Genomic DNA, 144,179 nt, shown 5'->3' with positions numbered 1-144,179 from the left:
TAATTAGATTATATTTGCCAACTAGGTCAAGAACACTGTTGATCTTTACATATCCAAAACCAATGTGCAAGGTCAAAGCTATCCTGAAAGAAGTCTGGGAAAGTGAGATAAGAATTTGTAAAATCACAGCACAGAATCCATAAAATACCCCAAAGGGGCTTTGTTAGCCAACAGACAAAAGGACAATAAAGAGCCTGAACAAGGATCAAGGAACACAATACACGGTACACTGAATGTGAGGAAATTCTACTTCAAGTCCAGACACTACTAAATAAAATTGCTGTCCTGCCTAGCTTCCAGGTAATGAGAAGAACAGAGATGTCCACACTATATGGTAAAAAAACAACAGTGAAATCAAAGCAATGACTGTGATGCGCATATATATGTATGTATGTATATGTATGTATGTATGTATGTATGTATGTATGTATGTATATATATATAGAGAGAGAGGGGGGGGAGGGAGGGAGGGAGGGAGGGAGGGAGGGAGGGAGGGAGGGAGGAGGAGAGAGAGAGAGAGAGAGAGAGAGAGAGAGAGATAGAAAGAGAAAGAAAGAGAGAGAGAGAGAGAGAGAGAGAGAGAGAGAGAGAGAGAGAGAGAGAGAGAGAGAGAGAGAGATTTTACAACCCCCGGTATGCCCAAATATGGGAGGAAGATCACTACTTCCATTCTCTGTCCTTCGGCTCGTCACAAGAGACCATCCAGACAGAACCCAATATTTTTTTACTGTTGCCTTTTTGTTACATTTGTTATATTTATGCTGATAAATAAATAAAGGGAGACTAGTAACAAAAAGGCAGCAGTAAAAAATATTGGGTTTCTGTCTGGATGGTCTCTTGTGACGAGCCGAAGACAGAGAGTGGAAGTGTGACCTTCCTCCCATATTTGGGCATACCAGGGGTTGTGACTTTAAATATATACCTCTCACCCTGGCTGGCTGATAAGGAGTCGAGCTCTGTAGCTCAATGGTTAACACATCTGCCTAAGAGGCAATAGAGCACAGGTTCGATTCCCAACAAGGGTGTGGCTAGCTGATGAGAGCTAAATAGCTTGAAATAGATCTATACTAGTCTCCCTTTATTTATTTATCAGCATAAATATAACAAATGTAACAAAAAGGCAACAGTAAAAAATATTGGGTTTCTGTCTGGATGGTCTCTTGTGACGAGCCGAAGACAGAGAGTGGAAGTGTGACCTTCCTCCCATATTTGGGCATACCAGGGGTTGTGACTTTAAATATATATATATATGTGTGTGTGTGTGTGTGTGTGTGTGTGGTTTTTTTTTATTTGTGCTGATAAATAAATAAAGGGAGACTAGTATAGATCTATTTCAAGCTATTTAGCTCTCATCAGCTAGCCACACCCTTACTGGGATTTGAACCTGGGCTATATGGCATACTAGGCACACTAGGCAGAGATCTTAGCCATTAGGCCACAGGCTCTTATCCGTTTATCAGCGAAGCCAGGGTGAAAGGTATCTATTAGATTTTTACAACCCCTGGTAAGCCCCAATTATGGGAGGAAGCCAACCGCCTCCATCATCTGTCCTTCGGCTCGTCACAAGAGTCCATCACAACAGAAACAGCCCGTTGCTGCTTGGAGCCAGACGTTGGAAACTGGTTAGCTAGGGCTACGTGGAGCTGTGTGTGTGTATGCCAGAGATTAAGAGCTGGGCAGTCTGCTCTCTCACCAAGAAACGCTGAAGCTGATATCTGAGCTGCTGCCCCCCCCCTCCTGTTGCTGCTGCTGTTGCTTGCCTGTGCTTCCACTTGTTCCCTTGCTTAGCATGGGCTCTCCACTATCCTGGCCTGTGACCATCTGATTTTGGCCTTTCAACATCCGACCTCCTCTGACCACATTGCTACCCGTCACTGCCCCTGGAATACCAACTCGGACAGCGCCCACTTAATTACAACTCTCAGGACGCCATGGACTGTGCTTTTGTGGTGCATATGTTTTATGAAAGGAGAGATAGAGGATGGCAGAAATATGGAGGGGGAGTCGGCGTCCTAACAACCAACATACCCCCCCCTTCTTCTTCAACCTGTTCCAGCCACCACCAGACTTTGGACCCTTTCAGGCCTATAGGCGAGGGGGAAGACAAGACATTCCCCTGCATACTATCTATATATCTTCTATGGACAGTTGTTGGCTTCTGTTTTGGATTTTATCCAGCCATTCCAACTCTGAACATTGAGAGCCGACTTTTACCACCTGAACTCGCACTTTAACTTAATTAATTGCGCAATTTTTAATTTCTCCCTTTTCTTTCATCTTTCTCTTCTTTCTTTGTATGGGATATGTATGAGATATGTGTGAGATGAATGAATGGCCCACTTTTATAACCATATTGTTGTAAAATTTTGTGTTTTTTAACTTTCACGTGGGGACTGCTTGGAAGAGTGTATGAGTACGCATGATTCGGAGGACCTGCCGGGAGATGCGGGGGCCACGGGGGTGGTTGAGGGGACTAGAGACACGGGAGAGGGTCGGGGTATTACGGTCGTAACAGGGAGAGGCAGATACGGCGGGGACTTTAGGGCAGGCCATTACCGGGGAAGGAGGGTTCGCTACATTACAGAGATCCCTCCTTCCGGCCCTAGGAGTCCCACTCCGAGACCAGATGGCGTAAGCAGTCAGGACCCTGGTCTCAGGCTGTTGTCGCTAAATGCCAGGTCTGTTGTACATAAAGCTCCTCTCGTCCGGGACTTAATTTTAGATGAGAGGGCAGACCTGGCATGTATTACTGAAACCTGGCTGGGCCCAGAGGGAGGAGTCCCCCTTGTAGAACTGTGCCCAGAAGGATTTCAGGTGCTACATCAGCCGAGAGCCCAGGGAAGGGGTGGGGGTGTGGCCGCTGTTATCCGAGAGTCGTTAGTTCCTCGTAGGGTCCCTGCTCCGGAGATTGTCGGGTGTGAGTCTTTGCTGTTAAAGTTGGACCTCAAGGGTCAAGTGGGTCTGCTGTTAACGTACCTGCCTCCCAACAGCGTTGCAGCAGCCCTCCCCTCGCTCCTCGAGTCGGTAGCCGAGCTGGCAGTTGAGTTCCCTAGGCTGATGGTCCTGGGGGACTTTAATTTGCCGTCGCTCGGTGAAAACTCGGAGGGGGCGCAGGAGTTCATGGCTTCCATGACAGCCATGGGCTTGACCCAAGTAATTCGAGGCCCAACCCATTCGGCGGGACACATGCTTGACCTTGTATTTCTCTCGGAGCAGTGGATTTGTGATCTTGGTCTGAGGGGGAACGACATCATACCCCTGTCGTGGTCAGACCACTGCCTACTGAGGCTCGACTTTCGGAGACCAAACCCCCACTGTAGGGAGGAGGAACCGACCAGGTGGTTCCGCCCCAGGCGTCTTATGGAACCGTCAAGGTTCCAGACAGAGCTTGGGGCTATTCCTGACACTTTCGCCCACAGTCCGGTGGAGACTCTGGTTGCTGCGTGGCACTCGGCAGCATCGGAGACCCTCGACCGGATTGCGCCACTGCGGCCCCTCCGAGGCGGCGGATCCCGGAGACCTCCTTGGTTCACCGAGGAACTCCGGGAGATGAAGCGCCGGAGGAGATGCCTAGAGCACCGTTGGAGGTCCGATAAGTCCGAAGCGAACCGAGCAATGGTAACCACCTGCACCAAGGAATACACCAGGGCACTTAGGGCTGCAAAAAGATCCCATATAGCCACCTTGGTTGCGTCCGCTGAGTCCCGCCCGGCCGCCCTGTTTAGGATAACCCGCTCCCTACTGAACAAAAGGGAAGCGGGGGAACCCTTGCAGGGCAGAGCCGAAGAGTATGCCCAATTCTTAGCGGACAAAATTGCTCGGTTTCGGTCGGACTTGGACTCCACCCCTGCAGCTCCAGCCGAGGCACAGGAGGATCAATTTGAACAACTCTGGGTTGAGTTTCAAGACGTTACCCCCGGGGATGTGGACAAGGCCATGAGGGCTGTAAGTACCTCCACCTGTGTACTGGATCCGTGTCCCTCATGGTTAGTTACTAACTGCAGTGAGGTGACACGAGGCTGGATCCAGGCGGTTGTCACCGCCTCACTTCGGGAGGGGAACTTCCCCGCCGCACTGAAAGCGGCAGTGGTGAGACCCCTCCTGAAGAAGCCATCTTTGGATCCAGCTATCCTTAATAATTATCGTCCAGTCTCCAACCTCCCCTTTCTGGGGAAGGTTGTTGAGAAGGTGGTGGCCTTCCAGCTCCAGCGGTCCTTGGAGGAAGCAAACTATCTAGACCCCTTCCAGTCAGGCTTCAGACCCGGTTACAGCACAGAAACCGCTTTGGTCGCATTGACCGATGATCTCTGGAGGGCCAGAGATGGAGGACATTCCTCCATCCTGGTTCTCCTCGACCTCTCAGCGGCTTTCGATACCATCGACCATGGTATCCTTCTGCGACGACTGCGGGAGGTGGGAGTGGGAGGCGCCGTGTTGCGGTGGTTCTCCTCCTACCTCTCGGACAGGTCGCAGTCGGTGTTAGTGGGGGGGCAGAGATCGTCCCCTAGGCCCCTAACTTATGGGGTGCCTCAGGGCTCGGTCTTATCCCCCCTACTATTCAACATCTACATGAAACCGCTGGGTGAGATCATTCGCAGGCACGGGATTAGATACCATCAATATGCGGACGATACTCAACTGTATCTGTCCGCCCCGTGCCAACTCAATGAAGCGGCAGACGTGATGAACCGCGGCCTCGAAGCTGTTATGGACTGGATGAGGGTTAACAAGCTCGTGCTCAACCCAGAAAAGACCGAGTGGCTGTTGTGTTTCCCTCCCAGAGATTCGACCAATATTCCATCACTCAGGCTGGGGGGTCAAATTCTACACCCCTCAGAGAGGGTTCGCAACTTGGGAGTCCTCCTGGACTCACAGCTATCGTTTGACCACCATTTAATGGCTGTGACCAGGGGGGCATTCGCCCAGGTTCGCCTGGTGCGCCAGTTGCGACCCTACCTGAATCGGGAGGCTCTCACAACAGTCACCCGGGCCCTTGTGACCTCTAGGCTGGAATACTGCAACGTGCTCTACATGGGGCTGCCCTTGAAGAGCATCCGGCGACTTCAGCTAGTACAGAATGCGGCCGCGCGAGTGATTGTGGGTGCACCTCGGTTCACCCGCATAACACCTATCCTCCGCGAGCTGCGCTGGCTACCTGTCGATCTCCGGATGCGCTTCAAGGTGCTATTAGTCACCCATAAAGCCCTACATGGCAGTGGATCTGGATACTTGAGAGACCGCCTTCTGCCAATTACATCCCTGCGACCAATAAGATCACATAGATTAGGCCTCCTCCGTATACCATCGGCCAGCCAGTGTCGGCTGGCAACTACAAGGAGGAGGGCCTTCTCAGTAGTAGCCCCGACCCTTTGGAACGAGCTCCCCGTAGAGATTCGCACCCTCGCCACCGTCCAGGCCTTCCGCACAGCCTTGAAGAACTGGCTCGCCCGTCAGGCCTGGGGACAAGGATAATTCCCCTCCCGAATGATGAATGTATGTTGTTTATTATTTTATTATATGTCTTATCTTAATGTCTGTATCTCCCCTTCCCCTATTTTATGTGAGCCGCCCTGAGTCCCCTCAGGGAAAAGGGCGGCCTACAAATATTAATAAATCTCTAAATCTCTAATCTCTCTAAACCCAATATTTTTACTGTTGCCTTTGTTATATTTGTGGTTTTTTTTTTATTTGTGCTGATAAATAAATAAAGGGAGACTAGTATAGATCTATTTCAAGCTATTTAGCTCTCATCAGCTCTCATCATTTATCAGCACAAATTAAAAAAACCACAAATATAACAAAGGCAACAGTAAAAATATTGGGTTTCTGTTGTGATGGACTCTTGTGATGAGCCGAAGGACAGATGATGGAGGCGGTTGGCTTCCTCCCATAATTGGGGCTTACCAGGGGTTGTAAAAATCTAATAGATACCTTTCACCCTGGCTTCGCTGATAAACGGATAAGAGCCTGTGGCCTAATGGCTAAGATCTCTGCCTAGTGTGCCTAGTATGCCATATAGCCCAGGTTCAAATCCCAGTAAGGGTGTGGCTAGCTGATGAGAGCTAAATAGCTTGAAATAGATCTATACTAGTCTCCCTTTATTTATTTATCAGCACAAATAAAAAAAAAACCACAAATATAACAAAGGCAACAGTAAAAATATTGGGTTTCTGTTGTGATGGACTCTTGTGACGAGCCGAAGGACAGATGATGGAGGCGGTTGGCTTCCTCCCATAATTGGGGCTTACCAGGGGTTGTAAAAATCTAATAGATAGATAGATAGATAGATAGATAGATAGATAGATAGATAGATAGATAGATAGATAGATACACACACACACACACACACACACACACATACATACATATGTATATATATGATTTTTATTTCGCTGATAACAGATAAGAGCCTGTGGCCTAATGGCTAAGATGTCTGCCTAGTATGTAATATAGCCCAGGTTCAAATCCCAGTAAGGGTATGGCTAGCTGATGAGAGCTAAATAGCTTGAAATAGATCTATACTAGTCTCCCTTTATTTATTTATCAGCACAAATAAACACACACACACACACACACACACACACACATACATACATACCAGTGGTGGGTTTCAAAAATTGTTGGAACCTACTCTGTGGGTGTGGCCTCCTTTGTGGGAGTGGCTTGCCACTCATGTGACCAGATGGGAGTGGCTTGCCGCCCATGTGACCGGATATGAAATTATGAATTAGTACTTAGGTTGGTCCAAGTAGCTATTCAGAAACTCTGGCATTGAAGCATGCAAGTTTTAAAGCTGTCAAGTTACAAGATCCTTGCCAGTGGTGGGTTTCTTCTGTAGGTGTGGCCTGCTTTCCGGGTCCACTGGTGGAACCTCTTCTAACCGGTTCGGTATATATGACGAACCGGTTCTACCACATAGGTGCGAACTGGTAGGAACCCACCTCTGATACATACATACATACATACACAGTCAAGATGGGCAGCTGTTCTGTCCCCCCTTCTCCGCTCGTTAAACAGACGACAGGCAAACAACTTAAAAGGAACTTTCTTTATCAGTTCTCGGCTCAGACTGGCTGTGAGCCCAAAAATAACATAAAGTCTCTAACGAGATAACAGAATACAAAACAAATCTCTCTTACAGCAATGCACTTCTCCAAGTGTATCCTTGAATCAGGGTTACAGAAAAACAAGCACTTTTCCAAGTGTATCTTACATAAACCACGACTGATGATCAATGTTGAACGAACAAAGGAACATTGACTCCTGCAACTAGGGTGTGGCACTATCCGTCCTTTTATCCCCAGAATATCCCCTAATAAGCCCCAGCTGCATAATTAATCTTGCATCCCGAAAAGACTCACAGAAGATTGCTGCTGAGTCACAACAGGCAGCATACAAATTTTATTTAAAAAATAAAACAAGTGGAATTTAATCATATCACTATGGCTACCATCATGTCTTTTTTTTTTAATCCAGACCCTAGTTATTCTAAGGCAGAGAAAAATGAAGCCATAGAAAAGCACATGCTTAGGCACCAATTATAATGTGCCTTTAAGAGCTGTGGTGGCACGGTGGTTAGAATGCAGTATTGCAACTTCTGCTGCCTGCCGCCTGCCTGCAGTTTGGCAGTTCGAGTCTTACCAGGTCAAGGTTTCCTTAGCCTTCCATCCTTCCGAGGTCAGTAAAATGAGGATCCCAATTGTTGGGATCCCAATTGTTGGGGGCAATATGCTGAATCTCCAAACTTAGAGGTCTGGAAAGCACTGCAAAGCGGTATATAAGTTTAAGTGCTATTGCTATTTCTTCTTCAGCCTGACTCTTACAACGAAAAGGACAATTTTACCTTTGTTTTTAGTAAATGTTTTAGTAAATGTTTTCTCTTTCCTACTGCTGAAAGTTAGATGAGAGCAAACTCCCAGTGCTTGTAGTGAGTGCAGCAATATTGTTTGGACCCCATACAAGCTCAAATCATCCCATTCCACATGGACCTGCAGGAAAAGAAATGCATTGCCGCAATCATATTAACATGTTAATAACAACTAAAAGGACAAGAAAGGGATTTAGAATTCTCTACCTTCTCCTTTAAGTGGACCAACTGAGCGTTATCAGCAGTGCCAAAAGTTACTCAGGATCGATACTTACATTCGGTTTTCCCTCTTTTCCTTCACTTTAAGTTGTTGGAACACCACCATCTCCAGACAGCTCCTCAAATCCAGCTGCCGAACCTGCTACTCTCTGAGTATTTTGTTCCCGTATCATTCATTACCTGGGAGTTTCTTACACGGCAAGAACACCCAAGCGATTGAAGAAAAATAATATTTTAATACTTCAATTCACATTGCCTTTGTACATCGGCACTCCCTTATCTATATTTCAAAAACATGTCAGCCATTTTGGTGACTGATGGATGCTGCTTTTGTATTCTTTGCACTGCTCTCCGTTTATTGACGAGAAGCCACTAACAGGTCTTTCTTTTCCAACTTCTGTTGTCTAAGTTCATTCACTTCACCAAAAAGGACTGTAAATCAATACCCGTGTAAATGGAGAACAGGGAGAGGAAAAAATGCCGTTGTGATCACAAAAGAACAGAAAGCACTTGAAGCAGCTTCCGTTTACATTGACAAAAGTGCAATTTGCAAGGGATTATCACCCTTAACCTTTGGAGTACTGAAAAAAGAAACATCTCTACCACTCCAAATTTGTAGACACACGGCACACACCAAGATAATTTATTATATACAATGGGGAAGGCAGATTCCCAGTCTTGGAAAGAGACTTTTGGTTTAGTTCCATCAAAATCAGGCCTTTTCTCACCAGGATTATATCTTAGAAGACGAGGAAGGAGCAGAGGTGGGTTCCTACCAGTTCGCACCTATTCGGTAGAACCGGTTCATCAAATCTACCGAACCGGTTAGAAGAGGTTTCACCAGTGGACCCGGAAAGCAGGCCACACCTACAGAAGAGGTTCCAAAAATTTTTGAAACCCACCATTGGTCCTTGGATATGATTATTCTACACTATCATGCTCATATTTATAAAACTCAGTGCCTCTGTGAAAGGTAAGGATGACTACTGCGTTTGTGGTGCAATCAGAACATTGCGTGTGTTGAAGTTGTTTTAACGCAAACCAAAGATACCGTTAAAAAACAAGTTTACATCATATTCTTATGCATGCCAGTGCTGTGTGTGAGGTAATTTAAGGTGGTTCTGACAAGTGTCATCGACATCTTCATATCTGGTACATGGGCGGCAAGCCACTCCCATCCGGTCACATGGGTGGCAAGCCACTCCCACAAAGGAGGCCACACCCACAGAGTAGATTCGAACAATTTTTGAAACCCACCACTGGGAAGGAGGTACTGTTATATTTTGCAGAAAGGTAACATCACAAATTAAAAGTTCTCCATAGTGGCAGGAAAAAAAAACATAGAAGAATAGAGCGGGCAAATAGAAAGCTACGCTTCATTGTCTTATTCCAGTTTACAATTGTTCTTGTGTAATCCTTCTATCACAAAATTTGCCAACTCATCAGCTGCGTTCACCCATCACACTCAACTAGAAAGCAAAAATTGGCTGGGTAATCTACAGTACATGCTAAGCCAGAAAGTAAGATTTACATCCATAACACCTGTGTTCAGGAACAACTAAACCAGAACTAAATAATCCACAGCAGTGTTTTTCAAATTGGCAACTTTAAGATGTATGGACTCCAACTCCCAGAATTCCCCTGCCATCACTGAGAAACCACTGATCTACAGTATAGTGCAGAGCTGTCAAACTCCCAGCCCACAGGCCAGATGCATCACACATTGGCCCTACCTGGTTTTGCAAGGGGGGGGGGAGTCCTGATAAGTCACGCGACGCCGCCATGACGTGAGTTTGACACTCCTGGTATAGTGCAACATAGGTAGTCCTCAACTTAAACCATTTGTTTAGTGATTGTTCAAAGTTACAACAGCACTGAAAAAAGTGATTTATGACTGTTTTTCACACTTATAGAACCATTGCAGAATCTCCATGGTCACATGATCAAAATTCAAACACTTAGCAATAGCAATAGCAGTTAGACTTATATACCGCTTCATAGGGCTTTTAGCCCTCTCTAAGCGGTTTACAGAGTCAGCATATTGCCCCCAACAACAATCCGGGTCCTCATTTTACCCACCTCGGAAGGATGGAAGGCTGAGTCAACCCTGAGCCGGTGAGATTTGAACAGCCGAACTGCAGAACTGCAGTCAGCTGAAGTAGCCTGCAGTGCTGCATTTAACCACCTTGTCAACTAGTTTCTATTTATGACAATTGCAGTGTCGCAGGGTCACTATGATGATAACCTTCTGACAAGCAAAGTCAATGGGGAAGCCAGATTCACTTAACAACCATGTTACTAAATTAACAAGTGTTGTGATTCACTTAACTGTGGCAAGAAAGGTCATAAAAGGAAGCAAAACTCAATAGCTATCTTCCTTAGCAACATAAATTCTGGGCTCAACTGTGGTTGTAAGTTGAGGACTACCTTTAACTGATGAGAGGCCAGAACTAAAAAAAACCTATCCTCCGCGAGCTGCACTGGCTTTCCATTGGTCTCCGAGCACGATTCAAGGTGCTGGTTATCACCTTTAAAGCCCTACATGGCCTAGGACCCGGATATCTGCGAGACCGTCTTCTGCCGCACACCTCCCAATGACCGATAAGATCGCACAAGATGGGCCTTCTCCGGGTGCCTTCAGCTGGAAAATGCCGGCTGGCGACGCTTCTCTGTTGCTGCTCTGGCCCTATGGAATGAGCTACCCCCAGAGATCCGGACCCTACCCACTCTCATATGGCCTTCCGTAAAGCTATTAAGACCTGGCTATTCCAGCAGGCCTGGGGCTGTTGACCTCTTGATTGAGGTCCAGCCCCCCCTTTGATTGGGTGCATGTTGTGTTTTTTTTCCTTAATCTCGTTGTATCTTATTGTTTTAATCCTTTTTAATATTTTTCATTTCTGTAAGCCGCCCGGAGTCCTCCGGGATTGGGCGGCCTATAAATTCAATAAATGAAATTAAATGAAATGAAGTAGCTTGTTAATTGAACCAACCCATAAATTAAGATCGCATTTGACATCCATGACACTTCTCAGGTAGTAAGAGTTAGTACAGCCTTTCTCTCCAGATGTGTTGGACTAGAACTTCCAGAATTTCCAGCCAAAACAACCCTAGTTGAAGAAAAGCTGAATTACTATTCTGTTCCTAATGTCACTTCAAAAGTCTTTTGCCTTTACTTCCTCTGGTTTAGAAAGGCTTCTTTTTTTTTTTAACATGGTTTGATATTCCATCTGATTAAGGCCAAAAATGCAGAATAATCTGTATTTAATTATAAAGGCCACTTGTATCACAGCTAGAAATCAAGGTTGTCCTGGCAACAGTAAAACACACGCACAACTGAAAAATGGAAATGGAGTCCATTTGCCTCTACAAAAGGAGCCGGCCAGTTGATTTAGAAGACAGTTTTATATAGTGAGAACAGTTAAATAAAATGCAATAATGATGTTTTTCAGAGTTTCTGATGTCAAGTCTCCAGATAACGCGCCTCCCACCATACCATGTTCTTTTTTTGATTAGAGATGATTTTTTTCAGTCCTGTTGAAGGGGTGGGTTTCGTCAGGCACCACTGTTGGTTTGTTTGTTGGCGCGCATGCTTGATGCATGTTGCGTGCACATGATGTACATTATGTGCATATGCGCAGCGCAATAAAAATTGTTACATGCAGAAACAAAAAAACAAGATGGCAGCACCACAGGCGCCACCCGGAGAACTGGTTCAGGGCCATGGCAGGCCTGGGTCGCTGTTGGTTTCAGCGACCCAGGTTGCCAAACCACTACTGGTTCAGCTGAACCATTTCAAACTGGTAAGAACCCACCACTGTCCTATTGTTACTTTATCAGAGTTGTATACAGCCATGACAAATGAGAAATTCTCGAGAAATTCATAAAAATACAGAAAGCATATCTTGAAAAATACGACCACAATGCATACAAACCCGAATGCTTTAGTGCCGAGGTGGCGCAGTGGTTAGGGTGCAGTACTGCAGGCCACTTCAGCTGACTGTTATCTGCAGTTCAGCGGTTCTAATCTCACCAGCTCAAGGTTGACTCAGCCTTCCATCCTTCCGAGGTGGGTGAAATGAAGACCCAGACTGTGGGGGCAATATGCTGACTCTGTAAACCGCTTAGAGAGGGCTGAAAGCCCTATGAAGCGGTATATAAGTCTAACTGCTATTGCTAACTGCTAGTGGACAGGACATCGCAAAAAATTGTAGAAGATGCCTCTAAGATATTAGGAATATACACTTGAAACCAGATTTACTGTGCAGCTGGTTGAAACAAGTTGTTCAGCTGTCAACCCAGGAAAAGTTAGCTGATAAAGTTGATCGATGTTGAGAGTGACTCTGAAAAGAATATTACAAGATTCCTGGCCGTCCCAGGATTAGAATTAAATTTAGCCTGATCTGCAAATAAAGATGCAAATACTTTCCTTGCTGTCTTCATATGGAAAAAAAGGAAGTATGACTTTCATGGATGGATAGGCAAAGGGATGGGATTAAAGGAAGAAAAAAACCCCTTGATTTATAGCAAGGCTTAAATGAACAGCATATGGCATTCTTCCTCGCATTTATAGTATCTCCTGAGAGCTACAGCCTGGCAAAGCTCTTATTAATAGTGCTGAGCTACTGGATGGGTGAGTCCTCTTAATATGATCTTTCAAATATCTGTGTCCCCCAGTCCTTTCTGGAGTATTGTTATTCCTACCCTCACCAATGGTTTCAAAATAGCTGTTCCTTGATTATAGGATGGGGGGCGCAGTGGTTAGGGTGCAGTACTGCAGGACACTTCAACTGACTGTTATCTGCAGTTTAGCGGTTCTAATCTCACCGGCTCAAGGTTGACTCAGCCTTCCATCCTTCCAAGGTGGGTGAAATGAGGACCCAGACTGTGGGAGCGATATGCTGACTCTGTAAACCGCTTAGAGAGGGCTGAAAGCCCTATGAAGCGGTATATAAGTCTAATTGCTATTGAATCTGGACTTAAAGCCCTTCATGGTATTGGACCTGGGTACTTGAGAGACCGCCTGCTGCCAATTACCTCCCAAAGACCCATTAGATCACACAGATTAGGTCTCCTCCGGGTTCCGTCTACTAGCCAATGTCATCTGGCTATTACCCGGGGGAGGGCCTTCTCTGTGGCAGCTCCGGCCCTTTGGAACAAGCTCCCCGCAAAGATTCGGACCCTCACCTCTCTCCAGGCCTTCTGAAAAGCCGTTAAAACCTGGCTGTGTCGGCAGGCCTGGGGTCGATGAGTTTCCCTTCCCCTCTCGAACCGTGTGGCTGTTGGTTGTTTTAAATTCCCTGTACTTTTTGCTGTAGTTCTTGTGTTTCCCTTCCCCTCCTTTGGGTTTGTGCGCCGCCCTGAGTCCCGCTGGGAATAGGGCGGCATATAAATAAAATGAACCTTGAACCTTGTGCTTCTCTCCTCACTCCTGTAACAACCATGTTGGAGCCCTGGGGGTGCAGTGGTTAAAATGCAGTATATCAGGCAAAATCTGCAAACAGCCTGGAGTTCAATCCTGAGGGGGAACAAGGTTGACTCATCCTTCCATCCTTCCAAGGTTAGTAAAACAAGGACCCAGGTTGTTGGAGTAAAAGTACTGACATTGTAAACCAACCAACCATATCATTATGGGGTGGTATGCAATAGTCTAAATCAGTGTTTCTCAACCTTGTCAACTTGAATATGTTTGGACTTCATTCGCTGGCTGGAGAATTCTGGGAGTTGAAGTCCAGACATCTTCAAGTTGACTAGATTGAGGAACACTGGTCTAAATGCTATTGCTGTTGCTATAAACCTTTGCTTATAATAACCCCCTGAATAAATTCAGCTAAATCCTACATTAAATGAAACCTTTTGCCCTGCTTAGAATATATAAAGCAGTTCGATATTTAAAGACCTTGCTTCTTTAACAGTGGCGAGAATGTATTTATATTTAAAGTTGTAATTTTAAATTTGGATTTTTAACACTAATCAGCTCTTAGAGGTTTTAAAATAACATGCCAATAAGGTTATAAAGCCAACTTTAGTGATTATCTTTAATTTTTGCAGGCATTTTACAGTGTTGTCATAGTGAACACACTTCCAATATTTCAAACTTCAAGGGTTGTTAAGTGATTTTTTTTCCCCCATCTGAGTGCAAGCAGTTCCTTTAAAGCACATACTTTATACTAGAAAGGACACACTGGTTTGGATAAATGGTTTGGATTCATTTATTACACTACATTTGGTAGGGTTAACATATATTTAGTATTTCTTATCAACCTAAGTAGAGGCTAATTCCCATTTTCAGTTATGCTGTTTACTAGGCCTCAAATCTATAGAGGTCATGCGTATACAACTAGAGTTTTCCCCCAATTCCAGGGTCTGCTTTTTTCAGCTCACTCTAAGTTTTGATCCATTGGTTACAAAAAGAATTGATTGATTGGCTTGTTGCCTGAGCCTGGATGTGGATGGATGAGAGAGAGAGTGGTTTTGTTCAAAGTCACCCAGTCTATTTTCATGCCTAAAACGGGACTAGAACTCACAGACTCCTGGTTTCTGGTGCCTTCACCATTAGACCGAACTGTCTCTCTGGGTTTTCATCACATGCTAAATCTAAAAATCCATCTCTTGAGCCAGAATCTTAGATTAGTAGGATGTTATCAAAGTAGCCACCCTTTCGGGTTTGCAGAACCCAAGATTTGAAATGTAATTTTAATGCAATTTAATATTGTGAAGACTTTCATACTTTTAAACTGCTTCCTAAAGAAACCCCAATTCATCCCAAATTCTGGCAGAAAATCCACTAGCACTTACATTTTAAAAATAAGGTAAAACAGATGCTTGATAGTGCATCTCCCCTTTATCATAGTATCAAAAGGCAATGTCTCCTAGTAACACAAGCACATTACAAGCCAAATTGTCACTTACTCTTGCTATAAATCATGGTTTATAAACCACAATCACCAAGATTGCAAATCATACAAAGGGGAAACCAAACAAAGAGCAAATGTCTTGGGACAGTAATTTTCATACTCCAATGAATTTATGCATGAATAACAATAAATAGTCCCTGGGATTTAAAATACTCAAAATGACAAGCCTTACTACCACGCTGATTTGGGACTGTTTGGGTGGGGCCTAATCTGCAGTTTGAAATGCTGGCTTAGTATAATAAATGAACCCTGTTGGGGGTCAACCACACCCCCTAATCACAGCTTGAACATTCATAATTGTTGTCATGTGTTCTCATGCCTCCTTCTCAGATCAGCCCACAGCTGAGTCAGCTTAATATCTTCAGCTGTCTACAATAGTGTTTTCTCTCTGCTCCTGATACACGGTTTGCCTTGGTTATGATAGCACAGTTTACTGATGGGATCTGCCTGGTTATATTAGTCATTTTAGGCTACTGTAGTTTACTATCTACGTAACTATTCTGTGTGACAGGCTTCAAACAGAAATAGTTTTTCCCTGCATTACGCCTGACTGGGATATTTTATAGTGTTTCTCAAGTTTTATGCAAGCATCTTATATACCTGAAATTTAGGACTATTTTGGAAGGATTTGAAGTTGGTTTCCCAAAACATTGGACATGCTTTTGAGAAACCACTAGGCAATGAATCCTGCAAAGAATTCATTCGATTCAGGAAGGAAACCCAATTCTGTCAGCGTTATGTTGCCTATTTGTTCACCAATAAGTGCAAAATGGGCATCAGTAATTATACAGCCATGTTTTCCTGCCAGTTCACAAACTGGAGGAAAACTCTTTGATGTGGCCATCTGGCTGCACCTTCAGAGGCAGTGAGGTGCTGCCAGAGAAGAAAAGAGGCATGGAGGCAATCAATTCTGAGTTTACCCAGCTCTCCAGAGCAGATGGCCAGCATCTTTCTGGTCTCCACAACTCCCAATATATGATATTGGAGGACCAAGACTGATTAGTAGGCAAAACAAAGTCAAGAAAAGCATAACACTGTTTTTGTGGCTAGGCATATGGGGTAAGATGGTAGTGTGATAAGCAGGGCCGGATTTTCCTATAGGCTAACTAGGCTTCAGCCTAGGGCCTCAAGATCAAGAGGGGCCTACATTCAAATTGTTAGCAAAATTAAAATTACACTATTCTAAAAACAGTGAACACTAAAACACTGAACCGAAAATAAGGAGAAATTCTACGTATATGACTAATAAACAAACATAAAAATGTATTGGTTAAGATCGTTCCAGCGCCGCGGCAGTTGGGGAGCCCGCCCACATTCCCGGCACTGGCGGTCAGGCGAGAGGCGCGGCAGCTTCCAGTAGCCGCCCCGTCAACGCAGAGCACACCAGCGGCCAGGCAGGTGAGGGCGAGGGGGCCGAGCCGGGCAGCTGAGCGCAGCAGGGGAGGCGGCTGGCCTCTCTGCCTTTGCCGCAGAGCAGAGCCGCCCTCCGTCGGGAGGCCAGCTATATATATTGATATATATTGATATATCACAGTAATGATGTATTTTATTGTCTCTCATGTAATTTACAAACTTAAAAATGGGAGGTGAAAGGGCCTCATAAGTGGAATAGCCTAGGGCCTCTTTTCATCTAAATCCGGCCCTGGTGATAAGAAATAGTATTTCCAAGTGCAGGAGCACAATCCCTGCAAAACCACACAAGTCTTCTGTGTACAAACCAGCGATTCCACCTCCACCTGCTTGCCAAACACACACACACAGAAACAAGGAGTTGTGTGTTGCGTAGAGAAAAAGAAGTGCGTCTTTTTGTACACATGCCCAACACTGCAAGATTTCCTCCTCTCGTTTGGAAAAGTTTAGAGCAGACTTCGGTTAAGCTCCCACAATTGAGAGGCCAACTTCAATTTCACCACGCTGGTTTGTTCTAATTTAATGTTTCTCAACCTTGGCAACTTGAAGATGTCCGGACTTCAACTCCCAGAATTCCCCAGCCAGCATTCGCTGGCTGGGGAATTCTGGGAGTTGAAGTCCGGACATCTTCAAGTTGCCAAAGGTTGGGAAACACTGTGACCTACCTGCCCCGAGTTAAAGCAGCGAGCAAGCCTAATGCCTGGGAAGAGATGTGGGGAAAAAAGGGTATCCGAGCCCCTCAGCCAATAACAGGCCAGGGGAGGTGGGGCCCCTTTGGCTGCTGCCCAATGAGAGCGCAGCCTGGGGATTGCTCCTCCTCTGTCCCGCCAGCTCTCCCCCCCTCCCCACCCACTTTCAGCAGCTGCAAGCGCTTAAAAGCTTCGCCGGAGAGAAGGCGGAGTTTTTCAGCGGCTGTTCGGCTGAGCGGCTGGCTGGCTCGTCCGACTCTTCTTCGCGCCGTTCGCCTGCGAAGAAGCGCCAGAGGTTTTGGGGTGCTGTTGTTTTTGTTTGGAGGGGCTCCTTTCTCCTCTGCCGCCCCCGATGGAGGCTTTCCACCCGACCAAGCTGGAGAAGCACCACCACCACCATCACCACCACCACCACCACCAGCCGGTGGAGTTTTTGCAAGGAGGCGGCAGGTACGCGGCCAAGAGCCACGGCGCTTACGGGAACGCCTTCAACTCTTGGAACGACTACCTGGGCTTGGCCACGCTGATCACCAAAGCGGTCAACCAGGAGAAGGGCTTCCGCGCCGGATCCTCCTCCGTGGTTGTAGCGGCCGCCGTGCAGCAGGTCCCGGCCACCGAGGAAGGCGAGGAGGAGGAGGAAGAAGAAGAGGAGGACGAGGAGGAGGAAGACGACGAAGAGGGAGCCCCTTATTTCGAGAGCTCCCTGGATTTGCACGACTTTGACTTGTTAGGGCACCATCACCACCACCTTAACCCGAGCGAAAACCTGCTGGAGGAGCGTTTCGCCGATTTCAGCCCCTTCTCCGGCAGAGCCAGCCCGGCTTCGGTGGTCTTCAATTGCTCCCCGGGCCATCTGGAAAGAGATCGCTCGCCCCACGCTTGGGGCGGCCGCTTGGTGGTGGACGGCAGGCTGCCGGCTCCGCCGAAGAGCGCCTCCAGGCTGCTGAAGCCGGAGTTGCAAGTGTGCGTTTTCTGCCGGAATAATAAAGAAGCCGTGGCTCTCTACACCACGCACATCCTTAAAGGACCCGACGGGCGAGTCTTGTGCCCGGTGCTGAGGCGATACACTTGCCCTCTCTGTGGAGCCAGTGGGGACAACGCGCACACCATCAAGTATTGCCCCTTGTCTAAAATGCACGGCAGCGCCCCCAAACAGCCGCTTAAAAACGCCCGGCATCTCTTGGGCAAGAAGCTCCGCTAGGGGGCGCTGGTCGAGCCTTGGCCGCCGTCAGTGTTTGTGTGGAGAACCGGGACTGCGGATCAAAAAACATTGGATCAAGAAAGAAAGAAAAATATCCACTACGATTTCATTTTTATTTTAATTTTATTTTTTCTGTTCTCTTGCGCGCGTGTGCCCTCTACTGGGATATAAAGAAAAAGGCATTTTCCTTTTTTTTTGGTTATTTTTTTTTTAAACACCAATTGTAATCAAATGTTTCCTAATATATTTAAATATGAAGACGTAGAATGTACAGAGAGATGTTCTTGATTTATGTATCAAATAACAGTATAGTTTCTAGTTTGTATATGTAGTAGCCAGGGAGCCTGGCCTCTGAAATTAACTCTTTAAGAATTATAACATAACCTACCGTTTAGAGAGGTACTGTATTTGTTTATTGTGAAACTTACCTGATTTTTTAAATGGGACTAAGGATATATCTTAGGCATATATATGCTCCGGTTGCTGTAGCTTTGTTTAATATTCTTGGCTGGAAAAGGGAGCACTTTTGAATAATGAAAATGCTGTCTTTAAAGGAGGCAGAATAATACAACTTTAAATATGTATGAATCAAATAATTTTTAAAGAGCTGTTTGGCTGGTCCTACAATGGTTATAAAACAAGGTTGGAAAGGTCATTTATTAAATGTGTTGAATTGGCATTTGCTTCTTTTGCTGTCTTCATTGTCTTCAAGTAATATTTTGGTTACTTTAAAAAAAAAGGCTGCACTTTATGTATGCTTAGAAGTCTTAGTTTTGAATTTACATCTTGCCTAACAGCTGTTAAGCTCCATTTCAAGCACCTGCCTGATTTGAGATTTCACCTGTTGCCTTCTTCATTGTGGGTTTATCCAAATATTAGTTTCTTCCAGCTGTCTCAGTTGAGACTTGATTGACATTTGTGACACCTTCATTTTTACCTGGTTTTTTCCCCGAGTTTTCTCTACTACCTCCACAATACATTTTTTTGCTTCACCAACCATGACTGGTTTTGCCTGCCCTAGTGTCGTTATGCCTATATATAATACAAATTATACATAATTTGTAATGTGGATGGAAACAAAAGCTATGCCTTTTAATACCAGGTTATGGTAGTGCCTTTTCTAAAAGTTTTTATTAAAAGATGATTAAGCTTTTATGAACTGCGTGCCATTTAGACTGTTTTCATCCCACAATGTAAGCAGGGTGGTAGTAGTCGGAATGGCAGCTTAATTTAAGTTGATACAAAAATATAAGAAACAAGGGATCAGAAAAAACATCCCTGTATAATTTGCAAACAAAGGCAAATGCATTGCCTCTCTTCCAATGCAATGTCTTTAAAACTAAAGTAACAGCAAAGAGGAAATACTAAATGTATTTTCAACTTAATAGATATAAATCCACAAATGGAACATGTAGCAGCTGGTTATGATTTATTGCTTTTATACTTTTATTTTCTCCCTCCATATGCTAAGTACTGTTTGATACTGGTTTCCAGCATGAAAGCCAGTGTTAGTTTCAACATGATCTAAGAGATTTTTTCCACAGCAGGTATAGAGTTAATGTCTGCCAATTATATTTTCCACGTATATGAGTAGCGTGCCATTTTTAACAAGATACATGCTGTTAATAAGATTGAAACTAGCACTATAAAACTAACAGCACTTGTTATTCAAACAAACTATATATTGCTTACTTTACACATATATAATCACACACAGAGAACACAGTAGGTGATTGCTACACTCCAAAAATATTTTAGCAAGTTTGTAGAAAGTGCTACCTGAAATCTCTATAGGAGTTCCAAACTAGAGAGAATGTCACTAGAGAAACCAAATAAAGGCTGATCTGTTTTCTGTGCTAACCATTACAATTTTTTTCCAAGTAAGTTTTGTTAAAGATAACAAAAATGCAAAAAGATAAAAAAAAATAGTAAAAGGTACAAAGGGAAAAAAAATAGGAAAAAGAGAAATAATAAAAAAAATAGTAAAAAGATCTATGAAATGACTCCCAAAATTCTTCACAAATATAAGCAATTTTAGTAATTTATTATATCTTAAATTACATTAATCAAATTGACCATGTTTATATTCTTTCATTTTACTTTTACAATCTTAATCTTTCATCCACTCAAATATCATAGAACTTGATTTTATTTCTTTGAATGAAATTCTTCAAAACTTTTAAAAAAAAAACTTTTATAAATCCAAAATAGAAAAAAATAGCCAGGTCACTCTCTTGGTTTATTATTTGTATGTCCATTTTAATTATTAAAAGAAGTTTCTTTTCTATGGCAACTGAAGCATGTTTTTCCATATTATTACAGCCTCTCTTTTGTAAATCGTTCAATTCAAGTTTCTGTCTTGTCAGGTAAAACTTGTTCCTCTTCCATAACATCTATTTAGACACAGTCTATCCATAAGGCAAATGTTATTAATATAAATTTCTAATTCAGTTTTTTGAAAATACTCAATATTTCCAGTGTTAATATCTAGCACCATATTTTTAAGTTTGTGTTTTTCTCCTTGAATCTTCAGTTCCCTCTAGAGTCCAATTTTTTAATTCCCATTCAAAACAAAAGCATTTTCCCTTAGGAAAGGTTCTTTATAATTCCAAAATCTTAAAGTTAACAGGACATTTTGAATATATATTTTTTTAAAAAATAAGTTTATAAGGTTGTGGCTAAATTTACTCTTTTCAGAGGTTTCACTTTCAAAGGTTGATTTCTAAAAAGTAGTTAATAAGCAAATTCCAAATGTGATTAGGAAACTATGCAAACTTAATATCCTTTTAAAGGCATTTACTACAATTGAGCAATAATTTGTAGCTATTCCTTTGTCTCCCAGTTCTCAAATCCCACCAGAGACCAGTTGAAGGAGCAACTGTTCTAGACTCTAGAGCACTTCTGGATGAAATCTAGACCTCTCCCTTATTTATTCTTCACACTCGTTGGCTCTGCTTTTCACTGAGCCATTTTCAATCCACCATTCTTCCTCTGGAAGTCTTGCCAACCATTTCAGAGTAGAGAGTTAACTCTTACAGGATAAAGCACTCCTGAAGAAAAATACTCTGTTATCTTATGTACAAACTGCTAGATGTATTTAGCAAGTTTTTCCATACTACCTATCCTACAATTCTCATTATCTTCAATTACTTTAAAGCAGGAAATCAAAAATATTCCACTTCAGTCCCCGTAGATGTGTGAATAGATGTTGAGAATCCTGGGAATTAGACCACACATGAAAGCACCCCATTGGGAAGTTTATTAAAATAATGCTTCTTTAAAATAAAGCAGATAGGGGAATAGGCTCTCAGAAAAATCTGATTAAATATAATTTGAGTTTGCATGTGTAAACCCAGCCAATTTGGCTCATTTAATAATGGCTTGGCAAGTTGTGTGAATACAGTTGCATGTTTATAAAACTAGGAATCTTAAGTGAATGAGCATCTTTCGTGTTCAGCTGCATTATTTACAGAGATGGATGTAAGGTGGCATACAATCAAACTTCAAGGATGGAAGTGGTGTATATTTCCTTGGAAAATGAAGATGGATGGTGTAGCCTTTGTTTTAAGTATGTTTTACATTTTTTCAGCCTTAGTTGCTTCCCACATATGATTTAAGTTTTTAAGTGTTTTTATAATGAATTTTCAGTCTGTCAATGAAGGCATCCGTAGGCTCCTCAGTAGGATTCCCGTTGCAGGCTTGCTGTGAATATTTGCCCTTCAATAGTAAAATACTGAAAGACGTGGAGTACTTTTAAGAAAAAAGTTTGTAAATATTTACAACGCTGGAAATGAAAACTTGTTTAGGAACATATTGTCCTAAGCAAGTTTTTACATAATCTTCTTAAATTCTATTTAGTATGTATTTAATAGGCATTATTCCCTTAAAGTTGTTATAGCATTAGTAAAATAAATTATTGGGAATCTGTAGTCCTGAGTTATACAAATGAAATAAATTAATCAAATTGTCTTAGGGCAAAGTACAGGCAGAAAGAATTTGACAAAAAAATTAATTAATCTTCATACTGTTTTTGTTGGAAACACTGATAGACTGCAGCCAAATTTGGGGACATAGTTAAAAAATCTTGGAGGCTGTTTAGGGAAAGATGGCTTATCTTAAAAATCTTCAAAAATTTGGTTTTAAATAAATCAAAAATGTAAGCCTTCTATAATAGTTAACTTTAAGAGATAATTCTAGGGAATCAGCTATTACAGCACATGTTATTAGGTTTATGCAATATATTAAAGTTAGAAAAATTGATTTAGATGTATCCAATTTAGGTAATTTAACAAAACATATTTCTACCTGTAAAGTAAGCAATTTTAATCAAGTTGCAACTGACAATGCTTCTGTTCTTGAACAAAGTACTGACATCTGTACATAAATTTAGTAATTGAAATTACTATTTCCCAGAATGAAGATTTAGCATCTTACTGTATATTCTAAGCAAAATTCCTTGAAAGTAATTTTTAGTGAAATTAATGAGAATACTGAAAATAAAGATAAGTTCGTTTAGAAAGAAACATCAATGTTATTTTGTTTATCTACTGAGCAGGTGGAATGGAAGCTCTACTTTGTAACACAAGGAATATATGGTTGAATAAAGAGTTTAATTATTTTAAACAATCCGAAGCCCACTTCAAAACGTTGAATTTGCCAGATGCACAATCAAAAACATATGAAGGTAAAGTTATGTGGGAATAAATATATTTCCTTATTTCCTAAATAAGCCTCAGAAAAATGTTATATGTAGACTATGTATTAACATGTATATCAACTTTTCTGAATAATTTAAAGCACATTCTTAGTGTCCTATTATAAATTTGGATGTAATAAAAACTATTAAAAATGGTCGTAAAATTGCCAGGACAGATAAAATCTTGATTTCAAAATTTGTTTACAAAAGTTATTTCTGAAAAAATAGTTTTGCTTTCATCTAATATTTGTAGTTAAAACAAACACAACAATAAAAAGTCATCTCATGCTAAAATTGTTTACCTAATCCAAACAGTTAAGGATGTACACTTATGAATAATCTAATTTCTACACACCTGGGGAAATTCATAATCAGCAACGAAGTTTATCATCTTGTTACAAATAAGAAACATTAAGGACCCATGGAGTGAGACGGAAGCTTTACAGCTCAAAAGGAAGAAACAAGTACTAGGAAAATAAATACATTTTTGTCACTAGAGCACTACAGTTGTTTCATATTTCACTCTAATCGTTCTTTTTGGATTTATATAAAGGTTTTCACTCCATTAGTGTTATTCCACAACTTACGACCATAAATTTCTGTTGCTAAGTAAGGCAGTTGTTAAATGAGCCATTGCAGTTAAATTAGTAACACGATTAAGGGGATCTGGCTTTCTTAAAGACTTTGTTGTCAAAAGGTCATAAAAGATAATCACATGATCCTAGGATACTGCAACCATCATAAATACATGTCAGTTGCCAAGCATCCAAATTTTGATCACATGAAGCAACATTGAAAATATGAGAAATGGTCATAAGACACTTTTTTCAATGCCACTGTAACTTAATATCATCACTAAACAAATGCTGTACATATTTGTTGATCACTTGGGCTAATTATTTCTGTATTGAGATTGCTTTCTGCAATCTTAAATATTTTAACTTTACTTTCATAAATAAGTATTGTTTTTTTAAGAGCAGGAACATTTTTCAAAGGTACTTGAATGTATACAGTATGATAAAGATTATTCAAAAAGGATTAATCTCAGTAATTAGTTATTAGATTTTTGAAATGATTGAGCCTATTACCAAATCACTTTTTTAATGTTTTGTGACACCACCACCCCTCTCTGTACACTCACACACACACACCTTGGCCCACTAGTTGGCTGCAAGATGTTTGCAACTGGGCTGCACATTCAAGCTTAACAGTAATCATTCCCTCCCCCACTCCCCTAGTCTGCAAAGGTGGAAAGGTTGGGGAACTCTAAGGCATCCAGAATTTTATGAGTAGCACACAAATTCTGCTAAATAATAATGATATAGCTCACTAGCAGAAGACCATTTCAGGATAACTTAGGATCTTTCTATGAGTAACTTGACTGATAGATGAAATTTGCCAGCAGTACTTGCTGTCAACTTTAAAGTAAAAAGCACAACACTTTTGCTTCTGTAAGTTTAAAAGTTTTAAGATTGCATATAACAACTGAGTGTACTGTTTCAATCGTTTTTAGCTCAATTGGGTCATGTTCAGCCAAAATTACCTTTCACTGCACTCTGCTGTGTTATACTACTACTGCATTTCCCCCCATATTTGTGCAAAACCTTTTTGTCCCAAAAAACCCTGTTTATCTTAAAAATCCATTGCTTATCCAGATTGCTTCTGCATTTCCAAGAAAAGTGAAATATGCTCAAAAACAAAGGTAGCAGGTAGTTAACAAGTTAGCATTTTCCCAGGTTATATCTAATCAAGCATTTGACTGATCTTTGTGATCCTCACTTGAGGATCTATGCTGGCTGTCTTTAGGCTTTCTCATCCTAAGCTACTCCACACTGGAACTATACTAGCAGAAACAATACGTATTTTAAAAAAATCTTCGTTAAATTGATTAGATTTTTTTTCCTGATTCTTGGAGTATGATTCCAAGTGAATTTCTCAAACTCCTGGGATAAAATATATTGCTATTAGCAAACTGGACAGATATTAATCCTGATAATAGTCTTGAATGAAAGTTGTAAAAAAAATCACTATCCTTTTTTCAGTGTTTTAAAGTTGTTATCAAACCAGTTTCACAAAAAATAGATAGCACCGCATCCCTTTGATTCTTAGCATTTAGAATGTGGATACCTTATAAAAATCATGCTATGCTACTAAAAACAGCTAAGAGAGAAGAACTGTAAAATTTTTCTTAATTGATTTTTTGAGATCAGGTTTTACATTTCATTGGCAAAACTTGTTTTGTATTTCCTGGTTTTATTTAGTTTTCATAGAAACTGGAAGATTGTAAGAGGTTCAAAGGAGAAATATGTATGCTTACATTTTAGAGTTAAAATCTTATCTCTGATTCAGTTCCTGTCATGATGAGTAATTTCCTAAGTAAAGAAGTTAACTTTCCCTTAATGGGGAGGCTACCATCACTTGTGCAGAACAAATAAACCTCAAAATAAGTATGAAAAAAGGACTGCATTCAGTTGAGACCTTCCAATTTTATATTGTAGGTTTGCAATGTATATTTAAGATTTAATATACTGTTTTTTTCTGACAAATGGTATTATATGAGTTGAATGATGTTTATTTTTCAGTGAACAGTTTTCATTACTGAGTCATTCACCCTTTGTTTTTTACAAATGCAGGAGAAACACTGGAAATAGAAAAAAAAACTTTCTTGATGCCTATCATAACTACATAACATCCCTAAACTTATATTTAACAATGCAAAGTGGCATTCCTATCTTAAACCATAATACTTTGATATATAAACCAAGAGGACAACTAAGCAGTCCACATTTATTTTAATTAAAAGGAAATTGAGAATATGAAAAATTATTTCCATTCATTTTTACTGATTTTTTATTTGTATTTGAATTTATTAGCACTTTCTTTCCAACAGACAACTATTTAAAAAGATACTTATTCACTGGGTAAAAGATCCCTGGAAAAGGAATAGATATGTTAAGTTTCATCAGGTTATTTCCTCAAATATGTTAGAGGAAAGATTTATGAAAATCTGAAACATCAATTAAAAAGTCACAACAAAATACTAGGTTAGATTTTTAAGTTTATTTATCATTGAAGTTAACACATAGCAGCAAGTTCTGTGTTGGCTTCAATTAAAAACAATCACTAACATTGCTATTTCAGCCCCAAATTGAAGTCAACCCACTCTTACTACAAAGCACTTGGTTTAAAGGTAAAGCACTTACCCTGAAGACAAGAAATTCAGAAGGAGAGGAGTGTGATTCCTCCACAGATCATGTATGTGAAATGACACTATATAAATGTTTCAAAAGGCAGAGATTACCAATACCAGAAAGAGCAGTGTCTATACACAGCAAGGAACAAAAATGCTCAGCAAAAAGATTACTCAAATACTTCCAATTTTAAAAGCCTGTTGTTTCAATACTACTGTGGCACTCATTGTGAAAGTAAAGACTGCAAAATGGCTTGATAAGACTGTGCATTCAAGTAGAATCTACTGAAAATAAACAAAAGAAAAATTCCCAGCATAGCTAAAAGACCCATGACATTTATTCTATATAAATCAAATTAAAACATACTGAATCCAATAATACTACCAGCAATAATAGCCTCTGCCATCAAATACCAATTTTAGACTGTACAGCCTTAAAGTCATTTGTTTATGGAACCAGAAACATTGCTTTAAACATATGCTTTGCAGGCTATATCCATTTTAAGGTGTAAGGTTAGTTAACATAAAAATCAGTTTTGTTTTTGACTGAGATGTACATGCCACTCAAAGATACCTATAGAATTTATTTTTTTATTCTTACCACCAAGTGATCTGTGACATACAATTGAAATTTTAGATAACCAGTATTTAATTTCCAACTATTAGTTGTAAGTTCTGTGCATGATCAGTTTGCATACAAGTAAAGAGTTTCATGCTTTCGTTTCTAGAAAATTTTGTTAAAGAATTCGAATTCAGACTCTTAAAAGCACCAATATTATAATTTCTTATCAAATCAATGCAAAACACCAATTAAAACCACGTTTAGGTTTTGAACTTAGCGTCGTACAGTGGTCCAACCCTCTTCATCGGTTTCATTTTTAATGCGACGAAGGGCTTCTCGTTCTTTATCTGTTCTCCAAGCTTTCTCTTTCTCACCCTCTTTTTCTCGTTCTTTGGAAACAGAAGGACCAGGAGTAGGAGGAGCAGCAGGAGGTGGTGGTTTTCGAACTGGTTCACGCTCTTCACGTTCTTCCTTTCTATCATCACCGCGCCTCCATGAGCTCACTGAAAAATAAAAGGCAACGTTTCAGCTCTACTTCATTCACTGGGCTATGTAATGAATCAAAATCCAGAAGAATACTTTAATCTGCATACTGGACCCGTGTCCCTCTTGGCTGACTGCCAACAGCAGAGAGGTGACACGAGGCTGGATCCAGGCGGTTGTTACCGCCTCTCTTCGGGAGGGACACCTCCCCACCGCGCTTAAGGCGGCGGTGGTGAGGCCCCTCCTGAAGAAACCGTCTTTGGATCCAGCAGTTCTTAATAACTATCGTCCAGTCTCCAACCTCCCCTTTGCGGGGAAGGTTGTTGAGAAGGTGGTGGCCTTACAGCTTCAGCGTACCTTGGAGGAAGCTAACTATCTTGACCCCTTCCAGTCTGGCTTCAGGCCCGGTTACAGCACTGAAACCGCTTTGGTCGCATTGACCGATGATCTCTGGAGAGCCAGAGATGGAGGCCACGCGTCCATCCTGGTTCTCCTTGACCTCTCAGCGGCTTTCGATACCATCGACCATGGTATCCTTCTGCGACGACTGCGGGAGGTGGGGGTGGGCGGCACTGTTTTACAGTGGTTCTCCTCCTAACTCTCGGACAGGTCGCAGTCGGTGTTGGTGGGGAGGGAGAGATCGTCCCCGAGGCCCCTAACCTATGGGGTGCCGCAGGGCTCGGTTCTGTCCCCCCTGCTATTTAACATATACATGAAACCGCTGGGCGAGATCATTCGGAGGCACGGGATTAAGTACCACCAATATGCGGATGATACGCAGTTGTATCTGTCCGCCCCGTGCCAACTCAATGAAGCGGTGGACGTGATGAACCGGGGCCTTGAGGCTGTTAAAGACTGGATGAGAGCTAACAAACTGGTGCTCAACCCGGAAAAGACCGAGTGGCTGTTGTGTTTTCCTCCCAAAAATTCGGCTAGCGTTCCATCAATCAGGCTGGGGGGACAAAATTTATACCCCTCAGACAGGGTCCGCAACTTGGGAGTCCTCCTGGACCCACAGCTGAGTTTCGACCATCACTTGTCAGCTGTGACCAGGGGGGCATTTGCCCAGGTTCGCCTGGTGCGCCAGTTGCGGCCCTACCTGAACCGGGAGGCTCTCACAACAGTCACTCGAGCCCTTGTGATCTCTAGGCTGGAATACTGCAATGTGCTCTACATGGGGCTGCCCTTGAAGAGCATCCGACGACTTCAGCTAGTTCAGAACGCGGCCGCGCGAGTGATCATGGGCGCACCACGGTTCGCCCATATAACACCGATCCTCCGTGAGCTGCGCTGGCTACCTGTCGATCGTCGGGTGCACTTCAAGGTTTTACTTACCACCTATAAAGCGCTCCATGGTAGTGGATCTGGCTATCTGAGAGACCGCCTCCTGCCAATTACCTCCCTGCGTCCCATCAGATCGCACAGAGTAGGCCTCCTCCGAATTCCATCCGCCAGTCAGTGCCGACTGGCGACTACGCGGAGGAGAGCCTTCTCAGTTGCAGCTCCGACACTATGGAACAACCTCCCCGTGGAGATCCGTACCCTCACCACCGTCCAGGCCTTCCGCACAGCCCTCAAGAACTGGCTATCCCGTCAGGCCTGGGGATAGGATTACTCTCACCCCGCCCGAATGTTGAGTGAATGGTGTGTTTTTATGGTTAATTTCTTTTATTCACGTTTCTTTTTCTTTTTAAGTCTTGTCTTGCACTCCCTTCCCTCCATTGTTGTAAGCCGCCCTGAGTCCCCTCAGGGAAAAGGGCGGCATATAAATGTTTAATAAAAAAAAAATAAATAAATAAAATAATCTGATTAGAATTAAAAAATATCTTGGAGGAATTTTCAATGTGACGTTTCTATTACAGGAAGAAAAAGTAATGAAGCATAACCACAGAACAAAATTAAGGAATAAGAAGTAATCATGTTGAATTAATACATTCTACAATTTAAGACTATAAACACTGTACTACCAGCAATGTTTCAGAATACACTGTAAATTCAAAATTAGGGCTGTACGTATTACAAAAGCTGGCATTATAAAAGTACAAACTTGAAGAAAATAATCATGGCATTATAGCTCATATGTTCATATGGTTTAATTCACCATAAAGATTCTGTGCATGAATTCATTTTAAGTATTTATGATAGATGTCTATATTTGTCATTTCAGATTATTTCAGTAACCCATCAAGATCATTTTGAATTTTTTTTGTTTTCTAACATTTTCATTATTCTGTCCCATTTTTGTGTCATATGAGTATTTGAGTTTTTTCCAGTTCTTCATACAAAATAATACATACAATGAACAGTAAGAAAGTCAGTTCGGAGCATCACATTATCCACACATGGACAGATAATTTTTTTAACTTCAACAACTGGGCACCAAATCCCTCAGAATGCTTCTCTGGTGTCTCCCCTTCTTCCATATCACCTTCTGTTGAACTATACTGGCAAACTCCTGTTTTATTTTCCTGGCCATTCATACAATATGGAATATTCAATTTTTGCAAAACAGCCAGTACTAGATTTTGTACTCCATAAGAAAAGGGATAATAAAAGAGCCATGGTGGCACAATTGTTAGAATGCAGTATTGCAGCTAATTCTGCTAACTGCCAGGGGTTCGATCCTCATGGGCTCAAGGTTGACTCAGCTTCCAACCCTTCCGAGGTGAGTAAAATGAGGATCCAGATTATTGGGCATTCAACTGTCCAAAGAGCGCTGTAAAGCACTGTGAAGCGGTATATAAGTCTAAGTGCTATTGCTGATACTGTAATTTCTTAATATATCTGCTTAGTCTTAAAAAGCATAAAGTGTTGTCTTTGTGTCAATATTTCCAACAATGGTGTCTGATAAATAAAATCGTTCAGATTCATTCTATATGTGTTTATAGCATATCTGTTTGTAGCAAGTCTTGTAAAGATGACTTGGGAAAGATTTGGTTATTTGGGAGTTTGATATTATTGGCTTAAGAAAAATGCCAGTGTTCTGTCAGCTGTTAGTTCAGCCACATCTTTATTAGATCCATGTCCCTCCTTGTTGATCAAGGCCTCCCCAGAGGTGATATGTGGTTGGGCCTTGATAGTGGTTAATTCTTCTTTGAGAAGGGGTAATTCCACCATCTCTTAAGTGATTGTAAATGATTCACCCCCTTCTTGAGAAGCCATCACTATATTTATCAATTTTCATCCAGTTTCCAATTTTTCCTTTCTAGAGAAGGTGGTCGTTGTGTAGCAGCTTCAAAGATGTCTGAAAGAAGAGGATCATCTGAACTCTTCAGTCAGGATTCAGGCCAAGGTATATAACCAAGACAGCACTGATTTGCACTTTAAGATGATCTCTGGTGAGGATGGGATAGGGATCACGCATCAATCCTCGTTCTTATTGACTTCTCAGAAGTTTTTGATATCACTGATCATAGAATGATGGAATGGCTCTGGGGGTTCTAGAATGGCTTTGGGGGTCCAGCTTGCCCGCCTTCTTCCAAGACCAGTTCCAGTTGGTGTTTGATAGGAAAGGAGATGTTCAGCCCAAGGCCCTTATTATGTGGAGTGCCACAGTGTTCAGTGATGTCTCCTCTCCCATTTTAACAGCTACATGAAGTCACTGGTAAGGTTATTTGTTGGTTCAAGGTGAGGTATATTCTGTTTCAGTCTCTCATGCCATGGTTACCCCCTGCTTGGATTACTGCAGTATGCCCAAACACGGCTGCTCTCAAAAGGTATTTGGAAACATCATCTGATGCAAAATGTGGTGATCCGAATAGTTGCAAGTACCAGTCACTCAGTGCATGTGGTATGTCTGCTCCACAAGCTACATTGGCTACCAATTTGCTTCCAGATGCAATTCAAGCTGCTGGTAGTTACCTTTAAAGCACTTCATAGCTTGGGGCTGGACTACCCCTGGGACCATCTCTCCCCAGTGGTATCTATCAGCACTGTGAGATCCAGCAAGAGAAGCAGGCTCTGGGTCCCATCTATAAGAGAGTGCCATCTGGCAGGGCCTCAGAAGAAAGTATTTCCTGTAATGACACCTGCTCTCTGGATCATTACCTCAGAGATTAGATTTATCCTGGCCCTGCTGGCCTTTTGCAAGCCACGAAAAATTTGGCTTTGTCATTAAACCTGGGGCTCTGTTTGTATAGGTGAGCCCATTTCTTGGTCTTGGTAGCATTAAATCAGCTGCTATGCTGTTTTATGTTATTTTTGTTGTTTTTAAACTTGTTTTTATTACCTTTGTTTTTAACCGTTAACCTCCTAGAGATGGGTGCATATGAGAAATACATATGAGATGGTTGTCCATATACATTTATTAAATATGTAAAAATAAATATACAGTGGGGCAAAAAAGTATTTAGTCAGCCACCAATTGTGCAAGTTCTCCCACTTAAAAAGATGAGAGAGGCCTGTAATTGACATCATAGGTAGACCTCAACTATGAGAGACAAAATGGGAAAACAAATCCAGACAATCACATTGTCTGATTTGGAAAGAATTGTTTTGCACATTATGGTGGAAAATAAGTATTTGATCAATATCAAAAGTTCATCTCAATTATATATCCTTTGTTGGCAATGAGAGAGGTCAAACGTTTTCTGTAAGTCTTCACAAGGTTGGCACACACTGTTGCTGGTATGTTGGCCCATTCCTCCATTCAGATCTCCTCCAGAGCAGTGATGTTTTGGGGCTGTCACTGGGCAACACGGACTTTCAACTCCCTCCAAAGGTTTTCTATGGAGTTGAGATCTGGAGACTGGCTAGGCCACTCCAGGACCTTGAAATGCTTCTTACTAAGCCACTCCTTCCTTTCCCCGGGCGATGTGTTTGGGATCATTGTCATGCTGAAAGGCCCAGCCACGTTTCATCTTCAATGCTCTTGCTGATGGAAGGAGGTTTGCACTCAAAATCTCACGATACATGGCCCCATTCATTCTTTCATGTACACGGATCAGTCGTCCTGGTCCCTTTGCAGAGAAACAGCCCCAAAGCATGATGTTGCCACCCCCATGCTTCACAGTAGGTATGGTGTTCTTTGGATACAACTCAGCATTCTCTCTGCTCCAAACACAACGAGTTGTGTTTCTACCAAACAGTTCTACTTTGGTTTCATCTGACCATATGACATTCTCCCAATCCTCTTCTGGATCATCCAAATGCTCCCTAGCAAACTTCAGACGGGCCCGGACATGTACTGGCTTAAGCAGGGGGACAGGTCTGGCACTGCAGGATCTGAGTCCCTGGCGGCGTAGTGTGTTTTACTGATGGTAGCCTTTGTTACATTGGTCCCAGCCCTCTGCAGGTCATTCACTAGGTCCCCCCATGTGGTTCTGGGATATTTGCTCACCGTTCTTGTGATCATTTTGACTCCAAGGGGTGAGATCTTGCGTGGAGCCCCAGATCAAGGGAAATTATCAGTGGTCTTGTATGTCTTCCATTTTCTAATTATTGCTCCCACAGTTGATTTCTTCACACCAAGCTGCTTGCCTATTGCAGATTCAGTCTTCCCAGCCTAGTGCAGGTCTACAATTTTGTTTCTGGTGTCCTTCGACAGCTCTTTGGTCTTCACCATAGTGGAGTTTGGAGTGTGACTGTTTGAGGTTGTGGACAGGTGTCTTTTAAACTGCTAACAAGTTCAAACAGGTGCCATTAATACAGGTAATGAGTGGAGGACAGAGGAGCTTCTTAAAGAAGAAGTTACAGGTCTGTGAGAGCCAGAAATCTTGCTTGTTTGTAGGTGACCAAATACTTATTTCCCACCATAATTTGCAAAAAAATTCTTTCCAAATCAGACAATGTGATGGTCTGGATTTGTTTTCTCATTTTGTCACTCATAGTTGAGGTCTACCTATGATATCAATTACAGGCCTCTCTCATCTTTTTAAGTGGGAGAACTTGCACAATTGGTGGCTAACTACTAAATACTTTTTTGCTCCACTGTATGCCACCTGCATTTTTTGTAATGGAAATGTATTCCCTGTTTCTCTGATAGGATTTATATCACAATAACAGAATTGGGTAAAAATAATCTACCTTCTTCCCGATCTGTTCTGGGTGGGGGTCCTCTCCTTTCTCTCTCTTCAACACGACCTCGAAGATCACGACCACCACGGTCATCTCTAGAGTCACGACCACCTCTGTCCCATTCATCACGACGACCAGAATCTCTCCAGCTAGTGGCTTCCTCAGCTGCTCCTCTTCTCCAGCCAGTGTCATCCCTTTAATTATAAAAGTTGTATCAGTTATAAAGAAAGGATCTTCAATTACATACTATCTGCAAGGAAGGACTTATCACTATCTTCATATAAATTGCAATTATAATTGGTGAAAAGGGTTTTTAAAAACATTAATGGATATTTAAAACGCTCTTGGAAAAAATTAAATACAAGTAATTCTTGATTAACAACCACTCATGTAGCAAGCTTCCAAAGTTACAACAGCACTGAAGAAGTGGTACTTATGAACAGTCCTCAAAGTTTCAGCCATCCCAGCAGTGACTGATCCTGATCTAGACAAGTTCACAGTTACAATGGTTGCAACATCCTGTTGTTATGTGATTACCACTCACGTTCACACAGCAAAGTCAATGGGGAAACTGGCAGGGAAGATTACAACTATATACTGTTAAGTTGCTCTTACTCCCACCACTCTTTAACCCGATGAGGCTATACTCTTTAGCACATGCTTACCCAATGACATGGTAGCTGTTCCATGACTGGCAGCAGCCACTTCTTGCCTGTTTGCCTTCAAGTCACAGTAGGCACTTAGCCGCTGCCAGCCTGCTTGCAAGCCCCCTCCCCACAACTTGTGACTTCCTGTCAGCTTCCCCATTGACTTTGCTTGTTTAAAGCTGGCACGAAGCTATAAGAAGGTCCTTGCTTAATGTCTTGTGATCCTCACTGTAAAGATTGTTGTTGCTAAGTGTTCTGGTCATGCAACATTGTGGTTTATGACATCGCTTAGTAACATAAATTATCATTGTTAAGCAAGGACTATCTATAAAATGGAAGAGTCACTAAATTGTGGAGCATGCAAATTGTTTCTGTAGTATTTTTTTTAAGTATTTCCAACCCAGTGGAATGTTGGGAAAAGTATGTGAAAGGGACTCTGGATTGTGTGTTTACATTCTTGTTGTCCATCTGTCTGTCAATCAGCAAAGTAAGCTGCCCTAAGACAGAACAGAACAACATGATTTGATGGAAAAAGGAACAAAAGACAGATCGACTTTGAAATTGGTCAGATGAGGCCTACAGACTTTATGAGAAAATTCCCCCAACAATCCAAGAGATAGTATGGGATGTCTCTTAGGACGTTGATTACCACTCCATTCTAAGCCCCTCTCCCTCTTGGTCACACAATTCAAAGGATATGAAGCCTATTTCATGCTTCCCAGGCACATGGACATAACAAATGTACAAAAATAGGCAAAAAGGGAAGCAGAAGTACATGTACTTAGAAACATTCAGTGGCAACACATACACATCACCGATTAGATTATCACAGAACACACAGAGGCAAAATATATGCATGCATCCTAATTATTAACATGTAGAGTAAGTGCGAACATGCAGACATAGCAAAGCAACATATTATTCTGTTATGTAAACTACACAGATTTTGTGTGTGTGTGTGTGTAAATGAAGTATCCCTTCATTTCTTTATCAGCAAAAATGTAGCATAAAATGGTTTGTCCTGTGACTGCCTAGAAGGCTCCTGGAATGGGGCTGAAAGGTGAAAGGGAAGTACTATGCTCCCTCCCATATTTGGGCAGACCAGGTGCTTTGACAGAAGAAAAAACACTTTATACATACATAGGTGTGTGTGTGTATGTATATGTGTGTGTGTATATTTTAAACAATATATATATATATATATATATATATATATATATATATATATATATGTATGTATGTATGTATGTATGTATGTATGTATATATATAATGTTTTTTTATTTGTGCTGATAAATAAATAAAGGGAGACTAGTATAGATCTATTTCAAGCTATTTAGCTCTCATCAGCTAGCCACACCCTTACTGGGATTTGAACCTGGTCTATATGGCATACTAGGCACACTAGCATATATTGTTTAAAACTTAAGCTATAATAAAATTTTGTTTAAAACTTAAGCTATAATAAAATTTTGTTTCCCTATTTTGTTTAAAACTTAAGCTATAATAAAATACATTTTTAAAAACTGACATATCTTTGTGGTTGATCAACAAGCTTATATGGCTCACATATTTTAACATATATTCCCAACATGCAAATATTTCTTGTTATAGATACCAGACATTCCACTTGTCTATTAAAACTATCTTCTAATTCATAAAGAAAAAAAAAAAGAAATCATCACATCCCATTAAAATGTAATAAAGTCTCACCTAGGACGCCTAAAACGATCTTCCCGATCTAATTCACGGTCTTTGTCAAATTCTCGTTCTTTTTCATTTTCATCACGGTCTTTATCTTTGTCCCATTCACGATCTTCTGAAGGTCTGGAATCCCGGGGAGGTCCCCAGCTGTCTTCTCGAGCCTTTTCACGTTCTCTCCACCCACCTAGCCAGCAGCAAAACATCAATTTTTAAAGGCTAATTTCAATAGTGTGTGGAACATCTTTCCTGCATTCTTTAGCTGAATTCCCTACTTTCCCATCATTCTTGCAATGTCTTTTGCCACACCCCACAATTGTGCAGAACCTGATTGGTAGGACTAATGTTTGGGAGCTGACAGATCTGTCAAATGGGAAAACTGGAAAACTTTCATTCCAGACGTATATTCTAGGCTGCTTTTTTCCAATCAGCGGTAAAGCAATGAATATATGAAAGCAATGGAGAAGAGAGCTAAATTTAGTGGCTTTCAGGTTTAACAAGTATGAAACATTTCAAATAATTTTTAAAAAAATTGTTTTGCACTTTAATTTAAATCTGTCTATAATAAATACAGTATTTTTCTTTCATAAGTCACACTTTTTTCCTCCCCAAAGTGGGTGGAAATGTCTGTGCATCTTATGGACTAAATATGGGTGACAGGCAGCAGCAACGAACAGCGGCAGCGATCCCCGCCGCCTGGAACAGCTGATCGGTGGTATTCTGGGAGGGCAATCCAACCACCTATCAGCTGCTCAGAGGCAAAGGCTTCCGCATTCCCTGGTGGAGGCAGCAGACAGCGAGGTGGCAGGATGTCTGCTGCAAGGACGCTAGCCAGATGAATACTGGATGGATGCTGGGAGGCAGAGGCAGATTTTTTTCTCTTCTTTCCCTCCTCTAAACCTAGATGCGTCTTATGGTCAGGAGTATCTTATGGAGCAAAAAATACAGCAGCTGCCAGACACTCTCATCTGGTCTAAATCATAACTATTGAAGAAAATCTCATTCACAAATTGCCCAAAGCATTATGAGGATAGATGCAAATAAGACCTTTTCATAAAAAACAGCAATTTTTTAAGTGTGGAAAGCAAAATCAGTTTTAAAAATTTAAATACTTAAATGACTAGACATGTTAATATCCTATTCAAGTCTCATGAAATCCAGGATGAGGTCACTTAAGTTTTTTGTGATTTTAGATACCTATAATAGAGATGTCTAAGTCAAACTCAAATCCTCCTAATTATACTGGAAAGTTAATTTAAAAAAAAAAAAATTCTTCACAACAATACAGAAGAGATTTGCCACTGGGATCCTGTCAATTTCTTAGTGTAGCATACAGATCTTAAGTTTCTTACTATTTTTTTTGTCGTCATATCAATCTGATCCAATCCTAAACTTTTTAAAAGTCAGCCAAGATAAACCAGGTGCTGCCACCTAATGGGGCAGATGTCTGCAGCAAGATTTGTTAAAGTCAGCGCCGGTTAATTATCCATGTCACATTTGTGTTCAATAATCAGATTACATATTAGAACATGAAACGTCTCCATTTAATCATACATTCATTTAATCATTCATGCTCACTAGTCCAAAAATAAAATGGCACTAAGCTAAAGGAAAGATTTCACCTTACTGTGTGCCATACCTAAACTATTTCTTAGTTCTTCCTCTGAGAGAAATACCACCAGCTGAAAAGTAAAAAATGTTTTTTTTAAAAAAAATAGGTAAAAAATGCTTTTTTAAAAAAAGATGGACACACCCTTATTTTACGTAGTTCACTTTTCAATGTTTCGTATCTGTATCTTTCAGTTTTATATTGCTGATACATTTCTTGAAATAAGACACCACAATGCATTAATCCGTATCAGACACAAAACATTTAGAACAAAACGTTTATATTCTTCAGGCATCTGTATACTACTAACACTCTCTATCTATAACAGTGTTTCTCAACCTTGGCGACTTTCAGTCCTGTGGACTTCAACTTCCAGAATTCCCCGAGCCAGCTATGCTGGCTGGGGGATTCTGGGAGTTGAAGTCCAAAGGACTGAAAGTTGCCAAGGTTGAGAAACACTGACCTATAACCTTTAATTTGGCAAAATAGTGCACCCTAGGGCAACAATTTCTGAATCAAGGTATTTCAAATGTGCGAACTTACAGAAGGCATCCAAAATCCAAGATCCATGACTCAGGTAGGACTGAAATTTGGTACATATGTGATTGCTTTGGGGTTGTTGCGCCATGGGCCAGAGGTTCACTAGATTAGTCTTGCCTTAGTCCTCCAGAGGCTGAGTAGACTGGCCCCTCCTTTGGCTGTTGGAGATGGGTAGACCAGTCCTGCCCTAACCAACCAGCAGAAAATCTGAAATTGCACCCATTCCCACAGCTTTTTTTTTTTTGCCCTTGGTCATTCTGTTCCTCTCTTTGGTAAGGAAATATCTCTAAAAGAAAGACCCAACAGATCATGAGTTGTCCAATTTATAATAAAAAAGTTACAATTTGCATGAATTTGTTTACCTGGTTTACCAAATGGCCTCCAAGGTCCAGGCCTGGAATCATCTCCACGCCTGGGACCCCTGTCATCATCCAGTCGTCTGGATCCACGATCATCATCTGTGTTACGCCAAGGTCTTCTATCCTCATCACTCCTTGCAATTCTATCATCATCCAGCCCACGCCTGGGCCCTCGGTCATCATCCAGCCCGCGCCTGGGCCCTCGGTCTTCATCAAACCCTCGCTTGGGTCCTCGGTCTTCATCTGTGTTGCGCCAACTAGGTCGGTCATCATCCAGCCCTCGCCTGGGCCCTCGGTCATCATCCAGCCCACGCCTGGGCCCTCGGTCATCATCCAACCCACGCCTGGGCCCTCGGTCATCATCCAATCCACGCCTGGGCCCTCGGTCATCATCCAGCCCACGCCTGAGCCCTCTCTCATCATCTAAGCCACGCCTGGGTCCTCTGTCGTCATCCATGTTACGCCAACTTGGTCTGTCATCTTCCAAGCCACGCCTAGGTCCTCTGTCGTCGTCCAAGCCACGCCTGGGGCCCCTGTCGTCGTCCAAGCCACGCCTGGGAGCTCTGTCATCGTCCAAGCCACGCCTGGGACCCCTGTCATCGTCCAAGCCACGCCGGGGGGTCCTGTCATCGTCCAAGCCACGCCGGGGGGGCCTGTCATCGTCCAAGCCACGCCGGGGGGGCCTGTCATCGTCCAAGCCACGCCGGGGGGTCCTGTCATCGTCCAAGCCACGCCGGGGGGTCCTGTCATCGTCCAAGCCACGCCGGGGGGGCCTGTCATCGTCCAAGCCACGCCGGGGGGGCCTGTCATCGTCCAAGCCACGCCGGGGGGGCCTGTCATCGTCCAAGCCATATCTTGGGGCCCTGTCATCACCAGTTGAACGCCAACCTGTTCGGTCATCATCCAGGACTTTCCTAGGATCCTTGTCTTCCTCTTTATCCTGTTTCAGTATTTTATCTTCTGGTGCTTCCTGGGTAGGCTCTTCCTCTTCTTGTGGAGTAGTAGACTTAGTCACATCGTCTTTTTGTGAAGGTTTTTCATCATCACGTACATCCCCACGCCGCCACTCTCTAATAAAACAAAGCCAGAATTTTATTTTCAGATGTCCAAAACCCAATAATTGGGTTACTCTTGCAAATTACAGCTACATAACTATAAATTACACATGATTTCTCATCTCAAAAATTTTGTGAGCTACTCTATGTTAATACATGCATTCATACATTAGGAAGTCACAAATTTCCATGGATGAGTATAAATAACAAAATGTATTCCAGAAATCATACTACTAAATTTCTGAGACAACAAAAGTTATGGTTCACATGTTTTGCTAGTTTTCCAATAGAAACAAGTTATTTGTTCAATATCAATATCATGAAGTGGAATTAACAAAACTATTATCTTCAGTTTACCGGAACTTCTCAATTAGGTACCATGAGTCATATTCAGGTTAAACATATTTTTTTAAATAAAAGTGCTTTCTGCATAAGAAAAATATATAGGTCATCTCCATTTAATGACCAATACCTTAACAACTGATTGAAGTTATGAAAAAAATCTCAGAAAGTGTCCTTTACAGCCTATAAAGAACTTCTGACCATTGAAAACACGTCACCACCACCTGCAGCCATGTAACCACATTTAGGGAGCTTGGCAACTGGCTGGCATTTACGGCTGGTTGCAGAATCCCAGTCAATGACCATGATTTACTACTTTTCTGCCGTTTTCTGGCAGAAAACTGCAAAAACCACACATTGAATATTCTAGATTCATTTAACAACCTCATGGTTCACTTAACAACTACGGTAACTCTCTTTATAATCATTGTAAAAATGGCTGTAAAATGAGATGACCTGTTTAACAACAGCCCTAACTTACAAGCAAAATTCTAGCCCAATTTTGGTCATAAATAAAGGAATAATAGAAAAACAGAGTTGGAAGGGACCTTGGAGGTCTAATCCCGTTCAAAGCAGGAAGCCCTATACCAGCGATGGCGAGGGGTCGTGCATGGGCGTGCAACACCCCCCCCAGTGCACATGCGGGCATTAGTGGTACTCCTCCACCATTTTTTGATGCTTTTTTCGCCCTCCCCAGGCTCCAGAGGCTTTATAGGACCCTGGGGAGGGTAAAAACAGCCCCCCTACCCCCCCCAGAGGCTCTCAGAGACTTCAGGGACTTTTAGGAACCGTTCCCGAACTTCCAGTTTGCCCATAGGGCCGTTTTTTTGCGCTCTGGGGGCTTCAGGGAAGTTCCTGAAGCCTCTGGAGGGCGTGGGGGGGGCAGGGGAGGATCTTTTCACTCTTCCCAGGCTCCTATAAAGCATCTGGAGCCTGGGGAGGGCAAAAAATGGCTTTAAAAAAGGCTGAACTCAGATGGCCGGCGCAGGCATGTGTGACAAATGGCTCTGTGTGCCACCTTTGGCATTTGTGCCATAGGTTCGCCATCCGGGCCCTATACTATTTCAGACAAATGGTTGTCCAATCTCTTCTTAAAAACCTTCAGTGCTGGAGCACCCACAACTTCTGGAGACAAGTCAAATTAATAGTTCTAATTGTCAGGACTATCTATACAACATGATCTTACACACTACATGAGTAGCGTGAATGAAATATCGTATCTGACAATTAGCAACTCAGTTTTAAGGTGTGTATAAATTAGTTAACAAAAGAAAAGGGAATCAGCCAGAGCACTCTAAATAAAATATTCCAGAATATTCATATACGGAAACATATTCTATTATGCACATTGATTTGTAATTGTTTACTGGATTTGCACTGAACTACAGTACTAGTAATTTTATTTGTCTCAGATTCAAAGTAATGACATCATTTTGCATTGGTTTCATTCTACTTTGAAAACTCTTTTAACACTTAGAAGCAAACATTTTAGTATCTAAAACTTCTGGCTAACACAGAATTCATACCAACCACTAAATGGGTGGCTATATAAATATTTTGAATGAATGAATGAATGCAAAAATGAACTACAAAAATTGAAATCATTAATATTAGAAGGCAGGCCTGTCAAACTGGTGGCCCGCGGGCCAGATGCGGGCCGGATGCATCAAGCGCAGGTCATGCTCACCCCGGCTCCACAAAGGCAAAATACATCATGTGATCATGTTTGACATCTTTGGCCTATAGATCTGAAGGTGTAGAAAAGGGGGAGGATATTTGTTGGAACAAGCTGTAATTTTGAGCACTCATCTCTGAAATATGTATAATGCAAAATCTATATAAATATAAAAGGGCAGACAATAACTATGGAGGAAGGGATGCCAATATAGCCATACATTTAGCAAAATGATTCCAACCTAGAAGGATAGGACAAGCCTTTGTCAGATATTCCAATTTGTTTGAAATGGTTATACACAAAACTCAGTTGGTTATTGAATATATTAATAGTTCCATGGTCTTATTAGCTATACAGAAAGAGAATACCTTCATTACAATTATTAAGGTTTGCAAGAATGTTCTGGAATATCTAATGAATCCTGGTAACATGGTATTAATGGCCACTAAAATTATTCCATATCCAGTCAATGTTCTTTGGATGACAATGTACACTCTTGCGCAGGTTATCAGAATAAGAAAAGAAAACGACCTATTACAGTTTGCTTAAGTATTATTCTATAAGCTACCTTTCTGGGGGACGTCTCCATTCTGATTCCTGATCAGTAGTTCTTCTCCAAGTATTATCACTTTCTCTATCACCCCAACGTGATTCCTACAATTAAACACAATAAAAAGCAACCTTAGGTTAGTACCAACATGATTAGGAATATTTCATATTTTAATTTCAATTATCACAATTTTTTAAAATGCAGAGTCTTATCAATGATTCCAGAAACACAATCTGCTTCTAACTAGTTTGCACGTTTAAAGAACACGCTATGGCCGGGAGTAGACAATTTTTTATCAAGGACTTCATCCTGAGGGATGAAGAAATCTTTTTTTTTTTCTTTCCTAATTAGAAGACTCCAAAGAACAACCAGTAACTCATTTCAGAGAGCTAAACTGGTTATTTAGTCGGTCTATATTGCTCCAGTTTTCTTGAAAGACCATTGGATAAACATGCATATTCAACATGGATAATGGTGGTTCACTTAATGTGGGATTATTACTTACTACTTAACAAGAGAAATGGGAAGGGGGAACCAAGAATAGTAGCTCCCCATGGCAGAGTACATTCATCTCTCAGTAATATGTATGATATTTGAAATTTATTTCTGAAATGGTACAAAATGTAGAAATAAGAGAAACCATCATTTCTGCAATAAGGCATTTCAAATGAAACAAAGATTCAGATAGAAAATTAAAAAGAACAAGGAAGAAATGATAAATGTATTATAAAAAATGATTTTTTGTTAAAAAAATAGTGTCAGGCCTGCAGTTAATTTCCTTTTGGGATTTTTGCCTGCCACACACTCTATTATTTTCCTATGCTGTTTCATTAGTGTAGTAATTGGGAGGGGGAATAGAAAGGAGTAGAATTGTGGAATGTGTTGTTGTCATTCCTTTCTAGAAGCCAAGGTCATCTTTTGTCTCCGTACCTCTGCACCTGACCGGAACTAGCTGGGTGCAGATGCCAGCGTGGCCGAAGAAGATTGGACCATGTCATGTGATGGATTTGTGAGTGTGGGGATAAGATCATGAACTTTCAACTGGGTGGAATCCCAGGAAGTTTTTCAGATTTGGGATTCCACAGCCAACATGTCTGTCTTATTAAATTGGAACTTTAAGGATAGCTCTGCCTTGGACTCTGATTTAATTCTGCATGATATTTGGAACGTTGACATTTAGCTTGGTTTCAGGACCAGAAGCTATTTTGTGAATGGGCTCCATGTGATGCTATTGAAGTCATTTTCTTGAAAATCCAAATCAGCCCATTTACTCAGGACTTGCTTTTAAAAAATTATTTTTCAACTTTTCAAGGCAATATTTTTATTTAGCTTAGACCCATCTGAATCTCCAAACTATTTTTTCCAATGTTTAAAATGTGTTTTTTTATTTTATTTTTTATTAAGTTATAGAATATTATGAAATACAAAACACAAAAGTAATTAGACGAACAGTGAGGGAGGAAGAGAAAGAGGGAAGTGAGATGAAGAAAGGTTGGGGGCGGAGAAAAAGAAGCATGGAATTCCAACTCTGTTACAGTAAAATAAACAATGTTTAAAATGTTCTAAATCTACCAATTTTTACACCTGGGATATTGTATTACCTTGCCAACATGTTATTACTGTTATCTAATTACATTGCCAACAGCACACTGAAAAAATTAACTTGTAACTGATCCTAATAATAATCACAGTGCCTTTGTGATCATGTAATCCCAACTCCGAGCTTGGCAACCATCATACATTTATGACAGTATCTCAGTCACATGATTGCCATTTGTGATCTTCCCAATTTATGATAAGCGAAGTGTCACAGCCAAACTAAACCTGGCAGAAGCCATTTTCCTAGTTCATCGTTGTCACACTTTGGGAGGAGGGAATGCTTTGCTAGACACAACATAGATGTTTCTCGTGAGAACCAAGGTCATCTCCCAGGTAATGGGGGGAGGAGGAGAGTGCTGAGAAGCCCACCAATTAACTTAATTGGCCAATGTGACTTGGGGAAGGGGTTATTTCTGGTTTAATTATGCTAAAATAGTGGGAACGTTTCAGAGTTTGTTTTCCACTAAGCGTGCCAATATGATGTACCCAATAAAGAAGTTATTTGAGGTAGCAAGTGGTCTCGGAGTTCTGATTTGCCTGGGATCGTCAATTGGAACCTTGACACAAAGTCAAGGTATCGATGTACTGTATTTGTATTTTATTATTTGTATGCCGCCCTTCTCCGGGAGGACTCAATAACATCTTTGAATCTACTGAATAACATCTTTGTCTAAATCAACAACACAACAATGATATTATTTTGAATCATGCTTGCAAAAATTTATATTGTAGCAACACATTTGTAAGCTAAGGTTTAAATGGCATAGAAGCTGTATCTTAAAATGATTTCTAATCAGAATATTTGAACTGGAAATATATAGTATATAAATATATGCTCTCCAGAAAAATCCAGTTTATTAGAATTATTTACCTTCCGCGAAAGTGGATCGTCAAGATTCCGCCTCTCCTCTTCACGACGACGCTCCCGCTCTTCAATTTCTAATTCCCTTTGACGTTTCTTTCTTTCTACCTCTTCTAGTTTTTTAACACGTTCCTGATATTCACGCATTTCTTGTTCACGTTTTTCACGTTCAACGCGGTCTTTCTCTTCTTGTTCTGTCCAATCATAAAAAAATAATAAAGCAACCTCCCATTTTGGATTAAAAATGGCTATTTCATCTTCAAATATACTGATTTGAACATCACTTCACAATTACACAGATTGAAAGTTAGTTTTAATAAATTCAATTTTGTAAATAATAGTTAAAGATGTATGGCTCAATCTAAATCTAGCCCGTTAATTCATTTTTTATTTTGTAGCTTAAAAAAAAAAAGATAAGAAAATATTTGCTGCTATCTGCAACTAACCCTAATAAATATTTTAATGGAACCTCTCCTACTGTAACAATTTTATATACATATTTCCCAATATAAGCAATTCAGTAAGAACATTTGAGCAAAATAGAGACAGTCCCCAGGTAAAGAACAAGTTCCATTTCTAGCTGTCTTTAATTCAAATTTATATGTAAGTTGAAACTCACACTTACAAATAGGCTAACTATGATTAAAAATGGCAGGCACTGAGTTAAGCATATCTGACTTACAGATGATAATCACATGATCACAGACATGGTGACCACTGCCGCAATGGTTGCCAAGCACCCATATGATAATTGTCACTACAGGAACTCTGCAAGGGTCGTAAGTATGAGGACCGGTTGTAAGTTGCTTTTTTAGTACCATTATAACTTTGAACAGGCAGCAAACAAATGGTAGTGAGGCAAAGACGACCTCTATTTTGATTTTCCAGATACCCCGAACAAATGTCTACTTCTAGTAGCTGCCATGACACACATCTATCCAAAAAAATATGCAAAATTACTATCAAGAAATATAAGATCTGTATAAATAGAAAGATGAGGATAGAGTGTTATTTTAGGAAGGACCTTTCAGCATTTACCTTTAAGCATCTTCTCCTCTTCCAACCTTTGTTCTTCCTCCTCTTTCTCACGATAGTAAGTGATGCGTCTTTCTTCTTTGCGCTCTCTCTTACGTGCCTCTAAACGACTACCTCTTTCCTCCGCTAACCTTTCTTCAAATTGTTTAAGTTTTTCCTGAAACAACAATACTTAAATCTGGAACTACAGAAATAGTACAAGCAGCACATAAGGTCAAATATAGATATATGCCAAATTACTTTCTAGCTTTGCAGAGGGTGATCAAAACACACTGGGATTCTATACACTTACAAAGCCAAACCAGAAAACAAGTGCTGTTTACATTCTTGTAACAATATGATGATGTAGAGTAACAGACAACAAAATATAGGTAAACATGCTATGAACTGTCCACACAAACTCAAGCTGATTTTATAAATAATATTCATGTCTTTTTTTGTTGCATGATAGTACAGGTGGAACTCGAAAAATTAGAATATCGTGCAAAAGTTCATTTATTTCAGTAATGCAACTTAAAAGGTGAAACTAATATATGAGATAAGACTCATTACATGCAAAGCCAGATAGTTCAAGCCGTGATTTGTCATAATTGTGACGATTATGGCGTACAGCTCATGAAAACCCCAAATCCACCATCTCAGAAAATTAGAATATTTCATGCAATCAATAAAACAAGGATTGTACATAGAACAATATCGGACCTCTGAAAAGTATAAGCATGCATATGTACTCAGTACTTGGTTTGGGCCCCTTGGTTTGCAGCAATTACTGCCTCAATGCGGAGTGGCATGGAAGCTATCAGCCTGTGGCATTGCTGAGGTGTTATGGAAGACCAGGATGCTTCAATAGCGGTCTTCTGCATTGTTCGGTCTCATGTCTCTCATCTTTCTCTTGGCAATGCCCCATAGATTCTCTATGGGGCTCAGGTCAGATGAGTTTGCTTTTGGCAAACGTTGCTCTCATCAGAAAAGAGGACTTTGGACCACTGAGTAACAGGACTTTGGACCACTGTGCTTCATTAAGACCAAGGTCAACGCAGCTGTCTACCAGGAGATTTTGGAGCACTTCATGCTCCTTCCGCAGACAAGCTTTATGGGGATGCTGACTTCATTTTCCAGCTGCCCACACTACCAAAAGCACCAAAACCTGGTTCAATGACTGTGGGATTACTGTGCTTGATTGGCCTCTCCATTCTTCCTTCATACTCTGGGTCCTTGGTTTCCAAATGAGATGCAAAACTTGCTCTCATCAGATTTTGGAGCACTTCATGCTTCCTTCCGATATTGTTCTATGTACAATCCTTGTTTTATTGATTGCATGTAATATTCTAATTTTCTGAGATGGTGGATTTGGGGTTTTCATGAGCTGTACGCCATAATCATCACAATTATGACAAATCACGGCTTGAACTATCTTGCTTTGCATGTAATGAGTCTTATCTCAAATATTAGTTTCACCTTTTGAGTTGCATTACTGAAATAAATGAACTTTTGCACAATATTCTAATTTTTCGAGTTTCACCTGTATATAAACTAGATTTCAAATATAGATGGTACAACTCAAAAACTGAATGTAGCTTTCCAAGCCATCGCCCCATCCCAAGGAGCAGAGTCACATCTGCGGGATGGGGAAGTGAATTGAGGAACCTCTCTGTTAGCCTTTAAAGGCAAACAAGGTCAAGAAAAAGAGAATTTTGAAAGTCTGTCAAAACCCACCATTTTAACATATACTTAATCCAATCAATAGCAATAATAGCAATAACAGTAGACTTATATACCGCTTCATAGGGCTTTCAGCCCTCTCTAAGCGGTTTACAGAGTCAGCATATTGCCCCCAACAACAATCCGGGTCCTCATTTTACCCACCTCGGAAGGATGGAAGGCTGAGTCAACCCTGAGCCGGTGAGATTTGAACCGCTGAACTGCTGATCTAGCAGTCAGCCTGCAGTGCTGCATTTAACCACTGCGCCACCTTGGCAATCAAGGCAGAATAGTTCTGATGCTGGAACTCAGATTCATTTATTTGTTATTTATTTATTTATTGCTCACCTATGTTATTTCAAGGTAACTCTGGGCATTTTTTCTAACAGTTGCACATTCTCCTGAATTTTATCAGACATACAGATAATCACATCAAATAAAAAAATACAAACAGGAAATGTTGCAGGCCACCCTAGTCAATTTTGGCTAATGTCCTAAATGTCAAACATGCTGATGATTTTTAAGATACTGCCTGCCCATTCTAATTTATGGTTATACTAGAAGATCCCATATGTAGGATTACAGTTAGCAAAAAATGAAATGTACCTCATAAACTGATTTCCTTGCAGTCTTGAGCCTAGTTATAAAAAAATCACTGTCTTCTATCATCCGTGACATTCTATTCTTATGCTCAAGAGCCTTTTCACGTTCCTGTTGCATGGTGGTGATCTGCAACACAAAGTCAAATCAAAGCAAATCAAACAGTTGTACATAATGTTCAGGTTCCAATGCCTAAAATTTAGCAGACTAAGTTTCACACTGAAAAAAACATTGAGGGGCCTGTTACATGTAGTCCTTGATGTATGACTATTTCTTTAACAATCATTCGAAGTTATGATGGCACTGAAAAAAAGTGATTTACAACCAGTCCACTTTATGACCATTGCAGTCACTCCAGGATCACATGATCAAACTACAGGCATTTAACAATCAACATGTATTTACAACATTTGCAGAATCCTGGGTCCCATGATTGCAATTTGTGACTTCCCCAGGGGGCTTCTAAACAAACGAAGTCAAGGGTGTGGGAAACTAGATTTGCTTAATGAATGCAGTAAAAAGGTCATGAAATCCGCACACTTAACTACATCACTTAGTGACAGACGTTCCAGTCCCAATGTGATCCTAAGTCAAGGACTACCTGTATATGTACTTATGGTTTTGCATTAAGTATATAATTTTAGCCATTATATAATTGGAGAAACTTTACAGCAATTAAGTAAATGTACTTATAGCTTGCATAATTTACTCTGTGGAAGACATGCATTCTGTGGTGACAAAATTCAAAGGAGACTGGAATTTTCCAATACTTAACAGTAATGATATTGTCCAGGAAATGTTGCTAGTTGGCAATCAAATTAACTTGAATTGAAAGTTTACTAGAAAAATAATGTTACTACCAAGAATTGCTTCTCAAATAAGCAAGCTCTCAAAAATCTTACCCTTTCTTCTTCTTGCTGTTCCCAAAGATCCATATCTCTGACTCTTTGTTCTTCATAGGCAGTCTTAATCAGTGGAATTTCTTCTAAACGTTTTGCTCTTTCAAAATGGTCAATCTAGATTTTTTAAAAAAGGTTGGTTTATTCTCTTAAAAGTTGAGAAAACAAAAACGTTTTCAGTTCAGTTGTAAATGCTATTGTTTTCTGCCTACATTCACATTGCCTTTTCTTTTACCTTTTTCTCCTGATTCTTCAGTCGCTCTTGCAATTCCTTCTTTTCTTTTTCAAGCTGTTCAACCTGTTTTGCCATAATGAAGTCTGGATCCAATTCTTCAAGATCCTACAAATAACAAAAATTAAAATATAAAAGATTTCTAAAGGGTATGAAAACATTTCTGCAGTTTAAATACGCTGTATTTCCCATAATACATTTACTCTGTTTTTCCTTAGACATTTAGTATACTTATCAATTATTTCAATATCACAGAATGTACTACTTTAAGTCAAATTGGGGAAAACACATTAAAATTAGGAAACCTAATCCAGACAAGAGGTTTAGCTAGGAAGAATCAGGAATAAATGCTGGAATAGCACATCTGAAATCCCAAACTCTGAAGTCGCTAAATCATCTTCTTCATTTTAATATAGTGGGAACATAAAACTTGCTTTGAGTTACAATCTTTTTATTCCTAACTGAAAAGATTTTAGGCAGCATGGCATAGACCAGCGATGGCGAATCTTTTTTGGCTCGCATGCCATAAGGGGGGGAGCGCAGGGGGGGTCGTGCGTGGGTGTGCCACACCCATAATGCAACGCGACACACACCCCAGTGCACATGCGCGCATGAGATGCTCCCCCCCATTTTTTGCATGCTTTTTTCGCCCTCCCCAGGCTCCAGAGGCTTTATAGGAGCCGGGGGGGGGAACAGCCTCCCCTGCCCCCTGGAGGCTTCAGGGACCTTCAGGAGGCTTCCCTGAAGCCTCTGAAGGGCTTAAACCAACCCTAAGAGCAAACCGGAAGTCCGTTCCCAAACTTCCGGTTTGCCCATAGGGCTGGGGTTCTTGCGCTCCGGAGGCTTCAGGGAAGCTCCTGAAGCCTCCGGAGGCGGCTCTTTTCGCCCTCCCCAGGCTCCTATAAAGCCTCTGGAGTCTGGGGAGGGCGAAAAATGGCTTTAAAAAGGTTGAACTCAGCTGGCCAGCGCATGCATGTGTGCTGGCCAGCTGACAGGGCAACGCTTTGCGTGCCCAAACAAATGGCTCCGTGTGCCACCTATGGCACGTGTGCCATAGATTCGCCATCCTAGGCATAGACAGTGCATTGTTCCGAAAAAGTGCCTTTAACAGGAGGCCAGACCATAAATTAAAAATTAACACCACCACACAGAAATAACACTCCTTACCTCAATATCAATATCTTTGAAGGCCTTCGCTCCCAGCTCTGTCTTCTTAATCTGCTCCAAACGTTCACGAACAGTTTTCTTTTTAATTTGCTCATGTTCCTGCAGAATACGCTCTTTTTCACGCTCTTTTGCCTCCTGGCGCAGTCTCTCTTCTTCAGCTTTACGCACTTTTTGGAGTTCAGCTTCACGCTGCTCCAGCTCTTCTTTTTCACGCTGAATGTTCAAACTCTCAAGACGTTCCTTTCTTTCTTCAATAGTTTGCCTGCGGGCAAGGATACGCTGATGTTCTTTCTTTGAATTTTTTAAGTAAGCTGTAACTGCCAGTTGATGTTGTTCTTCCTTTTCTAGCTGAATAAAGGTTAACAACATAACAAGATTATTTTTTGAGATTCAAATGCAACAAGAGACAATATACATTACCAAAATTCAGAACAATACAATTTATTTAGAGCAGCAGAAAAGGTGATTTTGAAGATTTTGTTGTTATAATCTGAGCTTTCTAACCTATGGGAAAAAGATTGTTTCCTATGTTGCTCCTAAGCTATGGAATGCTCTATCTAGGAAAGTATATGTAGCTCCCACATTTAGAAAAATTGCAAAAATGCATCACTTTTACACAATGTTAGCTATTCACTGATTTTAATTGGATTAATTTAAAAATCGTGTTTTATATTTTTCCTTTCATTATTATAAGTCATGGCTTTTGTAAGTAAAAAGGCAGAGGTGTAATAAATAAATAAAAATTACTAAAGCCATCTCCATGCTGTCTTTTACAGCTGCTGATTAATTTAATGTAGAGCAATTTATCATTCAAGGATCTGATTTCCAATAAATAACTGAAATTACAATAAATTGTCAATCATTTGGAAATGGAAAAACCATAATATAGCCATGTCATGTTATAAAACATATTTTTAAAATCACTTTCTCTAATAAAACCTTGCTGCTTACTTAGAAATTTCAATTAAGAATGCCATCTCCCATATTTTCTGCAATAAGCTAATATTCAGATGCTTTAGTCATAGGAAAAAGCTTTGTTTGGAAGTATGCCCAACTGTTAGAAAAACAATAAAGTTAAGCAGGAGTGGTAAAGAATATTCTGCAGAAAGAGGATGGATGATAGAATTCTAGTAACATACAACTAAAATGTAAAATGGCCAATCATTGCAACCATTTGCAAAATTCCTGAGAAATTTTCTCACAATTCCAAGTACACCCATCAAAGCAAAAACCTGGAACTTTTAGGAAAGTCATTAAAATATGCAAATAAATATTAAGTCATTCATGATATGTATTTACTGTATTTACTGTACACATTCATTAGTGTACCCCCAAAAAATTAACTCTTCTCTACTGTGTATTTTTTTATTCTTTTAGACTTAAGTCAACCAATTACATTTTGAAGAACCGTGCATATTGCATTGTAAGTTTGAAAAATAGTTATGTCACTTTTTTAGTGCTGTGGTAACTTTGAACGGTCACTAAACAAATGGTTGCAAGCCAAGGACTACCTGTAGTTGCTCTAGATTAGTGTTTCTCAACCTTGGTGACTTTAAGTCCTGTGGACTTCAATTCCCAGAATTGCTGTGCTGGCTGGGGGATTCTGTGAGTTGAAGTCCACAGGACTTAAAGTCGCCAAGGTTGAGAAACATTGCTCTAGATCATTACTCTTCTAGATTCTTCCCTCCTCCTCCCGCCATTCAAGAAGGCCCCAAATATTTAGCAAAAATAGAATAGCTTCCCTGAATTATACCTAAGACAGTAGCTTCACTCTTTTAAGCCTTTTTATCACTGACTTACAAGTGGTGTAATTCAGTTTCCCCACATACATTTTGGGATTACAATGGCAACAAAGTCTGCCGGGGAGTGCTGTTGCTACACAATGTAGTCACATGACATCACACTTTATAACTGCATTGCTTAGCAATAGCAATTCGGGTCCCTACCCAAAGACTTCCTGTGCAAGAATGAGAACTTTCACTGACCCTTTGATCTTTATGTTGGCCTATTATGAGTTTTGAATTCTGAAAATACAATGAAATCTGTCCTCAGGTTCACTAACGCAGCCACCACCTTCTACTGAAATCTAACTTGTATTGATTCAATTGGCAGTTTTATTGACCAAAAGATTATTGGCAGTGCACTCCCTTCCATCCAGGGCATGGCATACAAGCGCTGCTTGATCAGGGTCCATAGGATTGTCTGTCATGCTACACATCCTCTCCATGACCTGTTTTCCTTGTCAGCTTCTGGGAGGAGGCTTTGTGGTATCCAAAGCAGAACATCTAGATTCAGTCACAGTTTTGTTCAATATAGTATCAACCTTGTGAGTTTCCTCTTTCCGCTATGTGTTCAAAATAGAGTAATTAATATGTATATACAGTATATGTGCGTGGGTGTATATCTCGGTGTGTATACACACAAAGATATTTTTTGAGAGCGGGCAACAGAATTTTATTTTTAATGTGCGCCAGTGTGCTCACATTAAAAACAACAATAAACGTTATCTTATTATAATTAAACTGAGATTAGCATCTAAAAATCGTAAATCCATTTCATCGGCTTTTTATTTCCATGTGTGAGTTTTATCCATTAGGACTAGAATCATGGGAAGGACCCCAATTTACTAGAGAAACAAGAAATGTGGATTAGAAGGAAAAGAAGCACTCTGATCATAACTGAGCACACTAAAGCTACCCCAAGGTACACAAATATTTAAGAAGACCAAAAGCTATGATTTACCAATAGATGAGGTGGCTTAATAAATTCTAGAGCCTTTGCAAGTGCAGATGACATGGCCGTCAGCTGGTTCCTAATCTGCTCAGAAGGCATGCTCTGCAGCTGAGGTCCAAGAGGAGCATCTTCTCGGGTGCAATAGTTTAAATCGGACCCAAAACTTAATGTTCGGGTGGTATGATCAATGCGAACCTTTAAAAAGTAAAGTCAGTAAAAATCAGTAAGTCAAAAACTGTAAATTGCTTAGAGAGGGCTGTAAAAACATCATGAAGCTGTATATGCATGGTTTCTCTGAAAATAAGACCTCCCCGGATAATAAGCCCAACCAGGCTTTTGAGCACATGCGCTAAAATAAGCCCTCCCCAAAAGTATTGCAACATAGCATGAGCCATGAGGTGACCACGCTCACAGCCTCCTGCACTTCAAAAATAATAAGACATCTCCAAAAATAAGGCCACATGCTTATTTCCGGAGTCAAAAAAAAATAAGACCCGGTCTTATTTTCAGGGAAACACGGTAAGTCTGCTATTTTAATTGCTATATTACTACTCTTAAAACACTTAGTCTGGTTTACTTGGGAGGGCTGACAGTAAGATGTAATACCTGATACTTTCTGTTTTTAAAAAAGAAAAATTCAGATTTAAAGAAAAACAATTATGCACAAATATCCGACTCTTATCCATATCACTCACTTGTAAATCACAGTGTCTGGCTGCATCAACAATGGCGCGCTCTAGTTGGAAAGCATCCACGAAAGGAACCAAAGTAGTTAAGCGAGAAAATTCAATGCTTTGATAAATTTGAGCCACCTGCAAAAATACAGAAATATTCATCTCTTTTTAATAAATCACATCAGGTTCCTAACACTCAATATTTTTAAAGAACTCAATGAACTTCAATAACTTCAAGATCAACAATAACTATTCAAATATAAATAATACTTGATATTAGCAATTGCCATTTATTTTTTTAAAATTCACTATTTTGAGCAGCAACCATGTATGAAGGAGACTGGCAGCAATTCTAAATGAAGCAAAGCTGCTAATTAGCCTTCACAATCTCCCTTTAGCACACCAGAAATAACACTGCTTACCAGTGCAAAGGAAGCAGGTCAATGATATGTGCTTTAGGATCGAAAGACTTTTAATGCATTCAGATACATAAATTAATATGGATATATTAAAGATGCATAGTGAAAAACATTTACAATTACAATTCAATATTTTAAAAGTATTGTTTTACAACCATACCTGCTGAAGTAATCTAAGGATGGTGTTGTTTTGCAGATGAGGAATATATAATTGCAATTCTGGCTCTTTCTCAGATTGATCTCTTACCCAGTTTAAAACCTGCATAGAACCAGTAAATTAGCAAGTGGTAGTAGGGTTGATTTAGACAGTTATGTTTTTCTCACTAGATTGCTCAAACTATTTCTTTCCAATAATGCACACATATTACAACAAAAGTGAAAAATCTGTAAATCTTGGCCAGATTATCGTTTGTGCAAATATATGTATCATTCTTGCTCCTTCTCTTACACACACACACAGAGGGAGCGGGGGGGGGGGGAGAGGGAGAGCAAATGATACACATATGATGCTCTTGCTTCTCATTTGATATGCTACAACTGCTCTCTCAGTAATATACAGGAACATGCCTAGAAATGAAAATTAATGCAAACTGAGACAATCTCTGAAAAATATGCATAACATGTTAAGAAAAAAGCACTTATAAAGTCACAAATATTAATTAGTTCAGTGCTAACAGTAATTTCACTATTTCAACAAGTTTGTATCAAGTTTAAATGTGTTTAACTATTATTGATTATATATATATATATATATATATACACACACACACACACACACACACACATACGATACACTAATTATCATAATCTATTATTTAATAAATCTAAAGAAAAAAAGAAATATACTGTATTCTGCAATTGTGAAAGACTTCTAGATGTCAGAAGTGTACTGCTGAACAAAAGATAACTGCTATTTCCATGAATAGTAATAAAACATAAAATGTTGCAATAGTTTAACCTCTATCAATAATGAAGAATTAAAGGCTTGCTGTTTGATTCAGTACTAACTGTGTAAATTCAAATTCATCTAAGATTTCATTAATTAATAAATACTTATAAATGGTATGCATATTTTTTTAAAGGTACTTTTAGAGAATGAAAACATATTGAAGAATTGGCAACAATAAAGACTGTTTCATTTACAGGCCTTTTTAAAAAAAAATCTATCAAGCAATATATAGGATCAATATTAAACTTAGCCCAGGTTCACTGTTGTGAGATGGGAAGCTGTATAAGTTAAACAATGGGGGGGGGGGAATCATATAATAAGATAACACCTTTTTTTACACAGTTCAACTTAATTTAATTTTTTTTTTTACTATAAACCATAATTTGCATTGGCATGTCTCAAAATCTTACCTTGCATACGCGGCCACATAACTTTAATGGATGAAAATCTACCTCAAGCCAGTTATAAAGCTCTTTTACCTCTGGGACAACATGCTGAACTACATTAAATCTCACCTATGAAACATGAATTAAAAACAATTGTTAACACTTTTCTCAGACAGGGTTTCATACACATGCAGGCACATTTGAATACTTAAGATTACAATACATTGGTATCGATATCAAGCATATTCTAATTTATAAGTAATTCAACATCTCTATATGCTGGAAGGGCTAAAATGTCACTTACTGCATACATAAACTAGCAACATAAACATGTTTATGGAACATACTTACCATATCATTAATAAGAGAAATTCGATTAGGTGGAGACTGAAGTCCTAACAATGTTGCCAATCGGCGTTGCTTTTCAACAATTATGCCATCCATGTCCAAAAGCCGAGCAATATCAGTTCGTTCAGGAGTTATTGGAATTGACAGAGTAGCCAAAAGCACTCTTGTTGACATCCTACAGACAAAAAGGAAGAATAAGATAATTTGGGATAGGATAACTATTGTTTACATTTAAACAGTTAAAAAAGCATCTTCCACTCTCCTACCTCTATATTTCTTTAGCTAAAACAGTGTACTCATAATGCCAACAATCTATTTATTTCTCTCCCCCAGCCATACACCCTTTTATCTTTTCGGACCTTCCTGAACAACATTACGTACAAGGAACAGAGCAGGAAAATTTCCATTGTTGCTTTATAAAGTCCACTGAAATAATATTGAATAAATGAAAGTTCAAAACTGCTATTAATGATTCCCAAAACAAAATTGCTCCAAGCCATGGATTTTTCCCACCTCTGCATCTCCTCTTGTGTGAGATTTTTTCGCATTTCTCTTGAAAGATGATAAAGACGGTGAAGTGTAGATGCATGAAAAAGAGCATTTCCTGATTTCCAAAATACAGTCGAAACTTTGTGGTAATAGTTTGCCATCAGCTGGGGCTTTGGTGGCTTTTTGGATAAGGAAAATAGCCCATGTATATCTTCCACAGCTTTAAAAGCTTCCTAAAAAAAAAACTATGTCAAATTACCACAAGAAATTTTTTTAAGGAATATCACACACTGAAATCTAATAGACCTATTTAATATACATGTGTTTATTATTACTACTTGAATCTAAGCACATTTATTTGGGAAACCTCCATTATAAATACATTGTACATCCATTTATTTTTAGCACTCAAATTTGCACCTAATTCATCTCATCATTGACTTAACCGTTGAATCATCAACCTCAAATTGAGAAATATATTGCAGTCTCTCTCACAGTATTCAACTGAATAGAGCCAATTTGGTCTAGTGGTTAAGTACCAGGCTGAAAACAGGGAGTCCTTGAGTTCTTGTCCCACCTCAGCCTCAAAAGTCAGTTGGCTTACCTTGTGCCAATCATTCTCCCTCAGCCCAATTCACCTCAGAGGGTTGTTGTTTTGGGTAGAATAGGAGGAGGAAAATGTATTGGATGTTTGCCACTTTGAATTATTTGTAAAAATAACTTCAGGAATGCTTCAGTAACTTGGGAGCCTGCTTCCTGTTTTTTAGTATTTTAGTTCTGATTTTAGTTCTCCCCAGTCATCTTCTGAGTCCTTCTTCCCTTTTCTCTAAAATTTCTCCACTGTCCTTTCTCCTCCCATTCCTTCCACAGCCTTTTTTCCTTTGCCTTAGAAACCGTGTTTTCTTGATTTACATTTTGGGTAATCTAAACAGCCCTTGTATTGAAAATGGCTCAAATCCATTTCCAGGATCTACTTTTCAAGAAGGTGCACATACTAAGTCTGAATATATATCTTAGTCGGGCACCTGAATTTGTCTCAGATCAATTCTAATCATTAAGTAAAACAGGAATGGATAGTAAAGCGATTTCAATAGCTGATTAAAATGGCTGAAAGCATAAAATGGAATTTAAAATTAGATGAAGATAGAAAGTGAAGAAATATGATAATGCTTTGATATTGTATTAAATATGTACCTGCCACAACTCCATGCTGATAGCACTGTCCAATTGTACAAGCCTAGTTTCCAAATGCATTGATTGACTTTCTGGATTATTGAGGTTGATTGCTGTACTTTGATTGTGATGACGCTGAATTTGACCCAAATGCATTCTTAAGTTGTCACAGAGTTTACGAAATTCAGCCTTACGAGTATATTGCAAACAAAACTTGAAAGCTGCAAGATTAAATTATTCCAAATTGATATTTTAGCACTTATGAACATGCTAAAAATATTACTGACATCAATCACCTGGAGAGTGTTATTTCTTCCACTTTATTCTCTTAATGAAAAGCTAGATTTTTCTCTTAAATTGCATTGTTAAAATATTTATCAGGAAAAGATTATAATTCATTGTTTAAAAGAAAAGGTAGTTCTATCAGACATTGACAAACTCTTGCATATTTATTACACAAAGATACTGAAAAGTTTAAATGTTACCTTGTTGGGCAATATCATGATAGAGTCTCTCCACTCTGGAATTGTTTCTGAGAAGATCCAAACACTGCCTGTATGATTCCCACAGAAACTTAACCCACGGAGTCAAAAGTAACCGATCAGTTCGATCTTGGGTATCTTCCCCACTTACAGCACTTAAGAGAACACTAAGAAACAAACAGTATTTTATATTGTATAATTAGATATTTGATCACATTATTCTTGCTTGTTACAACAAATTGAGTGGTAATCAAGAATGGTATAGTCAGATATACATCTATGAAGGACTTATAAAGCAAATTTTGGGAGGACAGATGAAAAATTGCCATGAGTCCAAACTAAAATGTTAAAATACAATCTGACACACAGAGCAATCCAGAAAAAGATTCAGTTTGGTAAAGGCTTTCATGAGGGGAACCAGATCAAAAATAAATAGGATTATTTAAAAATAAATATGGTAGTGGGCCTGGGTACTTGAGAGACCGCCTACTGCCAATTACCTCCACCAGACCGATTCGATCGCATCGATTAGGCCTCCTCCGAATCCCATCTTCTAGCCAGTGCAAACTGGCAACTACCCGGAGGAGGGCCTTCTCGGTGGCTGCTCCGTCCCTTTGGAACGAACTCCCCGTGGAGATTCGGACCCTCACCACCCTCCAATCCTTCCGCGCTGCTGTAAAGATCTGGCTGTCCCGGCTGGCCTGGGGCTAAGATTATAGCCCCACTCGAATTGTGTGATTGTTGCATTTTTCTCTTTTAATATGCTGTATTGTTTATTGTTTGTTGTTTCCCCCTCCCTTTTGAATTGTGAGCCGCCCTGAGTCCCCTTAGGGAAAAGGGCGGCATACAAATAAAGGCAAAAGTAAAGTAAAAAGTAAAATATATTTAACATGAACCATTAATGTAATCAAAAGTATCACTTTTACCTTTCTGGAGTCTGGATATTATCAAGATCTTCTATGTCTAGGACCATCTGTTGAGATTCTTCTTTAGCAGCTTCAGTTTTTTCTTCTGCTAGTTTTAAATAAGCTCGTACTACATCCTCCAAGGACTTAATATTCACCTGTATCAAAATCAGAAGAGCTAAAGTAGCTTTTCTTAATCAGGGACAAAATCTATGTAGGAAATTCAAATTTGAATAAAATGTGTTAACTTCATATAGTAATAAATAAGACAATGAAAGCCTTGTTCTATTGTTCAGGTTCCAAAGAAGCCTATTAATAACAGAAACCAATTATAATATGAAGTATATCTACCTAGATGAGTCCTAACAAGTTATTCTTCAAATGATCATATGATCATTACCAAAGATATATGTTTCAGAACCTCTACCTGTATTTGTTATTAAAATGCTGATATATACTTTCTAATTATTAGTATAATTAAAGTTTAGAAGTTTTACCTGCTGGCATATATTCTTGTATTGATATAATCCTTCCTTTGCCAGGTGGCTCTTCCGGAGGTCCACACACAATTCTAAGTATTTTAGCATAATTGGTTCGTGGATCTTTTGCCATGTTCGATGTTTTTTACTTTTCATAACATCATACAGAACATCAAGAGCAGGCTGTTTCTTCCCAACCTCAAGAAATTCTAAAAAAATAAACAATGGTTAATGCTCAGCTCGATTGAAGATTACTTATCTATTTTTTAAAAGTTAAGCTATAAAGGAATCAACTGCTATAAATGATTAAGACTTATAAACAGCACTAGGCTGTTTATAAAAAATAAGAATCAGTTGTAAGTAACTAGCATAATTACATAATTATCCTAATTATTTAAGATAATAAGTTTAAATATTGCTTTATTAATTGTATTAATTAAATATTGTTAATTTGTATATAATTTTAAAGGAAGGAAATAAGAAGAAAGGAAAGAAGACAGAATAAACTTTTAAAATTCAAGATATAAATTATCCTAACATTTTCAGAAAATTTTTGAAGCTGGATGTTCACGACTGGATAAACAAGTTGGAGAATAACTACAAATTCCAAGTTTCAAAGAGATTTCAATAAGCTGTTTCTGAGAATGCTTTGTTTAAATTAACCTTTAGTGCAGGTCCTATTTTGAAGGATAGAATCTGAGTGCAAGCAAGCTGAATCTCTGCTATACAATGACACCTGAATTTTCATTCTCACTATGATCAATTTTAAACAGCCCTTCTTTTTTGGTTTGAAAATCCATGTATATAATTTGACGAAGACATAAAAGAATATGTTGCTAAGCATTATTCCTTATTTCCTTTCATTTCTGTTACACAGTAATCCCTTCTAATCACTCTGGATGATTAATTTTGGAGATTAAGATAAGGTGAAATCTACCTCTATTAGAGATCTCAGTAATGTTTGTTACTAAAATTCAGCATTTCGTACACAAGGGGGTCCCCAAGACTTTCTCAATAGTCTACAAAATCAGAATTATTTGCCAGATATTAAAGGCACTAATATTGTTTTACATAATTCAATAACTATGCTATGAATCTATCAATTTTAATTTTAATATGGTAAATATTGATAAATATAATACAATATCAGCTTAGCATTTTTGAATTTGAAACTGACTGTTGCTGGCAGACTACCAAATGTAGAAATAGATATTATGCTTATAAAGTGAAAAAAAAATAGTCAACTGTCAGAATATATACTTTTCTGTCATTATTATTGATATATTGTTTTAAAGTAGATAAAATTATATCTTATTTTTATGGGCTTCTATGGTTGAGGAAAATGCACTTAAATTCTTTTATTTCATATAAGAATTTAAAATTAAAAATAAAAGTTACCCATTGACTTTTTTTTTATAGATTGGATCAGTAGCAGTGTAGGCAAACATGTTTCCTATGTTTGCATAGATATAATGAAAAACTGGGAAGCAAAATTTGCTCTGAATTTTTATTTTCCTTAAGCAGAATACTTAGAACTTTCAATTAATATTGTTAAGTGTTACATCAGAAATTGATTCATGTATAAAAATAATTTCCAATTCAGCTCCATTCAAATGTTTGCCATGTTGGCTGAAGATAATGGGACCTGCAGTTCAATACATTGTATTGATTGGGAAAACTAACAGATACATACACAGCAGTGGTGGGTTTCAAATTTTTTTATAACCTCTTCTTTAGGTGTGGTCTGCTTTGTGGGAGTGGCTTGCCAGCCATGTGACTGGGTGGGCGTGTCCAACTTGTAAAATGTGGTGAAACTCACTTAACAACGCTCTTGCTTAGCAACCAAAATGTTGGCTCAGAAACTTTGGCATTTGAAGCACGCAAGTCTTAAAGCTGTCAAGTTACAAGACCCTTGCACCCCTAACCCTTTAGAAAAAAAAAACCCAGGGTGTTCAACTTGACAGCTTTAAGACTTGTGGATGTCAACTCCCAGAATTCCTCCTTCAGTCATGTTGGCTCAGAAACTCTGGCGTTTGAAGCACGCAAGTCTTAAAACTGTCAAGTTACAAGACCCTTGCACCCCTAACCCTTTAGGAGAAAAAACCCTAGGGGTGTTCAAACTTGACAGCTTTAAGACTTGTGGACTTCAACTCCCAGAATTCCTCCTCTCGCTCTTCATCTTGATGATGTGGGGACGGACGGGGGGGGGGGAGAGCTGGAATCGGTTCTAAACAGCACTGTAGATTTGTGGAACCTCTTCTATAGAAGAGATTAGAACTGGCAGGAACCCACCTCTGATACACAGGCAGTTTTTCTTCTTTTTTTAAATAAAATGTAACAGGAATAATGGAACAATCCTATAAAATAATCTTCAGAAAATAAAGATTATGTATAGGCTATATAGACTACTGTTATAGTTAAACTTAATGTTCAGGTATATTTCCTAGTCTTTATAATTCCAGTGCTGTCTAATTACATTAGTTAAGTACAAAGATTGTGTTACCCTTCTTCGTTTTTCTAAGATTTTATTATCTGCAATTCATAAGCCTGACATTTTGGTAAAGTTTTCATAGCATGCTAAATCATGTCTACTAAACCGTATTTTGATCAGACCACACTAAATTGGATAAATTCCACAGCATACTAAATATTAATCAATGGCTTACAAATAGAATGGCTGGATACAGATCATTCACAATGCCCAGTCCAAATCCTCCCTGTTTTTACATTCCTGTAATCCCTTAATTCAGAGTAGAATCCAAACAAATTGTTATAATTTAGAATGTTGTATTAATCAGGCTTCACCCTCTAGTATTGAATGTATGTGTAACCTGTGTAAAGTTGCAGTGTTATGTTCGGTAAGAACATGTCTAATGAATCAAGAATTGTAGAATTGGTTTACCCTTTTGCACTTGTACTATGATTAAATTATATTAAACAGGATGAATTTCCTTTTGAATAAGGCACACTGAATTCTTTATGAAAATGCCCTTAAGTAATATTTAAACAAATACTGTTCTATAACTCTCTTGTGCCAAATAGTGTAATTTACATGTTGTTGGACTGTTTGTATGCTGTTATACCATTAGTATATTGATAGAGATGAACAACATAGTTCAAATTTTCCAAGCCTATTAATTTCTAAACAGCTGTTCGGAAATGCCAGACTATGATTAAAAATTTGGCAAACATTGTTGTTCTAGTTAAGTTTCCATTTTATTTTTGTCACTCTCAGTCCAACTGACCTCACAGGGTTGTTGTTGTGGAGAATATAGGAGGAAGGAGAATTAGACAAATTTGCTGCCTTGAGTTATTGATAAAAATGACAGAATAAAAATAAAAATAAGCTGCCCTTGATTTAGATTCAAATGCCAAAATTTATCCATATCTATACCTTGTATGCATATATGTGTAAAATCTTTTTCACCATTTTTCAACTTATGTCTTGTCATCAACATATTTCACATTGCGTGGTACGATGTGTTGAAGATACACAGGAAATATGGAAGTCAAGAACTTTTTAATATTAAACTGCTGCAATGTTATATCTAAATGATGTATCTTTAACAAATGTATAAAATGAAAAATGTAGGTAAAAGGACTGAGTAATACGGAATAGAACCATACAAACGTATTTATGGCATTATGCTTCATCAACTCTTTCAAATGAAATTCAAAATCTAACTGAATTTTGTTTTGTAACAGATGTACAATAGATTTTGGCAAATGACTATAATTCCATCAAATTACAATGGATACTTATTTTGATAGACAATTTTTACAAGTTCTTTAATTTGTAAAAGTGCTTATATCCCAATTAAAAATATGCATTAAAAGGAGTGTTTATATCTCTATATATTAACACCATATGTGGTTTTACCGAAATTTTCAGGTTGCCATATAAAACACTCAGAAGAGGGTTGGGGAAATATGATGGACAAGAATTCTATTTTAAAGACAGTTAAATATTTAAACGTTTTGCAACAGTGCAATAAATAAATACGAATACACTGAATAATTGTCCCTTTGAACTAGTCTTGAGATTTCCAGATGGTTATCCTACTGGCTTTTCTACTGGAAATCCAAGAGTTGTTCTTTAAGTCTCAATGTGTCAGCACTTCTTTAGAGCAACTCTAACGAGTTTTATTTTAATTACATATATTAACCAGTTATTACTTTTTGGACTTGAAATGTGAGAGATAAGGAAAAGACAAGACGACTTGCACCTTCTGTGTTTATAACTTTTTACCTTTAATCAGGCAAAGACTAAACCTGGAAAAATGTGCTCAATATGTTTTCTGATATAAATCAGTTTCTAGAAAATAGGAACAAGTTTTAGGGGCTACCAGAAACATGAATTGTGAATGTATCCGGGGGGGAAGCATATTTTAATGGGTCGTCCGTTGAAACTTGCACTCCATAACGAAGAGGTGTGGAGAGGATCGACCTGAGTAAAGTGTGACCAGCACAACGCGGCGGTCCTGAGAGAGACAGCCGTAGTTCATGCTTGGCTTTTATTGCGACTTATGTAGAAGAAAAATGTTCTCTTGTCCTCGTGGCCACGCTCCCAATGCAAATTTTGGGTAAAAGGGCAAGTGGCAACGACGCCTGAAGGACAAAAAGGCTTAGTTTATGTTAAAATGGTTCGTGGGATAGACGGCCTCGTTCGCTCCTGCTGATAGCTGGCAGTTCGCGCTCTCCAAGCAAGGAAGCGGGGGAGTGGCCATGGGTCTAGTGGCAGCTTAGGCCTCAACCCCCGTCATTAAAGCCGGCCGGAGGCGAGGCGAAGACGAAAAAACAAACGGAGGCCTCTGCCTTCATAGAAGCGAGCTTTCAGAGCTTCGCACTCACCGTTCGCCCGCTTCAGGGCGTTCTCGGGCCGCTGGAAGTAGACCGGCATGATGGCGACGGCTTCTCCTCACGCGGCAACGAGCCCTAAGGAGCGCCCAGTCAGACAAGCAAGCGAGGCCGGAAAGGGAAGGCGTCACGTGACGCTCAGGCAGGGAAGTGCCCGGAAGAGAACCGATTAGACGGCCTCCCTGTGGAAACCCCCGCCTCCAGTTAAGTGTGCGCATGTGCGGAAAGTTCAGGTTGCCTCCCGGAGGGAAGGCTAACTCAAAAGGCGAAGAAAGGAATGGTGCAGCTCTGAATTTTATCTTCATTTTCAGAGGGCGTTTGCTTGTTACTTTTTATTTAGTGGACTTGGACTGTCAGATTCCTGAATGGAAAATAACCCTACAGCAACATAGTACGATTGACTCGTGGCAGGCGGTTCGTGCAATAAGTTCACACGGTGCAATTGGACTGGGTGTTTATTAGTAGGATTCACTGGGCTAAGGATTTTTTGTCTTTCACTTTGAATTGTATTGTGTTGGGGTGGGAATGCACGAAGGGAGGGTCAGCCCATCTCATTGTACACATGAACTCTTGACAATAAAGGTTTGAATTGAATTGGCTTCAGAACAATTGCCCTGGGTATTATTGTGTCTCTGAATGCCTTGGGACCGGCTTCTTCCTAAATGTTGTTTCGTGTTAAGGACAGACGATTTAACCTGCCTTGGCCTAGGCTAGTATCTATCCTACCATTTACCAGCATGGACAGGGAAGAGGGCTGTGGTTCCTATTCAATAGACTTAGTCTTAACTAGCCCAACGATGGTGAACCTTTTTTGGCTTGCGGACCATAAGTGGGGGGAGCGCAGGGGGAGGCGTGCGTGGGCGTGCCGCACCCATAATGCAATGTGTGACCCATGTGCATGCGCGCATGAGAAGCGCTCCCCCCATTTTTTTTTGCATGCTTTTTTCGCCCTCCCCAGGCTCCAGAGGCTTTATAGGAGCATGGGGAGGGCGAAAACAGCCTCCCCCGCCTCTCCGAAGGCCCTCCGGAGGCTTCAGGGACCGCGGACTAAAAACAGCCCTACGAGCAAACTGGAAGTGACTTCCAGTTTGCTCGTAGGGTCGTTTTTTGCCTTCCGGAGACTTCAGGGAAGCCTCCTGAAGTCTCTGGAGACTTAAACCGACCCTCCGTTCCTGAATTTCCAGTTGTGCCCATCGGGCCGGTTTTTTGCATTCCGAAGGCTTCAAGGAAGCTCCTGAAGCCTTCAGAGGGTCTCCGGGGTGGGGGAGGAGGCTCTTTTCACCCTCCCCAGGCTCCTATAAAGCCTCTGGAGCCTGGGAAGGGCAAAAAAAATGGCTTTTAAAAGGCTAAACTCAGCTGACCAACGCGCAGGAAAACGCCTTGCGTGCCATGCCAAATGGCTCCGTGTGCCATAGGTTCGCCATCCCGGTACTAGACCATGAAATGCTGACTCAGAGCTAGGAAAACCCAAACTGAAGGTTCTATTTGTCTATGAAAGTCGCAAAGGCTGGATATTACATTAATCCTTGTTTAGCCACTGAGGTGCTGTATGCAAACATAATTATGGTTTACAAAATATGAGTGATTGTCTAGTTCTAGTATATTTGGTGAACCAGGCCACATGACAAGAAATCAGTTAAGCCATGCTTTTTAAATTTCTTTAAGAATTAAAGAAGGGCTTCATTTTTAATTTACTATGATGCACAATGGTCACCAATAACTAAAATTTCCTTTCCAGGATTGCACTCTGTTGCAAAAAAGAATCATTCCCATAATTTAATTTTCAAGGTGGTATAATGTATCTATTTAAGCTACAATTTAACTACATCTAGTGAACAAATCTCAACTATCTGTGGATAATACTGAATCAAAACAGTAAGTTCATGACTTAGTTTTCTGGATGAACCCAGCCACAATATTGAGAAAGTTAATACCTCATTTGTCTGATTATGTGCTTCAATGTAAATGAAACTCATTAGGATCATAAATCAGGGCTATCAAGCGTGCAGAAAGTCTACTCATATTCAACAAAAATGTAACCTCTTCAATTTGCTTGCCATTCAAAATCAAATGCTGGGATACATGGGCATAGGATGATGGAGTCAGATGATATGCATATCATAGTATGCAAAAATGGCATATTTGTGTTACACTAAGTTTTTCTCATGCCTCTAATGCACATGAAAAAGCAGTTCTGATTATTTCAAAAACTTCTGTATCAAAGACTTAAAATATCTAAAATCAGTATAAACAAAATAACTCAATTTTTGCAACATAAATACATACCTTTATAAAGATAACATAAAAGTAAAATTGAGATTTAGTATGCTAACAAATTATGGCTTTATGAAACCTTACAAATATGACAGAAAAAAGTCTACTTTTAGAAACCAATTTGGCTGTTTAAGATGAAATTCCAGTGGGACTTTATTTGCAGATTATCTTCCCAAGATCTCTAGATCCTAAAATGGGTTTTAAATCAAGTTCATTGAACTAGACTAATAAGAGGAAAGCATATGTGCATGCCAATTCAAGCCATATAAATATATATGTAATGGACAGAATCTTTCATGGTGACTGAGGCATTATCTTACGTTATCTAGGACTCCTTCAGGTCTGATTTCTGAAGAAAAATATAGAGCATAATCCTAGTTGTTAGTTGTCTTTCACTTGGCTGGATCCCTCCCTTTTAGCTTGTAGAGGAAGCAGGGATGATGATGATGACTACTCAGATCTGGGAAATTGTCATTGTAGGAACACATTCTGGAACATATTATTAAAATAAAACTAGGACAAGAGGTTCTGTGGCAGCCCTTTGAACTCCATTATGGAAATGCTAGGAGTAACCATGATCTCGAAGGTATGTTGATAATCAGGAGCACTAAACCTATCTATACTGTGTAATATTTGTGGAAAACAATGTTCAGTCTAGCTTGCAATTCAAGTCCTAATGGCCATGGATTGCTAAGTGTCTTAAGCTTCTTGGCAGCACAATTGATGTAAAGGCAAAATAGTGCTTACAATTACAACTGTGAAAATTACTCCTCAAAGAAAGGGAAAAGTCTCCCCAAAGTGTGGTATGGTCACATGGAACAAATGATGCCAAATACATACTTATTCTCTGTTGCTCTGGAGAGCGGAACTCAAAAGACTGACATTTCATGGGAGCAAAATCTGGTGAAGTCGGAAAGGAAAATAAGCGGTAAGAACATTTTAGCAATGACCCAAAGAAACTTTTAGCTCAGTGTTTCTCAACCTTGGCAACTTGAAGATGTCCGGACTTCAACTCCCAGAATTCCCCAGCCAAGATTGAGAAACACTGCTTTAGCTGAATTGGATCCTCTAATACGAATTCCCCATTCAGCACAAATGTGGACTAGAGCAGTGTTTCTCAACCTTGGCAACTTGAAGATGTCCGGACTTCAACTCCCAGAATTCCCCAGCCAAGATTGAGAAACACTGCTTTAGCTGAATTGGATCCTCTAATACGAATTCCCCATTCAGCACAAACGTGGACTAGACGCAGTGTTTCTCAACCTTGGCAACTTGAAGATGTCTGGACTTCAACTCCCAGAATTCCCCAGCCAGCATTCGCTGGCTGGGGAATTCTGGGAGTTGAAGTCCAGACATCTTCAAGTTGTCAAGGTTGAGAAACACTGGACTAGAGGACTTTCCGTGGCATGCTGATTTACGCCTCGTACCACTGTGCTGCTAAGAAAAAAGCAAATTTGGCTTCACTGCCAGAGGCTTTAAAATAAACGAGGGGGGGGGAAATCTCGCGGAGGCGCTTCACGCTTGCATACGGGCGCGCCTTGGCTTTTGCAAGCGAAGACCGAAATCAAGCCGGAAGCCGGGAGGCGTGTTACCCAATTATTCTGCCGCTATGAGGCCCATGATGGGCCTCTCAGGAAACAGAGGAGGGATCCTGGCGCTGGGAGGAGAAAGATGGCAGAGACGGAGGCTCAGCTGCTCCTGGGTGTAGGTTTGATTGGTAAGCGCGTCTCGGCTCCTGGCTGCATGCCGTGGGAATGTCGGCTGATGGGGGGGGGGGGGGAGAGCTGGTTAACACCCCTCGTTTCCCCTCCCTATTTCTATTCTGAAAAGGGGGAATTGTGTGTTCTTCAAGCAGTGGTGGGATCATCTTCCTTTTTAGCCTCTTCTAATTGAGTGGAGAGCCGTAAGCGTTTTGCCTTTGGTGATGCAGGATCCAACAGCATTATTGCACTAATTTCAGGTTCGTCTATGCCTATGCAGAAAGAGTAGAGAAGGCTGGAAAAGAAAGGTGGAAAAAAACGACTTTGCATGCAGGAATAAGCGAGCGGAGGAGTGTTCATTCTTCGAGGGTGGTTCTTTTTGACTCGCCCCTGTTCCGAATGCCTCCTTATCTTTAAATAAGTACAGCTAGAGCACAGCACCGTGGGGGAAATTGAAACAAAACAAACCGTGTTCAAGGTTCAATCTTGTTTAATACTGAAATAGAAGATCAAAGCAAATTCCACGGCCGTGAATTGAAAAAGAAGAAGGCAGTGACAAAACTACTTATGTATTATTGCCAATGTAGCCATCAGAAGTTGCACTTGACTTAAAGCAGTGTTTCTCAACCTTAGCAACTTGAAGATGTCAGGACTTCAACTCCCAGAATTCCCCAGCCAGCATTCGCTGGCTGGGGAATTCTGGGAGTTGAAGTCCTGACATCTTCAAGTTGCTAAGGTTGAGAAACACTGATTTAAAGGAGACTTTACAGGCAGCATTCCACCCAACAACGTACAAAGTTAGAATAAATCCAGTCACTTTATAACTTAGGGTGGTCTCTGAATTTAGCTATTGCCGTTAAGTAAGGTAGGCTTAAGGTAATAGTGGCTCTGAATGTTGAGCAAATGTCACTTGTACCAGCTCCTGTTAATTTACAAAAAGGCCCTATATAGCCTCTAATTTGCAAAACACCCCTTTTCTGGTTATCTAAAACCCCAATCCTTTTCTGAATGGAGAGTGGAAAAGTAATAGAATGCAGTTAATAGCACGGGAAAGATTTAAATAAACGTTGCTTTCCCCATATAATGCTGGTTGTAGGTAAGTTATAAAATGCTCAGGATAAATGTCTTAGTTACTAGACGTTACTAGATTTCCCTTGATGTGAAATCATTCTTGAATCAAGGCTTCACTTGGGAAGCCTTTTTTGCCATCACTTATCTCACTTCATTTAGCAGGGAAATCATAATGGGAAAACTTAAAAACAAATAAATTGTTATTTATCACACTCAAATGTATGTGCTTTTTTTTTTTTTTTTTACAAATTCTAGTAGAGGAGATTCTTGCTACAAGAAGAATACAGTGTAAAGTTTAATACAAGGGAAATGGCAAAGCAAAGAAGAAGTCTAGATAAGGAAATACAGTTTGTGATGGTTTTTAAATTAAATGTGCTTTTAGCTAAAATATAGAATTTGCTGCTCTGGCTATAGGCCAGAAAGATGATTCACATTTTTAATAAAATTGTTCCAGATTAATATCACATTTCAGATTAAAATACATGTATGTAAGTTACCATAAATCTGAGTTAATTTCCTGAACTATTAAGGCTTCCATAATAAATGAATAATTTTAAAATGTGTAAAGGTGGGCATTAAGTTGAATGCACAATTGGATCTGATTAACTGATCGATTTACTCCCTTGCTGCTGTTGGCATTCTCACAGTGAACATCTTTCCACCATAGAAAAAGATACCAATGGAGATGCTTTGTGGGTTTGGTGTTACCCTTCTACAACAACTGCATTCAGAGACCTCCTATTGAGAAAATGCTGCCTTACAGATGAGAATAAACAGCTTCACACTTTCCTATTTGGTCAGTACAAACTAACATGGTTTTACATTACAACGATGGAAATTCCAGAGGCTTCTACCTTGAAAAGGGTAAGCTTGAAATTTGGAGAAAGGGGGCTTGACGGAAAGAACTTATTTGCACATTCATTATTCTATTAAGAGATTAATTGGATTTTTGTGTCTGCTAATTTCATAAGATAAGGAATACCCTATCAGTACACTATATACATATAACAAAAGCAATTTGGAAAATTGCGATAAAAAAATAACTGTTTTTATGTTGCATCAACTGAAGTTAAACTGGATGTTTGTATTATTTTCAAGATGTATTGGTCTGTAGCGAGTATGTGGTAGACTTAATTTATTGATTGATTTAAAACATGAAGGCTGCCTAACACCTGATGATGCTCAGTGGTTCAAAAACAAAAATCATGAATAATTCTGAGCATCCAGAAGGAACACAACAATTCCCCCGAATATCCCAAAGCAAAGCTGATGGGCTCAGCAGCCATCCTACCCCTAGGCCTTAGGAGCAAAGGCATGTTTTTGGTGACATCTGGAACTCCATCAGATTGGGAGCTATACAGATCCTGATGGGAATGCTACTCCAGACAGCAGGTGTGACAACTAAGAAGGCATACATCCTAGATCTCAATGGATAACATTGCTTCATGCTCCAGAGCCCTTCAATTAAACAAGCTACCTGATCTTATTAGGCAGGTAGGACTATTGAAGATAAGCACTTCTTCAGTTAAACAGGTCTTATGAGACACAAAGTTTTATAGATAACCAGTACCTTGAATTTTATTCAGCAACCAATTGGCAACCTGTGCAGCTCAAGAGAGCCGAGGTGGCGCAGTGGTTAGGGTGCAGTACTGCAGCCACTTCAGCTGACTGCTAGTTCTGCAGTTCGGCGGTTCAAATCTCACTGGCTCAGGGTTGACTCAGCCTTCCGTCCTTCCGAGGTGGGTAAAACGAGGACCTAGATTGTGGGGGCAATATGCCAACTCTCTAAACCGCTTAGAGAGGGCTGAAAGCCCTATGAAGCGGTATATAAGTCTAACTGCTATTGCTATATCCTGGTATAGTCATCCATTCCTGCCTGCACTATAGCATTCTGGAATAATTATATAGTTTCCTTGTGGCCTTCAAAGGCAGCCTCATATACACCATGTTACAGGTGTTCATTCATGAGGGGGACTAGGGCATGAGTGACCTTGAAGGGCCTTCCATTCTAGGGATGGGCAAAAACAATGCACTCAATGGACCCATGAAAGGGCCTTAACTCTGATTGAAACAGGTCCAGATAATTTACTTCCTTTAAGATCCTCTGTAGTCTAACTACTCTCAACAATCTTCCCCACAATTCACTGCCCAGACACCATGATTGGACCTTTCCTGTCGAAGTCCCGCTCTTACGTAGATCTAAGCAACTTTATCTGCCAAGTTGTCTCTCCTTTCCAGTTGTTTATATTATTATTTTACAAGAAAGTATTTGGACATTAACTTTTTTTTTGTATGTTGCATAGGTGACTCACTTTTCCATTGTTCTGACAACCAAAGACTTCAATCCGGAAAAGTATGCCGCCTTCTCTAGGATTCTCTGTAGGTATGTATTCCTTCATACGTTTTCCACAACTGCATGGTTTATTAGCTAACCCTTTTGCACACCAATGTAGTCCCAATTAAGAGGTGAAAATATTTCTGAAGGGATTACTTACCACCATATTAATAATACATATAATTATTGATTATTTCAATTGAGTAAAAGGTTTACTGCAAAAATGACATGTAATAGTATCTTACTAGCAGTTCTCACACAGGAAACCATTCATGAAGTAAATAAGTGGAAGTGCATTTCTTCTCAAATGTAATTCTATTGTAAACACATTACTCACAATAAATCTAGCAAGATTTGTTTTCCTGCATGATTTAGATCATGTTCCAGCTGCATGTAGAACTTCATGTACAGCTGTTCTAGCTGACTATAGAAATAAAAATAAAATCTCTATCTGGAGAAAAACCAGTTTAACCATATTCATATTATATCCAGGTTAGATTATTGCTAATAGAGGTAATACTTCGAGAATCAGCAATAGTGGATGGCCTTGCTTTTTGTCAAGCTAATGAATATGGTGGTAATAGGAGCCAGTAAAAGGATTGGCTCCTCAGAATTCTTCTGATCAAGGAGAGGAAAAGGGATTGCCCACAAGATTTCTCCATACAGAATCTCCCTGCAGAGAGATCATAAAATAGTGGTCTACAGGAGGTTTAAGAGCTCTGGGAGACATTGGGTCTGCCTACTTTCTCTCTTAATTACTTTAGAAAGCTGCTTACGTCTTTCAAATTAAGAGTCTTCCAAAATACAAGCTCTACTATCTCCCTAGGAAAATCACCTTCCACTTTGGACAGTAGAAAGACTGATGTAAATTTATGGTTTAAAAAGAAAAATCTTTACTTTTTTGGAAAACAGCAAAAAGGAAAGTAGAATGTGGATGTTTGAAAGTTATGGGGGCTTGATGGACTTGAAGGAATATCTCCTGTGTGGTGTTTAAAAGTTATAAAGTAATATATGAAGGTATTGAAATTAATTGTAATAAATCCTCTGAACAGAAAGTTTTATTGATTGGGAAATAAGCAAGATAATAAGAGGAAGGAGCACAGGTCACATTGTGGGGTTTAGCGAGTCTTGCAAAAACGACAGTGGGTGAATGTTTGCATGGGTAAAAAAAAAACACCTTATATTTATTCTTTTTGGCCCAGATTACTGAAGCTCAATTTATTTTTACAGAATATACCTGAAATACGGGACTCCGGTAAAAATGATGGAGAGTTATATTTCTGTCCTTACAAAGGGGATTTGTCAGAGTGAAGAAAATGGTTCTTTCCTAAGCAAAGATTTTGATATCAGGAAAGCTTATCTTGCAGGCTCAGTCAAAGGTGAGGGTTTTTTTTAAAAAAACCATCAATAATACAGTTCGGGTTAAAACTATGCATTCTTGAAAATAAGCTCCCTTTCTTTCAATGAAATTTATTTCCAAGTAAGCAGACCAGGAAAGCATGACAACCACTGCTTTTGAAATAGTTGCATCACCAGCTTTTTCCTCAAGGCTGACATCAGCATAAGAGGATTCTTGAGAGCCCCAAGAGTTTTTCAGAGCCTGAATTTGGTTTCCCTTTTGTGTCCTCTCCCTCCAGATGTTGAGAAAAATAACACCCTGGCATCAATTGAATTAGTAGGATGGTTTTTAATAAAGCTGCCCCGACTTTTTCAAAAGCAAAAAAGATGTAAAAGATACAAAATGTTTGTATTCTAAAAAAAAGTAAGATAAATGCCAGGTTCAAATTATTGGTTTGGACATTGGAGCTTATAAACAATGGCTTGGCATGTTAGGCGCATCTAATTAATTGTGAGTTAAACAAGCCATGATATAGATGTAATAACAAACTGTAGCTTGATATATCTAAGAAGTATTCTGTAAAAGCTGAACGAATTTTGCCTCTTCATAAAAAGTGAATTTAAGTAAATTATAATTGCTTGTATAGTTTTGTTGTTAATTGTACAGAATTCTATTATGTTATATTAAGATTCTATTTAACTTCTGATTGTCCTAGATATAGTGTTTCAGTTTGGAATGGAAACAGTCATCCTGTATACTGCACTCATGTTAAAGAAAAGAATTGTAGTATATCACCCAAGAATAGAAACTATCCTCGAATTTACAAGGTAAAATACATTGATGAAATAAAAGGTACTCCTTCACTTAATTTCATTTTCAAGTCTCTTGGACAAATTCCTTATTTATTTCTAATAGAAATTCACACACCACACACACACACACACACACACACCACACACGCACACACACACACACACACACACACACACACACACACACACACACACACTGTTTACCCAAAAATAAGACCCTGCCTTATATTTTTTGCCAACCAAAAAAAAGCACCAGGTCTTATTTTCGGGGGGGGGTGTGGTACACTGACTCACCTCATTTGCGCATATCGCCTCCAGCCTCTTTTTCACTGTCAGATGTGTTCAGGTTCTTCTTTTGCGGCCACCGAGGCTTTCCTGAAGGCCTCTGCGGCTGATAATAGAGCTCTGGATCGATCCAGAGCTCTGTTATTGGCTGCAGAGGCCTTCAGGAAAGCCTTATTGGCTGCAGAAGAAATGGGTCAGCAAGGCAGGTGTCGGGGTATGCCTGGCTGCAACTGTCTGAAGGTAAGTAATAGGGCAGCTCCACCCACCCATCCCCACCCTAGCTTCATTTTCACCCGTGCACCCTGGTGTGGGCGGGGTCTTAAGGCTTATTTGGGGAGGTATAGGGCTTACATTGGGCGCACAGGTAGGAATCAAGCTAGGTCTTACTTTCGGGGTAGGTTGTATTTTTGGAGAAACGGGGTGCGCGCGTGGGTGTAATATGAGTCCTTGCACTTCAACTTGTAGGTGGCCTGGTTTGGTATCAAAATTCAACAGTGGTTTAACTTTCCATTGTTTTCAAAAGTCCACTGAAAGTCCAGTTCAAAAGGGGTCTTTTATTTTACCTTTCCCTGGCCTTCAATTTCAGCAGGTCCTTAATGTTGATTGCACTGCTAACCTACGTCCTCTGTTACCATGCAGTCAGTAAAATTAATTCACAATGCCAAACTTTTCACAACACATTGAAGGAAATATCTTTGATTGGGTGGTTAAGGTGCCAGATTATAAAGCAGGAGGCCAAGAGTTCAAGTTCCACCTTAGCCATTAAAGCCAGCTGGGTGACTTTGGGCATCTCTCAGCCCTACCCACTTCACAGGGTTGTTGTTGTGGGGAAAATAGGAGGATAAATGTTCAATACGTTTGAGAGCCTTGAGTTACTTGTAAAAATAATAAAGGCAAGATACAAATAAATCAATCTTTGTTGTATAAAAGAATGCCTGAATAAAGTAGCATCAGTTGTGGAGTTCTTGGTGCTCTCTAGTTGTTGTCCTGAAGAAATTTCAACATCTTCAGTGCTACAGGGGAGTGGGATTTGTTCTCTCTACATATAGTAGTTTTCCCTATCAGTTTTGGTGGAGGTATTGGATCCCCCAATGCAGTTTTTAAATGTGATTATGATATATAACTAATCCTAATTTGACAAAACTGTTCAATAAGCCATTGCATGAAATGAGTTTGAGTTTGAAACAGACAACAGTCTGTTAAGATAATTGGTCCTACTGAATAGTGTCAAAGTAAGCTCTGTGTACTTATCCACTATTGTGGTTAATTGTTTTGTAAAATAGCAATTTATAGATTCTGTAAAAGCAATGCTCAGCAATATTGGCATCTTCAAAACATTTCTTAACACTTTATGTATTTCTTTTGTAAAATTCCAGTTTTAAAGGGTGGGCCAGAATATGCCTGCTAGCCATGCATCCATCCATATAGTATATTATAAAGAAATGTCCTTCCATCTTTTGGATGACTTACTATCTATGGATGAAATTATGTCATATGATTTAGAGTCCTGATCCCTAGACAAAGAGGACAAGACCAGTTAGTGCATCCTTTGAGGAGATGATATGAACCATTGTATTAAAATAATATAACTTTTTTTTTCTTTTAGGGCATTGCCAGCCTTAGTGTGGCACCGGCAAGATTGGTCAATTCTTCATTCATACGTACATCTGAATGATGAGGAATTAGAAGCGTTAAAAATGTGTCCAGGTATTACTGATAATGGATATCAATCAGCATTACATAGCAGAACGACTAAATTAACTTTTGTGGTAATAGAAAAAAACAGTTCATTATTTATAAAATCTATATAGCCATCCATGTCTTTACGGGGCAGATAATATATTCAAATATTATAAACAATATTAACAAAGGGTCACTGCTATAGTGATTAAGGCTCAGATGTTCAGAAATGTACTGGACAATTCCTCCTATTTATCTATTGCAAAAAGTAGTTGCTTGGAGTTTGTGGTAGAATAGTGGAATATGAATATAGAATTCCGTACCTATTCTTTATTAGGTAAATTCCTGATACTAGTAGCTGTCCAATGTTAGCATGCATGTTTAAGACTATAAAATGAATAAAAGTTATTTTAAACTTCTTAAATTCATATAAAAGTGATGGAAGAGAATATTTGTAGCTCAAGTTGTTTGTTGTTGGATATTTATTATACTTGTATGCCGCCCTATTCCCGAGGGACTCAGGGCAGCTAACAAACAAATGGGGAAGGGGGAAATACAAAAAACAAACAAGACAAAAACAAGATACAAGAAACAGATTAAAAACTACACAACAATCACAACAATTCAAGTGGGGCTGGGAACTCATCAGCCCCAGGCCTGCCGGAACAGCCAGGTCTTGACGGCTGTAATTTAAAAATTGACCCCCAGAGCACTGGGAAAATTCTTAAAAATAATTGAACTCTGGGATGTTTTATTACTAAATATAATATCATCAGTGCTAGTAGGGAGTGTGGTTTGCTCCCATTTTATATACTTGCCCTGTTAAGAGTTGGTGGGAGTGTTCTTGGTGGTTCCTTGATTGACTTGTTTGTCTGCTTTGGTAGTTCCTTGATTGGGATATTGTAATTGTTATTGATTGTTGATATAGTGTTAATCTCTGTTTATCTAGGGTTTGATTGCTGATGAGGCGGTCTTTTGGTTTGAGTCCCACAAATCAACCATCAACAGGCACATAGAGAAAAATATCAACATACCATTCAAAAGAGATAATCAAAAAGCCAAAAACAAGACCAAAAGACCTCCTCAACACCCAGATGAGCAGAAATTAACACAAAGATTAACATTACTACAACAATCCAGAAGCAAACAATATCCCAATGAAGGCATCTCCAAGGCTATGCCCATCAATACTGAGAGGCTAAGTCACTAGTATATAAAAGGAGAGCAAAACTCACTCTCTACTAGCACTGATGATGGTATCTAGTTTGGTAATTAAAACGTCTGCAAGAAAACATCCAAACTCAGAGACCACCAAGGACCTCATATTAAAGTACTTCTAGTGAGAATGATTTTACTGAAACATACTAAAATATTTTCCCCTTAGGGTACATTGCTGGATGTATAGATTCAGAAGTGAACAACAGGATAGATCTTTATGATGTGTATGTCAACCTGGCTGAAAGTGAAATCACCATTTCACAGCAAGCAAAAGGTTTGTATGCTATCAACTTTCCTCATGTACAGATATATGTCTTTGTTTGCATATGGGATATGGTTCTGGGTGGCTCACTACATTATAAAATAATGTTAAAATATCCATTATAATATCTTCGATAATCATTAAAAATGATCCTTCGCTCCTAATACATCCAAGCTCAAACTGTGCTTGTGACATGTTCAATTAAATTCAATTCTCCTTTTCTTTTCTGACAATTCATTTCCCAGAGTTCCTTAAAAAATAAAGACCCCTTAGATTGATTACTAAGAAGAATCATTTCTGACTCAACTCTGGGGCAATTCCAGAGATTACTACAACAATCCATAAGCAAACATTTTATCATGATTATGATAAAATTGACCCCCAGAGCACTGGGAAAATTCTTAAAAGTAATCGAATTTATGAGGTGCCTAAAATCAAAAGTCCTAATTGGTATTTTTCTGCCCTCTGGAAGTCACCAGAACTGACTACAGGTAGTTCTCATTTAGCAACCACAATTGGGACTGACAACTCAGTCACTAAGGGAAGCAATTGCTAAGGGAAGCCACAGCTGAACTTACGATCTTCAGTTTTCCTTTGCTTCATATAAAATTGTAAAATTGCTTTTTCAGCCCCCTGTGAATTGTTGCTAAACGAGGACTACCTGTAGTATCACAGTGACTAGGAAGTGATCTGATCATGACAAAAGTTTGATGGAAACGTTCCCCCCCCGTCCAATTTGTTCCAATTGCTCTGAGGTAAAGACAAGATGTAATGCAGTTTCCTGTATGAATTGGGCTCTGGTCTCCAAGCTCGAAGAGCCGAGGTGGCGTACTGGTTAGGGTGCAGTACTGCAGGCCACTTCAGCTGACTGTTATCTGCAGTTCAGCGGTTCTAATCTCACCGGCTCAAGGTTGACTCAGCCTTCCATCCTTCCGAGGTGGGTGAAATGAGGACCCAGACTGTGGGGGCGATGTGCTGACTCTGTAAACCGCTTAGAGAGGGCTGAAAGCCCTATGAAGCGGTATATAAGTCTAACTGCTATTGCTATATCTGTCATGATGGCCATGAATTTCAACACCAGACCCCATTCCCTCATGGCCAGCCAAAAATATGTGCTCTTATATCCAGTATACATCAGTGTATCTGATTGCCATAAAGATCTCTAAGAGAAACATTACAAACCACCTTCCTTGGTGTTACAGCTCCTAGGCACATAAGGCCTGGAAGAACAAATGTTTTTGTTGAGGAACTTCCATGTTTTCACCAATCAGGATTTAGTTTATTCGCACCAGTTTTACCTTGTACCTAGGTCATGGAGGAGCATGATCTTATTACTGGTATTAGCAGATTGAAGCCAAATTGGCATCCAGGACTCTAGAATAAGACCAAAAGGCAAGAAGAAATAGTCCTGTGTAATGGCATTCTATAATGTCTCCTTCTGCCCATTGCTGTTCTAATTCTCCTGTCCTCAAGTCTCCCAAATGTGGAAAGTGGTGTGGGAAATTTCAATATCTTCCTCTATTGTGTAGTGCATTCCTCTGGTCCAAATGCTCCCCAGACACATGGAAACAGATAGGGGAAATACTTATTTAAAGGGATGATTTGGAAGAATTAAAAGTTGTTTTATTAACAGTAGGATTTTCATTTAATTGTCTCATTGGATAAAAGCAATGCCACCACATAAGTGTTCTTTTCTGATGGGGAGAAATGATGCTACTATACAGAAACCGAAATATGGATCCTGAAAGACATCAGAGTAGGGGAATTCTATCAGTTCAGCTCTATTGTTAAATTACAGAGAAGGAAAATTTCAGCATTGATTGTCATTGAATGCAGTATGAAGAATTCTTGTGTAAATGCATTTTTTTATTTTCCATTTTCATTTCGTACAGTCACATATATACTATGCATAACCGGGGCCATATAACATTAAACAATAAACACAGCCATTCCTCTTGTCAACAATACCCCCCAAAAAGTATGAAGAATTATTGATCTACAAATGTGTACCTTTTGTGGGACAAGGTGGTCTTTTGTATGGCAGAAATGTACCTTTTATAGGGCAATATGGTCTTTTGGCCCACATTCTGATGTTGTGATTGCAGTTTTGCTTTATGAGAGTTATATTTTATTTTCATTTATTTATATAAAGGAAATGAGTGGTGGTGTACTTCTCTTTCTCCTCAGAGGCGATGACAATGGGAAAATTGCATAAAGAACTTGGTCAGCTAATTGTTCAGTCTGCAGAAGATCCAGAGAAATCAAACAGTCAAGTTATAAAGGTTAAGCTTCTGTATTACTTCAGTCTTTAATATTATTTTGTTATATGCTCCTGGTTTAGAATTAGTTATTAGTATTTAAGCCAGGGTTAAAGATGGTTTAGATGACTGACTGAGCTCTGGCAAAACTTCAGGCTACGTGTCTTTCTATGGAAGGCAGAGAAGGGACCAGCTTTTATTTTAAGATTAAAAACCTGCTTTTAAACAAAGCTGGAGCTGAAATTAATTTGATTTAGAGCAAGCCATTGTTCCTTGAATCTATATATAATGTAGAACTGTTAAGTTCTTCATAAATTAAATTGGAAATATTCACCACCTTAATTTACTTACATAAATATGTGAGTCAAAAGTTGACCAGTGCTGGTTACCCCTTGATACTCTGAATAGGAATGGGTCATCTGTGGCCTCAAAGTAACTTGTTTTTCCAATCAGTGAAATATCTTTTGGCCATGTTTGCCACTTTTGATTCCTTAATTTATTTTAAAATACAAGTTTTTGAGATAAGAAGCAAAAAGCCTATAACATAAACCTCAAAATAATAATTTAATTGGTTTTAGAAAAAGACAAAAAAAAACCACTTAAAATCCTTCAAAACCTAAGATAAAAAGTCCTAGTCCCGCCATGTGCATTATAAAGCCTCACTCTTTTTGCATTATTTTCCTGCTTATCATCTTGACCTCTCAGCTTCTCAGAAGATTACAGCCAAACACATAGTTATAAACACAGGTCTCTGCATTTGATAATTTATTTCATTCTCTTTTAACTATACAAATAGCCCCTGGCTACTGGGACAGTAGCAATTGGGACTAGAATTGCTGTTGCGAGCAGCATCATTGTAAGGTGTGATGTCACAAGGCTGTGTCACTTAGCAACAGAAATTCCAATTCCATTGTTAAGTGATGGCCATGCAGGTCATTAAGTGGGAAGACCTCACTTGACTATGACTTCCAACTTCCTGCCAGTCTCCCCATTGACTTTACTTGTGGGAAACCAGCAGGGAACATCAGAAATTATAATCACATGACTGCAAGGATGCTATAACAATCAGAACTCAGAAAGCCAATGTAAATACCATTTGTGCAGTTAATATTGTAACTTTGAACAGTCGTTAAATGAATAGACTACCTTTATGCATTACTCGTGGCACCTTACCCCACTTTTTCATGATGAACAAATACTGGGTACTATATAGCAGTGTTTCTCAACCTTGGCAACTTGAAGATGCCTGGACTTCAACTCCCAGAATTCCCCAGCCAGCATTCGCTGGCTGGGGAATTCTGGGAGTTGAAGTCCAGACAACTTCAAGTTGCCAAGGTTGAGAAACACTGCTATATACCACATATATTTGTAGTCCATGGCATCTTCAAATAGCACTGAAAAACAACCTTATCAGAAAGCTGCATATCTATCTATCAATTAAGCTTGTATATAGAGATAATTTGAATTCATGCATCATATTTGCCATTATTTGTTTACATGTTTCTTTGATAAGCCACAATTGGCAGAGTACATGCAGTGTTCTAAATTGCTAATTAAAAAAATACAGTGGTTGAGTTTGAGCAACATACCATCTAGCACATTTCAAATGCTATGCATAAACCTAGACATTGTGTGATTGTATGTGTGATTCATATATTGACAACATTCAGAACAGTAGCAGTAATATGAAATTGCATGAAGCTAGCTATTCTAATAGTATTCCATCTCAGAAGATGGACTTGGTTTACTACTATTTATTTGTATCCCATCTTTATTATTTTTACCTAACATAGTCTGATACATCTCAGAGTAAGAAGAGCATTTGTTTTTAACCAACTATTTCATATTTGCTCTCTTTATTCTAAAACACGTCTGCAGGATGTTTCATTGAAGACAAAGGAAATCTTGACAAATCTGGCTTCATTCACAGAAGTCATTCATAATGGTGAGAAACCATCACTTAACTTAGAAGCACTGAAACGAAAGCGATTCCCACCAGCAACGGAAAATTTCCTTTATCATTTGGCAGCTGCTGAACAAATGCTTAAAATCTGATGTTGTGAATAAACCTCAGTGGAATACTTAAAAAACAAAATCTTCTTTACTATAATGCTTACGTAAAGAATTCTGTGGAAGGTTGGTTTTTTTTTAAATATACATTTCTGGAGAGGATAAACAATGATACACACATCAGTGTTCCATAAAACATTGACTATAGCAGTGTTTTTCAACCTTGGCAACTTGAAGATGTCCGGACTTCAACTCCCAGAATTCCCCAGCCAGCATTCGCTGGCTGGGGAATTCTGGGAGTTGAAGTCCGGACATCTTCAAGTTGCCAAGGTTGAAAAACACTGGACTATAGTATACCATTGTCAGTTCTTCCTACATAAAGCTTGAAGATACGATGGTTGAACTGTACATTAAGGTGAAATAGAAATTGCCAAGCCCATCAGTACCTAATTGGAAATCAATAATCAAATTATTAATGACATGAACATTCTTAGAAGTACACAAATTAAATAAGCTGCCTTCAATTTGGCACATCTGAGTACTGTGTCTTGGGAACACAGCCTTCAGGATTCCTAGCAGACTGCCCCTATTCCAGTTAGCACATCCATAACTTGCAAAGAGGCTGAAAGTTAGAGCTTCAGTTGCATCAACTAATACTCTGAACGTAAGAGTCTATGGAGATTCTTAGTCATCCAGATCATGGTTGTCCCCAAAGTGCTATTTCAGAGGCAACTGAACTTTCTGGTTTTTCTTTGAAGACATTTCTGAAGACCTGAAGAAGCTTCTTGGATGAGAAGTGAAATGTCTTCAGAGAAAAACCACAAAGTCCAAAGTTGCCCCTTGAAAAAGGACCTTTGGGTATGAACCTAAGAGTTGTATATGCAATGTAACTTCCCACAATCAATCTCTGGATGTTTGACAGATTACATCTATTGGCTACACTGCCAAATATTCAATGTGCCTGCTAGCCATATCTCATATAGGTGAATTTTGGGGGTTTTTGTGATAAAGAATCCTGATTGAGTTTGGGAGCCTTTTACTTATAAAACAGTCCTATTGAATAGGACAAATATGTATATTAATATATCCAGTAGCTGCTGTTTTTTGGGAAGACAGCTATACAATTCTCCCCCCCCACGCCCCTCTTTTAAGGGACCAGGTTTAATTTTTTCCTCCTCCTGTTTATCTTAAGCTACTCTCCTCGTGGGTTGTAAGATGTCAGCATCTATCTGATATTTCGCAGAATGAATATAGGGCTGGATTTTTTTATTGCTTAACTTTGCCTTTCATTTCAATAGCCATTGACATTTGGCTGTACACATTTTCGTGAGAATGTTAATTCAAAACTCTATTATAAAACTAAGGTTTGTAAAAAAATAAAACTAAAAAAATCCATTAAAAATCTGCTAGAGCCTATGCAGTAGCACTTTGCTTTTAAAATTGACATTTATGATTCTTGCTTTCAAAAATATATACCCTTGCATGTGATTGTAGACTTTTTTAAAAAATTAAACACACTTATTTCTACTAATATTTTATGAAATACTGTTTAACTATGATCAATGATGTATACTAGCAATATTGAGAATCTTGTTTTTTATTTATGAGTGGCATATATGTAATACAGGAGAATGTGCAATTATGATTTTAAAAAATCTAAATGAGGATATGAATATGACCAGAACACCTCCTATTTTCAGGAACGTGCCACTCACTTTTGTACAAAAATATATGATTTTAAAATTTAAAAACCAACTTAATTTAATTTTATATGACTATTTTTTTCCTTCATAGTATTCTCTTTATCGTCAATGTGTGGATGAAATACAGAATATTTCCCTTATCAATCATCATTTAAAATCAATACATCCTTGTATTATTTTTTTTTTTTTTACAGTTAGCTATAAGAAACACACATACACAAATTCTGGCAACTTGGTAGCTCTTAGAAAGATGGAGAAGGCTGTTTTAATCAAAGCCATAATCCCTACTGTACCCACCCAAACAGGAGATGAGCAAACAAATTCATATATTTTTTTTAAAAAAGGTTGATTTATGCATTTAATAATTAGCTCCAGTTTTGGGTATACAAGAAAGGGACTTCTTTGTAAGGAACTGTGGTTCTATGTCAGGGGTATCAAACTCGCATCATTACGTGATGTAACAGAACTTTTTCACCCTGCACTAAAACGGGAATGGGCATGGCCAGCGCATGAAGAGCCGAGGTGGCGCAGTGGTTAAATGCAGCACTGCAGGCTACTTCAGCTGACTGCAGTTCTGCAGTTCAGCTGTTCAAATCTCACCAGCTCAGGGTTGACTCAGCCTTCCATCCTTCCGAGGTGGGTAAAATGAGGACCCAGATTGTTGTTGGGGGCAATATGCTGACTCTGTAAACCGCTTAGAAAGGGCTGAAAGCCCTATGAAGCGGTATATAAGTCTAACTGCTATTGCTACTGCTATGACGCATCTGGCCTGAGGGCCCCGAGTTTGACAGCCCTGTTCTATGTCATAACAAGTAGCAGCACCTAGCTAACATCTGCTCACCTTAAATAGGTTCTGGCATTGGGAACTCCCAAGAGAGGGCTTTACGCCAGACTTACAGCAATCCTGGGAAATGGGCTACAGACGGTAATAGGGACTTAGTCATCAGTTAAATTAAGGGTTAGCCCATTAGAAGAACAAGAATACAGAGCAGGGCAGACTTTATTCTATATAATTATTTTATTTATTTCCTGTCTTTTCTCCAGAAGTCCTAAACAATAGACACAAAACTTCCTTCTCCAAAAGGAACATGTTGGCCTGAAAGAAAGTAGGAACAGAAAATCACAGAGTGATTTTCCTTGGCAGAGAATAGCCTTGAATGCGAGTGTCCCCAGTTCTAATCCAACATCTCATTTTATCACATATGTTCCTCCTCCCATTTAAAAAAAATAACCTATAGAAGTCAGATCACAATGCAATTTTGCATTTCTAGATAAGTGGTCTGTTTTTTGAATAACGTCCTTTTTATTATTGGGACATAAGTAGATCACAAAATCAAATCCTATCTGTACAGAGAAGTATCTATAAGAACATGATTATTCTCCACCCCATCCCCAATTAGCTTTAGTTTTTTTGTTACAGTCGATTCAGAATACTTCAGACCAACTTTCACCTTACTACCAGAGTTCCTCTTTTATGCACAAAAGCCAGCTTCATCATTACAAGAATGGCACTCCTAGAAAGCCATCAAGGTGCCCCATTATTAAACTCCCCTATAAAAAAAAAACGTCGTTTCTTCAGTGGAAGAGACAAGATGAGGCTCAAGCTCATTTCGCTTTATCTGAAAAATAAGAGAACATTTTAAATTTCTTAACTGGATTATTTTAAACACTTGGATCCACTTCTGTACAAAGACATGAGTTACAGAAATCATAGGATTTTGGAAGTATTACAATTTAATCAAAATCTCACATTACTGTCTCTAAATTAGTAATTTGAAATTTAATAAAATTTGTATGCCGCCCACTCCCATGGGACTCTGGGCGGCTTACAGACAAGATAAAAAGCATTTAAGAATTAAAAAATAAAAATACAGTTGTTAAAATTACACACCATCCATTCTGTCTAAGTGGGGCTGGACATTAATCAACAGCCCCAGGCCTGCCGGAACAGCCAGGTCTTCGTGGCTTTTCGGAAGGCCGAGAGAGTGGTAAGGGTCCGGATCTCTACGAGTAGATCGTTCCACAGGGCCGGCGCAGCCACAGAGAAGGCCCTCCCCCGGGGGGGCCGCCGGCCGGCATTGTCCAGCCGACGGCACCCAGAGGAGGCCCAACCTGTGAGATCTTATTGGTCGTTGGGAGGTATGTGGCAGGAGGCGGTCTCTCAGGTAGCCAGGTCCTAAACCATGTAGGGCTTTAAAAGTAACAACTAGCACCTTGAAGCGCGTTCGGAGACCAACAGGGAGCCAGTGCAGCTCGCGGAGGATGGGTATAACATGGGTGTATCTAGGTACACCCAGTATCGCTCGCATGGCTGCATTCTGGACCAACTGTAGTCTTCGAACACTCTTCAGCCCCATGTAGAGTGCGTAATGCAAAAGACAAGACAATTGAGTAGGCAAACAATATTAAAAATCTTGTCTCTTACACTGAAATACCTCCCAAATCCTCTGAAATCAATAGAAATGTTAGGAAAATATGGTAATATGCTACATACTGCACTTACATTCAGACTCCTAAAATTATCTAAATACTTTCCATCGGGGGTGGGTTCTGGCAGTCACTACTGCCAGTTGCTCATGGGCGTGCTTTGCGCATGCATGCTTGATACACGCTGTGCGCACATGCACAGTGCAATAAAAATTGTTCAGCGCATGCACAGAAGCAAAAAACCAAGATAGCGGTGCCTATGGAGCCACCTGGAGAACCGGTTCAGGGGCGTGGCAGGCCTGGGCCACTGCCAGTTCCAGTGACCCAGGCCGCCAAACCACTACCAGTTCGCCCAAACTGGCCCGAACCGGTAGGAACCCATCACTGCTTTCCATCCTCCTTTTTTGAAGGAAGTTACTTTGGCCCCCTATCTGTTAAATTTCTATCTCTACAAACATTAAACTTTGGAAATTGTGAACATCTCCATGCAGGTAGTCCTTGATTTACAACAGTTTAGTGGACCTTTAAAGTTATAACGGCACTGAAAACAGGGACTTATGACTGATTATAACATGACTGTCGTAGCATCCCCATGGTCACATGATCAAATTCAGACGCTTAGCAACTGATTCATATCCATGACAGCTGCAGTGTCTCGGGGTCATGTGATCACCTTTTGTAACTTTTTGACAATCAAAGTCAATGGGGAAGCCAGATTCACTTAATAACTGCTTTACTAATTTAACAACTGTAGTGATTCGTTTACCAACCATGGCAAGAAAGGTCATAAAGTGGGCCAAAGTTCACTCAACCACCATATGTTACTAACTTAACAACTGCAGCGATTCACTTAAGAACTGTACAAGAAAAGTTTTTAAATGGGGCAAAGCTCACTTAACAAAAGTCTTTCTTAGCAACAGAAAATTTGGGCTCATTTGTGGTTGTAAGTCAAGGACTACCTGTATTCCAACTCCAATCCTTACAGTTTCTGGGAACTTCCATGCTTGCATCACCAGTTAACAAATGTCCCTTTTTTATTTGGCGACCCAGCAAATATAATCTTTCTGATTTTTACTCATCAAGGTTTATATTTTTTGCTGATTTGCAATGCCATTTATCCCTTTGATCTACCCGATTATCAAAAGTGGCAAAGAAAATGAAACATGCTGATTTACCTCTCTTAACTGTGGAGTCCAACTCAGTGAAATGGGCAGTATTAACCAACAGAAAAAATAAACCAGGAACACTCTCAAAAATACTGAATTTTGTGGGAAAACTCTTCTGCTGCAAAAGATTGTAAGGGCATGTTATTACACAGCATGGCACTGATAAACCTTCAAGATGTCTGGAATTACTGACTTAACAGTGCAGGTTTTTTTTTTTGCAGCTGCTCCCCCGAAACCAGAAAACCATTGATAACCTGGACTCTTAGATGGATACAAGGAAACTTTACACAGTTAGATTTACCCTTAATTATTCTTGTTATTTTGGCTTCCAAGCACTATAGGGATGATGACAATACTAAATTCTAAATGAAAGAAAAGGCATTGAACTTTCAACTCCTTGGGAATGGAGTATTTTGATTTTGATGATGATGATGATGATAGTAATGATAGTAATAATAGTAATAATAATAATAAACTACAAACTAATGCCATGAAAGCGAAGATACAAACTGCTGACTTTGCAAGAACAAAGTTGAAACTGTTTCATATTTAATATGTGAAGGCAGCAAAATCACACAAACTGATTCCAAAGCTAGACATGACCGAGTTGCTAAATTAACCCATTGGTCATTATGTAAAAACTACGATTTGCCTGTATCCAGAAAGTCATGGGGATATAAAGTGAAAAAAGTTATCAAAAATGAGAAGGTGACGATCTTATGGGACTTTCGAATACAGGCAAATCATCATTTGGAACACAACACGACAGATATCACATTTGTAAAGGACCGAAGCATACAGTTTATTGATATCACTATACCAGGAGATGCCAGAGTCGAAGAAAAAGAACTAGAAAAAATCACCAAATATCGTGACCTGGCCATTGAAACTACATGGCTATGGATGAAACATGTAACAGTAATACCAATATCATCGGGGCACTTGGTACCATGTTCAAGAATTTTATTAGATACATCAACAAATTGCAGCTTCCTGCAATAACACCAGCAGAAATGCAAAAAACTGCACTGCTCAGAACATTGTATATTTTCAGCGGGTACTTGGTTGATACCTGGGACACTGGCAGCAACCTGTATCAACCATTAGCACAAGTCAATGGTATTTGTGATACCCTTTTGAATGTTCTGTTGACTGAGTTTCATATTTAATGAATAAAGTATAATAATAATAGTAATAATTTTAAAAAACAACTCTACTTGGAACAGCTTATATCCTCCAGCGTTACCTTAACACTTCCTAGGTCCTTGGTTAGGACCCGAGCTGTTGAGCTACCAACCAGCCCCAAAGGCTGTGAATCTCACCAAAGATTAACATCATCATAATCTGTAGCCTAACATTTCCTTTGATGGTTGCCAAATATTGACAATTTCAGAGGGAGGGGGAACAACTGCAAAAACTCTTTCAGATTCAGAGTCCAGTATGACATTCTGAAAGCATGGACATAATGAAATATAGAAAGCATTTTAGAATAAACATTTTTCTTTGTCACTCTGAATTCACCATACAGAATCCCTGATTTTAGGCTATAATTGTTCCAATTATAGCCCCACAAAATTTGTATAGAATGAGAAAGTCCCCTTTAATTTTTTTATCACTCTTTTCTTGGAAGACTCTACAACAAATTACAAGAAACTAACAATAAAACATCACCTTCATAAAATCATCAATCCTTGAAAATGAGTACAAGATTTAAAGTTCATTTTAAAAAGTAAAGTACAGTAAGAAACTTAAGAAGTTATTTGACCCTGAGATATATTGACTTCTCCACTCTTCTGCTCTTCTCGTTGCATCAATCCAAAGTGAGATCACAATCTTAATAGAATTAATAGCCACAGTTTCTAAAAAATTTCCTGGAGCATTCAGGGGTATTCAGATTCTGTAAACCATTATAAAAGACCTTATTTGGTCCTGAATTCTTCTAGACAAGAAGAATCAGCAGCCAGTTCAAATCTCACTAAGAAATAATTGCCCCATGTTCAAGATGGGCTAACAGAAGGTTATACTTTCCCTGTTATGATATTATTTCATTATTGATAATAGGTATTTTTCCTGCTAATTTGGTTGAGGAAATATATTTATCTTACCGATTTATGAGATACACAGTAGTTTCAGAAATAATCATTGGCAGACCAAAGAGTATACCCCGGGATAATGCTGTTTCTCTTACAGCCTGTGCAGAAGGAGGGGGGGGGGGGGGAACAGATACGCATACAAAAGAAAGTCAGAATCACAATATATTCAAATCTCTCAAGCGCTTGCATTTTCATGAATCTGGATGCCATAATTTTAAAGTTTTCGGCCTTGACAAGCCACAGCATGTCCGATTAATCTGGCATCAGAGGGTGGCCAGTGCTGAATATTATGGGCAAATTATTGGAGCTGCTGGGTGGCTGGTAGAACTAAAAATCAAAGTAGATGTATCACAAAACTTAACGCATCGGTCAGTTTAGCAAAATGTGAATTAGGAGTTGCACATATTTATTTATTTATTTATTAGACTTATATACCGCTTCATAGGGCTTTCAGCCCTCTCTAAGCGGTTTACAATTTTTTTAGCAAATTGAGTCAGCATATTGCCCCCACAGTCTGGGTCCTCATTTCACCCACCTCGGAAGGATGGAAGGCTGAGTCAACCTTGAGCCGGTGAGATTTGAACAGCCGAACTGCAGATCACAGTCAGCTAAAGTGGCCTGCAGTACTGCACCCTAACCACTGCGCCACCTCGGCTCTCATATCAATGTTAAAGAACCAGTTTTATCCTAAATATAAATCCACTAAAATGCTGCTGAGGCCACCTTTTTTCATAATGAGGGCTACCAGAATATGTGTTTCCATTAGATGAGCTATATGTCACACACATAGTATAATATAAGGAAACAATGACTTTAGAACTAAATGGGGAAAAAAATCACAATACAAGACAATCCAGACTTCAAAGCCAGTATGAACTTAACAAATGGACAACTACAATCAAAGCAATTAGTCTTACATTATGATTATAGAGGCTGGGAAGCCCCATAAAACAAAGGGCCAAACCAAAATTTTCCCCTTTGGGGGGGAGGGAGAAACACACCAAATTCATGTTCATAAGGAAATTCTGGTAAATAAGTAATTGGGAGAATGCCACTAAATGTAAATGTAAAATACAGAAATTTTGAACAAAAAAATAATAATCATGCTGGATCAGATCAAAAGCCTGTCTAATCCAAGAGCCAAATCAAAACACAGAAGCAAGACACAAGAATAATCACATTTTTCCACTTCTATTTCCAGTAGCTCAAACTATCTATTGCTTCCTTTAATAGAAGTAATGCATAGCTGTCATAATAGCTTTTGATAGGCTTTCCTTCTAAATGGCTAATATCCCTCTGATGGTTTAATTTATTTGAGCATAGAAGTGTTTTGTTCAAATGGAACAGAACAGGGGAAACCAAGCCAGGGCAAACATATGTTCCTTCACTTACTTTTTTCCCTGCGACTTGAGACATTCCAATAACTTCACCCGTGCTACCCATGACCTTAATCCCTTTCTCACGTTCCAAGTTCCTGACTGCGAACACATTGCATGCACAGAGAACACCTGCAGCAAACAGAGGAGATCAGGCACAGTGAGAAATGTAAACAAGGATTATTAGCCCTAACTCTCAATTCATATGATAGCATTTATATTAGCAAAGCAGAACAGTGACTTAACTGTTCAGACATTGTAGAATTAAACACTGCTTAAATTCTGCTGCAATTGTTGGGAGTCTCTTCCAGAAATTATCAGTTGGCTTATGCAGAAACTGCTGAAAGTTTAGTTTTTAGTGTTTACTTGGCTCATACTGAAACTTCAGCCAAATTGGCAGAATTTTCTAGTATTCTAATTTTCTTCATAATTTTCTGCATCAGTTTTAAAAATATGTATGTATGTATGTATGTATGTATGTATGTTTGTTTGTTTGTTTGTTTTTTTGTGCTGATAAATAAAGGGAGACTAGTATAGATTTATTTCAAGCTATTTAGCTCTCATCAGCTATCCATACCCTTACTGGGATTTGAACTGGCTAGCTGATGAGAGCTAAATAGCTTGAAATAGATCTATACTAGTCTCCCTTTATTTATTTATCAGCACAAATTAAAAAAAATAAAACACACAAATATAACAAAGGCAACAGTAAAAATATTGGGTTTCTGTCGTGATGGACTCTTGTGACGAGCCGATGAACAGATGATGGAAGCAGTTAGCTTCCTCCCATAATTGGGGCTTACCAGGGGTTGTAAAAATCTTATATATATGATGTATGTGATGTACAATAATGTATAAAAAACAGATACTAATTATTGGAAATTCTGATAAGCTTGCCATTAAATAATTAGATATGCTTGAATTAAATGAAAGCCCCCTCCCCTTTTATCGGAAAAAACTGGGAATTGAAACAATTGGGAGTTTGAAACTAATGGACGTGTGAACAACCTGTAACTAGTTATTTCAAGGAGAGTGTACTATATTTATTTCATATATTTAGGATAACTACTTGAATGAAAAATTGGAGTCTAGCCTTTCAAATTATGTTATCAATTCCACATAATAGTTAAAATTTCTTGTCATTGAACTTCAGGAGGAAATCAAAGAAGTTTGGATAAAAGAAGGACAATCTTTTGTAGGATGGCCAAACGATGGCAGTCCCGTAAAACGTGTTAAGCCTCTGCCTAAACATATTTGGTTCTTTATTAGTAATAAAAATAGGTTGGGCTGGAATCGTTATCTTATATTTTACCAATCAACAGGATTTTTATACCTGAAAGGCTGCAAAAATACTTGAAAATCACTTTCTTGGCAAAGACCAATTTTATACTTTTATCAAGCAAAGATTAAGATTTAGAGTTAAATCCAGGACTAATGATATTACTTCATATTATTTGGTCTTGCTCTGCTATTATCACATTTAGGGATAATATGAACAAAATTGTTAATGATTGCTTTGTATTAAAGGAACATCTCTAAGAAATATGCCCAGTATTTAGAATCTACATAAAATTTAAAAATGTGTTTTTTTTCCCTAGCACGAGACTTATTAAACAAATGATAATAAAACAACAAAGTGAACCTCTGGTGCCTTTTTGCCTCAAAAAAGAGGCTGAAAATCTGGGTGCGTCTTATACATCGAACACAGCATTTTTGCCTCCTGAAGCCCCGCCCCTTCACAAAAATGTCATGCATACCCTTATGGAGGCTTTCAGAGAGCTTGTGGGGGCTGGGGAGGGCAGAAATGAGCAAAAAACAGCCTTTTTTATTCCCCAGGCCTCAGCAGCACTCTATAAGCCTCCATAAGGCTATGCATGCAATTTTTTTGACAAAAAAATATGCCCGTTTTAGCAAAAAATGGGCCGTTTTTTGCTCGTTTTTGCCGCCCCCCCCGTCAGGAGCACTCTGTAAGTCCCCCACCCCAAGGCTATTCATGCCTTTTAAAAATAAACGGGCCCGTTTTCATGAAAAATGGTGCATTTTTTGGGAGGCTTACAGAGTGCAAAAACTTTTTTTTTCCATTTGGAAAGCACTTTAACTGATTGATGATAATTACATTTATCAAGTGCTGTGCCAGCAGAAAGAAAGTCTTAGGTCCTGCATATTGTCAGCAATTTCCTTCTCCAACACATGGATAAATACACCTGGAAACATCTGTTGAAGTATCGAGCCCCACTTTAATTGTGAATGTTGTTGTATTTTAAATTTTGTATTGTCTTATTTATCCCCCTTCCCTTTTTATTGTAAGCCGCCCGGAGTCCTTCAGGAGTGGGCGGCATACAAGACCAATAAAACCAAACCAAAACCAAATCTCCCTACCTACCTTCTCTCTCTCTCTCTTTCCCTCCAACCCTCCCTCCCTCTCCTTCTCCCTACCTACTTTCTGCCTCCCTACCTATCTACTGTATTTCTCTCTCTCTATCCTTCTACCTACCTACCTACCTGCACTCTCTCTCTCCCCTTACCTACCTATTGTATTTCTCTATCTCTCTATCTCTCTCTATTTCTCTCTCTCTCCCTTTAGCTACCTAACTACTCTCTCTCTCCCTACCTATCTACTGTATTTCTCTCTCTTTCTCTCCCTCTCTATCCCTCTATTTAACTTCCTACTTTTTTAAAAAAAATTGCCTTATACTCCAGTACGTCTTATACTCCGAAAAATACGATAGTTTTTTTTTCAAACAAGGACAATTTTTAAACAACAGGTTACATTTTCAAATTAATATGTTTACAACATAAATATTATATTTGAAAGAATGTTTATACCTGATAAAACACAGCAAAAATTACATAAGGCAACACCAGTAACTAATGTTTTAAAGAACTGTCACACATTTACTCACCAAAAAAAGCACTTGCCATGAACTTGCTGAAGAAATGGCCTGGAGTATTTAGTGAGTTTTTACGCTCTATAAGATAATGTGGGAGAGACTAAAAACAACAGGTCATAGAGAGAGGTGGGGAGGGAGACAGGGAGAAGGAGACATGGAGAGAGAGAGGTCAATGGCATTGTTATTTTGCTTTATTTCATGGGAAAAAGGTGATTGTTCCCCTTTTTTCTTTATTAGTACATGCTCTCCCAGCACTTGCTGTTTATCAATCTAGACATGGTGACCTTAGTATGTCTATCTCAACAAGCCCATATTCACTTTTCCTTACAAATAAGTTCTAAAAATTTTAAACTTTTATTAAGTTTAGTTGCTTCTTCTTCCCTTTAACTTCTAGTCTTCCAAACCAGAAAACACAACTGTCAAAGTAGCATTGTCCCTTTTAATGACATTGTTCCCCCAGCCTTTATGGTAAGTGTCAGCTTCACTCCATTACATAATTAGGAAAGAAAGACTAAGAGATTCCATGGATTGGAAATCAAAAGTACTTTTACTAATTATAAATGGTAAGCGAGCAGTTGCGAAGCAAAGTCTACTTAATTAGGCGCGAAAGCGATTGATATATAGAATAGTCCATTCCCCACCCCTTAAGATCATAGCATCAGGCCAATCATAAGTCCTTCAAGTGTCAGGTGTGAGATAACTTCAAACAGGCATCACGAAGATGGAATGTCGAGGCCGTTAGTCTAAGCGGGAAGCTCTCACGCATGCGCCATCCGAACAACTCGAACATCCTAGAACATTCCTCCAGCACATCAATTAACCCCTCCCAAATACCAGCCCTCCCTCCCCGTTTCATGGCAGCTGAAGCAACAGCAAGGCAGAAGCTGACAGTAAGAGTCAGTAATCTACCACCCAGAAGCTGGATCTGGCCCACCATCAGTCTCTTTTAGCCATAAGAGCAGGGATTGTCAACCTTTTTCCACTCAAGTCTGTAAGCAAATGGCCTCTCCCTCTCTCTTGCATGAATATTCTGGCACTTCAATTCGAGAATTTATAAGACATGCAACAAGCAACAAGGTGCAAAGAGAAGTCCACACAAAGTTGACTAAGGAAATAACCAGAAGATTAATCCCACATAAGGCAAAATAAATAAGATTGTACTACTACTGGAAAGACACAGGTTGAGATATGAAAACTATTAACAAAATACTAGCTAAATAGTTAAAATTAGAGCATTCTGTTAAAAATGAAGTGATAATGGATATAGCTTTTGCCCGCTTGCCTCACCAGCCATAAATCTCACCGCACGTCACTGATATATCTAGATAGATAATTGATAATGATATAATATATACATATGTATTGGTTTGACAAGAGAAAATTTGGTATAAATTTTTAAATGGTGACCGTGAAAGGAAGTTTAGAAATTTTGTTATGTATGAAAGCCTATAATATTGAAATTGGATTGATCATGGATATAGTTAGATAAATAATTGATAATGATATAATGTATACATATATATTGGTTCGACAAGAGGAAATTTGGTATAAATTTTAAATGGTGACCATGAAAGGAAGTTTTGAAACTTAGTTATGTATGAAAGCTTATAATATTGAAATTGGATATAAATTGTAAACAGTTATTAAGAAAGGAGGTTTAGAAACTTTGTTATCAAACATAATTAATTTTTATTTAGAACATTTCACAAAGATAGAATGTTGTTGGATGATATTGAAAATAGACAATGGAATGCCATTATGTGGTTTTGCTTTGAATTTTGGACTATTTGTTATAAAGGGATGTTAAAACAACTATAGTCATATGAAGGATGAGGTATGATGATAGTAATATATATAAATATATTTGATGTAAAATATATAATTTGATATGGATTATAGGTGATGACTGTGGAAGGGATGCACGAAAGTTCTTTGTAACCAATTGACACACTTTTTTATAATTTGTAATGGAATATATTTTTATGGTGTTTGTTGTGTCTTGTTTGTTTGTGTCTATTCAAAAATAAAATAAATAAATAAAATGTTGGAAAACCTTTAGATCACATTACCAGCACCTTCTATAAATTTACAAATAATTCCAAACATGAATCCATGCAACTTTTCCTTGAAAGAAAAGCATAATTGTAAAACAAAACTTAGACAGAAATTGGCAATACATACTCCTAACAAGGCCAAACCTGGGGTGCTCCCACCAGAGAGAAATGCTTGTTTCCATGGAAATTCCTGTAAACAAAAAATGTGACACCATGAAAATACACCTATTCTCTACACTGGAAAAAAAAATCTGTTGCAATCTGCCACATATACTTACAATTTTCTCACCATTCTCCATTGGCATTTTTATGGAATTCCTGTTTGCCAAACTGAATCCACCAATATACGCATGGAAAACAAACTGTAAAATTTCAGATTACAAATGCATAATATCAATATGAGCTAATAAATTAATCTAAACAAATTAATAAAAGTGAATGGTTTGGCCAGTACCTGCCGGGCAAAAGATGACAAAAATGATCTGTATGGTAGGGAAGCAACTGCAGCCTGTGAATAGATTACACGGAAAACACATCTGGACAATATTGCAAAGATACATAACTATACTAGCAGATCATTTTATAATTTGCTACAATACCGCCATATAGTTCCATAAGCAAACATCCAGTTTTTATAGTAGCATCATATAGTTCCAGAAGCAAACACCCAGCCCAAATCTAAATTTGCCACTGGCACCATGGATCCCATGTGTGGTAACTGCTCCCAGGCCACTTCACTTCCAGGCAATAGAATCTAAAGAAGCATCTGGAATCAATGAGTAGCTTGAACATACCATGTCTTCTATTGGTAACACCACTTTACTCTGCCAGACATATTACTTTACCACTGCCTTTAAAAGCATTCAAACAGTATTTTGGCTTCCATATTTTTTGCGATAACATAAATTAATCCAGGATTATAGCAGCTCACACATCGCAATAATCTTCATAAAACTCTGTTCATGCACAATAAAAAACAAAAAAAAACCTCCTACATTTACAAAGCTGCTTCATCTGTACATTCATGCAAATCAACATATGTATGCACAATGGACCTGTAATGTTTTGTATCTACTTTAGAGTCCTTGGAGGCTGAATGTCCTTGTGTTCAATCCTGGCTACCATAAAATAAAAAAAACTTCAATATTTAGAGAGCAATTCAACATTTATACCTGAAAATGCTTTAAAGTACATTCCCAATATGTACTACAAATGAGTAATCTATCGAATGAAATAGTTTTATCAGCCCTCAGGTCCTTTTTTATCTCACCTCTTCTTTCATCTAAGATTTTGTTTTATTTTCCCTCCCACCCAATTTTATTCCTCGTTTATATTTGTTGATTTCATTGAGTGTCTCCCAGTCATCTGTTTCCTTCTCCTTTCCACCTATCAACATTTTGTGTTATGTGAGTAGCACTGGGCTACTTAGGAGGAAATTGGATCTTTTCTTAAGAAGTGTTGTGTCCTGTGAATCGAAGGGGACTCAGAAATTTCCAGTATCGCCTTCTTTTTTTTTTTTTTTTTTTTAATTAAATGTTTTATTCATTTTCATTTTCAATTTTGTACATTCACTTATATACTGGATATTTGCAATAATAATAATATAATAGTAAGAAAAAAAAAACCCCAACCTAAACACAACTCATAAACCCAACCTATCACTTTCATACACCCCTTCTTCTCCCCCTCCAACTTTCCTTTCTCCCTCCAACGATCACCCCTCCTACTTCCCTTTCCCCTCCTATCTTCCTTTCTCGCCTTCCTCACCCTCCTTCCCCTCTCATCCTACTTACATTCCCCTCTTCCTCCCTCCTTACTTCTCCCTCTTCCTTTCCTCTACTTCTCACTATGGTGCATTTCTCTATTCCTTACGCCAAAAAGAAAAAAGAAAGGAAAAAAGCAATAAGAAAAAAAAAGAGAAAAATAAAAAGAAAAGATAAGGAACAACAGTATACAAGTGTATTCTTCTTATTCTATATATTGAAACTATATCTCCACCCACCCACCCACCCCCAATGAACCCCCCTCCCTAACCCCCTCCGACTTCCCAGGTCACACACCCGGCACAGTTCAGTACCATTCACCTTCAAAATATCTTATTAACAATAATAATGAAAATAAAATAAAAAGAACACTCCGAAAAAGAAAAAAAAAGAAAAACAAAAAAGTAAATTAAAAAAAAAAATTGAAAAATCTTTTGCATTATGCTCAGCCTCCCATCATTCTTAAAATTTAAACAGTGTGAATCATTCCATTTATATTTTGTCCTCGTCCCTTACTTCTTTGATATTTACCCCCATCTTCCTGTAGACTCTCCAGATAGCCTTTCTTAACCTTATATTCAAATATTAGTTTATACAAAAATCAATTTATCTTCATACTTTCGCTACTCATCTTCCTATCCTTCGTTTCACGTCTCCATTCCTCCCAAGCCCAAATTGCATAAGATTAGGATCTCGCTCTTCACTTTAAAATCCTGAGCTTTTTATGTTATACTTCAAACATGTAAATTCATAAAATGTGTGCCCAAAATCCATACCAGTTCGTTCAATCCCAAGATCCCTTCATCAATATTCCGCTCCACCTTCCTTTCTGCCCCAGTCTTCCCAACTCCATTCATCCCAAACCGCAATTCAAATAAATCTTAGTCCCCGCTTTCCTCACAGAAAACACTTCATGCGCAGTTTGGATTGAAATTCAAATAAGTCTTGTAAAAGTCCCGTATAATATCTGTCTAGAATAAGCAATGCTTCTTTCCATTCCTCATCAGTACACAGCTTTACCATTTCATACCAAACAGAAATCCTAAAGTTTTAATCAGTCCAAAAGCTTAGAAAATATTTTAAAGACGTCGCTGGGTCTATATTCTTTACTCTTCTGCCCTTCCGGAAAGAAAAGGCAACCCTCTGCCTTATAACCACGTGTCCCGCTGCTTTGAAAATATGACTAAATCCTCAGTTTCCGCTCTTCTGCCTCTCCAGTAGGGGGAGAACAACTCCCTCCTTCTTGTAACCAAGTGACTTGCTGCTTATCTTTCCTTCACCTTGTCCTTCCGCGCTTCCGAGTGAGTCAAGAAGCCCCGCCTTCAGAGTTTTATAATAAAAATCCCGAGCTTCCGAAACAGAATTAATACGAAATCTTTGATTTTCAAATGTAACTGTGATTCCAACTGGAGCTTCCCATTTATACTTTATTTGACGATTTCTAAGTTCTTGGGTTAAAAAAGTATAGCCTCTCCTTGCTTGCAGCATCTGAAGCGGGATATCTTTAAAGACGAACAAATCGTGGCCATCGATTCGGAGCCTGCTATTATAAAACTTTTGTGAGATCGCATTTCTGGATTCTCTTGTGAAAAAATATATAATTATGTCTCTTGGGAGCTGTCGTTGCTCTGCTACATGCGAATTTTGGCGATAGATTTTTCGAATATTCCAATCAAAATTAAGTCCCGGACCTCCCACCACTTGGCTGAAAGCTTCTACAAAAGTCTGTTTCAAATTTTCTCCTTTCTTTTCAGGCAGTCCTCTGACTCTTATTGCAAACGCCTTTCTGTTATAATTTATCATTGTAAGTTGTGTTTGATTATTAATAATCTCTTGTTGTAAAGCTTGAATATTAGAAGTCAAATTAAAATTAGCCCCCTCCAAAGTTTCCAATTTCGTCTCCATTTCTTCAATATAATCTGTTAAAGTAGACGTAACTTCAAACATATTCGCATTTATTTGAGCAATTTTGGTCTGTATTTTATCGCATAAATCCAACACAAATTCTTTAATTTCTTTTCTAAAGTCATTAATTATTTGAAAGAGAAGCTCCTGTGTCAAAGAATCTCCAGTAGATGGCGTAGGAGACAAAGGCAGCGATTTGGTAACAAGTTCTTTAAGTACGAGGGGGGAGGATTTTTTTGCCTGTTTAGACCTGGGAGACATTATAGATAAAATCTGAGAGTAGACAGATAAACAGTGCCTTCAGCTGGTCAGTTCTCAATAAGTTATTTGTAGATTTTGCTCATTAATGAGTAGCGGTCTCCGGGGAAATAAAGCCAGTTAATTACGTCATCAATCACCAACACAGTAAAAACGCCATTTTGTATCCCAATTGCGCAGAGAAGTTCAAAGGAAGAACAAGGCTGGTGTTTAGATAGTTAAAAAAAAAAACACATCACAGAAGTGAGACCCGCTCGTATTATCTTAAAAACAATTTATCATTGTCCTGAGTGTGGGAGTCGGCTGTCTGGGGCTGCAAAAAGGCAGCTGCGAAGAACTGGCTGGAGATAAGAGCTCAGTTACGCTGGATCTATTCTCTGTTCGCAGCCCAAAAAAAAAGGAAAAGGGCTGTGAACTACGAATAAATCCTAACACCTGAGCTGCTGCCTGTCCCTTTCTGCCAGAAAGGGATGATATCTATTGATCTTAATTAGATATACAGACCAGAACTCTAAGAGGGGCTCCGTTGAGCTCCTCGGCGACAGGCTCCTCCCACAGGAAGCAGTATCGCCTTCTTTTGTGGCCAATTTGGACTATACTGGTGCAAAGACCAGTTTGCTCTCCAGAAATTGTTGGCAATATGTGTTATCTCTGCACTGAAACACTGCATGCAGATTATATTGACTAAGTTGAGTCCAATTAAAAAATGGAACAATTAGTACAATAGTATCGAGATTTATATTTTTATTCATTTTAAAACTCCAATACATACTGTGTATTCTGAAAACTTTCATTGTTACTCACCAATGAAGCAGAAATAAACACAAAACCTTTGAAAGAGAGAAAGAAAACTGTCCAGTTAGCAAATTTGTTGAACCAGTCCATCTAAGGGACTGATAGAAATATAAAAATGTCAACATATACAGTAATGATAAATTAGGCACTTCAGGTAGTCCTCAACATACAACCATAATTGAGCCCAGAATTTATGTTGCTAAGTGAGATATCTGTTAACTGAGTTTTGTCCCATTTTATGACTTCTCTTGCCAGAGTTGTTAAGTGAATCACTGCAGTTGTTAAATTAGTAACACAGTTGTTAAGTGAATCTGCTTTCCCCCTTGACTTTGCTTGCCAGAAGGTCACAAAAGGGGATCACATAACTCCAAGACACTTGCAACCGTCATAAATATGAACCATGCGCCATTCACTCGGGGAGACCGACGGGAGACCGAGTACCTGCACGCAGGAGGGGATTGTTCTACCGTTGCGCCAGACACCCGACTCCCAGCTGATAGCTTGAACTATTGTTTGGATTCGGAGCCTGAGAATTGAGCTGCTTTCAGCATCTGTGCGTGGGACAAGCCTACTTTTCAATTAAGCCTGCAGTAGCTGTTGGGGGCGTGCCAAGGGGGTGGGGACGAGTAGTGGTGGGTTCCAGATCCCGGTGCAACCGGTACGGTGAAATGGGGCCCTGCGGCCACCACATGAATGTGTGCATGCATCCTTACCTCCTGCAATGCTCCAGCTGTTCGGCAGAGCCGTGCAGGCGCCATACCCTCTGTGTGTGTGCATGGAAGCACCAAAGAGCTCAAATACAGGTAAGGACGCTAGGCGGGTGGGCCCTCCGGAGCACCGTACCGGAACGGTACCCGGTGCTCCCAGCAGGCTCCGGTACGCCCGTATAGGGGCGTACCTCCTGCAACCCATCACTGGGGAGGAGCCACTTAAATGGTGGAGGGGAGCACTCAGCAGTAGCTCTAAATTCAATTCACTCTAGTGTACAATCTACACTTTGAACTATGTGTTGGTTTGTTTATTCCTTGTTTGCCAAACCACATGTAAATCACATGTCCATGGGAATGCTGCAACAATCATTAGTGCGAAAAAATGGTCATAAGTCACTTTTTTCAGTGCCATTGTAACTTTGAGTGGTCACTAAATGAACTGTTGTAAGTCAAGGACTACCTGTATGTAGAAATAAAATGAATTATGGAGCCTTGTGGATTTTTTGGAATTTTATACTTCATTACTTTAGAAAATTAGTGATGCTAAATAAGCAATGGCAGTTTTAGCAGTTGTCAATTATTTAAAACAAGGTAAAATTGTACTCTAGGAATTAATTGCTTCAAAAATGCAACAGAATTTCAATTAATTTTATCCACATTCCTACATGTTGGAAACAAGTCCTAACAAGACAAATATTGCTAAGCTCAAAGATTTAAAAATTGACAAGGAAGCCTTAAAAATTATTCCCTCATGGCTGCTTGGCCCCTTAACAGTGGTGGGTTACAGGCGGTATGCCCCGGTACGAGCATACCGGAGCCTGCCAGGAGCACCGGATACCTGTCTTTTAAGGCTTCCGCGCATGGCGCATACAGCGCCTGCGCAATGCTCCGTGGAGCAGCTGGAGCATCGCAGAGGCTCACGGAGGCGCTAAGACACATGCGCATTGCGCCGGGCCCGTTCCAACCGCACTAGTTGGAACGGGATCTGGAACCCACCACTGCCCCTTTACCACAACCAACAGATCAACTGATCCCGCAAGGGTCAGGAGTTCTGTCTCCCTGGTGCCTGGAGATGTTTCCGGTGCACTCTTGCTAGCCCCAGCCCTGCCCATGGTGCCAGGCAACCTTGCAGGGCCCCTTCTGCAGCTAACCTCTGGCTCTGGAGCAGGCTGCGACCATGGTTTGCGCTCCGCCAAGCCTGGAGCTTGGGTGTTGTTCAGGCTGCTGCTACAATGAGCCAAAAAGCCATGCGGCCCGTCGGAATCAGATCTCTCCCCCTCTTCCCCACCGCCTCTACCTGGCTGCTGATGCTTGAGAAAAGGATGATCGGCAGGCAACTCTGGAAGATTGTGAGAAGCGTTTGCTTACGATTGAAGCAAAGTGCAGCCTGTGCCTTTCAAGCAATCAAATGTCTGTGTGTATGTGTTTGTCTGAGAGAGAGAGAGAAAGAGACAGAAAGAGAGAAGGGAGGGAGGGAGAGAAATGACGGAGAGGAGTAACAAGAATTGCAGGCAACACTGTTTGAAAGGGTTTCATCTCCGGGCACTCAAAGAGAACAGAACTCCCGACCCTCGCTGCTTCAGCTGATCTGCGGACTGCAGTTAAGGGGCCGAGCAGCCATGAAGTGACCACACTCATCGCCTCCTGCACTTGAAAAAAAAGACCTAACCCCAAAAAGAAAATAAGACCTGGTCTTATTTTAGGGGAAACACAGGTAATAACAGCATGAGGAAGTGATTAAGGTAATGGACTATAAATGGGAAGACTTAGATTAAAATCCATCATCAATCATAGCGCTCCAAATCTGCTGCTAGACTCATCACTTTCCTCAGGCTGGTGGTTAAGGGATAAAATAAGAAGAAGGGGCTTATATACAGTTCCTTGAATTTCTGAATGGAAAGTGGGTGATCAAATAAGGAAACAATTACTGTAAAAAAACTGAGTTCAAATTACAATAAAATGATATTTGAAACTGACCTCCTCCTCTAAAGTAGAATGGAATTGTATCACCAGTGCTGGAATTCACACAGCTCTGAGGAAACAAAAAATACATGTATAATCCCAAAGGATTGTGGGACATCTCTACTGAAAGATGAAAAGAACAAGTTAAAATAATTCTTAAATGTAATAGGAAAACTCACCAGACTTATTTTCCAGGCCTCTCTGACCTAAAATATGGGAAAGGAGTATTTTAGAAATAGGTCAGAGACTATTTTATAGCTGAATATATATTGGGGAATGGTTTAGCTTTTCAAGGACCACTGATGGGTTATTTAAAATGTTGTGGCGGGTTTTGTCCTTCGATAACACTTTTTCACATAATTTGCCATATCATAACCCATATCCTAGATTACTTTTATTAATCTGACAGCTTCATTCAAGTTGTATTTCAACTCATCTAAAGAAATTGTGACATTTAAATCATAGGATCATAAAATATAGATATATATGTGTTCTGTCCCGCCTTCACGGCTCTTAATAGACGGCAAGACAAATAAACTTAAAAGGAACTTTCTTTATCAGTTCTCAGTTCAAACTGGCTTCGAGCTCAAAAATAACATAAATACAGTCTCTAACGAGATAAAGAATACAAAACAACTCTTACAAGCAATGCACTTCTCCAAGTGTAGCCTTGAATCAGGGTTACAAGAAACAGAAAGCACTTATCCAAGTGTAACTTCCATAAATCACGATTGATGATCAAGCAATGTTGTACCAAACAAGGAACGCACGAAGGAACGTTGACTCCTAGGGCGTGGCAAAATCCGTCATTTTATCTCCAAACCTGCCCCTAACCGGCCCCAGCTGCATAATGAATCTTGTATCCCGAAAAGACTCACAGCAGACATCTGCTGGGTCACAACATATATGATACATAGAAGTAATAAGGTTCTATATGTTCAGAACTAATTAAAATTGGCTTGTCATGAATGAATTCTGGGTTAGCAATAGCAGTTAGACTTATATACCGCTTCATAGGGCTTTCAGCCCTCTCTAAGCGGTTTACAGAGTCAGCATATCGCCCCCACAGTCTAGATCCTCATTTTACCCACCTCGGAAGGATGGAAGGCTGAGTCAACCCTGAGCCGGTGAGATTTGAACCGCCGAACTGCAAATAACAGTCAGCTAAAGTGGCCTGCAGTACTGCACCCTAACCACTGTGCCACCTCGGCTCTGGGTTGGTACTCAGTTTGTTCACTTCAGTTGTCAGTGTGTTTAGATAAATTTCTTGTGTTCTAAACCTAAGATCCTTATTTGTTGGCCCCTATAAACTAAGAGCAAGCTAGAATATATTGGCTGACCCAATCAGGATTCCAGATGCAACACAATCTAAAGAAAATCATTTGAAGATTTGCTGATCTATTTATATTATTAGGAATAAATAAGCCTACATTAGCCAGCATTACTGGCTTGCTGTGATGTGTGATTACAGTCACTCTTTTATGGCATCCTTTTAAAACTAACAAACATATGTTGTTGTTGTTTTTAATTAATTTTTTTCCCACCCATCTCTCTTACAAGGTGACTTTGTGGTTCTGTCAGTATTTATGGCTCCCCCAAACTTTATATGCTTCTATTTCCTTTTCAGCATATATTTGATCTTTATACATTAGGATACACTTATTCATACCTATGGACTTCTATGAGTGGAAACGGAACAGGCTCTATAGAACAGGGGTTCCCAACAGCTGGGCCACGTACCTCTACCGATCCATGGCTGTTAGGAACAGGGCCATGCAAGCAAGCGAAGCTCATCTGTTCATGTGCAGGATCTAGATAGCACACAAACTCCCTCTCCCCCAGTCTGTGGAAAAATTGTTTCCCACAAAATCAGTCCCTGGTGTCAAAAAGATTGGAGATACAATAGAAATTCTACTCATGTTATTTCTGTTGAAGTAGTGAACTAGTTCCTGTTGTCCACACTTTGAGAGACTGCACACCACTGAGATACATGATTATCAGTAAGATCCTACAGATTGGGCCTCCTTCAGATGACGTCAGCCAGACAGTGTCGGCTGGCGGGCCCTCGGAGGAGAGCCTTCTCTGTGGCTGCTCCGACTCTCTGGAACCAGCTACCCCCGGAGATCCGGACCATTCCCACTCTCATGGCCTTCAGGAAAGCTGTAAAAACTTGGCTGTTCTTGCAGGCCTGGGGCTGTTGACCTCCCTGTTGAGGTCCAGCCCCGATTAGAAGGAATGTATGAGGGTGTTGCTGTTTTTAAACTGTTTCTTTTCTCATTATGTGTTTTTTTTCTCTTATTTTTTGTAAACCTCCCGGAGTCCTTCGGGATTGGGCGGCATATAAAAATATTTAATAAAATAAATAATAAATAAATAAATTATACAGAACTATTACATACAAAAACTGCTCACATTAACAGGCTTCTTTTCAGACCAGTATGTTCCAAGTGTGGCTGTCATGGGACAGGGGTAATTACTGATGTCACACTAGAAATGTGTTCAGGAGCATCAATGCATGACTACTTTACAGACAGTATCACACAAACAAAGCCAGTGTTTAGCCTCTCTTGGGGAGAGCTGGGATCAAAATGAAGGCAATTACGAAATCAATTCCTCTATCCGTACCTCAGGTTTCAGGCCTAGGTATCAGGACACAACAACGAGAAACTTAAAATCATTTTTGCACACTAGAATGCACCGTAATATACAAATATGTTCAAAACATCACTGTACCTTTTTATCTTGTGAAGACATTACATTTTCTCCACTATTCAGTAAAAGATCTCTCGATGCATTAATGTCCGCCTGTATTTACAAGAAAAATGGAAATAAACTGGGGGTGTTTTTTTTTCCTTCTATAAATAAGCATTTCTTTTCTTGCGATGTTATCATTTTTTTCCATGAGTGTTTTGCGACACAAAATATAATCAACCATTATTGGGCATAGTTTTTCTCTACTCAACTCTCACAGGTTAAGTGGACGGTGAAAGGAGAAACTCAGAGAGCACCTTCTAGGACACAAATAGATCCAGAAGAAAGCATCAGGGGAAGGCTTCTCTGTCTTTCTCCCAAAGCTGCTGGTCCAATTCGATTTGCAAGACTTTTCAAGTGGAGGAAGGATGTCAGGAGTCATCTAACCATAGCATATTCAGTCCAATCCCAAACCATTTACGTATTCATGCAGAGAACCTGTTTCAATCTTCCTGTCAGCCTCTGCTTTGCTGCTGCTTCAGCTGCCATTGAAACGGGGAGGGAGGGCATGGTATTTGGGAGGGGTTTACTAATTGTGCTGGAGGAAGATTCTGGAGTTCCGCTGCCTGTCGGATTACGCATGCGGAGGAGGTTCCCGCCAAGGCTAACAGCACCGACATTCCATCTTAGTGATGCCTTTTGAAGTTATCTCACACCTGACACTTAGGAGAATTATGATTGGACTGTAACTGGGATGCCAAGGGGTGGGGAATGGGTTATTCTATATATCAATCGCTTTCGCGCCTAAATAATCAGTCTTCGCTTTGCTACACCTTTAATCATTTCTAATTAGTAAAAGTACACTTGATTTCTACCTATGGAGTCTCGTGGTCTTCTTTCCTAATTACCCAATGAAGAGGTGCTGACACTTCCTTCAATATACTGACAATGAATCGAAGATCACCATTTCTTTTCCACTGGTGGTTGGAGATATACAAAGCTAAAAGCAACCAGAATTGCTCTTTTTGGTGACAGCCTGAATTTGGTGCAATGCAGTGGTTCGCTCTATGTGTATCCCAGGCCAACATACATGGGTTAATGCTTTCTTTCAAATATTTGTTATTACAGGTCATAACACTTTGAAATTATTATTTTTTTCTTTAAAATAATATTACTGTGGCTGGAAACTTGTGGAAACATAACAAGCATGTTACATTAACGATCATTTTTATGCAAGCTGCCTGATTGTATTCTTCCAACTCCATGGCCCTTGTGGTTGCATTTTGTATGTTGTCTGAATAGAGAAAATGATACGCACTATTAAGGTTGTCTTAATGATGCAGTCTGAAACTGTGGCTTGCACTTGACTTATTTGCTCTAGCTATGGTTTAGCGTGATATCTGGTCTCAAACTAATGGCTAATTTATGGCTCCTGTTGCTCCAGGGAAATGAAACAGCTTACAGGAATGGCCAGGAATTGTTTCAGCAGCTACATTTCACTACTCCACTTTCAAAATTTACTCTTCCATTTACCCGCGCGAGCGATTGTGGGTGCACCTCGGTACACCCACGTTACACCTATCCTCCGCGAGCTGCACTGGTTACCGATTAGTCTCCGGATACGCTTCAAAGTGCTAGTCGTAACTTATAAAGCCCTTCATGATATTGGATCTGGGTACTTGACAGACCGCCTGCTGCCAATTACCTCCCAAAGACCCATTAGATCGCACAGGGTTGGCCTCCTCCGGGTTCCGTCTACCAGCCAATGCCACCTGGCTACTACCCAGGGGAGGGCCTTCTCTGTGGCAGCCCCGGCCCTCTGGAACGAACTCCCCGCAGGGATTTGGATCCTCACCTGTCTCCAGGCCTTCCGAAAAGCCGTCAAAACCTGGCTTTGCCGGCAGGCCTGGGGTTGATGAGTTCCCCTCCCCTCTCGACTTGTGTGGTTGTGTGATTCTTGGCTATTTTAATTACTTGTATTCTGTTGTATGTTCCCCTTTTCCCCTTTTGAGTTGTTCGCCGCCCTGAGTCCCTCCCGGAGAAGGGCGGCATACAAATAATAAAATTCAATTCAATTCAATTCAATACCCACGCATGCAAGGAGATGGTGTTTTTTTTAAGGGTTAGAAAAACATTCATTTTCCCACATCCTTTATATAGTAGCTTTGATGCCGAACAAAATATTAATTGCCTTGATTTGAGTTCGGAAGGAAAAAAGCAAACAGATAAAGTAATGTTGCTCAGTTAGCTACTTTAAAATAGCCAAGAAGACAAGACCAGGAGGCTTCAGCTGATGCAGCATCTAGAGCAGTGTTTCTCAACCTTGGCAACTTGAAGATGTCTGGACTTCAACTCCCAGAATTCCCCAGCCAGCAAATGCTTGAGTTGAAGTCCGGACATCTTCAAGTTGCCAAGGTTGAGAAACACTGATCTAGAGCATGAGTGTCAAACTCGATTGCGTCACATGACATTTTGCAATGTGTTGCGTTTTTTGCCTTTGCAGAGCCAGGGTAGGCGTGGCCTGTGTGTGATGCATCGGGCCCTGGGTTGCAAATTTGACCACCCCTGATCTAGAGATAATCCTCAATCCGAGATCACAATTGGGACTTGCACTCCATCATTAAGCTCTGTGACTCCAATTTACATTTTACTTCCTCATTCACTATTAACTTGCTTATGATAAGTCAGCTGTGAAACACAAATGTGACTGTGAAATGCTGTGATGGTCATAAATGCAAAGATTGATCACAAAGTTGTCATTTATTCAACTTTTGTAGCCAGCCATTTCAATCCAAGCGACTCTTTTTTTTTTAGCATGATTTCAAATGGTTGATAATAAGGCAATCAGTAAACAAGAGACTTGCCTGTAAAATTTTTAATGCCATATGAACACGCCCACAGAAATGCTTTATAGCTGACTTTCAAGTTTCAATATCCAAAGTTTAGGTTTCTTACCTCAGGTGTAAATATGACAAAGGGGTCCAAAATATCTACCCAGTGCTTCAACCTTTCGTAAAAAGTCTAGAGAAAGAGATTTAAAAGATACCTGAGCTCGAATATATATTTTTGCAGTGATACTGAAATTAGTCAAAATTGCCCAATAACATAAACCCAAGTTTTATCCACACACCAAAGCCGAAGTTGCTCTCCATGACCTGTGCTTTTTTGATTAAACAATACACCCAGCATAGTCAAGTTATCATAGTCACCCATGAAAAGCATACTCCACAATCCTTTGAAACTTCATGCCTGATCTTTCTGGTATGTGATTCAATGGAAACTTAATAACTCAAATAAAGAATCACATCCTTTTGACAAGAAAAATTAACTGCAGGATGGGTGTATTTTGGAATAAGGGGGTGATATGTGCTGAAAGCTGGTGCTAAAATATTCTTTCATCCTTATCTGTTTTGTGAGCATGGGGAAATGGGTTGTTTTTAATGGGAAAACACTAAGCTTATCAACTTTTACTATAGTGTTACTTGCAAAAACAAGCTAATATAAAAGTCATTTCTATTAACCCTGTTTTACAATTCTACTAGTTTTACTGAAAATCAACTGGGCAAGGAGGAGAACCCCAAATGTCGGACTGTTATCCAGAGGGTAACCCAGAGCTTAGAATACAATTACTGTATCTCAGAGTTGAAGGCATTGGGCGTCCATTTCTTTCTCCTATTGTCTTGATAAGAGCTATAGCAGGCAACACAGAAACTCATTTCAGGATTCCTGTAGTACAACCCAAATATTTGGGTTGTTTGTTTTGGTTTTCTCAGCCTAAATGCTTATAGATTTCACTTAAGAGCAAACAAATCCGGAAACCATTCCCTTTCCTTCTGCTTCCAAATATTTGCAGCAGAGGGCAAAGAATTCTGCAAAGCAGTTAAAATTAACTGTATGGCTTTCAGGACCAACTTTTCAGATACAATCAAAGAGTATCCCTTTTCTTTAGGGCACAGAGATTATGCCCACTCAAAAGTAGGAAAGTTGAAAGGCTTTGTGGCTGTGGCATCATGCAAATGCCATTTAATCCAGATATGAAGGGTGCAATACTATATCCATTAAAAAGCATGTAAGCCCCAATGACTTACTTCCGAGTAGACTTTAGTTTAATATATCTAGCACGCCCTCATTTATTACACTATATTTTTTATCACGCTGGATTTAATAATTGCTGAGTGTTCTGAAATGGGAATGTCATACTTCTTGCAGTGCTGCTTTTCCTTCCTATTGTGGGAAGTTATCATCCAGCCCTCTCCCAGAAAAATGAAATATCCTAGGAAATATTGAAAAGGCAGAATATTTCTCTGGATGTGAAAAGAAAGAAACATGTTTTAAAAGACCGAATAGTTGCCTGTAGCTTCCTGCCCATCCCCACTGTTAATAGGCCATTAAGAAGGCCAAGCTAGTCCACTTTACATAATAAAGACTTCTCCACTGCAGCCCCAGGGGGGGATGGGAGTAAAGGGGTGATATTATTGGCCCTTTACTCAAATGACCTCATGGCATCTGAGAACTCAACCAAATCTGGATTCAAAACACAGCCTAGAGAGTTGCCCCTGCATGGCCCCATGGGAGTCTGACAACCAATCAGAATACATTTCTTACACAGGAACAGGAAACAGAGAGGTGGGACTAAACAGGGTATAAAAAGCCTAGCAAGCCCCTCCTTCAGCCCTTCTCTTCTTCTCCACCAACATTGAAGCATGGGATCACCTTTTCTGTTCAGGGCTCAAGCCATGTGGCCCTGTCCAACAATAAACCATCTTTCCAAGCAGCCTCCATGTCTCCAGTGTCTTTTCCCCCACTTGGAGCTGAACCCAGAAGGACATTTCTTTCAACACTAGTTTTAAAACGTTTGCTTGTGTATTTTGCCGGATCGAATAAATCACGCCTTCCACTCCACCACCCCCTGCATCTCAATTTCCACATTCCCCGGGCAGAAAGGGCTGCAGGGCGAGGGCGAAGCCATTGAATCCTCCGATCGCCCTTTCCCCCACGCCAGCCGAGAGCAAAGCCTCGCTTCCCCCCACACCCACAATCCCCGCCCGGCTCTTTTTTCCCCTTCCAGGCTGCACTAGAAAGTTGACTCCCCGCCCCTTTGCGACCGCGGCGCAACGCTTTGCAGAGAACCGTACTCGACCCTCGTTCCTCCAAAACTGCAAATTCAAATCCATCACGCTCGGACGGCTGCGCCGGAAAGCGGCTGGTTCCGGGAAACGTCGGCAAAGTCACCCACGTGGAGGTCTTTTTCGCGATCGCGGGATCGTCCCCCCCTCCCTCGGCTTTTGACGTCATTCATGCTCACTGCTGCTGGTTCGTTCCTCGGACGCCGATTCGATTTCCAAAGGGCTCTTTAAGCCAGTGTTTCTCAACCTTGGCAACTTGAAGACGTCTGGACTTCAACTCCCAGAATTCCCCAGCCAGCATTCGCTGGCTGGGGAATTCTGGGAGTTGAAGTCCAGACATCTTCAAGTTGCCAAGGTTGAGAAACGCTGCTTTAAGCAACACCCATTTTCACCCGGAAAAAACTCGAACCCCCGTGGAAGGATTCTCCCCCGTTTCCCGGGAAAAGAGGGAATGGCAGGTGCAGAATCGCAAGACGAGAGGAGAGGGGAGACGGTCCTCCCTAGCTTCAAGGCTAGCAATAAATATAAGAGCACCCCCATCCAACACGCCTTGCATTTAACTAACCAAATAAAAGAAAATAGTTTTTGAAATCAAGCAATTTTGGTCATTATCAAGACTGCAATTGAACTGTCAATGAACGGATAGGAAGTTTCAGCTTAAGCTGTCATCGCTTTAGGGACTGGCTAACTGATGTAACGCACGGGTTGTGTGAATCTGGCACGCGACGGCGAGCGTGTGCGATGCGCAGCGAGCGTGCCCGGCTCGGATCAAGCTGCGCGATTACTGACTCATAGCGCGGATCGTGCAGTACGTTTGCATCGCGCTCGCTACGACGTGGGTCAATGCCCACTTGCGTCAATGCCCGCAATACGTTGAATTGGAAAGGAATGGAAAGCTCTGGATTTCCAGTCTAGCTAGCCAGGTGACTGTTGTGCCACTGCCACCCCAGCCGAGAAAAAGCTTTGAAAATGAAAGAATGTCTAATTTTTATAAACCGCATATGAAACACACTGTATCTGGACTTTTTGTATTGAGCTGATTGATTCGGTCAAATCAAGCGCTTTCTCAATATGACCCAGATGCAAATGGCATTCTCAATAGTTCAATCTCTTATAATCTTTGTTAAAATTTGTATGCTGGCTGTTTAAGTAACAAAAATTATTATTATTATTATTATACAATTGTATCACAGCGGCCAGTTGTTTCGCCGGATTTGGCATTGGTTACTAGTCGGGCCCCACCCAGGGGCCTAGGACGTCGTAACGTATTTTCGTAATATGCGTGCAGATCCAAGCAGTGCGGCTTTTTGCATTTGACTGATGGTGATTTTGTCAATTTTTAACTGTTTTAAATGTAATTCCAGTGCTTTTGGAATAGCACCCAGTGTGCCAATTACCACTGGAATTACCACTGCTGGTTTGTGCCATAGTCGTTGAATTTCGATTTTTAAGTCCTGGTATCTTGCGATTTTTTCATGTTCCTTCTCGGCGACCCTGCTATCACCTGGTATTGCGATGTCTATGATTGTGACCTTATTTTTCTCAACCAGTGTGATGTCTGGTGTATTATGCGCCAGTATTTTGTCGGTTTGTATACGGAAATCCCACAAGATCTTGACCATCTGATTTTCTGTGACTTTTTCAGGCTGATGTTCCCACCAGTTTGTTGCTGTTTTAATATTATAATTTTTGCACAAATGATCCATTGGAATTTGTGCAAAAATTCCATTTTTGGATTTTTTTGGAATTATTATTATTATTATTATTATTATTATTATTATTATTATTATTATTATTTAATAACAATTATAGTCAAATGAAAATCGATATATGATGATGGTGACATGTATGAATATTTGAGTTAAAACGCTTGAGTTAACATGAATTATGTTTGTTGACTGTGGAAGAGATGCACAAAAATCTATTTGTAACCAACTGATACACTTTCTATAGCATGTAAAGAAAGATGTTGTATTTGTTTTAAATTAAAAATTAAAAAATTTTATTAAAAAAAAAAATTGTATGCTGGCAAATCATCACAAACTCTTATGTTCTGGGTGATTTGGCCAGAAAATCAAAATCAAATAGAACATAAGACTCACTTATGTTCTACCGTATTCTGCATACCTAGAGTGTACTGATAGAAATATGATCTTACTACCAAAAATATGCAAAGAAAACCCCAAAACAAAACCCTATGTTCCGGAGAGGGTCATCTTTCAGAGTGAGAAATGTCAGAGTTCTTCCTCCAGGATATTCAATGACAGGAAATGGCTTATGCAGCTTTAGGTTTCGGTTAGGTTTATTAGATTCATATGCCGCCCTTCTCCCAAGGACTCAAGGCGGCATACAACATTAAAAGAAACACATAATACAAAACTTTAAAAAAAAATTAAATAGAATATCCCAAACAAACCCAATTAGAATTGACAATAACACTTTTTAAAAAAAATCAAATTAAAATTAACAATGATCAATAATTTGTTTTGTTTTGTTCAGGCCAGGCTGGCTTGCTGGAAAAGCCAACATTTTAGGGCGCGTCAGAAGGACCGGAGATCAGGGATTATACGAAGCTCCGGGGGCAGCTCATTCCAGAGGGAAGGCGCTCCCACAGAAAAGGCTCTCCCCCTGGGGGTCACCGGTCGATACTGTCTGGCCGACGGCACCCTGTGGACGCCAACTCTGTGGGATCGCACTGGATGGTGGGAGGCTACTGGTGGCAGTAGGTGGTCTCGCAGGTACCCTGGGCCTAAGCCATGGAGCGCTTTAAAGGTCATAATTAGTATCTTGAATCGCACCCGGAAGACAACCAGCAACCAGTGCAGGCCGCCTAAAAGGGGTGTAACATGGGAGCACCTAGGTGACCCCATGATAACCCGCGCAGTACAGCTCTTCAAAAATAGATTACATCAGTTCAAATGAATAATTAATAAACCTGTATACTGAATAGGGGTACTATATAATCTTTCCAAACAATTTTCTTGGGCAGAGTTAATGGCACAGCAGCATTTTTAAGGGTGTTGTAACATAAGTGTAGGCATGCATAGGTATGCTGGAACACGTATACAACAGCAGTAATCATTTACCATAAGGTCAGTAATACAAACTGTTAACTCTCAGCACTAAGTAGGGCAGAGGTTACCACTTGCTGACTGTAGTATTAAGTAGGGGTCAAAAGTTTGCATGCTGACTCTGTAGTATTAAGTAGGGGTCAAAAGTTTGCATGCTAGTAAAAGATTTATTTGCTGACTATGGGCATTCTCTAGGTTCAGAGGTCTACATGGAAGTAAATGAGTTACCATATACCATAGACTTGTACAACCATGATTGGTCCACATAGACCTTGCAACTCCACCCTTTCCTTGTGTATGCTCAATGAGTCATCCAGACTATGCTCTGGGTCGTCTCATCCCGAGAGAAGACTCGTGTCCGTGTCTTCCTTCATCATTGGCCTCATAGGCGACCCGCGGAGAAATCGCATAAGGGTATAGCCAAATAATTTAGTCAAGGATTAAACAGAAGTGTGAAAAGGAATGTACGTTATTGTACACATTAGCACTATCCCAGCTTATGAATGCAGAATCAGATGTGACCAATCATGCAATTTTATCTACTCCTCTTTTAAGATGTCCAGGAGCTCAAAAGGCTTATAACTCGGCCCTTATCAGGCTATTAATGATCCAGAAAAAAATATATAACTGCTTTTTCAACAGAATGACCCCATCCCTCAGCTCTATGATATAGACCCTTTTATTAGTGCCTACCAAATTTCATGCCCTTGTTTAAAAAAATATCTTGAATCTTGAAAAAATGGGGATGGGTGTAACAAAATTACAAACTAGAATGTTGAGCAAGACTAGATTTAAACATAATTTCCAAGAATTCTTTTAAATTCCAGAACTATTCAAATATTCATTTTCTGAGGAAAAAATAGTCACTCGTGCTATGGGGAAATCACGTGTGTTGGCCGAGCACTCTGCCAGTGGAAACGGGCTCCGGAGGTCTGTTTTCAGCTGCGATGGCCTCCTGCAACCCTGTCAGCGGAAATGGGCCTTGAATTTGACACCCCTGTGTTAGAAGAATTTTACCACTTTGTTTTCTTATATAACAGGACTGTGTGGTTTGTCACACCATCATGCCATTGCTCCGTTATAGAAAAAAAAAGATACAATAAGCTTTCAATTCAAAATACCAGAGAAATCTCAATTTAAATCTCAACTGGATCACAGAGCTCATTGGATAACAATGGGCAAGCTACCAACCTGTTTAAAAAATAAGAGAACAGAATAACAAAATTGAAAGTGACCTTGGGGGTCTTTTAGTTCAACCACCTACTCAAGCAGAAAAATCCTATACCATTTCAAACAGATGGTTGTCCAATCTCCTCTTAAAAAGAGCACCCGCAACTTCTGGAGGGAAGTCATTTCACTGATTAATTGTTCTGCTGAGAAATTTCTCCTTAGTTTTCGGGTTGTTTGGGTGAGAATAAAATAGGAGATACTTGCTTAAACTATCCAGACCTCCCAGAGGAAAAAATGGAATTTCAGTCAAATAAATGTAACTGGGAGAATTATAGACTTGTGAGTTGTAAAAGACTATACAAAGATGTTCCAATGATCAGAAACAAGTATTTTGAGATGGCACTGATTTATTTAGCTAGCGTCATTTATGTGGCACCAATACTGATATAGTTAACTTCATTTCTGTGGCTGCAATATCCTCTTCTTGAATTGCTGTTTGCATAAAGCACAGCAACTATTCATAAAAGACCAATGGTGTAACACCTGTTCATACAAATAGTGCTTCCATGCATTCCCACAAATGATTACTAGGAATATCCTGCTAGTACAGAGAGCATTGAGCATCAAAGGAGGGAAAAGTAAATCAAAAATATACTGGTAGGGTGAGACTACATGTAATTATAGCAAAATGGTTTTGTTTTTGCAGTTCTTTCAAGTCATAGTTATGCATTTAATTGTGATATTCTTCATTTACTTTTCCTATTTTTTTTAAATTTTTTCATTTCAGTATTCCAATATATTTAATAGCCTATTTACTATGCTGAATAATCATGATCATTTCATTATTAGATCACAAAGATAATTCCCAAAGTGACATCCTGTGTTGGTTGGTTTGTCAAAGGAGTGTTTTTTTTCCTCTTTTTTTTCTTTTGTTTTTCCTTTTTTTTCCCCCCTGATTTTTTCTTTTCCCACTGGTGCGGGCATGTGTTGTTTAAGTAACAAAATTACAATATATATTTTTTTTTAAATAAAAAAAAAAGATTTATAGAACGGAGATTAGAATTATGCATGAAACTGTAACAGTGAAAATGTCTATACGATTAAAAACAAAGCAATATGGATGGAAATAGGATATTTTTATGTTTGCAAAGACTGAATAGACCAAATGTAAACAAATGTGATGGTCATAATGTATAACTTTATATCTTAGTATAGATATTGTATAGTATAGATATATCTTAGTAAGACATTGTCAGGATGGTTACGCCGTGCCCAATGTTTCAATTTGTGTTCAATAAAAAACTTTATAAAAAAAAACGAAGCACAAAGATTCATGTTATGAATGCAACTAATTTACTGAATATGTGTGAATTGGGTTACAATTTTATTAAGTTTATGAAGATAGGAAACCTGAATATACTACAAACTAAAATAAACTGAAGAACATCACTATTTTTCCACACTAAATATAAAATGCAGATCTTGTTATTCAAATGAGAATTATTTTCTAGTATTTTGTGTAGGATATATGTGCTATTTAAACTAATTTGGGATTATGGAAGAAGGCCAAAGTCCTGTGAACATTTAGACATTCATCATGGCAGGTAGAAAATATTCTGCAGCTTTTATTGTAATCATGTCTAGTCTCTCAGGGTGCTTGATTCTGGCTTCAAGACATAGATTCAATCATTAATCCCGTAGTGGTCATCATTCTATTTATTTACTTTTAAAAAATATTCTTTTGAATCTTCTGGGTTGGGCTTAATCTGCAAAACAAAAAGAGTTACAATGTAAGTAATGAATTATGCATTCGATCAAGGCAGTTAATTAAATGATGTACAGAGTCTCTATACACATAAATATCAAACATCCCTTTATTGGTTCCACCACAAAACCGCGTTCGACTAAAGGGCGCTCGACGAAACCGCATAGCTGACATCATCACAGCGCGACAACAGCGCAGAGAAAAAAGCACGCTGTAAATGCTAAACCTAAAATTAACCCCTAAACCTAACCCCCCTAAACCTAATCATAAACCTAACCCCTTAACCTAACCCTAAACCTAACCCTTAACCTAACACTAAACCTAATCCTAACCCTTAACCTAATTCTAACCCTTAACCTAACCCTAACCCTTAACCTAACCCTAACCCTAACCCTAACCCTTAACCTAACCCTAAACCTAACCCTAAACCTAACCCTTACCTTAACTTGAATCGGCTTGCTTTCAAAGTGCTATTTAAAGCGCCCTTCTTTCTCCGTGCTCGCTGTTGTCACCCTGTTGATGACGTCAGCGACGCGGTTTCGTCGAGCGCGCTTTAGTCGAGCGCGGTTTTGTCGTGCCACGCCCTTTATTATCTCTTACAAGATAGTAAGGAACTTAAAAGCATGCGTATTTCCAATTCATTCAGAAACTGTTCAAATTTTCAATGATAGTGAACAAGTACAGTACTTACAACCAGTTCTTGGGACCTACAGTCCTCGCAGTGTCCTCTGTGGTTATTTAATTGTGGTCTGGGTGGACAGTGGCCTGTCCTCAATTATGGTATCACGGCACCCCATGGCCATGTGATTGCCATTTGCAATTTTCCTTGTCAGCTTTCTACAAGCAAAGTCAACAAGGATTCCGGCAGAATGTTGCAAATGGCAACCCTACAATATCCTCTCTTAATTACAGCAGCCACACAATTTCCATTGTTAAGCAGCGTGGTCACATATCACATCACACTTTAGGGCCATCCCATTTAGCAATGGAAATTGCAATCAGAATTGCTATTGTATATTGCACAGGTAATTTCTTCTTTAATACTGGCATCCAATCATAAGGAAGAGAGCAGGTCTAAACAACTTGGCATACAATAGTAGTGCATGGGAGAACTCTAGATACTGAGAGGAAATTTTTTTTTTCTATAATTACAAACAATGAGCATTATGTTTTGCACATTTGCTTTAACAACATACCGTGGGGGAGTCTGGAATCCAGTTTGCAGGGCAGACTTCTCCATGTGTTTCCACATACTGGAATGCTTTCACCAACCGAAGTGTTTCTTCTACACTGCGACCCACTGGGAGATCATTGACACTTAAATGCTTGATGATACCATTAGGATCCATGATAAAAAGGCCCCTTAAAAAGTAAATGCATCTTTTAAAATTGAATATATACTTCCTGGAAAAATGACTTTACAATGTAAAACACACAGAGACCTCATGTTTACCAGTGTCCCATTCTTCTTTCTCTACTGGATAGCAGTGAAAAAGGCAGCTGAATTTATGTAATTCGTTTGCTTGTAAAAGAGCCAGTTCTAATTCTATTGGGAGGTTAATGTAGCTTCCACTGTATTTTCCACTAGTCTTTTAAAAGTATTGTTTATACTTACTCTGAAGACTCTGAAGCCATAACAGACTGCCAGTTTAAATACAGCAAAAAAAAAAAAATACTGCACATCAGTAATGTCATATTTATCTTTTATTCATGAAGATTTACCGTATATATGAAGTTTACCAACATGAAAATGTTTAAAAGAGACTTAACTGACCAACTGTAATCAAGGCAGACAGACAAGATTGATAGATAGTTATGTAGATAAGAGGGAAGGAGGGAATTTCAGCTCTTGCATAATAGGGGAGATTTAACATATTTCCAGTCTTCTATCCATGAGAGTCCAGAAAAATCAAAAACACAACAGTATTTTATTCTGTACTACATTCTATAAATAAAATATTTTTCAAACTTTCTGAAAATCTTGTAAACAATTAAGAAAACTCTTATTGATTGTGGTGGTGTGGATATGTGTAAAATTACTGCTCCTATAAAATTAATCTGTCTCTAGTTGGCTAAGGCAGGTTAAAAGGCATTTTAAGAATCTGCTGAAAATATTATCTGATACAAATATTCCTGTGTCTTCTTCAAGACGGCAAGCAAACTCTGCTTCCCATGGCCAGGGAAACTACAGCCACCACAACCAAGTCCTAGTCCAGTGTTTCTCAACCTTGGCAACTTAAAGATGTCCGCACTTCAACTCCCAGAAAGCTGTCTGGGGAATTCTGGGAGTTGAAGTCCGGACATCTTCAAGTTGCCAAGATTGAGAAACACTGTCCTAGTCACTCTTGCCATCCAGCACTTCATAACCTTTGCCACTGCCTCCTTGCTCCCACTCCTGAGAGGTTGTGGCCTGCCTGGCTACTGGTCTACAGAATGAAAAAGAAAAAAAAGGAAAAACAAAAAGCAGCTCAAAGGCGGCAGAAAATGCAAAAATGCCCCTTTGTATTGCACTCCTAGTCTATATGGGCTAGCTTGGTGCTGCAAAAAAGGGAAAAAAGAGGGGAGGCAGCTTTCCACACAAACACACCCTTCTCCCCGCCCCCCCAGCCCAAAGTCGTGAACTATGTAAGCTTCAGGAAAAGACAGATTTAGTTCACACAATGTACTAAACCAGGAACTTAGGTTTACAAACTGCAGCACTAAACTTCACACAATGTACTAAATTAAAAAGAGCCGAGGTGGCGCAGTGGTTAGGGTGCAGTACTGCAGGCCACTTCAGCTGACTCTTATCTGCAGTTCAGCGGTTCTAATCTCACCGGCTCAAGGTTGACTCAGCCTTCCATCCTTCCCAGGTGGGTGAAATGAGGACCCAGACTGTGGGGGCGATATGCTGACTCTGTAAACCGCTTAGAGAGGGCTGAAAGCCCTATGAAGCGGTATATAAGTCTAACTGCTATTGCTATTGCTAACAGCTATTGCTAAAATCAATTCGAGTATTTTATGGCATCATATATAAATCCCTATCCTATCTTACTGGAGATTTTTAAGATAAGTAACAAAACAAGATTCCTTACCTTAATGCCAGCCCAGAGCTTTCTAGCAGAACCCCATAGTCTCGGGAAATCTGTTTTGTTAAATCTGATAGAAGTGGGATATTCATGTGGCCTAAACCACCAGTCTAAGGAAAAAGACAAACATTGTAGTTTTTCTGTAGCCTTCCAAATTTTTACTATTAATCAAAAGATGACGAATGAAAAGTGCTTAGTAAGGGTCCGTCGAGGTCTGGACCCTTACTACCCTCCCGGCCTTCCGTAAAGCTATTAAGTCCTGGCTGTTCCGGCAGGCCTGGGGCTGTTGAAGTATCCAGCCCCACTTTAATTATGAATGTTGTTGTAATTTTTAAATTGTTGTATTGTCTTATATATCCCCCCTCCCTTTTTTATTGTAAGCCGCCCGGAGTCCTTCGGGAGTGGGCGGCATACAAAACCAATAAATACTAATACTAATACTAATATATCCCACACAAATAACCATTAAGAACTGGAGAAAGAAAATCCAACATCAACATAAGACAGATTTTCATACATCATCATTACTATTATTATTACTATTAGCAATGTACCTTGATATAAATATTAGAGAGAAATGTGGTAGACTCCAGGAATAACATAATTTTATGTTTTCCCACCATTCCTTACTCCCAAATAAATGAATCCTATTTCAGTTGCAATATCTAACCTATTTCTTCAGATTTGTATATTAAATATATTAATAATACAATATTAATTATATTCATAGTATATTAATATTTCCTATATTTATAGTACATTAATGTTTATTAACATATTAAACATTGCAAATATACAAATTAAAAGAGACCATAAATGATAAGATTAAACAACATTTTGGCAATTTTTTATTTTAAAAAACATGTTGAAGGTCTTTAGCCATCATTCAGCAATGTCATGGGCACTGCCCAAAGTTATAATATTTGTTGGGCAGCTGTAATAAATGTAATGAAATTGATTCAATAATTCCAAAAAATAAGATACTATCGAAGTATAAATAACACTACCAAAGTAAGGTAGATGCCACAATTGCATTTTAAACCTTCTAAGAAAGATCTATTTAGGTATGTTTAGAAAGAAAACTTCAAATTTTGTTCTAATCCAGAACAGTTTTATATTGATAAATAACATATATGAGAAATATCTATACTAGCTTTCATAAGCCAGAATTTTTTATGTCAGCTGGGATTCTGGGAGCTACAATTATTATTTATTTCTGTTATAGGTCAGCAGAGACCAATACTACAACAATCACTTGTAAAAATAAAAATCATGTTGCTATAATAAAATAAAATTATCAGGTATGGGAATTAAAACATATGAGAAGCTTAAACCAGTGTTTCTCAACCTTGTCAACTTGAAGATGTCTGGACTTCAACTCCTAGAATTCCCCAGCCAGCGAATGCTGGCTGGGGAATTCTGGGAGTTGAAGTCCAGACATCTTCAAGTTGACAAGGTTGAGAAACTCTGGCTTAAACAATTCCAATTAAACCCAAAATTTCTGTTGCCAAATGAGGCAGCTGTTAAGTGAGTTTTGCCCCATTTTATAACCCTTCTTGCCACAGTTGTCAAGTGAATCACTACAGTTGTTCCCCATTGACTTTGCTTAACAGCCGAGGTGGCGCAGTGGTTAAATGCAGTACTGCAGGCTACTTCAGCTGGCTGCAGTTCTGCAGTTCGGCTGTTCAAATCTCACCGGCTCAGGGTTGACTCAGTCTTCCATCCTTCCGAGGTGGGTAAAATGAGGACCCGGATTGTTGTTGGGGGCAATATGCTGACTCTGTAAACCGCTTAGAGAGGGCTGAAAGCCCTATGAAGCGGTATATAAATCTAACTGCTATTGCTATTGCTATTGCTATTAACAGAAGGTCACAAAAGATGATCACATGACTCAAGGATACTGCAATCGTCATAAATACGAGTCAGTTGGAAAGCATCTGAATTTTGGTCACGTGACTACAAGGATGCTACAATGGTCATAAGTGTGAAAAAAAGGTCATCAGTCACTTTTTTCAGTGCCATTTTAATTTCAAACAGCCACTAAAAAACTGTTGTTAAGTCAAGGATTCCCTATATTAAGATATAAAGCTATGCTAATTTATATTAAGTCTTAATACTTGCAAAGGTCTGCTAGGATTTGTTGGGATTAAGACAATGTTGTTCCAACCAATCATAACAAAGTGATAGCAGAACAATATATAGAATGGCATGCATATGTTTAAAAGGAAAAGAAAAGAAGAAAAAAAAGAAGGGCAGAAAAAATAAAGGAGAGGGAGGGAGGGAGGGAGGGAGGGAGGGAGGGAGGGAGAGAGAGAGAGAGAGAGAGAGAGAGAGAGAAACCTCAGTAAGGCTTAGTTCCTCACTTGGAGCCCCACTTTATGTTTAATCTTAGCTCTGACACAGAAGTGTCTCTGAAATCCCTTCCTCCTGATTAGCCAGCAAGAGATTAATGTAATCTCTGTCCTGCCTGGGTATTGTGATACATGAGGAAATATGCCTATCTTACAGTTGTATTTGTGCTGATAAATAAATAAAGGGAGACTAGTATAGATCTATTTCAAGCTATTTAGCTCTCATGGGATTAGAACCTGTGCTGTATTACATTTTAGGCAGATGTGTTAACCACTAAGCCACAAGGTTCTCCTCCTTATCAGCTGAGCCAGGGAAATAGGTATGTATTTTGTGTCCCAACCCCTGGTATGCCGAAATATGGGAGGAAGTCTACTGCTTCCATTCTCTGTCTATCGGCTCGTCACAAGAGACCATCCAGACAGAAACCCAATATTTTTACTGTTGCCTTTGTTACATTTGTGTTGTATTTGTGCTGATATATATATATATATATATATATATATATATACACACACACACACACACACACGATGGAACCTGTGTCTGTGTGTGCGCGCGGGGCCATGCATTTGTTTTTCGCCCTCCCCAGGCTCCAGAAGCTTTCCTCAAGGCTCTAGGAGGGCGAAAATGGCCTCCTCAGGGCTCCGGAGGCCCCCCCAGAAGCCAGAAAGAGGTCTGTTTTCCGGACTTCCAGGAGGCTCATTTTTTGCCCTCCCCAGGCTCCGGAGCCCTTCCTTGAGCCTCTGGGACGGCAAAAACAGCCTCCTTTGAGCTCCAGAGTCCCTTCCTGAAACCTCTTGGGACCCAAAACGGAGCACAGTGAGGCGCAGTGCACCCCCATGCTCCCCCGCCCACATGTCTCCTGCGCATCCACGCACGTTTCTCACCTGTGTGGACCGCGCATTTTTAAGCAAGGCTTCCTTGCCACTCCCTGCTCTGGCTGCTTCCCCTTGGCTAACAACCCTGTGAGGGGAGAAGTTGCTCTGCCACAAACGGGCAGAGATTGGGGTGGGGTGGGGGTGCTCAAGTGTGATCCTGTGTCAAAAAACCTTCCCTTATCATTCTCTTGTATAAAGATTGGGCCCTTTTTACTATGGAAGGTGTGAGTCAGTTGCTAAATTCCTCCCTATTAAAGAGGATCCTGGGCACTGCAGACAATAGACAAATGAGGAAGGGAGTTGCTGGCACAGAGGAAAGACAAGTGGCAAGGAAAGAAGAAAAAGCAGCTTTTTTCCCTCAAGGTGGCTGCTCTGTCCCCCCCCCACCCCTCCATGCTAGCACAGAGGATCCTGCCTGGTCGCTGCAATCCAAAGGGAAATGAGGAAGAGAGCTATCTGCATGAGAGAAAGACAAGCAGCAAGGAAATAAGAAAAAGCAGCTTTTTCCCCTCAAGGTGGCTTCTCTGTTGCCCTTTTCTCCATTTCAGCACCACTCCACGGAGCCTGCCCCACCCACCATCGCCCAGATCCTCGCTTCCCCCAAGCATTTCTTTGCCTATTTAATTTCCACTCCGTAGCATTTTTCCATCGTGTTTCTTGCCGTTTTGGACAGGAAAACAAAGTTTGTGGGACTAAAAAAAACCCCTTCAATCAATCAATTCCAACTTTGCGAGATCTCTCTCCCCCACACAAAAAAAGTTTTAATTGATTGAAGTTTTTTTTAGTCCCACAAACTTTGTTTCTCTGCACACGTTGGCAATATGGAGCTGGAAATCAGGTAGGCAAAAAAATGCTTGGGAGAAGCGAGGACCTGGGCGAGGGTGGGTGGGGCAACCTCGATGGCGCGGCACTGAAATGGAGAAAAGGGCAACAGAGCAGCCACGTTGAGTGAAATAAGCCTCTTTTCTTCTTTCCTTGCCACTTGTCTTTCCCCCGTGTTGGCATCTCTCTCCTCATTTCCCTTTGGATTCCAGCGATCAGGCAGGATCCTTTTTAGTAGCACGGAGGAAGGGGGGAACAGAGCAGCCAGCATGAGTGAAAGAAGCCTCTTTCCTTTCTGCTTGTCTTTCCCCCATTCCGGCAGCTCTCTCCTCATTTCTGGTCTGTGTTGGGCTATTTTTCGCCCTTTGGAGGCTTCAGGGAATCCTCCGGAGATCAAAAAACTGTCGAAAATCAGCTGGCCAGCGGGCGCATGCGCACTGGAGCTGACAGGGCAATGCCTCGCGTGCCCTCAGAAATGGCTCCGCGTGCCACCCGGTAGGAAAAGTACAAAAATGATCACATTTCTGTTTACATTTTAAGAAAATCTTATTAAAACAGTGCCCTTTAATAAATTAAGCTATTTATACACCAAACTAATATTAATGTAAATAAGATGAATCTAGATTTTAAACAGATTTTAAGTATTTAAGGTTTTAATAAATATCCAAATAGGTAAAAGCAATTTTCTTGCACATTCAATATCACAGTAATTCTGTCAGTCATAGTGTCTGTGGTGCTGTATAAATAGATATAATTAAATATAATGACAACGCAAGAATTAAGTGAAGAGAAGCTTAATTTCTACCTTTCTTGGTGTATTTATCCAGGCCAGATGACAGAAGTGAGAGTCCACTGATACAGCAACAACTTCACAATTCACATCGTGGAATTCATTTGCTTTATCACTAAAAGCTATAATTTCTGTTGGACATACAAAAGTGCTAGTGGGGAAAAAATACAGACAGAAAATGAAAAAGAATGGAACAGGCCTCTAAAAATCTTTAAACCACTATGTTGTACAAAGTATGAGCAAAATAAATATTTATCCATTTGAGGTACCCTGCTTATCCAAATAATTCCTTGGGAAAGGACAAAGTTCAGAAGGATAATGGCATGTAATGTAGAAAAGATGCCAAAAATGTTGCTTCAAAACTGAATCCCCAATTTCTATCAAATGTTTATAGCATTTATTTGATCGCTTTTTATCATTCCCTTATCATAATTGCCAAAAGAGCCAAAAATATGCTGCAGTCTGTATCCCATATAAAGCTGCTGAAATCCACAAATGTTCCATCCTGTTTCATTGTAATTCTTTTTTAGTGATAGGTTACAGCATCATAACAAACATAAGATATATAGAACGTAACATAAGGAGCGTAAGGTTTTGGGATCATACAATTTCCAAATTATAATTTGTACAGTTTAACAATCATACCACATCAAATGCACCCAACAGGTGTTTTACAAATATTTTATTGGACTCTTCAGTATTGTAATAATATTCATTAGGAGCACTACATGCAGATAACCAGATATTGTTACTGTACAAAGGCAAAATATGATCTGGAGTACATCTGAGTCTGTAAGTAGCACCTGTCAATCTTTTCCTGGAATTGTGTAGTTACTGTAAGATTCTGAGAAAGGATGCCTTTGATTTAAGGAATATTCAGATACTATTTGTACAGTACTTGGAATCATATTTGCCCTTTCAATTTGGTTCATTGCACAACCCTACAATTCATGTTCAAAGCAGGTTTTATTCTACACTAATTTCTAATCTGCACTATCCACAGTATGGAATCTGGGTCATTAAAATTGAGATAATAAATTTCTCACATCTGCGAAACAAGATTACTGAGGAATTAAGTGTTTAATCCAATAACCTTTTGCCTAACCTATATAATTTACTAGTTTGTTTCATCCACAATGGATGTCCCACTTCATCTAGACAAATAAGCAATTAATATTCCAAGTCATTTTTTTTCCTATCTCTGAATATGAGAGCCGAGATAGGATGAGCTAGGAGGCTGCAGTAGAAATGGGCAGATTCAGTTTTTAGTCCACAAGGTGACTGGGCCAATCACTTTCTCCCCAGAAACATCTTGACAACAGGGAAAGACATACAATGTAGTATCTTATAATCCATCACAGTCAAAACAACAAGATATCGTGGATTAATTTTAGATGATAGTAATATTATCAACAGCACACACACCCCTTCATCTTGAAAGGCATTCATAAGAATGTCTTTGGCTTACTTCTTATCGCTGAACATGTACACAAAGAAGGCCGGAGTTACATGATAACCAGAATGCAAGTCAGGTTGAAGTAACAAACAAGATTATCTGCCCAAAACATGAAGGCCAAGTCTACTTAAGAGATATAACGAAGGAAAATACTTACAAATCCAAGGGGTAGAAGAAAAGAACCAGGTATTTTCCTTTAAAGTCATCTAAACTGAGCTCCCTGAAATCTCCATCCACCACAGCTGTCCCCTTAAAAAATGGAGCACGCTGGGTGACAGCAGGAACAAACCTCGCGGTACCTGGTAATCATTAGATACAGTCATGTGTTACAATGCAGATTGAATTGAATTGAATTGATTATATTTCTATGCCGCCCTTTTCCCAGAAGGGACTCAGGGCGGCTCACAACCCAAGTCAGGGGGGGATAGGGGATACAAATAGGGGGGGGGGGGGAAGACATAGACAAACAATACCACAATTTAAAAACAATTCAACAGCCACACCATTCGAGCGGGGACAGGAACTCAACAGCCTCAGGCCTGTCGGAACAGCCAGGTTTTAAGGGCTTTGCGGAAAGCCTGGAGGGTGGTGAGGGTCCGAATCTCCACGGGGAGCTCGTTCCAGAGGGCCGGAGCAGCCACAGAGAAGGCCCTCCTCCGGGTGGTCGCCAGTCGGCATTGGCCAGTGGATGGAATTCAGAGGAGGCCTAATCTGTGGGATCTAATCAGTCTATTGGAGGTAATTGGCAGTAGGCGGTCTCTCAAGTACCCAGGTCCAATACCATACCGTGTTTGGATTAGAAACAAGCGAAGTCTTAACATGCAAATCCATAAAAAGAAAAGAGCAAACATCTCAGTAAATGTACCCCAGCATTTTTGGAAAATAAAAAGGTTACCCCAAGTTAGCCATTTCGTAACAGTACTAATACATATTCTAACAATTCCCCAAAGGTTGAGATTTCAGTATGATGTGAATTAGCCAGTATAGTCTATAATCTATTCTCATTATCTAGCTCATGTTATGACTGAATATAGTGTGTGCCAATAACATCTCATCTGTTTGGATTCAACTTCAATCACTGAAGGAACAGCTATTGGTAAAAGACCTTTAGATGCATCAGCCATTCTAAAGGGGAAAAAAACCCAGCATATTTGTCAGATAGCCAATTAGTGAAGGTTGATGTTCAGTGTTTATTTTTCTTGAAACCAGCACTGCTCTAACCCAAGGCCAGTATTCATGTAAATATGCAATTTGTAGCCCTGAACCTTAATGTAAATAGGAAGAAAAGTGTTCTTGCCTTTACCAAGGCTAGTTCAACAAAGATGACCAAAATATTACCAGTACATGAAATTTTAACTTCATTTTAAAACCAAATTATGCAGATTCCTCTTTATAAAAGAGACCATACTAACTTGTTGCCAAATAAAATTCAATATACAGATATACCCACACACCAGAGTTCAGTTTGCAAACTAGTAGAAACATTTAGCAGCACTGATGTAAATATTTTTGGTATCTCCATACACAGTCCTTACTCCCTGATAATATTTCCAACGGCTATACCCATCTGAAATAATTTAAAAATAACATGTCATTAACTATGGTAGTAATTCTGCAGTAGTGGAAACATGTTGGGCCCCTCACCTATGAAACCTGCGCTTAATTGACATAGCAGAAAAGCAGATCTGAAAAAATAGAAGAAAAAATACTATAATTTACAGCATTGTGCCAACTTTGGAACATATTCCAAGGAAACAGCAAAGTAATAGAATCATTGAGGTGAAGGGATCTTCTGGGTTGTTTAGTCCAAATCTCTGGTGTGCAGAATCTACTTAGAACAGTTTTTTTAAAAACTAGGCAGTCTTAAGATGTGTGTGGACTGCACATTCCAGAATCCCAAGATAGCCAGTTGCCAAGTTTGAAAAAGGGTTCCACCACAAAACCGCGGTAGACTAAAGCGCGCTCGACGAAAGCGCGTACGTGACGTCATCACAGCGCGACGAAAACAGCACGCTGTGAGCGGTAAACTTAAAATTAACGCGTAAATCTAAACCTAACCCCCCCAAACCTAACCCTTAACCTAACCCTAAACCTAACCCTTAACCTAACGCTAACCCTTAACCTAACCCTAAACCTAACCCTAACGCTTAACGTAACCCTAAACCTAACCCTAACCCTTAACCTAACTCTAACCCTAACCCTTAACCTAACCCTTACCTTTATGTGAATCGGCTTGCTTTAAAAGCACTTTTTAAAGCACCCTTTTTTCTCCGCGGTTGTATTTGTTGCGCTGCTAATGACGTCAGGTACGCGCTTTAATCGGGCGCGCTTTAGTGGACCGCGGTTTTGTCGTGCCACGGGAAAAAGACAGTGCTAGGCTAGACCATTTGACAGATGACTTATCCAATCTATTTGAAAAGATTTCTCATCAGGTGGCAGCCTATATTCCATTGGCCAAGAAAGTCTTCTTTGGTATTTAGCCTAAACCTTTTTCCTTAATAGTTTTAATTCACTGGGTCTGGCCTTTCCTTGTGGGACAACAGCACACGTGTCTCATCTGCAAAGATAACCCAACATTTCCTCTGCTTTTTAGGTCACTGCAAATGGAAATGATTGCAGACTAAATCAGGCAAATATGCACGGGGGAGACCTTTGGCCAGTAAGCAGAGGGAGAAGGGTTTTTAAGCGAGGATTTAGAGTCCCATCTGTGAACAATTCGGAGACTCTCGCAAGGGGCTGATTATAAGCGATTTCATTCACTCTCAGCCCCGGCAACTTACTAGTACTGAAATGGAGCCGAGGCAGCCAGGGCTTCGCGTCGGCCGTGCACTTCCGCCCACTCGCCGCCGCTGCTGCTGCTAAACACCTTCCGGCCATCGCGCTTGCTCTCCATAAGGTGGCACCGGTCCAATTACCCTAAGAAAAGAAGGCATGGCTCGGTATCAGAATTAGACGGGCGGCGGGGACCAACATGTAACAGGCAAGCGAAAGATGCACCGCAGCGGAGCAGAAGCAGCCCGAGATGCTCGGGAAAGACCCCCCCCCTTGCAAAGCACGCGAAGATCGGGCTCCAGTTTCTCCTCCCGAGATCCTTGTGCGGCGGCTCCATGGAGGATTTCCCAAGATCTGGATGAGTAAAGTAAAGGGGCGGGAGGCGGGTGGGGAAAGAGGCACTCGAGCCTTTTTTAAGAGAGAGAGCGAAAGGAAAATCTGGGGAAGGCAACAGTTATAGGTCCATTTTGCAAAAAAGCAGCCAAGACGGGGGAAGCGAGGGGATTGATAAAGGAATCTGGTCCTCGCCCCCTAAGCAAGCCATTATTAGACCCGGTGAGGTTTTTCGGCTTACTCTCGTGCAAAGAGCGCGCCGGGCTTAGGAAACAGGGCGAGGAAACAGGGAGAGAAGCTCCGCCGGGCCCCAAGACTGCAGCCGCCCTGCCGAAGTAAAGCAACGCCCGAAGGGTGAAGCACAGGGCATTTTTCGGGCACTGCGCAGTAAGCGAGGGGGTCGCACTTACGGAGGGTTTCAGTAACCTTCGGAGCACCCCCGCCGCGGCTGCCATTTTCAGCTTGAAGAGCAAACGAAGGGGGCGGATCGCGCTCCCGCTTTGGCTGCTGGAGGTACCGGGGAGGAGCCGCGAAACCCCCATAACCCCAGGGGCGGGCTCTTGATAGGCCGGCAGAGCTGCGGGTTGGATCGGCCCAACCTTGCAGAACGTGGGTTTTTTTCTCAGGGTAAGGAAGGGGTCGCCGTTAAAGTTTGTTGCTCGGCCCGATTCTCGAGTTGGCACTGAACTTTCAGCTGGGTCTGTCGGAAAACGAAAGGCATCTGTTGATACAATGCACTGCACGTAGAATCAGCTGAGCTTAGCTTTCCACAAGGAAAGGCCAGACCCAGTGAATTAAAACTATTAAGGAAAAAGGTTTAGGCTAAATACCAAAGGAGACTTTCTTGGCCAATGGAATATAGGCTGCCACCTGATGAGAAATCTTTTCAAATAGATTGGATAAGTCATCTGTCAAATGGTCTAGCCGAGGGCAGTCTTTTTCAGGATGCCCCCAGATCTATAAAGTATAGCTATATATTATAAATCGTCTGTAATTAATATGTGTGCATGTATATGCATACATATGTATATGTATTTACATGTATATGTATTTACATGTATGTACCTATATACATATATTTATGTATATAAAAAGTGACAATAAAGGCTATCTTTTCAATCAGAATAGAGCTGGAAGGGACCTTAGAGGTCTTCTAGTCGAGCCCCCTGCTCAAGTGGGAGATCCTATACCATTTCAGACAAGTGGCTGTCCACTCTTTTCTTAAAAACCTCCAGTGATGCAGCATCCAGAATGTCTGAAGACAAGATACACTTACTTAAATCTTATCTAACCATAATTTAATTTAACGTGTGTAAGTCTTAGCTAATAGTTCTTTTTTTTTTTGGTACAAATCCCCATTAAATAATTATATTAAATAATTGTTTGGCAGAATAAGTTACCTTTGTTCTACAATGGCATGCCTGGGATCTCAATAAGCCTGTCGTTGTGTGTCCCTTGATAAATAAAACAAAAAAAAACCTATATTGTGCATTCCTAGGTAGCCTATTCAAAAGCAATCCCCACTGATCTTTGTGGCCCATACAGCTTGCAATATGTGGCTGCAGAATAACAGACCATCTTTTCCTACTAGTCAGTTTGGATCCATAATTGGCCAGACTCAACAGCCTACAGCAGTGTTTTTCAAACTTGATGAATATGGACTTCAACTCCTAGAATTCCCCAGCTAGCATGCTGGTGTTTGAAATTTACTGGTCTAAACACCAGCATTTAATTTATTTGTCCATGTGCATACCTAATCAAGGGAATACCATGGAGAAAACCACACACCCTAACAACAGTGGCAGGGCAAACCCCACGTTCAGATGATGTTACCTACCGTATTTTTTGGAGTATAAGACGCAGCAGAGTATAAGACACACCAAGATTTTGAAGAGGCAATTTTTTTAAAAAAAGTAGGTAGGTAGAAGGATAGAGAGGGAGAGAAAGAGAGAGAAATACAGTAGGTAGGTAGGGAGAGAGAGTAGGTAGGTAGGTAGGTCGGTCGGTAGGTAGGTAGTAGATAAAGGAATAGAGATAGAGAAATACAGTAGATAGGTAGGGAGAGAGAGAGAAAGTAGGTAGGTTGGTAGGTAGAGGGATAGAGAGAGAGAAATACAGTAGATAGGTAGGGAGAGAGGTAGATACGTACGTAGATAGAGGGGGGAGAGAGAAATATAGTAGATACGTAGGGAGAGGGAGAGAGAGAGAGAGAGAGAGTAGATAGGTAGGTAGATGTTTCCAGGTGTATTTATCCATGTGCTGGAGAAGGAAATTGCTGACAATTTGCAGCACCTAAGACTTCCTTTCTGCTGGCACAGCACTTGATCAATATAATTCTCATCAATCAGTTAAAGAGCTTTCCAAAAGGGAAAAAAAAAGTTTTTGCACTCTGCAAACCTCCCCAAAACGTCCATTTTTTGCGAAAACGAGCCCAGATTTTTCTTTTTAAAAAGGCATGAATAGCCTTGGGAGGGCTTGCAGAGTGCTCTTGGGGGGTGGGGGGCCAAAAACAAGCAAAAACAGCCCATTTTTTTGTGAAAACGGGCCTGTTTTTTGTCAAAAAAATGCATGCATAGCCTTATGGAGGCTTGTAGAGTGCTTCTGGGGACTGGGGAGCAAAAAACGGCCCGTTTTTGCTCATTTCTGCCCTCCCCAGCCCCCAGGAGCTCTCTGAAAGCCTCCTTAAGGGTATGCACGGCTATTTTTGTGAAGGGGCGGGGCTTCAGGAGGCAAAAAATGCTGCATTCGATGTATAAGACGCACCCAGATTTTCAACCTCTTTTTTGAGAAAAAAAAGGTGCGTCTTATACTCCAAAAATATGGTAATTGGTCTGCAAGCGAACACCAGCAAACACCCAGACAGCAGCAAGCACAATTCATCCCTGAGATACATGTATTTTCTTCTATTGCAGAAATAAGCTATCTTAGATGTTGATATACACATTGTACAGAATTTCACTATCTTCCGTGTATCTCTGTTTTATCTTTGAATCAATTACTATATGTCCATTGGCATTCTTTAGTTTAGAATACCATTGCATAACTGAAAATTCCTTCTGAATTTTAAAATATTTTAAAATAATTTAAAATATCAATATCTGTTACCATTTTCACCTCTTTATAGATGTATTGATTCAGTTCCTTTCACCTTTTAACAGTTGAAAGTCTTTGAGTTTTGTCCTGAGATTTTTGTTTGTGCAAAAATTCTTGACTTTGCTTCTCTTTATTTCTTAGCAATTATCACCATCTATTCTGGCATCCAGTTTGCTTTTTTCTGTTTCTTGATCTTTAGTATCCGTGTTTTCCTGAAAATAAGACTCGGTCTTATATTATTATTTTCTGCTACAAAAGACATATTAGGGATTGGTCCCCTGTTTATTTCTTATTTCTAATCCATATAGTTCAACAATATTTTTCTCATTATTTCCAACACCTGCATTCCAGTGCTTCTTGCTTGCATGTTCTGTTGATTTCAGCTTGAACTTAACCATTTAACCATACAAGTAGTCAATATCATCTTTTTCTTCATCAGTAGTTAGACAAAAACTTGAATAACTGTCATATTAGAGATGTGGGCAAAATGTATATTATTACTATTGTTACATACACAACAATGTGAAATCACAGCTGTCAGTTCTTTAGCTAGTGGTGGCATTTACATGTGAGTTCTCCCCAAGAACCTAAAATATTGTAATCTATCAGCATAGTATATGTGCAGATCCAAGCAGTATGGTCTTTTGTAATTGACAAATGGAAGTTTTGTCAATGCATAGATTTTCTCAGAGCTGTCCATGATGTTTTGATATGGCCCCAATAATCCCTGCAACCACCGCTACTAGTTTATGCCATAATCTTTTAAATTCAATTTTCAGGTCTTGATACTTTATGATTTCTTCCAGTTCTGCTATTCTATTATCCCCTGATATTGCCACATCAGTTATCCACACTTTTGTCTTTTCAACCATAGTTAAATCTGGCTGTAATGTGCCCAGACTTTATCAGTTTCCTATTTGGAAATCGCACAATATTTTAACCTGCTTATTTTTACTACTTTTTCACCTATATCATCATCTTTTAATGATCCAATAATCTCCTGCGAGGTGCTCCTTCTGGGCAACTGAATGGAACTGGCCGGATGCCCTTTCTGTTGCCAATGCGGAGTTATATTCAGATAAATTATCGTGCTCAGAGAGTGAAATATCTGTGTCTACCTAGGATCAAACTCACAGCCTCCTGATTGTGAGGCAAGAGCTCCACCTCTAGGCCACTGCACCACTCACTTTTTCACCTGTATGTTCCTATCCATTTTCTGTAATTGGCTTTTGATAATTTTACAGATGTTCCAGTGAATAGCTTTAGCATATCTGTGTTAGGAGGCTGTTTATAATATGTTGTGTGATCTTCTGGCACAAGCTGAGTATATGATTTACGGTTTCTTCTGCTTATTTGGACAATCTGCATGGTTTTTCAATTATGGCCTAGCTTACATTAGTTCAAATAGCTTCCTCTTCAGCAGCCAAATTCAAGTCTTTAGTTTCTTTTGTAATGTTGTAAACTTTTGCCCGGTTTTATCTTTATCCACTTTCCGCTCAATCTTTTGTAGAAATTGACTATGTAATGCTTTCCTGTGCCAATATTCTATTCATGTTTTATTACATTATTTCAATATTCATGTTTTGTTTCTTGTGCATTCGGTAAATTTCAATTTTTAACTTGCATCAATGATAGTTCTTGGCTGTTTTTTACATAATCAGCCAATGCATGATTTTCTTCTTTAACAATATTTTTATTTGAAGTATATCTCTGCCTCCATTTTTGCAGGACAAATATAATCTATTATAATCTATAATATCATTCTGAGGATGTAATGCAAAGCAAATAGTCATGGTATTGGACCTGGGTACTTGAGAGACCGCCTGCTACCAATTACCTCCACTAGACTGATTAGATCCCACAGATTAGGCCTCCTCCGAATTCCATCCGCCGGCCAGTGTCGACTGGCAACTACCCAGAGGAGAGCCTTCTCTGTGGCTGCTCCGACCCTCTGGAACGAACTCCCCGTGGAGATTCGCACCCTCACCACCCTCCAGGCCTTCCGCAAAGCCCTTAAAACCTGGCTGTTCCGACAGGCCTGGGGCTAAAGAATTGTTGCCCCCGTGTCGAATGGTATGACTGTTGTGTGTTTTAAATTATGTATTGTTTTGTGTCATTTTCATTTTTTGTTTGTATCCCCCTTCCCTGGTTTGAGTTGTGAGCCGCCCTGAGTCCCCTTCGGGGGAAAAGAGCGGCATATAAATAAATTAAACATTCAAACATTCAAATAGTCATCAGTTTTCTTGTTTTTCAATCCAAACAGTTCACCCATCGTCCAGTTAATAATTCCAGCACCATATCATAACACAGGTATGGCCAGGTATTGAAGGCTTTGATATTGTTTCTACCTTTCAATTTTGTTTTTAGCAATTTTCTCACTGTTTCTGTTTATCCTTTACTAATTCCACTTTCAACTTGCCCATGCTTGATGATACTTAACTGTAAAATGCCCTGATCCTTGTAGGTTTTAATCCTGATGAGTACTGATCGTTTAACCATTCAGCATTTCAATTCCATTACTATTCACAATTTTCCTTTGATTTATTGCTACTGTGGCTGTAGCAATAAATACATTGCTACTGTAGTAGTAGCTACTCTGGGCCAAATTTAATTGCTATATATGTGCTAAAAATTATTAAACCATTTGTTAATGACTGGATTTTTTTTCTGATTCTCCATGAGGCTTCAGATTATCTGTATAAAGCAAATATAAGATTTTATTAGCACTTTTTTCTGTTTGATAGCAAAATTTATTATGGTTTGTTGCACATTTGACCAGATGGTTAGACTGGATTTGGCACGTTTTTTTTCAACCTATTGAGTCCTTCGGAAAGGACCTGGGATAGACAGATGTTTCTTTAATAATGTTAAAGATATTTTCACAGGATGTAAGCTGTACCAAGTAAAGCTATCTTTTGCAATTGACAGTGGTGATTTTTGTCAGGGCCTATTGTGTTCAACTGGTATTGCAGGTATTTTTTGGGATTGCGCCCAAGACACCTATTTCTATTGGTACTATCTTTGCTTTCTTTTGCCAAGTTCTCACACCTCTATTTGTGAGTATTTGTATTGTGTGATTTTATTCAGTTCCTTTTTCTTACATTCTGCTATCTCCATATATTGCAATGTCTTTATTATCCACAGTGGTTAAGTCTAAGGTGCTACCTGTCAGGTACTTCTCTCTTGAATTTTAAAGTGCTAGAATATTTTAGCTTTTTCATTTTTCATTATTTTATTTACTTTATGGTTCCCACCAGTTTTTGTCTGCAGGCAAGTGGTATTCCTTGCAGATATTCCAATACACCATTGCTGTTATTTGTAATCTGTTTGCGTGGCACGACAAAACCGCGCTCGACTAAAGCGCGCCTGATTAAACCGCGTCGCTGATGTCATCAACAGGGCGACAACAGCGAGCGCGGAGAAAGAAGGGCGCTTTAAATAGCGTTTTGAAAGCAAGCCGATTCAAGTTAAGGTAAGGGTTAGGTTTAGGGTTAGGTTTAGGGTTAGGTTTAGGGTTAGGTTTAGGGTTGGGGTTAGGTTTAGGGTTAGGTTAAGGGTTAAGATTAGGTTTAGGGTTAGGTTAAGGGTTAGGGTTAGGTTAAGGGTTAGGGTTAGGGTTAGGTTTAGGGGGGTTAGGTTTAGGGGTTAATTTCAGGTTTAGCGTTTACAGCGTGCTTCTGTCTCCGTGCTGTTGTCGCGCTGTGATGACGTCAGCTACGTGGTTTCGTCGAGCACCCTTTAGTCAAACGCGGTTTTGTGGTGGAACCATCTGTTTGTAGTTTGTGTGACCTTGCAGGAGCTAACTGGGTGGTCCACTGCTTCTTCCCTTTCTTTGCAGAGATGGCATTTGTTGTCTGTTGCTGTCTTCTCAATTCTGACTTTACATGTAATTTGTTCATAAGACTTGGTCCCGTGCAACCAGAATTAGCCCCTCTGTCTTTCTCGAATTTTCCAGCTGTAAGCCATTGCCAGGTCCTGTTATCTGCTTTGTCTACTAGTTTTTTTGTGTGTGCTGGCCATGTAATGTTTCATGACCCGTCAAAACCGCACTTGACTAAGCCACGCCCGATTAAACCGTGTCGCTGACGTCATCAACAGGGCGACAACAGCCAACGCGGAGAAAGAAGGGCGTTTTAAATAGCGCTTTGAAAGCAAGCCGATTCAACTTAAGGTAAGGGTTAGGGTTAGGGTTAGGTTTAGGGTTAGGTTAAGGGTTATGGTTAGGTTTAGGGTTAGGTTAAGGGTTAGGATTAGATTTAGGGTTAGGTTAAGGATTAGGTTTAGGGTTAGGTTTAGGATTAGGATTAGGTTTAGGGGGGTTAGGTTTAGGTTTAGGTTTAGGCGTTAATTTTAGGTTTAGCGTTTACAGCGTGCTTCTGTCTCCGCGCTGTTGTCGCCCTGTTGATGACGTCAGCTACGCGGTTTTGTCGAGCGCGGTATTGTCCGCGGTTTTGTGGTGGAACCGTAATGTTTTGCTTTGCTCAATCTCTGTTGTATTCTTCATCTTCTCTTTCTTATAGATCATTTTAGCCTTCATGGTATACTAGTTTTGATGCACCTTCTTCACTGCTCTTCAAATATTTTTCCAATGCCCCTTTTTTCTTCTTTAACTATCTGGTGTATACTTGCAAATTTCCATGACCATTTATGCTCCTTGGTAAATAGAATCTGCCAGTGTCATTGCGTGTAGAGCATGATTCATCGTTATTATTCCGATCTACCTGTACAGGGCTTTTAAATCAGTTTGAGTCCAGTGCACTATTGTAACTGTATATCTAATGATAGTGTGCTGTTAAACTACTTGGCAATAAGTAAATCAAGACCAGTCAAACGTTTCAACCAAGAACCATGCAGTTCATCTTCACTTTCTACTGCAATCTTTCTTGCCCTTTTTCCACCACCATTTCCGCTGTTCTCAGCTTCTTTCTCTCCTTCTCCACCTCCTTTAGCCAAGCAGCATTATTGAAGTATTTATTTGGGTTGTCTCATATCTGTGCCCAGAACTGCACTGTTTCTTTGTTATCAGGTGTTGGATGGTTCATTGCAGTCTCTCCATTAATGGATTGATAGAAACGTTTCTGCTTCAATTGAAATTGGAGATCCTGCCTATAGGGTGCAATTTGATCTTCCTATCTTGCTGACCTTGGATGTTATTTGCTGCTTTATTATTTCCAGTTTCCTTTATCTTCCCTGTTTCCATGTAATATTTCTTGATCAGGGATTCTTTTATCTTCTTGGTCTTTTCTTTATTCTGTTTTCTTGCTGTTTTCTTTGTTCTGTTCTAGCCTGCTTGTATCTTGATCTTAGCCTGCTGTTCTTATTTTCCAGCCCAATCTTCCATTTTAATCCCATTTCCTTTTAATACTTGTGCTAGCTGCTGCTTTGAATCAAGCCTCAATGCAGTTTGTTTGATCCATGTGGTTTTCTTGATAAAATATAGGAGTTTTATTATACCCTCATCCCTTGAAGTATGAAACGATACCCTTGTCATTCAGAGCCGAGGTGGCGCAGTGGTTAGGGTGCAGTACTGCAGGCCACTTCAGCTGACTGTGATCTGCAGTTCAGCGGTTCAAATCTCACCGGCTCAAGGTCGACTCAGCCTTCCATCCTTCCAAGGTGGGTGAAATGAGGACCCAGACTGTGGGGGCAAGTTGCTGACTCAATTTGCTAAAAAAAATCTGTAAACCGCTTAGAGAGGGCTGAAAGCCCTATGAAGCGGTATATAAGTCTAATAAATAAATAAATTAATTAATAAAGTGATCATCCGTTTCCAACAATTTCTTATATCACAATTGCTCGATACAGTTGCCAGCGGTCATTGGACGGCTGGGATGACATTCATACACTTGGTGACTCTGGGTGTATATTCCCAAATTACTTCACTGATACCTTCCAGGCGCATGTGTATAAATACACATATGAACACAAGGAATCACAAGGGAGGAACTTACTAGGACTTGGGAGAGATTCCCAAATATAAAATGTTAAATTTGAAAGCCTATCAAGCTTTTTAAAACAAGATGCATTGCCCTCTTAATGTGGCTAGGTGGCAGCACACCCTTTCAATAAAAAACAGTGGTTTACAGGATGTTTGCCAGATGTTGTGCAGGAGGCCAGTACACTCCCAACCCACTGTTACAACACATCATGGAATGCTGAGACAATATGTCAGTTTGTACAACTGTAACCTCAACGTAGCCTTCACAAATAATTGAAGACAGGCAGATTGTTAAGTTATTCTAAGGGAGGAGGGGCATTAAAAAGGTATAATGAGATACAATTGTGAACTGTATGTTTTTGGGGAGAGGGAGGGGGAAAAAAAACTTCTCCGTAAAAAACTTTCCTGAATATAATTTGGATCAATTTTGTAGGAACCACAACTGCCAGGCATAATTACATTTCACTGATGTCATTTGTTTGCAATTTTGGGTACGTTACTAGCAGTAATAAATCCTGGGAGGCAATTATTTGGCTTTGAATGGCATTTATTAAGATTCATTTTGGAAAATAGTTCCTCGCGTCTCTGTAAACGTTGTCCAATCGGTCAGCTAAAAGGGCTTTTGTGTCTTTTTTTTCTTTTTTTTTACATTTTTCCAACCACCTCAAGCTCATGGAAGTTGGGACCCTTAAGGGTGTTTTAATACCATACCGAATTGCTCAAATCCAACAAGCATCTTTTACTGCAGAAACCTTCTCGGTAGCCTGAGCCTTATATCAACAATGGAGCCATTGACTCCCATAAAGGATAGGGTGGTATGTAAGAATGCCTCCTGCGTACAACATTTTAAAATTGTATTTCTCGTCTGAGAAAAACTCAGTTTGAAAATTGGGGTGTGTTTTTTTTTACACCCCCCCTTCTCTTGTAGAGACAGGAGACAGTCTGTTGCTGCAATGCTCACAGCTGCAGACCTGCAAGAGCCCACTCAGCCGATGACTCATCGACTGCAACAGCTTATAACGTAGACCTTCGTTTTATCCGTCCTCATTTCTCATTACAGGGAGACCAAATTTCAGGTTTATATACTGAAAAATGTACTAACGCTTCCTTGGTAGTCTTCTGAAAAACGACCACTATCATCACCACTGTTATAGCTTTGCGGTGACCAAAAGGCATTTTTTTAAGTTCTCCCCCAAAAGGAGAAATATAACACCCCTTCTTTCTTGAACGATCCTGCAGCAAAGGTTTACTGGAGATTTCCCCCACCACTACCCGTCCTCTCTTTATGCCTTCAGAATCCGAATGTTCCATTTTTACTCAAGACCTGCTCCAATGAAATTTACCTTACAATCACTTGGTTTTTCTTTATATATATAAAGAAAATGGCATTATAATGGCATTAGAAATAGATATATATTTCTAATTAAACATGCAGATAGAGGATTTTAACTGCCCTTTCATAGAGTAAATAAAGGTTGATAAACTAAAGCTAATGTTTAAAAGTTCTACTCTTATTCAAACAGATTGAACACACGTCATAACAGAAATGATTTGTTTGTGCTTGGAGTATAACTGTACCAGGGTGCATAAGTAATTGTTATAACATTTATTAGTTGACCGGAACCTCTAGTCATTCCCATCTGCTGAGCAACATTTGCCAATAACCTCAGGCCACATGGCTGGCAGCCTTCTTAGGTACAGTCCAAACATGAAATATGACCAGATAAGCTAATTCTACTTTATTGTAAGGCTACATTAACATAATCTTACAAAGTACAAAACTCCTGCTCTTTCCCCATCTGATAAATTCGGGAGTTTCTTTCTCTGTCTCTATTATGCAGCTGTGGGCTGTCCCGCCTCTTATCTGATCCTTTCCTAGGCGGCATCTCTTCCCCCTCCCTTGTCTCCCAAGGTCAGTCTCACATACCATTATAATGGCAAATAATGAAAGATACAATGTTGAGCTTGTACCTCACTGACACCTTTAAGGCCACAGATTCCCCTTCCGGCTTAATCCATTTATTATCATTCCCTGCACTTTGCCTCCTTAGTTGTTTTTCCATATATATATATCTGTTAATTCCTTTTTTTTTTTTTTTCTGATCTCAAAGTAAGATTTATTACTTGTGGTTGCTTGTGGTTTCCCTTTGTTTTTTATCAGGATATGTTTACGATAGTACAGAGAAAGGGGGAAGTTGGAGATTACATACCTATGTATTATTTCCAAGCAGGACACCCTTTTTTTTCTTTTCCCTCCCCCCCCCTTTTAGTACTTATAAATAACAATAAAAATAATAGACATTTTATGAAGTTCAAAGATATAAACTTTTTTCATCTGACAAAGCTATGCAATACATTTGCAATTTATCATTGTCATATTTTGCATCAACTGTATAAGCAATCCATGCTTGTTATATATTAGAAATATATTTAACATTGATACAAATTTGCTATGTGAAGATTGAATTTCTTTATATATTTTATTATGTTTTCATTCTATACAATCACATATTCACTGTGCTTAATCAGGGCATATAACATTGAATAATAAACACGGCCCTCACTTATATAGAAAATGCCCTCTACAATACAAACCCAGTATACCACCTTGGCCTGCCATACACCCTCTTTCAACCCCCTCCAACTTTCATTCTTCCTTCTCACACACCCCTCTACGCCTACTTCCCCTCCCCTTCTTTCTAACCTTAACCCTATCACTCCCTCTCCATTCCCTCCCTCCCTTCTCCTCCTCCTCTCTCTCACCCTCTCCACCCTCCTTCTTCTTTCACTCGACTCTTTCCTTCGGTATCTATTACCTTCCAGTATATTCGGTTTGTTCTATTTTCGCACTAACATTGAAAAGCCACAGTATACAAATACAATCATGGAATTTAACACATATTGTATTTCCCCCCTCCCCCCTCCCCCTAAATCCCCACCTCCCTTCCCTCCCCCCGACTTCCCAAAGACCATACGTGGTATAACTTTTGAACAATCACAGTCTAAAATATCTCTACATTGAACTCAGCTTCTTACTGTTACCCAAATTTTAAACAATTTAAATTATTACTGATACTAAGCATAAGCTATCTGGAGTTTCTTAGTCCCATATTTACTTTTTATGTAATCAATCCATTTTTTCCAGTCTCGCTTATATCTCTCGTTTGAATGTTCTTTGAGATATGCTGAGATTTTGGCCATTTCGGCTAAGTTCATAACTTTCAAAGTCCATTCTTGAATTGTAGGTAGATCTTTCTTCTTCCAATACTGCACCACCAGGAGTCTTGCTGCCGTTATTAAATACAAAACCAAATTAGTCTCTGCTGCTGTAAAATCAATACATATACCCAGTAAAAACAACTGGGGGGTAAATTTTATCCTTCTTTTAAAGATGTTTTGCAGGATCCACCATATTTTTATCCAAAATGCCTTGACATTACGACATGTCCACCATATATGAAAATATGTAGCATCACAAGAACCACATCTCCAACATTTAGGTTGAACATTTGGATACATAGAGGCAAGCTTTTTAGGATCTAGGTGCCATCTATAAAACATCTTATAAAAATTTTCTCTCAAGTTTTGTGCTTGTGTAAATTTCACATTTCTTACCCAGATTCTTTCCCATGTTTCAAGCATTATTGGTTCCTCGATATTCTGAGCCCATTTTATCATACAATCCTTAATCAGTTCCGTTTCAGAATCCATCTGTACTAATACATTATATATCCTCTTTATATGCATTGAGCTTTGATCTCTTATTTGTTTAAACAAATTATCCTCAACTTTTACAAAGCCAATTTTTTGATCTGTTTTCCACCTAGCCTGTAGTTGACCATACTGAAACCACGTTTGAACTACCTTCTCTTCTTTAAGTACCTCTAAAGATTTTAGTTCCATCACCCCTCTTTCTGAGATAAGAAGTTGTCTATAGGTGGTTCTATCGTGTTTTGTTCTACATTCATATTTTCAATTGCATGTCTAGGAATTGCCCACATGGGCACTTTATCATTTAATTTATGTTGATATTTTTTCCAAACCCGCAATAAAGCATTTCTTAAGATGTGATTTTTAAATTTCTTATCCGTTTTTTTGTTAAATAACAGGTAAGCATGCCAACCATATAACAAGTCATATCCCTCGATATTCAAAATTCTGTCATTAGTTAGATGAATCCAATCACTAATTACAGATAGTGCCACTGCGTCATAGTATAATTTTAAGTTAGGTAATTTCAATCCTCCTCTTTCACGTGCATCTTGCATTATTTTCATCTTTACCCTCGGCTTCTTTCCTGCCCACACAAATTTGTTGATACCCTTCTGCCATTCTAAAAGATTCGCATCTCTTTTAAGTATTGGTAACATTTGAAAAAGAAATAAAAATTTTGGTAAAATGTTCATTTTTACTGCCGCTATTCTACCCAGCAAGGACAAATGCAGTTTTTCCCACCTTTTCAACTCCAACTGTGTACTATGCCAAAGTGATTCATAATTATACTTGTATAATTTCCCATTTGAGATTAAAATATTAACTCCAAGATATTTAACTTTTTTAACTACCTCACATCTTAGCATCGCCCCCAGTTCTTCCTTCTGTTTGATAGTCATATTTATAGCTATTATTTTGGTTTTTCCTAGATTTATTTTAAATCCCGAGACTTGACCATATTGATTGATCGTATTCAATAATACCCTACTAGTTTCCTGCGGTTGTTCCAATATTATAACCAGATCATCCGCAAATGCACGAACTCTATATTCTTGCTGTCTAATTTTGATCCCTTTTAGACCGCCCAGGCCCCGTATCTTATTCAACAGTATTTCCAAGGTTATAATAAACAATAATGGGGACAGAGGACAGCCCTGTCTTGTACCTTTTTCAATTTGAAAGGAGTCTGTCAGACTTCCATTGACAATGATCTGGGCTGTTTGCTGCTGATATATTGCACCAATTGACCGTAAAAAGCCATCTCCTATCTGCATTTTTTGCAATGTCTTCAGCAGGAATTGCCAATTAACTCGATCAAAGGCTTTCTCCGCATCCAAAAATATGAATGCGGCCGGGATTTGATTGTTCTTTCCCAGGTATTCTAAAGCATTGATAATTAATCTAACGTTGTCCTTCATCTGTCTGCCCTGTATAAAACCAGTTTGATCGGTATGTATCAGTTGCTGAATTACCCCCATTAGCCTATTTGCTAATATTTTAGTAAAAATTTTATAATCTACATTGAGTAATGAAATAGGTCTGTAATTTTTTGGTTGGGTAAGGTCTTGATCTTCTTTGGGTATCAACGATATGAACGCAGTCTTCCACGAAGGAGGCACTTTCCCTCCCGATTGAATTTTATTGAATAGTTCTCTGAGGGGTTCTACCATTTCTAACTGTAGATATTTATAATAAACAGCTGTTAAACCATCTGTGCCTGGTGCTTTCCCTAACTTTAATTGTTTAATTGCCTGCAAAATTTCCTTCAGGCAAGGAAGGGTATGAATGTTCATATAATATGATAACTTTTTTTCCAAAGGAGAGCCTATTTGTACTTTCTCTGCTACAGTTCTTATATTTCCTGACATGGTCCCTAATATACATGTAAGAGTTATCCAACACATTTGGCCGTGCATCAGGGTTTTTTAAAAAATCTGCTTAAGGATAATAATGCTAAGCATGTAATTCAGAAGCATTCTATAGCTATGCTGAGAATCCAGCTGTTTTAAACCTCCTTTTTAAGAATACGGTCAGGCTCATGACATAACGTTAGATACTCAATAGCTGCAGGACAAGCAAAACAACCATCAGATATGATAGCAGTAACAATAGCAGTTAGACTTATATACCGCTTCATAGGGCTTTCAGCCCTCTCTAAGCGGTTTATAGAGTCAGCATATCACCCCCACAGTCTGGGTCCTCATTTCACCCACCTTGGAAGGATGGAAGGCTGAGTCAACCTTGAGCCGGTGAGATTAGAACCGCTGAACTGCAGATAACAGTCAGCTGAAGTGGCCTGCAGTACTGCACCCTAACCACTGCACCACCTCGGCTCTATTTTACAGATATAATGATTGGGAGAGCTGCACATAATGCTGATTATCTACAAACAAGTCATAGTGTCATTTTAAAACACACACACACGCAAAGCTTAATGACGTTCTTCCATTTATGGTTTCTTCCTAAATCAGATAAGCCAGTTCCATTTTGTTTTTATGTTTTTTAATGGTTCCAACTTTCTTCCAGAAGAATAAGGCACTATACATAGAACTTTGAAGCCAGCAACAAAAACACTATGAGGTAGTGTTATGTGAGGGACAGTGCTTGGCCTCCTGGGTCTCCTGGTGTGCTTCCGTGGCTGGGTCGTCATTCCTTGAGCCACTGTGCTACAGAGAGTATGTTATGTGGTATGAGGTACGTAGCTTTTTCCATTCTGTTACCAACTGTAGATTTTGAACTATAGTTTTCAAACATCAGATCTAATCTATGTAGTGATTTGAGGTGCTGCTGAACTCTCCAGCCCAAAGCATCTTGAAGGCACTGCAGAAGATAAGATATTGGAAGGCTAATTCATATGTTGTGTTACACAAATCTTCCCTACCTTGGCATCTCAGAATTTCCTACTAGCATGGAGAATGCTATGGTAAGCCATAAAGTGAGAAGGGGATATTATTGATTCAGACAATATATGAGGCAAAAACATCAATGCTGACTAAAGAATACTGAAACAAGAATACTGACGTTTCATCAAGAAAAAATCCTGATGTGGGTGTGGGTGTGGGTGTACGTACACACCAGTGG

At 39.7% G+C, this 144,179-nt stretch overlaps 5 protein-coding genes and 1 non-coding gene across 9 annotated transcripts; 2 read left to right on the top strand and 4 right to left on the bottom strand.

Moving 5' to 3' along the window:
• Positions 1-17,334: 17,334 nt before the first annotated feature.
• On the top strand, positions 17,335-18,979 carry NANOS1 (nanos C2HC-type zinc finger 1). The gene has a single exon (XM_032224838.1). The coding sequence runs from the start codon at positions 17,452-17,454 to the stop codon at positions 18,298-18,300; it is 849 nt and encodes a 282-aa protein (XP_032080729.1). The 5' UTR covers positions 17,335-17,451; the 3' UTR covers positions 18,301-18,979.
• Positions 18,980-26,037: 7,058 nt separating this feature from the next.
• Positions 26,038-63,866, bottom strand: EIF3A (eukaryotic translation initiation factor 3 subunit A). The gene is made up of 22 exons (XM_032225064.1): positions 63,707-63,866; positions 58,874-59,064; positions 58,398-58,534; positions 57,475-57,638; positions 57,011-57,210; positions 55,841-56,049; positions 55,331-55,502; positions 55,004-55,108; positions 53,805-53,903; positions 53,247-53,363; positions 52,561-52,746; positions 49,819-50,166; positions 48,655-48,759; positions 48,423-48,536; positions 47,527-47,649; positions 45,223-45,376; positions 44,194-44,378; positions 41,742-41,827; positions 38,105-39,171; positions 35,606-35,780; positions 33,256-33,440; positions 26,038-27,251 (listed from the first exon to the last, which is right to left on the bottom strand). The coding sequence occupies exons 1-22, from the start codon at positions 63,753-63,755 to the stop codon at positions 27,022-27,024; spliced, it is 4,401 nt and encodes a 1,466-aa protein (XP_032080955.1). The 5' UTR covers positions 63,756-63,866; the 3' UTR covers positions 26,038-27,021.
• LOC116514489 lies at positions 53,550-53,681 on the bottom strand. The gene has a single exon (XR_004256127.1). It is a non-coding gene; the product is annotated as a small nucleolar RNA SNORA19 (small nucleolar RNA).
• A 3,532-nt stretch (positions 63,867-67,398) lies between the features above and the next one.
• DENND10 (DENN domain containing 10) lies at positions 67,399-81,163 on the top strand. 2 transcript variants are annotated; one of them, XM_032225828.1, is made up of 9 exons: positions 67,399-67,703; positions 69,425-69,621; positions 71,061-71,140; positions 72,323-72,471; positions 73,147-73,258; positions 75,135-75,235; positions 76,593-76,700; positions 78,876-78,970; positions 80,825-81,163. In XM_032225828.1, exons 1-9 carry the CDS (start codon positions 67,658-67,660, stop codon positions 80,999-81,001), a joined length of 1,065 nt encoding a protein of 354 aa, XP_032081719.1. In that variant the 5' UTR covers positions 67,399-67,657; the 3' UTR covers positions 81,002-81,163. The 2 variants fall into 2 exon arrangements, with proteins under 2 accessions (XP_032081719.1, XP_032081720.1); XM_032225829.1 differs by lacking the exon at positions 67,399-67,703 and adding an exon at positions 67,821-67,946.
• Positions 81,164-83,391: 2,228 nt separating this feature from the next.
• Positions 83,392-110,116, bottom strand: SFXN4 (sideroflexin 4). Of its 3 annotated transcripts, XM_032225716.1 has the most exons (14): positions 109,886-110,115; positions 107,706-107,771; positions 104,793-104,864; positions 102,239-102,265; positions 102,075-102,129; positions 99,397-99,422; positions 95,121-95,174; positions 94,945-95,028; positions 94,794-94,856; positions 92,625-92,712; positions 89,738-89,853; positions 88,358-88,443; positions 86,262-86,370; positions 83,392-84,278 (listed from the first exon to the last, which is right to left on the bottom strand). In XM_032225716.1, exons 1-14 carry the CDS (start codon positions 109,922-109,924, stop codon positions 84,201-84,203), a joined length of 963 nt encoding a protein of 320 aa, XP_032081607.1. In that variant the 5' UTR covers positions 109,925-110,115; the 3' UTR covers positions 83,392-84,200. The 3 variants fall into 3 exon arrangements, with proteins under 3 accessions (XP_032081607.1, XP_032081608.1, XP_032081609.1); XM_032225717.1 differs by lacking the exon at positions 102,239-102,265 and having other exon boundaries at positions 109,886-110,116; XM_032225718.1 differs by lacking the exon at positions 95,121-95,174.
• Positions 110,117-115,447: 5,331 nt separating this feature from the next.
• PRDX3 (peroxiredoxin 3) lies at positions 115,448-128,910 on the bottom strand. Its single transcript, XM_032225185.1, has 7 exons — positions 128,764-128,910; positions 128,029-128,164; positions 125,406-125,547; positions 123,808-123,943; positions 118,957-119,060; positions 117,079-117,244; positions 115,448-115,883 (listed from the first exon to the last, which is right to left on the bottom strand). Exons 1-7 carry the CDS (start codon positions 128,893-128,895, stop codon positions 115,830-115,832), a joined length of 870 nt encoding a protein of 289 aa, XP_032081076.1. The 5' UTR covers positions 128,896-128,910; the 3' UTR covers positions 115,448-115,829.
• Between the last annotated feature and the right edge of the window lie 15,269 nt (positions 128,911-144,179).

This window comes from Thamnophis elegans, chromosome 10 (assembly GCF_009769535.1).
Source record: "Thamnophis elegans isolate rThaEle1 chromosome 10, rThaEle1.pri, whole genome shotgun sequence".
In the NCBI taxonomy this organism is placed as follows: domain Eukaryota; kingdom Metazoa; phylum Chordata; class Lepidosauria; order Squamata; family Colubridae; genus Thamnophis; species Thamnophis elegans.
Note: the sequence above shows the minus strand (reverse complement) of the source record. Positions and strands in the feature narration are given on the sequence as shown.

Excerpts from the sequence above, each read along its gene's own strand:
- NANOS1 (XM_032224838.1), top strand. The coding sequence starts at position 17,452 with ATGGAGGCTTTCCACCCGACCAAGCTGGAGAAGCACCACCACCACCAT.
- EIF3A (XM_032225064.1), bottom strand. The coding sequence starts at position 63,755 with ATGCCGGTCTACTTCCAGCGGCCCGAGAACGCCCTGAAGCGGGCGAAC. Across the intron at positions 52,747-53,246 it reads CCAGACACTGTGATTTACAA|GTTCGCATTGATCATACCAC; the intron begins GTGAGTGATATG and ends TACTTTTTAAAG. Across the intron at positions 41,828-44,193 it reads ACGATCCACTTTCGCGGAAG|GAATCACGTTGGGGTGATAG; the intron begins GTAAATAATTCT and ends GTTTAATTGTAG.
- DENND10 (XM_032225828.1), top strand. The coding sequence starts at position 67,658 with ATGGCAGAGACGGAGGCTCAGCTGCTCCTGGGTGTAGGTTTGATTG. Across the intron at positions 72,472-73,146 it reads TCTTGCAGGCTCAGTCAAAG|ATATAGTGTTTCAGTTTGGA; the intron begins GTGAGGGTTTTT and ends TGATTGTCCTAG. Across the intron at positions 75,236-76,592 it reads AGCGTTAAAAATGTGTCCAG|GGTACATTGCTGGATGTATA; the intron begins GTATTACTGATA and ends TTTTCCCCTTAG.
- SFXN4 (XM_032225716.1), bottom strand. The coding sequence starts at position 109,924 with ATGGATTTGAATTTGCAGTTTTGGAGGAACGAGGGTCGA. Across the intron at positions 104,865-107,705 it reads TTGTCATATTTACACCTGAG|GCGGACATTAATGCATCGAG; the intron begins GTAAGAAACCTA and ends TTGTAAATACAG. Across the intron at positions 92,713-94,793 it reads CAGGTTTGGCCTTGTTAGGA|TCTCTCCCACATTATCTTAT; the intron begins GTATGTATTGCC and ends TGTTGTTTTTAG.
- PRDX3 (XM_032225185.1), bottom strand. The coding sequence starts at position 128,895 with ATGGGGGTTTCGCGGCTCCTCCCCGGTACCTCCAGCAGCCAAAGCGGG. Across the intron at positions 123,944-125,405 it reads TTCTTCTACCCCTTGGATTT|CACTTTTGTATGTCCAACAG; the intron begins GTAAGTATTTTC and ends TTTCCCCACTAG. Across the intron at positions 115,884-117,078 it reads GGATTCCAGACTCCCCCACG|ATTAAGCCCAACCCAGAAGA; the intron begins GTATGTTGTTAA and ends TTTGTTTTGCAG.